Source organism: Myotis daubentonii, chromosome 7 (genome assembly GCF_963259705.1).
Source record: "Myotis daubentonii chromosome 7, mMyoDau2.1, whole genome shotgun sequence".
Classification (NCBI taxonomy): Eukaryota; Metazoa; Chordata; class Mammalia; order Chiroptera; family Vespertilionidae; genus Myotis; species Myotis daubentonii.
The window spans coordinates 50627484-50749379 of NC_081846.1; the positions used below are offsets into that span (position 1 = coordinate 50627484).

Below are 121896 nucleotides of genomic sequence, written 5' to 3' on the forward strand. Positions count from 1 at the left end.
TTTGCCCACTCTACTGATATGTTATTGGTCATTTTCTATAGTTTGTGCTAGACACTGGGTGGAGTAGGGAGTGACGAGCACGATGAATGCATAAATGCACGTGTTTTCACAGCCTGTCCAGGCTCACCACCACTGAGAATGATTTGCTGCTGTAGGGAGACACTGGGGTACGGCTTGTGAAGAAGAGCATAGACAGTGGCTTCAGACTTTCTAGGCTCAGGTTTCTGTCTGCATTTGGTTTTGTTCAGGGAGATGAGCAAACATTGATGGAATACTCAGCTATGCATATGTTAAATTATTGATGTTACAATTGCTATTATTGTAAAAGTAGAGGAGTTTTATCTGCTCGGGATGGTCAGCAAAGCTTTCCCTGGGTTTGCAAGGGTGATGAAGGGTGTTGGCATAACCCATTCTAGGAAATGAAGGGAGTGTGGCTGGAGTGAATTTAGTGAGTTCTACTAGGAATGAAAGTGGTATGAGGGGTAGAAAGAGGTCAGACCGTATAGGGCCATGCAAGTCTTATTAGTGATTTTGATCTTTGGCTTTGAAGAAATGGGTTGATATAATCTATTTTATATTGTGAAAAATGTTAATTCCAAGACATCTTGGAATAGAAAAGAATATCTTGATAGACCAGTATGGTATGGGTGAAAGTATTGCATTAGTATGGGTGAGGGCTGATAGTAGCTAGGAATATGGTAATGATATTGTAAATGAAGGTGAGTGTGTGGATTTGAAAACTGTTTAAGAGTGAATCAACAGGTTTCATTAATAATCCTGTATAATAAAAGGTTAATATGCAAATTTTCCCCTCAGGAGTTCGACCGACCAGGAGTTCAACTGCTTGCTATGATGTATGGTGACCACCAGGGTGTGGTGCGGAATGAAGGAAGGTCCCAGCCAGCAGCCTGCAGCCAGGGGAAGGAAGTCCCCAATTGGCCCTGATCACCCGCCAGGCATACAAGCCCTACCTATGCATGAATTTCGTGCACCAGGCCTCTAGTGATGGAATAAATGTGAGTATCAAAGAGAAGAAAGTGCCATGGATGACTCAGAACTTCCTGGTTTGAGTTGAACAGGTAGCAGCTATATTTGTGGGAAGACTAGAGGAGACTAGAAATTGTTATTGAATTTATTTGTTGGCTCTTTGGCAAATTTTTCCTCAACATGAAAGCACAATTTATCTAGGATTCAAATCATCACCTTAGCGATGAGCTGAGAATACTGATTAACTACGAACATATGGTATTAAAATTTACTATTGAAAGGCATGCACATTGATGAGACTGAAGTTGCGATTTTGGGGAAAAGGTTGTTTAACAAGGTAGAAGACAAAAAATACTCGGTGCAATATTTTGTTTGTTTGTTTTCATTGCACACACAAAGCCAAATTGCCAACTAAACAGCATTTTCAACCCAACCTGCAAGGAAGCCCAAATTCTAAATCAGTGGAAACTTTTCTTGGCTGAAAAGAGATGGTCCATATTAGACATGACTGGATGAATTCAAAGCCATTATGCTGCTAGTTGAGGCTGGAGACTTGACTGCTGCTATAGAATTTGAAGGTAGTAAGGGCTGTTTTCTACAAGAGATTGAAGAAATTCGTAGGTCATTCTGTGCTAAGAAATTTGAGTTAAAAAAACAATAAACTGCCCTAACCGGTTTGGCTCAGTGGATAGAGCGTCGGCTTGCGGACTGAAAGGTCCCAGGTTCGATTTCGGTCAAGGGCATGTACCTTGGTTGCAGGCACATCCCCAGTAGGAGGTGTGCAGGAAGCAGCTGATCGATGTTTCTCCTCTCATAGATGTTTCTAACTCTCTATCTCTCTTTTCCTCTCTGTAAAAAATCAATAAAATATATTTTTAAAAAAAGAACAATAAGCTTTTCTTATAGAAGAAAGATGAAAACCATGGAAGATACACAAAAATGCTGCCAATTGTGTGAAGGGCTACAGAGTCAGGCATTAGTAGACAATATTTCAGTGGAGGATGCCCTCTTTACAGATAGTACAGTAACTTGGATTCACGTGCAGAATTTATAATTCTTTCAATAGGAAGGGTAGAAATAATCTGCCTATGAGTTTAAAGAGAAAATACTTCTACTCTGAGTTGCAAGTCAAGAAGCCAATCAATATTTTGGAAGATCAATACTAGTTGAACCAAGATATGGAGGAATCTTTCCTCAGGGAGAAATCTGCCTTAATCACATACCTAGCACACATCTTGATTACTTGGTAGCATTAGTGAAGAATGAAGGAAGAGGAGAATTGAGGCAGAGTCTAGGACTAAGAAAAAAACAGACAGATTTAGGGAACTAGATGCCATGCAGGTAAGCCTCAGTTTTTTTGTAGAAAGAATACAAGTTCTTAGTGAGCTGTTTTGCCATTCTGTGTCCTAGGATCACCACAGCAAGCCTATGGCATAGCTGAAAAAACATTACTTACATTTTCCTCCCTGAAATAAAGGTTTATTACAAGATGGATTACTATGATTTTTAATGCCTTGCTTTACACAGAACCTTCCTTAAGAAATGAATAACTTAATTGTGAATCTGCTGAGTAAACTGACACATTTCAATACATCTATATGAGTGCTCAAAAAAGGCACACAACCACCCTAGCTGTTTTGGCTTAGTGGATAGAGTGTTGGTCTGCAGACTAAAGGGCCCAGGGTTCAATTCTGGTCAAGGAGGCAGCCAATCAATGATTCTCTCTCATTATTGATGTTTCTATCTCTCTCTCTCCTTCTCCCTTGCTCTCTGAAATCAATAAAAAAGGTATTAAAAAATAAAAATACATATGTATATTTCTATAAAGGCACACAACCAGTGTGTCATGAACAAAAGGGAGTGATTTACCCTCTCTGGACAACTTACAGAAGTTAGCCCAGAGGAGGTGTTAATAAACTAGATTTTTATTTTGTATCTATTAAAGATTAATATATATTTATATGATATACCTAGAGAAAAGTACATATGTAAGTGCACACCTCAATGAATTTACATTGGATATAGTCAACCAAACCACCACCATACAGAGCAAAATGTACAACATAGTCAGCACCCAAGAAATCCCATTTGTGCTTCCTCTTTACCACCTTCCCCAAAGAAATTACTATTCTGACTTTTATCACCATGAATTAGATGTATTGGTTGCTGTACTTTATAGAAAAAGAATCCTACAGCATGTGCTATTTTTGTATATACCTTCTTTAGCTAAATATTATGATTTAGAGATTCACACAAATTGTTGTATGTAGCAGTAATTTGAATATACCATGATTTATGTATCTATTTGTACTGACTGAAAAAGTAAAGTATTAATCTAAGGTAGACTCAATAAATTAAGGACCAATTGTGTCACCTCTAGGAAATTCATTCCTGCTTCTCCCAAAATAATAACAAAATTTATAGTTGAGATTACATAAGGAAAAATAGAAATATTTAAAAATGCATTTGATTAATTCATAATAAGTTTAATAGAAAGAAAGGGAAGCAAGAACAAAAGGGGAAAATGGAAAAAAAGAGTAAACTGATAAATCAAAATAAAAATATACCAGTGATAACATTAAGAGATGAAGATTTTCAGTCTGAATGAAAGTAGACCTATTTTCTGATTACAATAAATACACCTTAAATGTAAGAAAGATTGAAGGTAAAAGAGTATGCCATGCAATATTAACAAAAAGAGTGTGAAGCTTTACTAAATTTACATAAAATACTTTAAAGCAAGAATCATCTCTAGAAGTAAAGATGATGTTTCATATGATAAAAAGTTGAATATATTAGAAAATACCACAAATCTTTGAATATACAAAATATAGTTTTAAAATATAGAAATGAAATAATGACAAAATTGTATGAAATAACACATAAATCCACAATAATATTAGGATATTTTGCCATATCTCATTCAGTAACTCATAAAAGAAGGTGACAAAAAAACAGGAAGCATATAAAATTCTTGAACACCACCATTAACAAAAATGACTAACATTCTACCCAAGGGCACATGGACCATGTCTTTGAGCATAAAGCCCAGGGTTTCAAAATCATACAAAATATTTATCTGACCACCATGGAACTAAACTAGTAGCAAATAACAGCAACAAAAAGAAAATATCTACTTAGTAACTAAATAATACACTTCTAAATAGTCCATTGGACAAACTGTACAGAAAATAAGATAATATTTCAGTTAAAATAAAAGAAACATAAATGTGTGGAATGTTGCTAAAATAGTGCTAAGTGAAACTTATAGCCTTAAATGCATATTGTGAAAAAGGAACAATGCCTAAACAGTAATAATTAAAGAATCTGTCCTAGCCACTTTGCTTAGTGGTTAGTGCACCAGCCCATGGGCTGAAGGGTCACAGGTTCAATTCTGGTCAAGGGCAGGCATCTCTGTTGCAGGCTTGATTTCTGATCAGGTCTAAGCAAGTGCGGGAGGCAACCAATTGATGTGTCTCTCTCACACATGTGTCTGTCTCTCCCCTCCTTTCCCTCCCTTCCACTCTCTCTAAAAATTAATGGGAAAATTTTTTTTTAAAATATTCTAGGATGAGGATTAACAAAAAAATTTAAAGAATCCATCTAAAGAAGCTGGAAAAAATATTAGCAAACTAGAAGCCCGTTGCACTAAGATTCACACAATAGGCCTTCCTTCCCCTGGCTTCTGGCACCGGTTTTCCTCCGGCACCCAGGACCCAGGCCTTTGGTCCGGCCGCAGAGGAGAAACCAAACCTCTTCAGTCTTCAGTCTTCCTTCAGTCTTCACTCTGCAGCTGCATATGCAACTTAACCTCCATCTTTGTTGGGTTAATTTGCATAGTCACTCTGATTGGTTGGTGGGCGTAGCAGAGTGACACCAATTTGCATGTTTCTCTTTTATTAGTGTAGATTAAGCCAAAATGAAAGAGAAGAAAATAAAGATAAGATACACAAACAATGAAATATAAAACAAATGAACAATAAATGACTCGATAAAAACAAATTTAATTCTTTTAAAAGACCAAAAAATGTAAAAACTGATTAAGAAAAAAAGAAAATTACCAAACCAAGAATTTAAAATGCACATTACTACATATTATCTAGGTATAAGAAGATAAGGAGAGAGCATAATGAACAACTTTATTTCAATAGGTTAAACATTTAGATAAATGGACAAATTTCTTAACAATGTAATTTTTCATACTTGAAATGGGAAGAAATGAAAAACATGAATAGTTCTGTAGGTATTAAGACATTGAGTAAGACATTAAAATCATTATCCCCCCAAAAATGCCAAAACCAGATAGTTTTACTTGTTAACTTTTCTAAACATATGCATAAAGTTTCTGAAAATAGAAAAACGACTCAAATTCTTTTATGAGGTCAACATAGCTATGCATCCACTATGTGATGAAGCTATTATAAGAAGGAAAAATTACATGCAATGTCTCTCATAATCACAGATTCAAAACACTAAGAAAAATATTAGTAAATTAAACCCAGTAATATTTAAAAAGAAATCAAGCCCAATTTTTTATTGGTGTTCTTGCAATAAGGTAAAATTGGTGTGACATTATAAAGCAGTTTATTCTAGATTCCGTTTCAAAGCCAGGATTACTTCTGTCAGCTGATTTCTGAACCCTTTGTCTCTTTCGTTTCTTGATTTTCCCAAACTTTATTTTTATATTATTATATTTTTCTTTCCTTTGCTTTTCAGAGGTCTGCCTAGTCTTAAATTGAGGTGCCTATCAATCACAATCCCAAATCTCTTCCCACAATACTCAAGCAGCCTCGAATAAAGAGCGTTACTGGATCAATTTCTGAACTCCCTAACTCAGGCTTCCCTGGTGAAGTATACTTCATGCTTCCTCTAGTGGGAGCTGAAAAAACTCTTACACCCATTGAAACTTGTATTAGGACTGAAATTATGTTATTAAACATTACCCAGCCTGCCATATTGTCTTAGATAAGATTACATGTAAAATAGAATCTGAAGTAAAAGCTTAGGTGCTTGGTTTTTATTGGTGATGGCCACCTTATTAGTGCCAACGTCTGAGGGACTGCAATCACCAATCTACCTATATATATAAAAGCCTAATATGCAAGTTGTCCCCTCGGGAGTTCAGTCGCTCACTATGATGTGCGCTGACCACCATGGGGTGGTGTGGAATGAAGGAAGGCCCTGATGAGCCCTGATCACTGGTCAGGCCTAGGGACCCTATCTGTGCATGAATTTCGTGCACCGGGCCTCTAGTAAAGCATAAGCAAATAGCTTTTGCTTCTGGTTCTGATGTCCATAAGAGAAGAGAGAACAGGATTAAGTAGGGACACAACTTTGTAACAGAATGAGTTTTTTCTTTGTCTTGGTGGATACAGACATAGAAGTAGGGAACTACTGCATCTCAAACAATCCAAACCAGGAGGATGTTGACAGATAATGTCTTCTGCATCACTCTGGACTCCCGTTCCTCATGGGTCAAAGTTTTCCCCCAATAAAAGATTAATTTGCCTTCATTTCCAGGTTTCTCACCTGATTGTTTCAGCTGCTGCCAGGAAACCCAATTCCTCTGCCCGCTGTATGGAGCTTCCTTTGAGTGAGAAGGGGTGGGAGGAATAAGCAATCACAAAATTGTGCATTATGTCATACTGCAATGCTGGGACAGGGTCCACATTAAGGTGGTAGATCAAAAACCACTGGGAACAAAGAATTGGTTTAGGAAACGAGATGAGTTTGAGAAAATCTGTAGTGGCAATAAGTGATGCCAGGTGACCTCCTATAACCCGAGTCTGCCTGTTAAACTCTGGAAATATAGTCCATACTTTTTTAAAAAATATATATTTTATTGATTTTTTACAGAGAGGAAGGGAGAGGGATAGAGAGTTAGAAACATCCATGAGAGAGAAACATCGATCAGCTGCCTCCTGCACACCTCCCACTGGGCATGTGCCCGCAACCAAGGTACATGCCCTTGACCGGAATCGAATCTTGGACTCTTCAGTCCATAGACCGATGCTCTAGCCATTGAGCCAAACTGGTCAGGGCAATATAGTCCATACTTTTATATTGTCTTTTTAATTTTTTTAATTTAAATATATTTTTACTAGAGGTCTGGTGCATGAATTCGTGCATAGATGGGGTCCCTCTGGGTGGCCTGCAGGGATCAGGCCTAAACCCGCAGTCCAACACCGCCTGCAGCTCCTACTTGCCACTCCCACTCATCTTGGCCCCACTGTGCCTGCCGTGGGCTCGTGCCCAATCAGTTCTGATCAGGAGAGGCTCGAGCTGCTACAGCAGCACTTGCCAGCCATGAGCCCTGCATGTAGAGCCCTCCCAAGGGGAGTGGCCTGTGGCATTGGTTTGCAACTGGCTCTCTGATATCCCCTGAGGGGTCCCAGATTACAAGAGGGTGCAGGCCAGTCTGAGGGACCCCACTGGTGCACGATTAGGCTGGGGAGGGACCATGGAAGGACTCTAGGGCATGTCTGGCCCATCTCACTCAGTCCCGAACAGCCGGACCCCAGCAGCAAGCTAACCTACCTGTCAGAGCATCTGTCTCCTGGTGGTCAGTGCACGTCATAGCAACTGGTCAGCTGGTCGACTATCTGCCCCTGGTGATCAATGCACATCATAGTGAGCAGTTGAGCAGCCTTAGCATATCATTAGCATATTACACTTTGGTTGGTTGTTCTGCCATTTGGTATATTTGCATATTACCCTTTTATTATATAGGATTGATTTAAGAGAGGAAGAGAGAGGGAGAGAGAGATAGAAGCATCAATGATGAGAGAGAATCACTGATGGGCTGCCTCCTGCACACCCCACAATGGGGACCAAGCTCACAACCCAGGCATATGGCCGGACTGGGAATTGCACTGTGACCTCCTGGTCCATAGGTGGACACACAACCACTGAGCCATGCCAGCTGGCCTAGTGTTGCCTTGTTAATGAATAAAATTATTTGCTGGTGTTCAACATCATTCTTAAGAACACTGTTAGGAACAAGTGAATCTGAAAATCAAGTGAATAATCTGATGAACAGAATGAACTGGTGATTATAATAGAATCAGGGGCATAGGAGAAAAAAAAAAAGAACTCTGTTAGACTGTCTCCCAAACTGTTTGCAAAATCAGTATTACCACATTTTTAAGGTCTGGGACAAACATCACATATCTTAGCAGAATGTACCAGACTAATATACTAAAGTAATTTATCATTCAAAAATGTAAGTCATTCATTGACATTCAGAATATATTAATAAGACCTGTGCTAATAGAAAGTTTTATCAAAATCAATAATTTTACCCAAATACATTTTTGTTTCTTATTTTTATAGGACTTCTTAGCATACACTCAGTGATTGTTATAACATTTCTTGAATGCATAATGCCGTTCTCAGACATTATAAAACAGTGTGATGACAAAAACAGGATCCCTTTTAGACAGTTATAAGCAATATTCATAGTAAAATAAATTTAAAAACACATTTAGAAAACAGTGAACTGGATGGTTAGAACTAAGGAATAAAAATGGCCAATATGCTAATGGGTTTTATATCTAAGTTACAATAAAACTGAAAATTATGTTACTACCATAAGAGATGGTTACTTCCATCCTTCCATTCCTTTTAGCATCTCCATTTATCGTGTTTAGAAAATGGATTTAAATTTAACTTGTCATTTATGGCTCTTAGTAAAGCTTGGAAAGAGTTGCTTTCAAGACTTTCCACTTGACAGTCCCAGTGGGCCTGAGAGGAGTATTATGTTCTTCCAACTCTTGGCATTATGTTCTAAGATGCCAATGCTTAGCCAAAGCATTTACATTAGAAAAAGTGAATATCTGGAAGAAGCCAGTACTGTTCTTCCCAAGTAAACAGAGCAGACCTACCAGGGAGATTGGTTGGTGCTGGGTGGGCAGTGATACACAGAGGAATGATACTGAATGAAGAAGCTGGCTTCTCCAACTGGCGGAAAGCAGATACCTGACGCTCACATGTGCAAAATGATTCCATTATTATATTCATGATCATTGCCAAACCAGTATCGCACAGTACTTTAATGTGCCTAAATGTGTACTAGGGACTGCAGTTAAAATATAGTTCTCCGGACCCAACTCCATATCTACTAGATTTACAAAAGGTTCTTCAAGCTATTTGTATGCAAATTGAAGGCTGAGAACTAAGAGTTGGCTTAGACTCTAAGGTTACAAGTTATCCACTAGGGATTAAGAACATGGACCTTGAAATAAGTCTATCTGCACTCATTATTTATGTTGGGATGATAATTTTACTTCTTTATGAGCCTTTAATTTGGCATATAATATGTGCTCAATGAATGGTGGCTAAAATTATAATTTCAAAGGGAAAGATCCATATTTTCAATGCCTTTGCTCCTTGCATGTTGCTTTAAAAAACTAATATATATATATATATATATATATATATATATATATATATATATATATATATATATATTTCTAATATATATATATCTATATTTCTTATATATGTATATTTCTAATATATATATATTAGAAAGAGAAAAAGGGAGAGAGATACAAAGCTAGAAACATCAATGAAAGAGAAACATTATTGATCAGCTGCCTCCTGCATACCCCTATGAGGATCAAGCCTGAAACTAGTGCAGGTGCCATGGCCAGAATCAAACCAGTGACCTCTTGGTTCCTGGGTTGTTGCTCAACCACTGAGTCACATGGGCCTGGACACATATTGATATTAATGAATTTATTTCCCCTTTAAAAATTCTCTGAATGACAATTATTATTTCAAATCTGCATAATTATGGATGCTTTAAATTGAAAATAAAAAATATTATGAATCTTCTGGAGTCAGGCATCTATTTATTATGGTCTAGTTACTTCTCTATACAAGAGGAAGCCTAGAGTTACCTAAATAGAAGCATCATCATTCCGCTGGGTTAAATGTCAGAAGGAAATAGGCTGAGTTGTCCCCAAATAACTGGGACCAAGGTAAGCAATTCAGGATTATTTGAAATGTTAAGACAAGTGAAAAATAACTAGATATTGGAAGAATAGGGAATGAAAGACCTGGGTGAGGAGTGAGGAACCCTACTCAAAGGAGAATCTAGGCTATTTCAAGCAAACAAATTATTGGGGCGCCCAATGTATAACATTATTTACATACTCCATTATGCCTCAGACTTCAATAAAGAATTAATCCTCCATGAAATAAAGACCTCCCATAAGTTTGTTTGAGCTGAAATATGTATTGTATTTAGTGTTATCAAAACATTTTAAACTATAAGTAATACTCTTAAAACAACTGATTTTAAGGAAAATGAAGCCATTCTATTTCAGACTCAATTGTGAGTTATGAGATAATCACAATCTTCTTAAAGGCTCAGAGCCTTGCATAAGCAGTAATACATTTTTTACATTATATTCACTCTCCAAATGCATTTTCAGTTTTCTTCCCTGCTCTTGTCCTATTGAAAATCATTACCATTGCAGCAAGACTAATTTTTGTGCTATTACAAATAATGGGGCATTTATTCTTAATGACTACAAGGGCAGAAGCCAAAAAGCAATTGCAATTGATTATATGCAGAAGGCTCTTTTAGTTACAATTATAGCATTTGTATAAGTTTTCAAATCTGCAGTCTTAGGTGTCTAAGAAAGCAAATTCTCAATTGTCATTAAAATATGAAATATAATTTTCTAAAACAAGTGTTTTTCTAAAACAGTATCTGGAACTTGTAACTAATTCTGACCCTCAAAATGTTGTTCTTTTTTCCTAGCTCCCAATATAAATGGACACCTTTTTCACAACTACTCACCCCCCAACAATGGAGCAAAAATTTCCTGAAATTCTGAGTTCTTGAAACAAATTCTCTTATTAAAATAAAGTTTGAGAACTGTTTTCATACAAATTCCCTACGGTGTACCTAAAATTTCAAATGCAATTTACTCTCTGAAGCCCTTTAGTGCTGTTATCTTTACTGAAGTAAATTTAAAACCTTCTAATGTCCTTTCTACCAACTTGTTTCTCTCTTTTTCTTTCTTTACCTTTTTTTCCATACCTGGATTAGGGGAGGCTCAAGCATTTAATCAGGAAGCGGATGGGTTCTAAATTTGCTTTCATTTTTTTCTTCATACATTAATCTCTGTTTCTAAACAACTATGGCTTTACAAATGTAAGCCCCTTACTCTTATACTTCATGACCAAATTTCTTGTTGCCACAACCAAACTCACTATTATAGGGATTATTGAAGTTGTTGCATAGGTCAAAGCTTAACCATCACTCCTAATGAGAAGTTTTTTTTCCATCTCTGCCATCTAAATCAAAATGATTTTTCTGGATCCTCTGTAGTACCTTCTATTTGTTCTTTTATTGCACTTAACACATTGTACTGTAAATCTTGTTTATTTACCTGTAGATTACAATTTTACTAGACTATGATATTCCTGAGGCAAAGAAGAGGTGCCTAACTCAATATCTAGCACACAGTAGGTATCCTACAAATATCTATAATAATAAAAACGTAATGTGCTAATTAGACCAGATAGCCAAACAACCTTCTGGATGAAGCCAGGACTGCAAGGGCCAAGCCCCTTGCACAAATTTCATGCACCAGGCCTCTAGTTTTTATATAAAATTAGCAGTAAAAATTCCCTTTGTGTTTGTTTCTGTAGAATTAAGAATGAAAAAGTCTGATTGATGGGCAGGACATCTAACACTGTGTCACTGATACTCTGTTGTCCTAAATGCTGCTTATGAAATACATCTTAAATTCTAAAATGAGAAGTCAAACTAGATGCCATCTAGAGATCATTGCAAGCTATGAATATCTAATAATATATGATTTCTGATGTTCCTTACAGTTAATTTGAACAGGAGGGGCAGAAGGCAAATTAAATGAACTTGAATCCTTGCAAATGTGCATGAATATATATATAAACTGAGTAATTAATGAGAGGGAGAGAGCAGGGAATAAGCAAGGAAGGAAGAAGAGTGAGATAAAGAGAGCAAACGGATTCTGAAATTTAGTAGATTTTACACAGGAATTATATCAGATATACCAATTGAATCAACTAAAAAGCATCAGGTATAATGGTTAATCTTGCAAAAATCACAGCTTGAATGAAAATAGATCTAGTGGAATAAAAATTTTGCACAGCAACATATCTCCACTGAGAAAAAGCTTATTAAAATTATGGGGATGCAAGGTGGAGGTAGACTGTGTAGCAAATAAGACTTAATTTGAACACCAGGGGGCAGTAGAGTATCTTCTTATTTAAAATATAGTGCTATCAAAGTACAGCCTGTGAAATATAAGGTTCCTGTATCACCTAAACACGAAATAAAATATAATGTATCAAAAAGAATTTGAAACATTTTTTTATCAGTCACATTTACACAGTGCCCACTGTGTGCAGACTCTTGAAAAGGGCAAAAGTAGATTTACAGTTGTGAGTACACAAAACACTTTATTTTTATATTGTTATTATTTATTAATTATTGTATTCTTTTCTATATGAACAAATATAAACATACTTTGCCCCTCCATATATGTTGAGGAAATTCCTGAAGAAGTAATGCACACCATTCATAGGTATTTAAAATGGAATAATTATTAAATCCATTATCCTCCAATGTTAACTTATGTAAGGCAATGCTTTCTAATCTAATTAAAACTAAAGTAGCTAGTGCATATGCCTCTTATAACAGCAAACTATAATTGCTTCTTAAAATTAAGATGTAATTGACATATAACACTATAATAGTTTCAGGTGTGCAACATAGTGACATATCTATACGTTGTGAAATGATCACCACAATAATATCCATCATCACACATAGTTACAATTTTTTTCTTGTTATAAGAATTTTTAAGATTTACTCTCTTAGCAACTAAAGTATAATTTCTTGAGTGGCTTTCTACCTTCTTTGCGCAAATGCTTTCTGAATAAATGCCCAAAACTGAGTGCTAATTCTCTTCTCCAATATTCAAACTGCTTCAAATCATAAAAAGGAAAATCTTTGGGGTTTATGTTTCCAGGAAATCTATTTTTTTTTCATGTGAAGAAACACAATCAAAATTTTAGAGCTAGAAGGTAGAAAGAATAGTTGGAAACAACTATTCTGACTGCAGTATCACACTGTTTTCTAACATGTCCAGTATTGTAGCCACTGGCTACATGTCGCTATTTGAATTTATATCAATTAAAACAAATTAAAGTTTTACAGTGCAGTTCCTCAACTTCACTAGTTATATTTCAAACGCTCAATAGCCACATATGGCTAATGGCTACTGTATTAGACAGGCAGATATGGAACATTTCCATCGCAGCAGAAGGTTCTTTTGGATCACACTGAACTAGGAAAGAGCTGGAATAAAACCAGATCTCTTGAGATGATGTGCCAGAGAAATCGAATCAGAAAAATGTGGTGTCAGCAAACACAAAGCAAAAGATAGTTTCAAGAAGGAAATAATAATACAACAGAGGTGTCAGGCAGATGGAAACTGAAAGGAGTCCATTGATTCTGGCATTTAGGGAATCTTTACCATAACGGTACACAGTGCCTCCCCACCTGCCAGGCTCCTAACATAACATCATGATTTCCCAAAAAGGAAAAATAATTGCAACAAATGACATTAGTGAATTATAAGACATATCAATTAATCAGCATTGCAACATGTCCAATTTTAATCTTTATAGTGTAAACTTTGTGAAATATTTGTGAAACTATACCCTGAAGAAAAGATAAACTAATATGGCTTCTTTGGGAGACCACCCCCAGTGTGCCCTCTGGAAAGTTATTCGTAGAAGATGCTCTTATTGGTGATCCTGGCATTTCCATTTCAGTGGGAGATAAAGAGCCTAAAGCCAAGTTCCAAGAATGAAAGAACCAATGGGGAGGAAGCAAAAGCATCAAACTGTTCTTCTAAGAAGGTGACAGAGAAAAGAGAGGATGGCAGCATATGAAAGACCAGGAGTTTGTTTTACTGCACTATCAACTTTATGATTAGTAAATGAGTTTCGGATTAGTTCCAAAACTAAATGCAAAGCTTTCTAGGTTTGTGAATTTGTGTGTGTTTTTTTCTGTAGATAGAATGTGCACCATATATAATCTAGGTTAGTCAGATGGGAGAATTTGAAGATACAGAAAACCAATCTAGCAAGGTCCCAGAGGACGCAGGTAAGAAAAGGAATCAGATAGAGAGGGAGAAGTAAATCTTAGGAAAGAGTACAAAAGTCTCAGTTTTGGACATCATAGGAAGGAAGGCCCCATAAGCAGAGAGAGATAATCTTGAGTAATTGAATTGAGAAATTTTGTAACACTGTTCAAAGAGCTTCAAATTTCTTCTTGGTTTCATGCCAGCTTTCTCCAAATATTTTTGCCAAATATGACCTCTACATAGAAAGTTGTTTCTGTTAAACAATACATTTTGTGGAAAATATCTAAAAACACATATTATAAACTAATATATTGACATATACTAACTAAGTACTTAATTAAGCCGATTATGTTCAGTATTGTTTTAATACTTACATATGTTTACTTGTACCAAGACCAGAACTATGCAAAGAAAGATCTCGTGCAGTATAACTTTAATATTTTCAATATATTTCATACATTTTGGACTCTTACTTTTCTCTCCTATTTCATCATACATAATTAATTTGTTTTCTGCCTTTCTTTCAGCTTGTCCAAAATCCTCATTGTACTTTACATTAAGTAGTTGCAGTACCTACATAGCCTATCTAATTGCAATTTGAAATGATTTCCTTTAACCTGTCTATATTTCACTCTAAAGGAGATGTTTAGAAATTTCATGATTGTTCTGTTATTATTCTGATTGTTCCTTAATAATCTGTAGTAAGAAGTCCAATAACAATATAATATTTATTAAATAATAGCTACATTAATGAAGCTTACATTCATTGAATCCCAATGATTTTGGACATAGTATGTCATTATCTTGTTTTACAAATAATATAAGCAACAATTCTAAAATCTCCAGAACTCATACCGAGGCATAGTAGTAAGAACACTAAATACTCTGACTCCTTGGATTTCAGGAAAAAGATATATAAATTAAACAGTGACACATTAACTTAATTACAATAAGTAATATGGAAGTCCATAGCTAGCTCTGTCTGGTAGGAGAAACAGCAAAAAGTTCCCTAAGGATTAAAAAAATGAATGAAAACATGTATTCACAGAGATACTACTATATTTACCCTTACGTTCATTGCAGCAGTGTTCATGGTGGTAAAGACATGGAAACAACCAAAGTGTCCTTTGATAGATGATTGGATAAAGAAAATGTGGTGCATATATACAATGTAATACTGCTCAGCCATAAGAAAAGATTAAATATTGCCATTTTGGACAACATGGATGGACCTTGAGAATATCATGCTAAGCGAAATAAGTCAGACAAAAAAGTTAAGAATCACATGATTTCACTTACATGTAGACATGAAACTGAAAACAACAAATGAATAAACAAGAAAAATGAACAAACAAAATCTCATAGACACAGACAACAGTGTGGCGGTTATCAGAGGCAGGGGGTGGGAGATAGTAAAAGGTAAAGGGCTTCAAAAAAGGGGTTGCTGGAAGATGGGGTCTTTGGGTAGTGGGTGCACAATGCAATATACAGACCATGTATCATAAAAATGTGCACTTGAAAACTGTATAATCTTATTAACCAATGTCATCCTAATAAATTTAATTTAAAAAAATGAACAATTAAGGATAAACAATTGAAAGGAAAATAAAGCAAGATGCAAAATGTCTTGAGATGCTGTTGGAGAAGAAGGTGACTCACAATGAACTGATAGTTCATTCTTCATTTTGTATAACATGCTGAAGGAAAAAAAATCTGACTGCTCCACCATTTTAAACACTTGAGAAGGCTGGCTTTAGATGAGTAGCTATTTTCCTGAGCTGATGTTTGCTGTGCAAATTGAGACACTGTTGACAGAATATGAACTCTCCTCAAGGGTTTCATTCCAAGTTCATTCAAGATTTGCTCCCTTCATCAGCTGTAGTGTGGGGGTTCTGAAGGACAATTACATTGTTTCTGCAAGGGGTGGAATTACTTCTGGGAGGGAGTTGCCAACAGAAAAGAGGTTACAAGATGGAGTCTGCAGGTAGGCTTCAGGGGATGTGGGAATGGAGTTTTGAAGGAGGTAGAGGTGAATTCCTCAGGCTACGGCTATAAGTGCACTGTATTCACTTAATAAGAGAAGGAACAATTTAAGATTTGGTGGTTTTCTGGAAATGTCTCTCATTTCTGGTGAGGTGAGATACCATCTCTTTGTAGAGTCATGTAGAGTCATCTCTTGAATAGTTGTTTTGTGAAATCTATCACTACAAGGCTGATTTTTCTTCTGGTGGAAAATAGGAGCAATCAAGGGGAGAGGCGGGACATTGTTTAAATCTTCATGTTGGTGTAATAACTTCCTGGGAAATTATGTATTAACTTTATTTTCAATAAATTTTATTTTATTAAGGTAAAGCATAAAGATGGTTAAAAAGTATAAATAGTGCTAAAAGGCTTATATCAACACCCTCCCATCTTCTTGATTTTTCTTCACAATAGGCAATTCTTTAAATCATTTTAGCTGCTTCATCTGTAATCTACCAAATTTACAAATAATATATGGAACTGCTCTATTTTGATTCATCAATTTAGGTATTACATATTACATTTCTGCTATAGAAAATGAGCATTTTCCCTCTCTTTCATCTCCTTTCCATGCAAACATCCTGCAAATGTGGCTATATGACACTGATTAAATCCCCATTGTAGCTTTCATAATATGATTCTGGTAAGAAAGAAGAGTATTGTAATTATATTTCCTTAAACATGTGTTTTTGGCCCTAGCTGGTTTGGCTAAGTGGATAGAGTATTAGCCTGCAGACTGAAGGGTCCTGGGTTCGGTTCCAGTCAAGGGCACATGCCTGGGTTACAGGTTCGATCCCCAGTGTGGGGCCTGCAAGAGGCAGTTGATCAATGATTCCCTCTCATCATTGTTGTTTCTATCTCTTTCTACTTCTCTGACATCAATAAAAATATATTAAAAAGAACACATGTGTTTTTGTTTTTACTAGTTAATACTTTAATAACTTTTTTAGTTTCATATTTATCTTTTGACTAGGTTTACTCACACTCCAAATTTTCTGTAAAATACCACATGGACTTCCACCTCCAGTCTAGACTGGATGCTCTTGGGATCTATTGAGCAGCTCTCATTCTGGCTCTTTCATTTTCATCATTAGGAAATACTTTTTCTCATTTTTCATGTGTTGCAATCCTGGTTTTTGGATGCCAGAAGCATTTTTGTATTGCTTTCTCCTTGGATAAATCACATTTCCCAGTAACTTCTTATGTAAGAATGCATAGGAGTTGAAAAAAAGAATGGAAAATAAATTTTTGAGAATCTCCACATCTAAAAATTAATTATATTTTCTTTTATATTGACTGATGGCTTGGCTATATATAACATACTAGATTGGAGATCATTTTTTACTAGAAATTTGAACATACCACTCCATTGCCTTCTGGATTCCAATGATACTATTGCTGAATCCTATACTATTGTAGCCCAATCCCTTGTTGTTGTAGTTTTAAATCTACAGACTTTGTTAAAATTTCACTAGTTTTCCTACCAATGTCATTTTGTTGGTTCAGAATATAATACAAAATTCCACATTTTATCTACTTGAGATGTCTCCTTAGTCTCCTATAATTTATGACAGTTCCTTGGTTTTTCTTTGCCTTTAATGACTGAAACCTTTGAAGAGTATTGACCAGTTTATGTTGTAGACTGTCCCTCAATTTGTGTTTGTCTTATGTGTTCTACTGATTAGATTACGTTTAATACATATTTGGTGAAATACCACAGAAGTAGTATGGATGTCTTGTCGGTGCATTATATCAGGAGGAACATGATGTCTGCATGTCTTATTATTGGTGACTAGAGGCCCAGTGCATGATATTGGTGCACTGGGGGAGGGAGGGATCCCCTCAGCCCGGCCTGCACCCTTTTGCAGTCTGGGAGTCCTCGGGGGATGTCCGACTGATGGCTTAGGCAGGGAGCGGGCCTAAGACATCAGTTGGACATCCTTAGCACTGCTGCGGAGGCTGGAGAGGCTCCTGCCACCACTGCTGAGCTCACCAGCCCTGAGCCCAGCTTCTGGCTGAATGGCGCGCACCTTGTGGGAGCACACTGACCACCAGGGGGCAGCTCCTGCGTTGAGCATCTGCCCCCTGATGGTCAGTGTGCATCATAGCAACTGGTCGTTCCACCATTTGCTCGATTTGCATATTACCTTTTTATTATATAGGATGTTATCACCTTGCGGACAAGTAGTTTTATTGCTAGCTTTACCCAGTGGCCAGATAAGTTTCTATTGAACGAGTACAAAAAACATACATAAATGTTAAAGGCATGCTTTAAAATTAAATACCCATTGCATTTTGAAGTTATTTATTACATGTTCTTACAAGCTAATATCTTTTTAAAATATGATACTTTGTAAAACACTGTAATATGAAGCGAGAATTCTCATGATCTGTCTGCAATGTGTTAACTATGATTATTTTATTATATTGACTTCTGCCAGGATATGTCACTGAAAAGTTGCTGTTTTCCACTTCGTAATTATTACTCTGGGGATTTGGGTGTTAGGAGGAAGATCAAAGAGGTAAATCGCCATTTTCATCAAATCGCCTCAAAGTACATACTATCAATATGACTTATGAGTGTGGGTGTTGACCTTGACCACGAGGCTGAGGTAAAAATGTTTGTCAGATTTCTATACAATAAAGTTTCTCTTTTTCCCTGTTTCCATATTGTACACCTTGGAAATAAGTCTCTATGTGCAGCCTGCATGTAAGAAGTGAGGAATTATGCTCCCTTTCCTTTAGTGTGGAGTATCTACATCAACTATTTAGAATTCTTCTGCATGAAAAATGTGTATCTTCTCCCACATTTATTAATTTACCCAATTACTTATTTATATCAGTATGGTCTTATGGATATTTTATACTTTGGGTTATAATCCAACATGCCTTTATTTATTTTGTAGCTCAAATTGTTCCAGTTTTGGTCATTAGTAGCTTTTGCAGGTGGCTCTTATGCCCATTTGCTTTGCTATACCTACATGAATGTGAGAGTTTTTTGAACACTTCCTTAATTTCTGGAATTATAAGATGCTCCAGACTCTCCTTGTAAATTTCCTACTGCAATCCTAAATTCAGCCATTTCTCAAAGAAATCCTGGTTGATATTAATTGGAGAATTGTATTAGACCCAAAATTTGTGAAATAGGTATCCTCCCCATCCCTCTTTTTAACTAAATTTTTTTTCTATCTGAAAGCTTTAAAATCTGGTCTTTATCCCAAGATTCTAATATTTCATGATAATTTTCTTTGGTTGAGAAGCTATTTTTATTTAAACTGATTGACCTTCTGTAGGCTCATTCACTTAGGAGAATTGGGTCCTTCAATTTTGAGAAATTTTCTTGAATTATTTATTTGAGGATTTACTCTCCCTGTTCTCTGTTCTCTCTGAAATTCCTGTCAGCTGGAGGTTAAACCTTTGGAATTTATTCTCTCTTCTTATCTTTACTATCCTATTGTCCATCTCTTAGTACATTCTTTGTGATTTTCACAATTTTATTCTCCAAACTCTTCTCTTTCTTCCCTCCCTTCCCCCACTATGCCCCTCCCTCTCCCCTCCTTTTTCTACTCCACTTTTTCTCCTCTTCCTCCTCCTCTCCCTCTGCCGGGAGCCGGTCCATCCTTGCTGTTTCAAGGGACCTGGCATATATGGCATACGGTTCTTAATATGTTTGCTCACCTTCTTGGCGCTGTGTTTTAACCAAGGTCGCCTCTCCGAGAAAGGTTGAATCCCCAGGTAGGGATTTTCCCCTGAAGTTAGGGAGGGAATAAAACCCCTCAACTAAGTGCCAGGCGGGTAATTAATCACTTTAACTACAAACAATCATGCTTAAGCTGCATAATCTTTACTCCCTGGAATGGAGATAAGAAACACCCTAACCTTTGTAATAGAGATTGATAGGATTGAATCAACTGGTATAAATACAGATGTAACAAGACAGAGAGAGACAGAATTAAGAAGACAGAACCTACACAGAACATTCTCTAGAGACAGAAGAACTTCGCTGGAGAGAACATGGCAAAAGATCCTGGACAGAAACTGGCCTCAGAACCTAGAGACAGAACCTAGCGAGAGAACATGGCAAAAGATCCTGGACTGAGCCTAACTACAGAAATTGGCAAGAGAGCCTGACTAGAACCTGGTGACTGAACCTGGCTGGAGAACATGGACACAGAACCTGGCTGGAGATCCGAAGCAGAACTTCTCTGGAGATCCAGACCAGAACTTGGCTGGAGATCCTGGCTAGGCTGCTGATCAACTGAACGCTGTCTCCGTGTCATTCCTTCTTCGCCGACTCCGTCCACACCTTTGGGAACCCCTGGACCCGCTGGGGTTGGACCCCAGCATCCCTCCTGTTCCTCCTCCTTCTTTTTCTTCTTCATAGATTAAGATTACAAAAGCTTTCATATATAGGGCATCCTACTCTTGTTCCATGGATGTATCACTCTTATTTCTCACATTAATTCTGTTGTTCTGTCTTTACCTCCATAGAGTTACTGGTTTCATTCGATTTGTTTCAGTTTCTTTCTGCCATAACAAAGGCATTCTTCAAATGTCCAATGGTTCTTGTTTAGTGAGTGTGGGAATTAATAAGTGAGGGGCAGTGGAGGAAATCAGAAGCTTGTGTTTTATTCACAATGACTATTGGCATCCAAATGGATAAAAAATCTGTTCATAATTGTAATAAGAATTCGGACGAAGGGGAAGATTTTTCAACCAGAAAATAAACTCTTAATAAGAATGCCCATAAAGTAAGAAGATGGTTGTGACAGCAGAAGAAGATGAGAGTGAGACAGCTAGAGGTCCTATCTTTGAAGGAAGAGTTTTGATTTGTTTGTATTTTGGGAGATTGTTTGTTGGTCATGTTTTACACAAGGTTTCACCAACTGAGAATATAGTGATGTGGAGTGGGAATAGAAACACTAGGCTTATCCCCACTCCTAACACTGACATCTTTGATGCTAGAATAAACAGGCCCCACTGTGGCATCCTGCAAGGAAAGTAATTCCCCCAAGGGGCTTCTCTGGTTCAAGTGCAGTGTGATACAGCAGGTTTATCTTGACAAGGTAGGACATGTGGGTTGCAGCGGTTCTCAACCTGTGGGTCTCGAACAATGAAAATACATCCTGCATATCAGATATTTACATTACGGTTCATAACAGTAGCAAAATTACAGTTATGAAGTAGCAATGAAAATAATTTTATGGCTGGGGGTCACCACCACATGAGGAGCTGTATTAAAGGGTCGCGGCGTTAGGAAGGTTGAGAACCACTGGTAGAGCTTCCACCTTATGAATATACTAGAGGCCCAATGCACAAAATTCGTGCAAGAGTAGGCTTTTCTTCCCCTGGCTGCCGGCACCGGCTTCCCTCCAGCACCCAGGACCTGGGCTTCCCTCCGGCTGCTGGTAGGCACCTGGGACCGAGGCTTCCCTCACAGCTCCAGCTTCATCCAGAAGGTCGTCCTGAAGGATGTCTGGTCTAATTATCATATTACGTTTTATTATTATAGATCCTTAGAAAACACAGCATAGAGCAAGGGTGTTAAGGCAGAAGTGTGGGAAACAAATAGCAAATGAACCCTCCCACCACATACACCTCTGAGCAAATCAAGGGATCTCATCAGCTTATTAGCAGCATGATAATTGCTAAAATTTATCAGATCCAACCTAGTAAAATTATCTAACAGCGGTGGCAAATATAATTTGCTCCAGAACAACAACAGAAAATGGATGTACCACTCAGAAGATACATCCAATATCATCAGTTTCCCTTCTATTTGCCTCTTTTTTCTATTATTGCTCTGCAAAATGGCTTGAGATGAGTTGCGTGTTCATTACATATTATACAAAGCCATACAGTAATCTCCCCTTATCCATCATTATACACTCCAAGACCCCAGTGGATAGCATGAAACTGCAGACAGTGCTGAACCTTGTATATACTATATATTTTTCTATATGTACACATGCATGACACATTTTAATTTATAAATTAGACAATAATTTTATAAATTTATCAAATATTAACAAAAATGCTAATAAAATTGAAAAATTATAATCATATGCTGTAACAAAATTATGTGAATGTGGTCTCCCCGCCCCACACACACTTGAGAATATACCCTATTGTAGTTCCTCACCCTTCTTCTTGTGATGTTGTGAGATGACAAAATACCAAACCTATTCCTCAATCTGTGCGACCACCCCTTACTTTCAGTAAACAAGCGGTGTGGTGCCACTTGTTTCCGGGTGTCCCTGGCTGAAGTTTTCTTGTAGGCTCGGTGTTTTCTGGCATAACACGTGGTCCCCAATCAGAACAAGTTCCCATTCATGTCCTCCACCCACGAACTTAACGCCTTTTTCATTTTAACTAAGCGCTTATCACACACCGTGGCCACTACTTTTGCAGTTTGAGGTGCAACAAACAGCAAAATGAACACAAATTTCTCATTTCCTTCTTTACAATTTTATGGGTAAAAAATTTGTTCTTACCATAGATCTTAGCGACCTCAGGATAGGATTCCTTTTTCTTTCTGATTAAGTAGAGAATTTTCACCTTTCACTCAAAACTTTAAAATTTCTCTTTGGAGTATCCAAATTGCCAGCATAATGGCTTTTACGCTGTGGGGCCATTATGAAGAACAATGGTGGGACATGAACATGAGCCTTGCGATGCCATGACAATCGCTCCGATAAGCACGATGACTACAAAGGGAGGATTCACATCTCGTGGGACAGAACGGGGTTCTCAACATTTCCTCGTGCTACATAGAATGGCACTTGAAAACGTATGGATTGTTTATTTCTGGAATTTTCCACATAATATTTTCAGACTGTAGTTGACAATAAGGTAACTAAAACCACAGAAAGATAATCCGCAGATAGAGGGGCCTACTCCAGTTCTCTTTATTTATGTAAAATATCTTATATAAACTATCAAATATTTGATGTTAATAAATTTAAGTTTATATTATGTTTGAATGTACTGAGAGATGCATAGGATTTTACTAAGTGAGAAGGGATGTGTCAGATTGCTCCAAGGAAAAGTTCTTTGCACTGGAAAATTCACTTGTATTGTCACCACAAAGCATGCAGAAGAAAGCTGGTGATTCATATGTTGTCTGTTAGAAAAAAATCAAGTGCATATTTGACACCACAAAATAATTATTGTTAAGTTTTAGGTCTGATAATGGTCTTGGGTTATATTTTTTAAAAATCTTTATCATTCAGAGACATACGCTGATGTATTTTTGGGTAAAAATGATATGACATCTGAACCACTTTTAAGTTAATTTAAGGTGGGAAGGAGGATACAGAAAAACAAGATTGTCTGTGTGTCACAATAGTTGAGGCTGAGTACTAGTACATAGGAGTTTATTGTACTTTCTTTGTATTTTTGTATATATTTGGAATTTTTCATAATAAACATGTAATTTAAACAAACAAACAAAATACATGCAACAGACCCTCCCTTTCTGTGAATCGTGAATGAAACATGCTGTGCCTAAGATGGTTTTGCACAGAAACAGTGTTAGCTGAATCCCACTTTACTCCTCTGTTCTATAACTGGCAATATACAATTTGAATCTCATAAATACACATGATTTCTTTTCCCCTTTCCTCAGTGTGTTGCAGGAATTTTTTTTAAAAGGAAAGTTTACCCCTTCCAAACAAATTGGAATGATAAAATGAACGTGCTATGGTGTGGGAAAATCTCCAAACTCCCTTTGAGAAAGAAGGTTCGAGAACTTTTCCCTTCACCATCCCCAAAATTTCCAAAATGCATAGTTTTTCCCGTGTCCCTTGTGTTTCAAATCACCAGAGCTGGAAAGAAACCTAGAGTGAGGAGGCTGTAGCTCCAGGCCTTTGTTCCCTAAACACCTGCACACCTACACACACCTACACACACATCACAGCCACACCACTGCCACGTCCTGATTTGAATGCCGCAGGCTCCACTGGGGCAGCAGGGCAAGGCGACCCAGAAAGCAACTGGAGGTAAAGACCTGTTTGCTGCCGTCCTCTCTCACTCTTCCCCTCCTCGCCCTCCCCATCACATCGCTTTGCCATCCTCTCCAACCTCCCACCTTAACTGCATCCCTGCTCTGAATCGCCTCTCCATTTCTTCAAGTCCAAGTCTTCTCCCCGCTCCACCTCCTTACAGATGCCGCTCCCCTCGCCCCCTCCCTCCCAAGGCAGCTGGGCACAAGCCCTCGCAGCTGCGGGATCCTGCGGCAGCAGCAGCCTCCGCAGCGGGTTTCAGTCAACATCACCCCGCCCACGCCCGGGTGTTGAAGTCCAACACTGGCCTGGACTGAGGGCGGAGGAGCGGGGAGGGAGGAGTGGGAAGGACACAAAACAGCCTCCCGGCGGCGGGCGCGGCTCCGCTGCGCATCTGGCTGGAGGGGTTCCCTCGGTTAGAGGCTGGGCAGCTGCCCCAGGGACTCGGGTTCTAGCTGGCAATTCAGTGGGGCCGTTACTGCCGAGCCTGGGTGGCATCAGCTGGTGAGGGCAGATGCTAATCTAGCAACACCATCTAAGCCACCGGAGCCCAGGAAGCCAGAGAGATCAGAAAGAAAGAGAAGCCCAGGAGGAGAGAAAGGGCTCCAGGGAGCCCAGCTCCAAGGGCTCCAAGGAGCCCAGGTGCTGGCGGAGACCCATCACATGGGAGCAAGTAAGTGTTTTTTCCTTGCTGTGTGCCCAGTCCCAGGAGGGTGTCATCTGCAGCCTGTCTTCCCCACCCAACCCCCACCGACCCCACCCCATACACACCCCAGGCGATTAATAGGTTCTGGACATGAATTTGAGAGCTGCTTTTGAGAGCAGCAGTGGCCTGTGGGTGTTTGCTCTGCAAGGTATGAGTGGGCAGTTTGTTCATCCCACCAGGTAAGCTTCTGAAACCAAGAAGTTATGTTGGTGTAAAATATCTGGAAGCCCTACTTGTCAATGGTTTTTAGGTCACATGACACAATAATAGAAGAGAAGGAATGACACCCTATGCAGGCTGGAGCATATTTCTCCTAAGGAATCTTGTCTCATATTCTAAGTAACTTAGTGATTTCAAGATTGGTGCTTTTCATGTAAGAAGTGACAGTATAAAATTAGAGGCATAGATGTGATGGGAACTGTTGTGCCTAGTTTAATAAACCACTAGGCGTTTTGGTATTGTCTGGATCAACAGGTTTTGGGTTGTGGTTGTTTCTTTCATTGATTAGTTCTGTGAAATGCATACGTCCGGAGGTTTTCTTTTAGAAGCGATTATTCATTGTGGCTCTGGCTATATGTTGCCTCCAACACTCAGAGTACCGCCAGAGCAGGATAAGTGATGAATGCAGGTGGAACAACAGTGACGGGCTCCCTTTACTTGTGGGAATGATGGATGCAGGTCTGGGTATTGGTCAGAAAAATCTCTTAAAATGGGAAGGAGTTTGGGCGGTGCTTTTGTTGGTTATTTTTTCTTCCTGGCTATTGTTCAGGAGAGTAGTTTATGGCAACAATAGAAGGAAGCGGGGCCCAATAAAAAAGAATCCTGGGTACCATACCTGCTACATGGAGCCCTTATTGAAATTACAGGTCAAGCAGATAAGGCCCATCAGGAGTAATTAGTCAGTAATTATCTAGCTAATGAATGAAGAGTTGAAGTCCAATAAAGAAGACTTTGAGGTTAAGAATAATGAAACATGATTTCCATTTTGTGAAAAATGAAGCAAATTATTTAACTTTTGATTAAGCTTTATATTTCTTATTGTAAATCACACATCAAAAACTTATATTCTGGTAAGGACTAAGTTACAGAAGGGTTTTGTGAAGGTAATGTGTTTAACTGTTGTTTGCATAAAGAGTTTTTCTGTTTTTATACATTTATTTCATTGTTCTGGCTCTCATTTTAAGTCAAGTTCAATATCTGAATAAAAGGAGCTTTCACAGGCCTCACTAGAGGAAGTGAAATTCACATGCAGGTCATGATCTCTTGCCACCTGTACAGTTTCAAGTATATTCTAACCTGTGAGCTTCCCTCCTTGCAACATTTTATGTTTAAACACCTTTGAATGCTCTCAATATATGCTTTAGCCACTTTCTCTTTTTAGTTTCAAATTTTGTTTTAGTCATATGGTCTTTCTTCCATATGACTTGGCTATTGGTGAATGTATTTTGATCCATTAGTTACTATAGGAAGAATCAGAGTTTAGGCATACACAATCCACTCTTGAGGGCTGGGAGTGATTAAAACCCTGCACTCAGGGGAGAAGTACTCTGAGCCCCTTCTTTCCCATCAATACATTTAAAACAATAGGAGAAAATCTTAAAATTGGGCGTGGGCTCAGGAAGAAGGGCCACAGATCCCAGATGATGTGGGCCGGCCCCAGGACCTGCCCCTGCCCACCAGCCTCCAATGGAGAGTGGGTGGTGGAGCCAGGCACCTGGGAACTGAGACTTGTGCCTCACAGCCTCCTGTGGGAGAAGCTCTGGGAGGAGAGTTGATATATACTCCCATAGCTTGATCAGAGGGGATAAATATAGGCCTAAAGCACACTGGAAATAAAAACAACAGTATTTTGCTCAACTCCTACCTAGGGAAGAAATATCCTAATACACCCCAGCCCTAGATCTCGTTATGACAGGATCTGTATCATAAATGAGGCATTCTGAGCCTGACCCAGGATCCTATCTCTACCACTATAGACTTTCTTTTGAAAACTTATGATGGGGGCATTAGCATAAAAAGGACATTCTTGATTTCTGGGAGTCTGGTCCCATTATTTTCACTACCAGTATCAACCTTGGTCAGTTGTGAGAGGACGTGTGTAAACCCTGCCCACCCTGAGTAGCTATCAGCAACGCACCGTCACTCACCATCAAGGCCAGGTAAGCAAGGTCTCATCTTTACAATATTGAAAGAAGGGACCTTTAACACTGCAGAGAAAGTTTTCATCTGATGGATTCTAGGGATATTTTTCCATTGGTCTGTATCTCTTGGCCCAGGTGGGATTATGATTTCCATGAATTTGTTCAATCATTGCTATTTATAAACCAGTTTTATTCTGGTTATACCCCATGCTGACGGGGGAACCCCCATTTGTCTGGCCAACAGATATCCCTGTTGTGTACACAGTGTTTCTGACTGAATTGACTCAGACTGATGCTGGCTGAGGATTCCCACCTGTGTGGTGGCAGCCAACTGCCAAACTGACTGTATTAGCATCAAACAAGAGCTTGATTAAGTTAGGGCCTTGCCCAGGGAAATTCTGTTTTTAAAAGACTGAAATCAGGTCAGGGCATTTGGTTTTAAACTAGAACATCAGAGGATGTTGATTGGGTTGGGGGAGGGGGATGGATGTCCCTGGTTGAATCTATGGTGTTGAATGGAATATTCCTTCCTATCTGCTTTAGATGCCAGAGTGAGGCTCCCAGGCCACCAGCCTCTCACTCTCCGAGTTCTTCCCGAAGCTGCATGGTCTAAGTGCTAATTATGGGCTATAACTCTGGCTCTGGTCCATAGCTAGTTTTGTGCTAATATGTTTCAAGGCTCCTTCCTCTCTGGTTTCTCTGAAATTCGAGAAGTGGTTGGGTATCTATGTGTTTGGTTCCTCACTTGAAAAGCTAGAGAGTTTGCGGAGTAGGAGCAGATCCTGGAGGAACAGACCAGCTCTCTGAGAGTGATCAGGAGCCGAGGTGGACAGCCAGCTTTAGGAGGCCTTCAGGGTTCCAGGGACTGTGCCAGTTATGAAATTTTTAAAAATTTATATTCCACAGATTCAGTGGCACCTAAAACCATAGGTCAAAAGGTCTCAGGATCGCTGATGAGTATAGGAGTTACATGCATAACAAGCTCTCCTTTGTATGCCTCTAGCAGGGGCAACAACACATTCTTCCTGGTTGAGCTCTTTATTGGCCTCTGGCCAGATTTTCCTTGTCAAGGGTCTGACTAGGGTCACAGAACAGTGTGCTCTGGAAAGATTCTGGCCTTTCCCCAACACGCTTGTTTTGGTGGGCTGGACAGGCACAGCTTGGAATTTGTTGTCATATTCACAGAAACAAGGGACCTGGCTAGTGAACCATGAGGTTGCCATAGAGAAGCTCAAGTGGGCACATTTAAAGACCAAGGCGGCTTTTCTTCATGTTCCTGGAACCCCTTTGTTGCCTCACCAGCCATAATGGCTCACCCTGCTGAGACTCTGTCTCCCACAGAGATTTATTGTTCTGCATCCTCTCAAGGCATTGGGACATCCACCTAGCTTTCCTTGGTCCCATTCGTGTAAGTCATTGGTTCTCAACCTTCCTAATGCCGCGACCCTTTAATACAGTTCCTCGTATTGTGGTGACCCCCAATTTCATTGTTACAGATTGAACATAATTAAAGCATAGTGATTAATCACAAAAACAATATGTAATTATATATGTGTTTTCCGATGGTCTTAGGTGACCCCTATGAAAGGGTCTTTCGACCCCCAAAGGGGTCGTGACCCACAGGTTGAGAACCGCTGGTATAAGGGCATTGAGACTGGGTGCTAAGACTGTCATACGACACTTTTATCCTCCTCAGTATAGGAGGATTTATTCTCTTCAGTATAGGAGGATCACACATACTCCGAATGTGTGTGATCTGCTCTCCTCCTTCCTGGAAAGAAGACATTTGCAAAGACCTCGGGTCCTGATTCTTTTAATGAACCATCATTGGAATACAAGTTTACCAGATTTTGAGGGGCGTTCAGTTCTCAAAAGTGATCTATTTGAGGAGAGATGGAACCTGTCCCTTTGAACTTTTGCTGCTGCTCATGATTTACAAGGCTGTTTTCCTAGCTTTTGAATCCAGAAGAATGCCTAGATTAAAATTCTTAAAATTTATTTTTAAAAAGACAAAATGACAGTGCATACTTGTGTTTTTGAGAAAGTTATTTGTAATTTTCTTCTGCAAGATGACATATTGGCTGAAACTGTCAGAGTGAGAGAGTTGAGACCAGAATGAAGTGGATATACTGAGGCCAAAATGGGCTGACTTGGGAACAGAAACAGCTGCAGTCAGATTCCAGGTCCAGGGACAAAGGAGGCAAAGTCAATTAGGGCAGGCGAGATACATTGTATGCCAGGAAGAATTAAAGAGTAGGAGTCAGCTAATCAAAGTTAAACAGGAAATAAGCAGCTGAAGTGGAAAAATAATCCCAAAGCAACAAACCAAGTGGGCTGAAATCAAGGGGAACAGGCAGCTGCAAAATTCCAGGTGGATTGGTGCCTTTTTGGTCAATCTGACCTTTATTCCCCCGCCTTCAGTGTGTAAGCGTCCCCTTCTGGGTTTTAGTAATACGTACATGGTATATTACATTCAAGTAGTAGAGAACCATTAACCAGAAAGCAACAGAATCTCCTGACACCTTTTCAGTTCCTCTTCATGGACATAGCAGTTTCATTTCTTCCAGAAGGGGAACATTATGCATGTGGTAGCATATATAACCCTATGTATATAACTCTTATAAAACATTTTATTCAAAGATAAACACGGCAAGCCATTCCTAATGTTACATTTTTCATGAAGTAATTTATTTTGGGAATCTTTCCATATGAGCACAGTCACATCTCATTCCTCATGTTTACTAAATAGTGTCTCTTGATAGCAACCTACTGGATTTAAAATATTAGCTCCTTAGGGTGGACACTTCGATTGATTTCAGTCTTTGAAATTAAAGGCCTGTTGTGACTAACATCTTTGCAAACATGACCTTTCAACTCCAGCAAGAATATTCATTGGGAAGTTTAATTTGGTGGTGGTGGTGTGGGGGGGTGGGGGGCAAAGAGTACATGTAAGTATTGCCAAACAGTCCTTCCAATAAAAATGCACTTATTCACATTCTCACCTGAACTGTGTGAAGGTGCCCATTGCTTTCATATCCCAGAGGGTCAAGGGTCATATCCACTGAGAAGAGTCTCATTTACGTCTCTAGAGCTTTACTGCTAAAGCTCTTGTTTTAATCTTATCCATATCTTTCAGAGTCTCATTAGTTTTAATCACCTTTCCTCATATTTTTCTGCTTCCTAAAAGACAACGATAATATTTTTGTGTCTTCCATAAAAAAAGCAATGCATCTATATCATTTGAGTTCTAAACCCCCAGAGTGGAGGGGGCGGGGGAGATGATAGAGAGCTCTAAGGGCAAAGGCTCTGTCTGCATCAGAGAACTTAGTTGTGGGTCATCACAGAATGTGGGAAAGATGAAATATAAGCCATAATATATCTATGAAGTGCACTCAAGTAGTCCTGACAAACAAAAATGTCAATATAAATTGGTCTCTTCTCTAAAGCATGTGTAATTTCTACATTCTCAACAATATAAATTCCATTCAGTGATTACATTACCTGTCTCCTTCACTTATGTATGCAGTGCATTCTAGTCCCAAGTTAACTTGTTTATCAGCATTGTCATTACTTTTTTTATTACAATTATCTGAATCTCATTGGTGCAATAGGCTTGATGCATTGTTCATGCTGATAGAAAGCTTAATTGTTTCAAAATAGTTTGGAAACTAAATGAGAAGTCATTTTTCCTTTTATTTCCTATTTCATGTTAGAATGAAATTGGCATTTGGGATATTATCCTTACTCTGTGGATCCATTATGCTATATTTTCCCTAATTGATATTTTCTTGCTCTATGGCCTACACCCTTGTAAGCTACCCTAAATCTTTTGGTAAATAAGTGAGGGGAATACATGAATATCTAGTATAGAGTAGAACATTTTATAATTCTTTTTGGCAAAGCAAATCTAGCATCTGTTTCTCATCACAAGGATCAAATCCAGCTTCCCAGGAAGCACAGAGGTTGATTATTTGTATGTTGTTGTTTCATTCCCTAAGGAGAAAAATGAAATTGAGGAGGCTGTGACTGCCCTGGATAGTCACTTCCTACATGTGCAGAATCTGTCTCCACAACCTGACTATATTACTGGCAGGCTGTTCTCTGTGAATCAAACCGAGAGACAGAAGAAAGAGGAGTGGGAGGAGAGAGGAAAAACATTGACTTCTGACTTGCCCTTTCTTTGCTCTCCTTCATTATCTCTCAGAAGAGGCAGCTCCAGCTGCTGGTAGAAAATGTTATCCACACAGCCCCTTCCCTGGGAACAGAGGCAAAGCACTGGCTCACTGACTGGGTGGCCATGTCATTCGTCCTCCAACTAATTCCCAGAGGGAAAGTAGGGGAGGGTGAGGGTAAGGGGAAGAGATCAACCAAAGGACTTGCATGCATACATATAAGCCAAACCAATGGACACGGACAACAGGGGGATGAGAGCATGAGGTGGGGGGGGGAGGTTGGGGGTTAATGGGGGGATGAGTACACATTTGTAATATCTTAACCAATAAAGAAATTATAGATAAAAATAAAATAAAATAAATTGCCATAATTCAAAACCTAAAAATAATAATAATAATAATTAGTTTTCAACAATTTCAGCATACACCCAAACTGTCCCCAAAACCAGTGACTTCTAATCACACGACTTATAGATGAGATTGGACGTGTTGGGAACAAGAGGAAAGAGTGGAAAGAAAAGGAGATTTGCTATCTCAGAGGGAACTGGGAGCAATAGGATAAGGTGGATGTCCCAGTTGCATCTCTTTGATTTCAAACGTTAGGAGTGTTCTACCCTAGGATCTCTGTGGCAGAATGGTAGTACCTGGTAAGTTCATTGCCAAACAGGTACCCAGAGAATGAGGAAACTCTAGAGCTAAGGAAAAGAAGGTGCTCAAAGGGGTGAAAAGGGTGTGGATCTTCTGGGGAAGTGATGTTCTATGTCTCATACGTAGGATATCAAACAAGAGAAAAACAATTAAAGAAAATGCAGGACTGAATTGAAAGCGAATGATGTCTCTGCTTGCTTTATAAAGGTGGTTGGATGAAGCTGGGCTATCATCCAAAGGAATCTTTCTGTCTGACAGGCTGCATTAGATTCATTTCAGGTGGCCTCAGCCCAACATATCCTGAAACTATCTTCCTGGGTTGGGCTGTTTGCTCCCGGGTTTTCAATATTAACACCTGGAGATTTCCAATAGGCCCTCAAGAGCTAGTATGACCAGAGGCCACTCTCACCTTTGTCTTTTGAGAGGCCCCAGGATGCAGGATCTGCAGGTTGGACACTGTGACATCTTGTCAGCCATCCAGAGTCTAGATACATTATTGAAGCTCTTATACATGTCTCAAGCTAACCCCGAGCCAGACTAAGTGCTAGAGGTTTATGGTTTGCCTTATGTGACAACTGGTTCCGAACTCTTTCATCTGGTTGCATATTCAGGGCATGGTTTGCGGATCGATGAGCTTAGTTCCACTGCTCAGAAGCTGGGCAACAGTGAAGGTTAAGAGAATTTCAACAGTCCCATCGCAGATTAGGAAGATGCTCAGGGAAGTCAGCTTGCTGTGAATGGTCCCCACGAGCTCCAGGAAGAGCTCCAGTTATGGATTATATTAAACGGAAATTGAGAGCCGGTCTTGCATCTCCGGGGACCCAGTGGCACCAAGGACTTCAGGGTTGAAGGCAAGTTATAGAATCTGGTTACATGACAAAACCCTCATGCATTCTATTGGGAAGTGACAAATGGTACTTTTTCTTCCACTTGTTAAGCCCTAATGTGGCCACTGGCCAGGAATTTTTGGTCAAGGATTTGACAGGCTGGGTTCACCAAAAATACAATTCTAGGAAGATCCTGGCTCTTCTACAACTTGTTCATTTTGTTAGGGTAATAAGGGGCAATTCAGAAATTTTAGAGGCCAATTTTACAAAGGAGTCGAAGTTTGAAGAACATCTGGAGAAATTGGAGTCATTAGTGGTTTACAATGTTGGGTCAGACCACTTTCCCAGACTTACTAGTCGGGCACCCAAACCTGTGTTGTCTTAGAAGACTCAAATTGAACTATTTAAGCCAGAAGCAGCTTTACTTTTGTGTTCCTAGTAGCCTCACTTTCCGTCATCTCTGTCACTGTCATAAGGGCATTTGTTAGTGAGTCAGGAGACCTTCATTGGGATCCTATCCCCAGTGGTGTATGTTCCTTCCTGATGTTTCAACTGCCAATACGTTTTCCTTTATTTGTTGTTCATAGCAAATTTACACTCAGATACAGAGAGGGAGGCTTTGTTATCTGACACTGGATATGGACCTCTAATCCTATTGTGTAATACTGACTGTAATTCTGAAGCTTAGTGTCCTAGACTGCTCCCTTCCTCAAGAAGAGAGACATCAATTGTTATCAGATTATTAGAAAATTTGGCACCCTGTAGAATCCAGGTCCCCCAGTGTTGGAGATGATTTTAATTTCAGTCAATGTTGCTCTTAAGACTTAAAAATTTTCAAAGATGACCAAGATGACTTGGTTCTTATTTGTGTATAAGTCTGTCTCCTATTGTCCTTAAATTCAGTGATTATATTTTATTAATGTTTATAGCACTGCTACCTGGCATAGTACTTGGCACTTAAGTATGTTCTGCAATTGATTGCCAAATAAATTAGTGCCAAAAGTAAGCACCATGGTTAAACATATTTCCCTACATGACATATTACCTGGCAAGAAGAATCTTTAAGAAAAATTTGAGCTCAATTTTTAAAACATATATAATATTAAAATGTTAAAATATAGAATTAAAAATAAGTACAGATGAATATATATACACTCATATATATGAGTATATATATGTATGTATGTGTGTGTGTATATATATATATATATACATATATATATATATATATATATGTATATGTCATCTATCAAACAAGAAGTTGTTTACAACTTCTTTTTGCAAGAGAGCACATTTCAGTAATATGTTCCAAGAGTTCTGAAAGGGGTTAGGAAGGATAGAGTTGAGCAATCAGGAAATCCGAAGCCACCAAAAAAACGCAGAATGTCCACCCAGAGAGCAGGTCAATCCTAGGTCAGGCACACAGATTAGGAGCCTTAGCCAAAATCGGTTGAACTCTGGGAAGACCATAATTGCAGAGAACGTAAAAACAAGAGCTATGTATCAACAGTTATTTTAGTCAGAAAGAGCAAAACAATCTTAGGGGCAAGAAAACGAGTTGAAAAAAAAAAGTGATTAGCCACTAAAGAGATGCTAATACAAGAAGAATCTAAGCATATAAATTATTATGTAATAATTAAAATGAAATATGAGCCAGTTTTGGAGACTAGAGATTGTATACTCACAGGAGATAATGGTTATTTGCTATTAGATGTTAAGTCTGTTCAGCTAGTTGCCTGTCATTCAGTCCTCCCACTTATAAATAGTCTACCCTCAGGACTTCAAATTATCAGGTAATAATTGTGACATTGTAATTATCTACTTATATACAGTGGGGCCTTGACTTATGAGTTTAATTAGTTCCGTGATGGAGCTCGTAACTCAAATTACTCGTATGTCAAATCAAAAAGTGAATGAGTGAGACACGTGATGCTGGGTTGATGTGGCATTCACTGTGACGTTCGCTGCGCCAAATAGCGGTGGGGTATCTGAAGCTGGCTTGTAACCCGTATTTTAGCTCGCAACTCAAAGCAAAAAATCAGTGAGAGACAGCTCGTATCTCGAAAAACTCGTTAGTTGGGACACTCATAAGTCAAGGCCCCACTGTAAAAACAATGGGTGGTGTTCGTCACATAGGGACAAACAGCCACGACCGACCTGAAGGAAGTCAGTCCTACAGGATTGTCTTGGCAACGGCTGTGCCTGCCCTAAAGCTGTTTCTGGGAGCTGTTTCCTGTAAGGGCAGGGTTTGAGGCAGGAACCTACCCTGGGAGCCTAGAGGCAGATCTTTCTAAAGTGTGAACCTGAGAGGGCGGCTGAAAGGCTTAGAAAAGACAGACAAGACAATGAAAGCCGGGTCTGGGTGGGACGCTGCTTCTCTGAGAGACAGTGATCACGCCCACAGCCATGCCTTTAGTTTATAGCAGATGTTATGAGCCAAAGTAAAGGCATGACCAAGATGTTTAAGAACATTCTCCTGGGTTTCAATCCTACTCAAATACATGCACCTGAACTCTATCAAGCCCACATCACTCAGGCACGTGGGGCCACGTGTTCGGACCATAGGTTCAAGCTCGCAACTACAGCTGTTGGCTATAATTGTGCTGGGAGGGCCCTGCCCGCCAATCTGGGACTTGCATGTGGCATTGAGAGGACTGTGCCCTTTCATCAGTCCAAGGCTTGAACCTGTCCAAAACACTGTAGTGGCTCCCCACAATAAAGTTTTAATTCTGTTTCTTTGTTATTAATGTTGTGGCCCCACCCCATAACAAAGAAACAAAGGAAAATTTCCCCATCGAATTTCTGAATAGTATTACTCCTTCGGGAATGCCGTATCATAAATTAAAATTGAAAGTGGGTGCAATTATCATGCTATTGAGAAATCTCAATAGTAAATGGGGTCTTTGTAATGGTACCAGATTTACTATCAAAAAATTATGACCTAACATTATCGAAGCTGAAGCATTAACAGGATCTGCAGAGGGAGAGGTTGTTCTGATTCCAAGAATTAATTTGTCCCCATCTGACACTGGCCTCCCATTTAAATTGATTCAACGACGGTTTCTCGTGATGCCAGCATTTGTTATGACTATTGATAAATCACAAGGGCAAACTCTAGACAGAGTAGGTATGTTCCTACCTGAACCTGTTTTTGCACATGGTCAGTTATATGTTGCTTTCTCTCGAGTTTGAAGAGCATGTGATATTACAGTTAAAGTTCTAAGTACTTCATCACAAGGGAAATTAGGCAAGCACTCTGAAAGTGTTTTCACTCTTAATGTGGTGTACAGGGAGATATTAGAATAAGTTTAATCACTTTATCAGTCATTGTTTGCATCACTGTTGTTTTTATATCATGTTTTTGTTGTTTTCATATCATGTTTTTGTCATTTTTATATCATGCCTCTGTTGTTGTTATATCCTTTTGTTACTGTTTCTCTCTCATCGATGTTTCTAACTATCTATCCCTCTCCCTTCCTCTGTGTAAAAAATCAATAAAATATATATATTTTTAAAAAGGGAATTAATTAGCAGAGATATTTTAATATTGCTATTTTCCCTTTCTCTATAATAGAAGTGTGAGAGATGAAAGGAAATTAGTAAAATGTATATGAAAATAATATATAAATTTATTAATACATAAACAGTAACAAAAGGATAGTTCAGGTGCATGTAGTTGAGTAGGATTGAAACCCAGGAGAATTTTCGTAAACATCTTGGTCATGCCCTTACTTTGGCTCGTAACATCTGCTATAAACTAAAGGCATGGCTGTGGGCGTGGTCGCTGTCTCTCAGAGAAGCAGCATCCCACCCAAACCCGGCTTTCATTCTCTTGTCTGTCTTTTCTAAGCCTTTCAGCCGCCCTCTCAGGTTCACACTTTAGAAAGATCTGCCTCCAGGCTCCCAGGGTGGGTTCCTGCCTCAAACCCCACCCTTACAGGAAACTGCTCCCAGAAACAGCTTGGGGGAGGCATCACATCCCTATGTGATGAACACCACCCATCGTTTTTGTTTTTTTGTTTTGTTTTTTTAAAAACATATTTTATTGATTTTTTACAGAGAGGAAGGAAGAGGGATAGAGAGTTAGAAACATCGATCAGCCTTCTCTTGCACACCCCCTACTGGGGATGTACCCACAACCAAGGTACATGCCCTTGACTGGAATCGAACCTGGGACCCTTCAGTCCGCAGGCTGACGCTCTATCCACTGAGCCAAACCAGTTAGGGCCCCATCGTTTTAATATAAGTAGATTCCATGCTCACACTATTCTAGGAGGTAAGTACTCTTATTGTTCTCATTTTTTATAATTGAGGAAACTAGACATGGAGAGGTTAAGTGCCTTGCTCAAGGTCACAGTTAAAGAGTTCTCAACTCCAGATTGAAATCCAGGTGATCCAATAAATATTTGGTTATGGAGCTAGATATTTTCCAAATATTTTTTACAAAATATTTCAAACATATGGAAAAACAAACAAAACTGCACAAGAAACATCTAAACACCACTTGAATCTTCAATTGTCATTTTATAATGTTTACTTTATTATTCATATATATGTAATATACAGATGTTATATCATAGAATTGTACCCTTGAAACCTATATAATTTATTAACCAATGTCACCCCAATAAATTTAATAGAAAATACAACTTTAACACTGTGTATATTATTTGGTTTGAGGTGTACCTATTGGGTATGCTCATATTGCTCAAATTACTAAGGTAAAATTTATATTTTTTAATTTAGAGAACTAGTGCCAGATATTTTTTTTTTTTTGGAAAAGATGTACCAATTCATAACACCAAAAAAGTTTAGAGTATTCAATCCTAGCCATCACTTTGCTTCATTAAACTAGGACCTTAATTTAAAATTATTATAAAGCCATTTATTTATGCTTTCTTTTATAAGTTTTATTGTGTAGGTTTTTAATTTTAAATTTTGTTTAGCATTTAAATTATTCAGCCATCCAAAATTTATTTGCCTATTAGAAGTGTCTGGAGCCAAGGATAATGGGAACTACCCAACTCTGAACCTCCCCGTATGTTTCGCAAACAATGGAATACAAAACAGCAGCAACAACAAAAACAATTAAAATGACACAAAACCCACACCATCAGCAAAACTAGAAGTTAGAGAATGCCCAAACTTCAAAATGCCCATGAATAAAAAGTAAAATTCAACCCACATGCATTCTCTCTCATGCTTTATAGAGAATGTAGTCTAAATTTAAGTTGAAATGACTGACAGAAAGAGAACACTCCCACTAATGGTGAAAATACTTGCGAGAAAGCATTCCCCACTAACTTCTTTGTATCAATTATTGAATAGCCTCTACTTTGCCACTCTGCTTTGAAATAAACTACTAAGTATAGTCTATCTGATGCCAATGCTTCAAGTTATGCATAATGACAGTAACATATTAGCCTGGGAGAAATGAAATCATTGATAGAATTAAACTCAGCTCTCAATAATCCTTAATCTGGGCATCTACTGAAGAAAATGGAGAGACGGGGAGAGAAGGGGAGGACTAAGTCAAAGCCAAGATCACAGCCAATATCATATGGCAGAAGCAGTCCAGTGAGCATCAATGATACTTCAGCTCAAACCACCAAACATATTTCACTGGGCACACCTGAGTTAGTATATAGTTTCACCACTCAACTAGCTATACAATGATGGAGAAGTCATGAAACTCATCAATGTCTGTTTCCCTATTTATAAATGGTGATCACAAGGATAACATGTGAGAACATGAGATAATAGAAACATCTAGTCCAGTGCCTCACAAATGGTAGTCACTCAGTAAGTGTGACCAAAATTATAATTGCCTTAATTATGACAAATATTGGCTCATTTTCAAATGCTTGAAAATTGTTATAAGGAGAATATTTTTCTATCATAATGCATCTCTTTTTCTCATATTGATGCTGGTTGTGCTACTTTCAATTGATATCCAAGATACAGGGCTTGCACTTTAATCAATATAAAATATTAGTGCAACTAGAATTTGTTAGAGTCCAAACTTGAGTTTAATTTGATACAATTCTTGCCAAAAGTGTACTTTAGCTTTCGATTTTTTAGAAAGGCAGTCTAATGGACAGATTAACTATTAATCTTTCTATATTTTTCAGGCTTTAGTGTGCTGTATTAAGATCACTCACCGGAAAGCATAGTGCCTGAACCATATTTTATAAATTCCCCACAGAAATGCTTTTACCTAAGTGTGACTTAATTATTAATAATTCATAATCTTTTCTTAGCCATCTAGAAGTCAGATGCAAGTCAGTTCCATTTGATAAGTACTTGCATTTTTTTGACATACTATAGAAGTCAGTGCTCACTATCAATTCATTTACATAGTCAACCACCCAGAGTACTTTTATTCAACATCAAAATTACCACTAAGGAGCCTGGCCTGTATGGCTCAGTAGTTGAGTGTTGACCCAAGAACCTGGATGTCAGGGTTCAATTCCAGGTCAGGGCTTTCTTAGGTTGCTTGATTCCCATTAGGGGGCAGGAGGCAGCTGATGGATGGTTCTTATCATTGATGTTTCTATCTCTCTCTCCCTCTTCCTTCCTCTCTGAAATCAATAAAAACATTTAAAAAATTATCAAAAATATCACTAAGGAAGTCTTCTGGGATAACTGAATTGGGGGGAGAGAATTAGCATGGACAGAGTCAGTACTGTACTGCAGGCTTTCTGTATGTGGTCTGTTTAACCCTTAGGACCTTGTGTAATACATGAGGGATTCTGGCTTACATGTGAAGAAAAACATGACTCAGGCAATATTATGATACTTTGAAAAGAGAATGTTTTACTTGAGTCTTTTCTACTTCAACTAATGTAGCCTCTATTCTTTTAAGTAGTCTATAGATGCTGCGATTTGAGGCTAACCAGTATTCTGATTCTATCTGAAGACCCTTCAGTTTACCTACATGCCTTTTGGGTGTGGTTATGGATTACAGCAGAAAAGAGATCTGCCTCCTACATCTTTCTTTAATACAGATCACAGTTATATAGCTTTTTTGGCAGATACAAGGTAGTATTGATTTACATTGCAATTACTATTAAGTAAAATCCCTTGGCAGTTTTCTCTGTTACAAAAAAAGTATCTTCACTGTACTTGTGCAGATGGGATTTTTTGGTCCAACTTTCATAACCATACACATATTCCCATTATATGTTATTTTATTAGGTTTGGCCCATCATTCTAAGATATAAAAATCTTACAACAATTAAAATTTATATTTACTTCCCATTTATTAGGTGCCAGTCAATGTACTAGGCATTGTCAATGATATTATTTTATTTTATTCTTATTTAACCCAAAGAAAAACACCAATTTTATGACTGAAGGTTCAAGAATATTGAGTAACTTGACTGCGACCTCTCAAAGCACTAGTAACAGAATTTAGCTTTTGAATGCATGTCTATCTAATTTCAAAGTTCATGATTTTATTTATACTAACCTATAATCATAAGTCATTAAGAAACCTTTTAATTTATACTCAAGGAACTCCATGTAAGGAGTTTAATTTTGAAAGCCCACTTAATAAATTAAAGAAATAAGATTTCATATGTAAGAACAAACTTCAGTATCTGTAGCCTATGTTTATAAATTGTGAGATGTGTTTGTATGTGCATATGGTAAATATAAATGATTCTTAACCAACTTTCAATGTGTTAGTTTTGTGCATGATATTGAGCAAGGTACTTGGAAAATAAGTAAATTTTAAGATGAACAATTGTTAGTTTTTTTAAACCATTAATCTGGAAAGAGAGATCCAAGTAGATACATTCCATTATTCATACTTCATATTTATCTCTTTAAAATTGCTTCACACCCCATCCTTGTAACATGCCTTGAGGGAAGTAGACATATGAAGCTGTTGCTATTGTGAGAATGTTTCTCTCTCTGGTCTATAGTGACTATACCAAGGGGAAATAAATCCATAGGCGGGGCTAAACCAATTTAGAGTATCTTTTTACAGTTTTTGAGACATAGGCATATGGGGGAAATTAAACTGAAAAATCAAATAAAATTGAAGCTGGGATGGCATCGTTTAATGCGTATTCTGAGAAGTAAGCAAAGGAAGCCATTCTTTAGGTAGAATGAAAAGAAAAGCCCAGAAGATGGTGATCCCATGAGAGGAATAGGAGTCATCCCAGTTCTTGATTTTCCATTTTTATTTCCCAGGACACAAAAATGTACTGTGTGTTCTTTCCTTGGATGTCTATGAGATTACCATTTGTATACTTAAATGTCTGCCTCACACCATTTATTTAAGCTAGCATTTAGAGTCTGATTTTTATAATGACTGTTATTCTATTATTAACTAACACCTTTTCTTTCTTAATATATAAGTAATTAACTAAACTATTAAGCAACTCAGTTTCATTAAGCAGTGTGGAATTTTGGTGCAGAATATATGTGTGTGTACACGTGTGTGATTTCTGTTTTAGGAAAACCTCATAGAAGGAATTCAGCCAAGGCCAGCACTATAAGAGACAAAATATACACATACAAAATGCCACAATTATCAAATACAAAATTTCTTATCCTTGATTGCAGTAACAAAATTACAAAGAGGGTTAAGGGGAATGAATAAAGAATAATCAGTCAGTTGTCACCGAATAGGATCACTTGAGTAGGTTTTGACAAGAATTAGACTGGAGAAAATCAGCAAAAGAACATATTTTTATGTGAGAGGAAGTAACAAGGTTTATGAATGGGGAATTGATGCATAAAATTATATTTCATGAAGACAAATTTGAGTGGCCTGTAGGATGATTTGAAATAAAGACTAGAATGGAGGGAAACCTGTACAGACTACTATAGCAACCAGATATAGATGACTTACCTCACTGTAGATATGTAAACAATAGAACATATTTAAATACATAATGAAAAATAATTGAAAGAACATTATTTTCTTTAGAGAAATTGATGACAAATACAAATTTCATGAGTAATATTTAGGATAATTAGTTTATATTTGTGCTTTTTTATATAATGAGTAGGAAGCTTAAAGATTGATTATAGTCATGGGGAAAAACAATAAATTTTGTTTTTACTTGTTAAGTTGCTCTCATGGGTGGGTTTGCCACATAAATAACAGAAGAAAGATAGTATTTTGGGAAATGTACTCGGTAAGTATCCATGTATAGTAATTAAAACTGTGTTTGCCTATGCAGTCACCAAAAAGAAGGACATAACAGAAGGGAAAGGCATAACTTTAAGGGATATCAGAGTTAAAATTTGGAAGGAAGAACTGAGTCAAAGGGAGTATTCAGAGTCATAAGAAAAGTGGATAATGCTGCCATGAACATAGGATTGCATATATCTTTGTAAATAAATGTTTTCCTTTTTCATGTAGATAGAACCAAAACAAACAAATAAACAAAAACTCATAGATGCACTCAATAGTATGGTGGTTACCAGAGAAAAATAGGAGTGGAGGGGTAGGGAAGGTTAGAGGGGGTTGAATGTGTGGTGATGGAAGGAAATTTGACTTTACACAACACAGTGTTCAGATTATGTATCATAGAATTGTACACTTGAGACCTATATAATTTCATTAACTAATGTCATCCCAATAAATTTAATTTTAAGAAAAAGAAGAGAAGAGTAGGGCTCACAGGCAATGATGACTGCCTTTAGGAAAGGAAAGCCTAGTCAATAGTTAAATGCAGATGAGAGTGAAATAATTGGATTCCCCACCCCCCCACCGCCAAATCTTTAGAACTCTTATGACAAAGGAGAAATGGAAAGGAATATTTCAGTAAGAGGGGAAGGATTCCGTGGAGACGTAAAGAAAACAGAATGAGTTACACATGAAATTACAAATTAAATCTAATATGAAGTATAACAGGACCTAATTTAACAAAACTCAGTTTTCTACAAAACTCAAGACTTTTCTTTAAATAAATGCAGTTATCTGTTACCTTTTATTTATATATGTACTAAACTTTTTTAATTTAAAATTTTTCTTTCTACGGTATATCCAAATCTAATAGAGAGCTAAAAAGTACATTTCTTGCAGGTGCAAAATTGAAAATGGCTTCCGCAGAACCTAAGGGCCTTGTCCCCTTCACGAGGGAGTCTCTGGAACTTATGGAACAGTGTATCGCTAAAAAACACAATGAGGAACACGAAGAAGATTTAAAGCCAAACCCTGACTTGGAAGTTGGAAAAGAGCTTCCATCTGTTTATGGAAATCTTCCTCCAGGAATGGTGTCAGAGCCCTTGGAAGACGTGGACCCGTACTACCAGAGTAAAAATGTAAGGATCAATTGAACTTATTATGACCACATTTGTTTTTCAGACATGCAAAAATGTAATTGAGATAGAATGTAAAAAGATAATTAAGAAGAAATTAATAAGCAATTTTAAATTATACGAAACTACTTAAGAAATCTAACACATATTTGAGAATTTTATAAAAAGTCACTGTTTGGTTGGCTAGTTTGTTTGGGGTTCCTTTACTTTGTAATAGGCTATACTGTTATACCTTTTTTATTTTTTCTCCCCATCTGTGAACACGAGATGTCTTTATATTTATTTAGATCTTCTTTATTTCAACAATGTTTTGTAGTTTTCAGTGTACAAGTGTTTGCTTTTATTAAATGTATTCCTAAGTATTAAATTCTTTATGGTGATATTATACATGGAACTAGAGGCCTGATGCATGACATTCGTCACTGGTTGGGGGGGAGGTCCCTCAGTATAGCTTGCCCCCTCTTGCAGTCTGGGACCCCTCGGGGGATGTCCACCAAGGGGTCCTTAACACTGCCCCAGTGGTGCTCCCCCTGTGGAAGCGCACTGACCACCAGGGGGCAGCTCCTGCATTGAGCATCTGCCCCCTGGTGGTCAGTGCACTTCATAGAGACCAGTCATTCTAGTGTTTGGTCTATTTGCATATTAGGACTTTATATATAGGATTGTTTCCTTAATTCATTTTTTGCTCGTTTATTGCTACAGTATAGAATACAATTGATTTTTAAATATTAATCTTATATCCTGAAACCTCATTAAAATATTTTTTAAAATTGTTGACACTATTACAGATGTCCCTCATTTTCCCCTCTTTGCCCACCTCCCCACCCTGGGCCTTCACCACACTGTTGTCTGTGAACATGGGCTATCCCTATATGTTCTTTGGCTAATCTCTTCACCTCTTTTATCTAGACACTCTCACTCCCTCCCCCCTGTTATGCATTCATATAATGATCTGTTTTACTGGCGTATGATGCCAATAAATCAGCTACTTAAGATTATCAATTTTAAAGCACTATAATATAAAAGTTATATAATATCTACACAATTTCACATGTTCAACTTGATAAGAGCTCACTCAATAGTTAGGAAAATAAAGTCAACCTATATTTTATTTATCATTTTTATTCATTCATAAATCATATCATATCCTATCTCCAGAATAACTTGAAGAACCTACTAAATATTTGAAAAATTGAAAAACAAGCACAAGCACAAAATGATAAAAATAAGAAATTTTTTTTAGAAATGGCAGAGATCTGTGTGGCTTGGTAGCTGGAAGAGTCTTCATTAAAGAAATAGAATGTGAGTTATAGTTTAGAGAACATTTCACTTTTAACAAGGCAAAGGGAAGATCTATGAACAAGCAAGAGCAGAGATTAATTCTGGAATAGAGAAGAAACAGTGCTGCAAGTTGTAGGAAATAGGTGAAATAAGGGAGATTTCAACATGGATTTAATGTGATGACCAAAACACTGATGTGATGAATACAATATTTAAGTAAGGTTAATATGAAAATTTCTAAATTATTATTGCATGAAAGAGGTAGGGTCAGAAAAATGAAATAGGAGAGAAAGAGGAATTCAGCCTGTTGGTGTCTCAGAGGAGAGAGAGAGAGGTAACAAATCCGAGAAGAATCAGCAAGATTTGAAGACTGACTAATAATGCCAAGGTCTTCAGCCTGAGAGAATGGTGGTGCTGCTGACAAAAATGCAATAACTATAAAAAAGATCAAATTTGGGGACAAAAGGATTAGCTCCATTGTGGACAAATGTAATTTGATATTCTTGTAGAGCAAGCATGTCAAACTCACAGCCCATAGGCCCCATATGGCCCACAATGAATATTTTTGTGGCCCAGCCAATACCTGGTATAACGGTATGTAAGAAACATTTTAATAAAAATTTCATAACTTAATTTTTACAATATCCTGTAATACATGATTATTAATAACAAACTACAATGTTTGCTAATGACTGATCACTATAATGTTGCATTCATTCCCCTTACGTGCCTTACCCACAGGCGCACCATTTCTCTCCACTAATACTAGCAGTGAATATTTTAGCAGTCAATTTCCATGTCATTAGTCTTGGACTGACTTGTTTGGTGTACACAACAGGAAATATTTCACTTTTGGAGAACAAGAAAAATAGGTTTATTTGCATAATTTGTGCAGTTATTCAGTGTCTGGTAAGTTAATGTTCAAGAAAAAATATTAATTTTTATAGAAGCATCAATCAGATGCTCAAACCTCAAAGGTAAGGTAGGGGAGGATGGGGGTAAGGGTGAGAGATCAACCAAAGGACTTGTATGCATGCATATAAGCATAACCAATGGACACAGACACCAGGGGGATGAGGGCATTTGTGGGGGTGTGGGGGTGTGTGTGTGAGGAATGGGGGGATAAGGACACATATCAATAAAGAACAAAAAATAAAATAAAGTGTTCTATTATTTTATGTTAATGATTACTCATTTATTTCAGTCCTTTGTATTTAGCATGTCTCTATTGAAATAAACCTATGTTTTTATGAAAATGGAAGCTTTTGTTTTTTGCGGCCGACATTAACTTAAACCTTGTTTATTTGACCCATGTTAGCCTTTGAGTTTGACATGCTTGTAGAGCATTCATTGATATTAACAGTAGAATTGAAGCAAAATTCTGGATGGACGGCAAAGTGATCATTTTGTAGAACCACAGCTCTTTTGAATTTTTGCATGGTGGAAGAATATTGGCATTTTACAGGATAAATGTATGTATTAACAAAAGGACTCCAGTAACTGTGGTAACTTTCAGGGAATTATACAACAATAATAAATACCTATAAGATCTTGAGATAGTGGAAATGTAAGTCCTCATCTCAATTTTTTTAAAATATATTTTATTGATTTTTTACAGAGAGGAAGGGAGAGAGATAGAGCGTTAGAAACATCGATGAGAGAGAAACATCGATCAGCTGCCTCCTGCACATCTCCTACTGGGGATATGCCCGCAACCCAGGTACATGCCCTTGACCGGAATCGAACCTGGGACCTTTCAGTCCACAGGCCGACGCTCTATCCACTGAGCCAAACCGGTTTTCGGCCCTCATCTCAATTTTATCTGCTTTCAGTTTTCGCTATGCTTAAATCAAAAAATTAATATAACAGTTATGTAGAGGTAATTCTAAAATAGCAGAGTTCTGAGTTCTTTATAATATACTAGGAGCCCTGTGCACGAATTCGTGCACCTTGAAAGGAACTGTGGGCCAGGTGGCTGCAGTAGACACAGGGGCGGGTCTCAGTCCATCCTCTGTGCCCCCACCCTGCCCCTCCCGCCACAGCCCCTGGTCCCCTGTCTGCCGGCAGCCCCATTCCCACCACTGCTGCTCCCATACGCTGACAGCACTGGCCCCGCTCGCACCCGCTGATGGTGAGGAGCAATTGGAGCTGGTGCAAGTGGGGCCGGTGCCATCAATGGGTGTGAGCAGTGGCTGTTGCCCCAATTGCCCCTCAGGAGCAGGGGGAGGTGGAGAACCCCTCAGGGGTGATCAGGGTCGGCAACCTCCATTCCCACCTGCTGATGGCACCAAGTGATTGGGACAGGTGCTGGGTACTGGCAGTGGGTGCGAGTGGGAGCTCCAGCACCAGCTGCGGATGCGAGCGGGGCTGGTGCCAGCAGCAGGTGCGAGTGCTGGGCGAGACCATGGCACATGAGAGCAAAAAATTTTCAGTAACCACCAGGGGCTTTCCCTGAATACAGTGACCACTGCCCTGCCTTGGTCTGGTGCCTCCACTCACCTGCTCCACCACCCCACTGTGGCAAACACCTGCCATGTTCCGCACACCCCCTCAGTGGTCAGTGCACATCATAGCTACTGGTTGTTCTACCATTCAGTCTATTTGCATATTAGCCTTTTATTATATAGGATACTGAAGTGGTAAGCAAATCAGGATTGTTATTAAAGAAAAAAAGCAAGAATTTTGAAAAACAAAAAAAGTAAAAAACTGCAGTGGAGCCTAGTATAAAAAGTAGTTATTTATGATGGCACATTTATTAAAAATTTGAATTACAGCCCTAACCAGTTTGGCTCAGCGGATAGAGCATCGGCCTGCGGACTGGAGGGTCCCAGGTTCGATTCCGGTCAAGGGCATGTACCTGGGTTGCGGGCACATCCCCAGTGGGGGCATACAGGAGGCAGCTGAATCGATGTTTCTCTCTCATCGATGTTTCTAACTTTCTATCCCTCTCCCTCTCCCTTCCTCTCTGTAAAATATCAATAAAATATATATAAAAAAATTTTGAATTACATTCAGTTTATTTTGTTAAAGATGGCATATTAGTTAAAGATTCTAAAATTAAATAAATAATTTCAGCATTTAAACATTAACTGGAAAATATTATACTTGGAATTACTCATTGCTTTGTAATAACATGTACTAGTGAGCTGATTGGTTGCACAGCCATCTTCTGTGAAGTTTGATATTATTCTGGAAATATACAGAAAGTACATTTTAAATAATCAAATTTATTTGGTGGGGCCCTTTTTAATTTTCTCATTGCATTTAAAATGAAAGGAGAAAATGTCTACAATACAGCCAGATATCCATAGATTGTATGTTGGAAAATGTTTCCATTTAGAACATCTACACTAATAAAAGGGAAAGATGCAAATTGACTGTACCTTTGCACCACCCACCAGCCAATCAGGAGTGAGTATGCAAATTAACTCAACAAAGATGGTGGCGATGCAGGCTTCCATACTGCCCCAGCCACTCCAGGCCTCTGGGCAGCATGGGAAGGCGGAAAGGTGGCTCCAGGCCAGAGTGAAGTCAGAAAGGAGGCTCCAGCAGGAGCAAAGGTGGAAAGGTGGCTCCAACTGGAGCGAAGGTGGTGCCGGCAGCCAGGGGCAAAACGGCCCATTCTTGCATGAATTTCATGCATCGGGCCTCTAGTATATGTATAAATAATTAGCAAATATATATTTGTCTCCACTAATATAAATATAAATATCTATATATACATAGCTATATACACTTATATAAATACTTATATATATAAATGATTGGCTATTTAAAGTTATCTATTTTAAAGAACTATAACTATAATAATAAAAGCATAATATGCAAATCTACCGAATGGCCATCTGGATATCCTTTTGGACAACCTTCTGAATGAAGCTGGGGCTGCAGCTGTGGGATGGAGGCAGCTGCCGTGGCTGCGAAAGCCTACTTGTGCATGAATTTCATGCATTGGGCCTCTAGTATAAATATAAATACCTGCATATAATTACCATATACATCTCTGTATAATTATATGCTATATAACTATACTATAGTATACACAGTGGGGAAAAAGTAGATTTACAGTTGTGAGTATGTGAAAAAATTTATTTGTATTATTACTTATTAATTATTGTATTACTTTCCATATGAACAACTATAAACCTACTTTTGCCCCACCCTATATAAGATATCATATTTAATATATATCATTTAGTATATTATAGTATACTAGAGACCCACTGCATGAAATTCATGTAAGGGGCTTGGCTCTCACAGCCCCGGCTTGGTCCTGAAGGTCATCCGGAAGGATGTCTGGTCTAATTAGCACATTATGCTATTATTATTATAGATTGTATTACATTGTATTATATGCTATATATTATATCCTGTTATATAATATATAATATTCAATATAAAATATGTTTATGCACATATCACAATTAATGAGTTTTCCAATTGGATATGTATTATACTAAGGGTGTGTATACAGAGATATACACACTCACACACTTTCACTGTGTGTAAGTGTATATGTATATACATATATATTGTAGCTACACACATATATACATATATATAAAAACATCTATATATATATATATGACTAATTTTTAGGATATTTTTGACCTTTCATTAGTTTTGGTTTTATGTTCCAACATATTATATTTTCATGATTTAAATGTATGTTATGAAAATGATAATAAACAAGTGGGGTTTTATACCATGGATAATTACTAATGATTGGGGTAACATTGAGGTATTTTTGGGTCATTTTTACTATTGTAATCCCACACCTCATTGGCTTTGACATAAAATTAATGGGTTTTTTTACATTTATTGAATTCAGGTATGATTAAATGAATCTCCATGAATCATTAATATATACCTTTCTTCCTATTATTTTAATTTTGCCAGAAACCTTGAGGACTGGTGTGTGGCAAATGGTTTTCTCAATAGAATCCTAGCCTCTCCCCCCCCCCCCCAGCCAAAAAAAAAGTGGTAGATAAGCCTAAATATCAATTAAAAGAGTTAAGAAAACATTTTCCCTTTGCTTTTGATGTAAAAGAATATCAAAACATAAGAAAAATATAATTGTTAGAACTCATGATGGAAATGACCATTGTCAATATGTTGCATAACTGGTTAGATTATATAGTTCATGTTCTAATTTCACATGATCTTTTTTGCCTTACAGACTTTCATGATACTAAACAAGAAGAGAACAATTTTCAGATTTAATGCCACCTGGTGTACATTGTCTCCTTTCAATTCAATTAGAAGAGCAACTGTTAAGATTTTGGTACATCCATATCCTTTTCTATTGGCTTTGGAATGTACAAATATCAAATGTAACCATTCTATTCAAATATTGCTGCAGTCATTTCCTCTTTTGAATTGATTTCTCATTTTAGGTCATATTGAAATTTGGATTATAACTGCACTAAGTGTTTCATCTTTGAAAATGCATTTAAATATATTTTCAAGTTAGTAAACATTAACAAATATTAATCTTCATCATTTATCAATATGACTAATATATATTTTTGATAATTTAAGAAACTATTTATCTCATATGTGTACATACATATAAACAGATTTAGAAACATATAATTCCAATATTATTTATTATATACTATTCCTTGACTGCAATCTACCTTTTTTCGACTATTCATTTTGATTAGCGTCCTGATTGACTGCATATTTATGTCCCTGACTGAGGGGCCAAAATGGGGGCCAGAATTACAGTAAGTTATATAATTTCATTGTATGTAATCTCATATAAGATTATATTTAATATTTACATGTGGCATTATAGTACATTGCATACTAAGTATTATAACTTTGCATAATTTAATATTTATAATCTAATATAATTAAAGAAAAACATGCAAATTGACTGCACCTCCGCTATGCTCAAGCCATGCCCACAAGGCAATCAGAGCGACTATATGCAAATTAACCCAACCAAGATGGCAGCCAGCAGCCATGGAGCTGGAGCAAGTAGGAGGCTTGGTTGCCCCAGCGATGGAGGAAGCCAAGCTTCCCACCTGCCCTGGCTGGCGGTGGCCTCCGCTCAAGGCAACAAAGTTTCAATTATAGAAGACAAATAAATCCCAGATACCTGCTTCCAGCCAGCCTCCACTGGGAGCTTGGGTGGCTGGGGGCTGGGCCAGCCTGCAAACGGCCATCAGCCCCACACCCAGGCTGGCCAGGTACCCCAGCGGGGACCCTCACCCTGAAAGGGCTGTGGCCAGCCTGAAAACCACCCTCAACCCCTCACCAAGCTTGCCAGGCACTCCAGCGGGAACCCCCAACCTGAAGGGAGTGTGGCCAGTCTGAAAACAGCCCTCAGCCCCTCACCTAGGCTGCCCAGGCATCCCAGTGGGACCTCCACCCTGATCCGGGACACCTTCAGGGCAAACCAGCCAGCCTCCACCCATGCACCAGGCCTCTATCCTATATAATAAAAGGGTAATATGCAAATTGACCCTAACAGCAGAGTGACTGGGAATCACTGGTCACTATGACACACACTGATCACCAGGGGGCAGATGCTCAATGCAGGACCTGCCCCCTGGTGGTTAGTGCGCTCCCGCAGGGGAAGCTCTGCTCAGCCACAAGCCAGGCTGATGGCTGCCAGTACAGCAGTGGTGGTGGGAGCCTCTCCTGCCTCCTCAGCAGTGCTAAGGATGTCCGACTGCAGCTTAAGCCTACAGCCTGCTGGCAAGTGGACATCCCCCGAGGGCTCCTGGGCTGCCATAGGGATGTCTGACTGCCAATTTAGGCCCAATCCCCCGGGGAGCAGGTCTAAGAGATCAGGTGGTCATCCCCTGAGGGGTCCTAGACTGCGAGAGGGCACAGGCTGGGCTGAGGGACCCTCCCACCGAGTGCACAAATTTTTGTGCACCGGGCCTCTAGTGTATATATAATATTCATCAACACTAATAAAAGAGAAAAATTGTAATTGGCGTACGGCAATACCCTTTTCATTGGCTAATCAGGGCTATATGCAAATTAACTGCCAACTAAGATTGGCAGTTAACTGCCAACAAGATGGCGGTTAATTTGCATATGTAGGCACAATGCAGGGAGGCGAAAGGGAAAGCAGGAAGAAGCCCCCTGCCACTGACAGTGATTGGAAACCCATTATCAGAGAATCAGGCGTCTTTTCCGCCCTGACCAGTGATAGCAGGAAGTAGGGGTGGAGCCAGCTATGGGAGCTGGGCACAGTCGAAGCTGGCAGTCCCAGGAGCTAGGGGTCCCTTGCCTGGGCCTAAAGCGAAGCCCATGATCGCGGGGCCGCTGCAGCTGTGGGTCCCCGCTGCCCGGGCCGGACACCTAGGCCAGAGGCGTCAGGCCTGGGCAAGGGGCCGATCCTGTGATTGGAGGGTGATGGGGGTCAACGCCTGAGGGCTCCCAGTATGTGAGAGGGGGCAGGCTGGGCTGAGGGACACTGCCCCCCCCCCCCACACACACCCAGTGCACGAATTTCGTGCACCGGGCCCCTAGTTATACATAATATAATATTTATACATATACCATGATTAATGAATTTGCAAAATAGAAATCTACATATATATCAACTAAACAATTTTAATGTTTTTCTACCCTTTCTTTATTTCCAAACCTGTTATGTTAACATTGTGTAAATGTTTGAGTCTTTAGCTATATGTTTATGTCTATGGTATCATTTTAAAGTTAATCACTAAGGATTAATATAATATTTCAGTGCCTCAGATTTTCTTTACTGTTGCAATCCCATACCCGATTTGCTTCAAACTCAAGTAACTATTTCTTTTTATTCTTTAAGAAAGTTATTTTCCTTTCTTTCTATTCTATCTCTTTTCTCTTTCCTAAGAGGTGTGAGTAGATTGACTTGCATTAGCTTATAATGATGCAAAGGCCCATTACATTTTCTAGGGATGAAAGCTTTTTTTAATGCTACCTCTCAAGTTTAATTCTGTTCTTAAGACTAGTTGACGTTGGAAGATAAATACAGTACTGATTCATTATAAAAATCCTTATTTAAACATATGATAAAATTAATTCTTTAAACCCTTTTACAATTTAGTGTGATCCCCAATATGGAATAACGTTGATATTTTATATTTTCACCATTTACCTAAATATATAGACAGATTATAACCTTGAGCTAGGACTTGTTGAAAAAACTGGTAATCAAATTGTATGGTTAATGCCATGAGAAATAGGCCACCCTAGAAGCCCTATCGAAAGCCTGCCTATGGTTCAAAGGGCACTTGCTTTTTTTATTGCCTGGTTGGTTGCTTGGTTCATTAGTTGATTATTTGCCAGGTAGTTATCATAAACACTAGTGGCCCAGGGCACGAAATTCATGGACAGGTTTGGGGGTGTCCCTCAGCCTGGCCTGCATCCTCTCCTATCTGGGACCCCGATACCTGTGGTTCCTCTCACAATTGGGGACTGCTGGCTCTTAACTGCTCACCTGCCTGCCTGCCTGATCGCCCCTAACCACTCTGCCTGCCGGCCTGCTTGCCCCCAATTTCCCCCCCCACCGGCCTGCTCGCCCCCAACCTCCCCCCCTGCCGGCCTGCTTGCCCCCAACTGTCCCCCCTGCCAGCCTGCTCACCCCCAATGCCCCCTGCCAGCCTGATCACCCCCAACTGCCCTCCCCTCCTGGTTTGATCACCCCTAACTGCCTCTGCCTTGGCCCCGCCACCATGGCTTTGTCCGGAAGGATGCCCAGAAGGTCTCCCAGAAAGTGACCCGGTCTAATTAGCATATTACCCTTTTATTATTATAGATTGTATTTCAGAACTGACAATGTATTATTTTCACTTTAAATATATATATATTTGTGTGTGTGTGTGTGTGTGTATACACACATATATATAAACTTTTTAATATATAAATTTTTCTGCAGGATCACTTTGCTTGCAATTTACACATTTGAAATACTTGTAAAACTCATTGCAAGAGGCATCTGGACAGGATCTTTTTATTTCTTTGGTGACCCATGGAACTGGCTTGACTTCAGTGTAACTTTGTTTGAGTAAGTATTATTTAAGTTGTGAACATCTTAATACCTTGCTAAGCAAATGCTTTTCATAAAAACATTGAAGTTGGCAAAATTTTCTGCCTGAAAAATTTTTGCGAATATAGAGTATTTCATAAATTCTAATCATAGTGAGTTCTCTCAGACAGCTCCAACTGAACTAGGTCATAGAATATGGAATAAAAATGAAAGGAATGGGATATTATCTATATTTTCTATATGAAACAAAGAAAATAGAGGTTGAATTTTTGCTTTTTAAGTTAGTTTTAATGAGCAGAAAATCTTCTGGAGACTTAGCAGAGGATACTAGCATATTTGGTTCTGTCTCATTTACATTTTTTTTAGCTACATTTCTTAACACCAGTAAATATATTAGATTTCTGAATAAGATATTTTAAAAACACACACACATACATTTTCTACATTTCCTAAAGTGTTGTTACATTAAATTCTAATGATTTACATATGTATTTATTTTTTTAATGCATCTGTTTAATATACTCTGCTTTGTAGCTGAGTGATCAATGGTGTTGAACCTCTATTAAAGAAATTAGAAATAATATTCTATTTCTAGATTTTGGGTCAAGAATTTTTCTTCAAAAAATCTTTATAAAGGTTAATAATTATTGTCTGCCATATGGTAAGCAATAAAAAAAATAGTAGCTAAAATTATTTTTCAATTATCACTACTGCTTATACTATTGCTATAATTATTTCTGCTGTTGCTGTTAGCAAACACTTAGCTAATAGCTAACATGTAGATATCTTATAGTATGTGCCAGTTGCTTTTCTATGCACTTTACATATATTAGCTGACCTACTAAGTGTACCAGTTAATAACAGAGATTTTTTTCAACAGATGGAGTTACACATACTAGTATATTATATAAATGCGATTTGATATGTATGCTATTTTGTTGTATTGATAGCAAGCTTCAAAACTTCATATGTCAAAATTTCTGAAGGTGTTAACATCATAGATATTTTTAAACTTAAAAATATCGAATTTCGTGCCAAAAAAAGAGCGTTTGCGGAAAGTCATCAGTAAAATGTTGCTTTAACCAGCACGAAAGAAAGTCTTTTTTGCAGTGAATTGTGACTGGCGATGAAAAGTGGATTTATTTTGAGAATCCCAAATGCACAAAATCATGGGTTGATCCAGGTCAACCATCAACATCGACTGCAAGGCCAAATCGCTTCGGAAAGAAGACAATGTTCTGCGTTTGGTGGGATCAGGAAGGTGTAGTGTATTATGAGCTTCTAAAACCAGGTGAACCGTTAATACTGATTGCTACCAACAACAAATAATCATTTTGAACCATGCTCTGATCGTGAAACGACCAGAATGTGCAAGAAGACATGGCAAAGTAATTTTGCTCCATGATGACGCACCACCACACACTTCAAAACCAGTTAAAGACACGTTAAAAGATCTGGCCTGGGAAGTATTAACCCACCCGCTGTATTCACCAGACCTTGCTTCTTCAGATTACCACTTGTTCTGATTGATGGCACATGCTCTTTCTGAGCAGCACTTCAAAACGTACGAAGAAGTGGAAAATTGGGTCTCTGAATGGTTTGCCTCAAAACAAGAAAAGTTCTGTTGGGACGGTATCCACAAATTACCTGAGACATGGGGGAAATGTGTAGCTAGCGATGGACATTACTTTGAACAAAGCACTTTTGATGTTTCTCTTGAAATTATCGTGTTCTTTTTTATTACAACATCCACCATTATTAACTGGTACATCTAGTAGTCCCAAACCTCTGAAAAAGAAAGTATTACCCCCACCTTACTTCTGGGGAAAACGAGGCAAGAAAGGTTAAGTAATTTTTCTCTGTCACACAGCTAGTAAAGAGTGGAGCCTGGATTTCTACACAGGCAGTCTGGCTCCAGAGTCTGTGCTCTGGGCCAGTATGTACCCTGCCTTCTGCTATCACCACCATTACCATTGTCATCATCAGAATCACCTTAAACCCTTACATTGAAGCTCATTCCTTTAAAAGACTGTGGTTTTTTATTTTAAATAATCGTTTTGTTAGTTAAATAAAAAAATATTTATGAAGATGACATAAATACGGACTTAAAAGTGCTCACAGTGTCAAAATTTGTAAATTCTCATAATTTGTTTGTGGATTAATATTTACCCGGCTACTTTGCACATTGTAGCAATCTTTGTCTTCCAATCAGTAATAAAACCTTTTGCAAAATGGAGTAATGAGAGCAAGGGAAATGTTTGGATACATGGCTTTTAAAATAGTTTTAAAGAACATAAGGAGCCAAAGATACGAAGCATAACCTCTATATAACTCTAACTTAATTCCACAGGCACATAACAATATATTCGCCTCTAAACTTCACACCAGTATTTAGAGTTGCAAGAAGTTTGAGAATTTTGAAAATTATTCCCTTAAACCAAGGTAAGAAATTCTTGACATTGAGTTCCTTTTCTTCATTTTGTTTTATGTATTTCCATATATTCATTTGAATTCCTCTGTTATTGTTTGGAGAAATATTAAATTGAATACTGCTTCAGCTTATTCAATTAATGAATTATCTGATCTTTAAATCTGTTTCAGTCACTACAGGAAAGGCAAAAAAATTACACATTTGACTGTTATTTATTTGAGGTCAGTTCATTAATTATAAAATATAGCGATCAATTGAAAAGATAATTTTTCTATTTTTTAATATTTATTCTTATATCTTAAATATGATCTTATAAAATTGTCTTTAGACTTCTTTTTTTAAAATATATTTTATTGATTTTTTACAGAGAGGAAGGGAGAGGGATAGAGAGTTAGAAACATCGATCAGCTGCCTCCTGCACACCTCCCATTGGGGATGTGCCCGCAACCACGGTACATGCCCTTGACCAGAATTGAACCCGGGACCCTTCAGTCCGCAGGCCGACACTCTAGCCACTGAGCCAAACCGGTCAGGGCCTCTTTAGACTTCTTAGAGAGACAGCAGCCTAGACAGATAGCCAATCTAACTTCTTCTTTTTCTAACTGCATCTAACAATCAGATGAAATGAATAAAGTAATATAAAATAGAACAAATTCCCTTTTGTTCTGAGTGCTTGGGTAGGGTGCATTCCATATGCCACAAAATTCAAGGAGTTCCTGCTAAGTAAGGCTGATGGAAGTCACACTGATGGAAGACGCTGAGGACTAATTTTAGCCCCCATTCCTGAAGATGCCTTAAAAACTTCTAATTTGTTATTCAGAATGAATAAAAACAATAAAATAGGAAAACTCCAATCAGAGAGTTGTGGGGGTTTTTTTGGTGTTTTTTTTTTTTTACTGCTATGATTCAGAGTAGTATGAAATAGTTAGATCAATAAGCCCTTAGCAAATGTGATAATACCAAAAGTAAGAACTACAGGCAACTTTTGTACACTGGTACACCATGAAGAGTGCCAAACACATGCATACTATGTATCAATCCAACCAAATTCCAGGTTGGCAAAACAGCAAAAAGATTGGGGGAGTGTGGTGTTGGATGCATAACCATGTGGCCATACTGAAACATTAAATTGTACACATTAAATGGGTGAATTGTATGGTTTGTGAATTATATCTCAGTAAAGGTATATAATAAATATGATTTGTGGCATAGCAGTTTTGCCAAACCCAGTGAAGAAACCAGTAAGACGTGCCCTGGTAGGGATAGTCACAGTCTGAACTTCCTTACTAGTCTCTACAAATCACTAGAACATAAAATTGCATCAACTGCATCTTCATCTTGGCAAGGATTATAGAAGAAATCAGATGGATCCCAGTTAATACCAGAGGAATACACACACTAGAGTTCAGAGCACACAGGCTGGTAGGACCTGCTCTTTACAAGGGAGAAAATAATGAAGGCACATAGCAGCAATATAAAATGTATAAAAATATTTTGCAAGATAGAAAGAGAAACATACTATTTGAGATAATGAAAATAATTCTCTTTTTCATAAAAACAGTGCTCTAAGAAATAGGAGCAAGCATAAAAAAATCATATTTTGTAGTCCCAATAGAAGAAAATCGAGACTCTTTGAAGCAAAAGAGGAACAAGATTATAAAATGACAAATAAAAATACTGTTAAAACTAAAATATGATAAAATTATTATAACTTTGGTTAATATCTGATGGCAGTAAAATATAGTATCATCTGTATAGTATTATGGTAAAGCAAAACCTATTGTACAGAAAAATTAGAGACATTCTATATTAATACAGTAGAACCAAAAATTGGATGGATTAATAAAGGAGAGAAAACTTAAGTTTCATTTTATGGATAACAGGTAATACTAAAAAAGAGACAGAATAATGTAAAAGACAAATTATAAAAAAATACACTAGAATTTTTTAATCACTTAAATCAAGATCTTAGTCACAAATAGAAAAAGCTCATCTTATACTAGACAAATAAATAAAGAAAGAAACAAATAAAATAAAGATTACACTTATAAAAGTATTATAAAACCCCTATAAGCAAAAAAGCAAAGAAAAAGAACCTATGGAAAGGTAATCCTTAGACCTTGTGAGTGGGCAGTAGAGTTTCAGAACTTGGAGGGCATGTCGGCAGGGAGGTTATGACACCAGAACTTCATACCTGTTTGTCATTTATGTGTGAAGTCAACAGAAAATAATCTCAGCCATCCCCAGAGTTCTTGAATTTTACATGTGTATCTTTCCTGAATATCTGCTGAAAAGCAAAAATATAAAAATAAAATATTCCACAATAAGAAGATTTACTATCAAAAGTAATCACAATGAAGTATTAAATCATTTCAACAGAGAATGAATTCCAAATTATGTTGTTAGTGGGTTGAAAAACAGAATACAAATATTATAAATTATAAATTCTAGCATGGACATCTGTGGGTCATTCTTGAACTAGAAACATATGTTGTCTGTGCTCTTAAAAACATTGGAATAGATACCAACCTTATAAAAATCTGGTGATTTTAACATTAAAATCTTAATTAATTTGGATAAATTGTCAGCATCAATCCAGCCAAATTCCTGGATGCAACTACCACCTGTAATTGTAGAGCAGCTTACTTTTAGGCCAGGCACATTCATCCAAGTCTCCTCCACTCCCTACTTGCACAAATTTTGTTTTCTGACAAGCCTTTGTAAGAATATCAATGTTATCTTTCCTATAAATCATGAAAGATAATATATAATGCAAAAGACATAAAATTCAACTATTATAATTAGGTCAGAGGTTCAAAATTATATTAATAAAAATGAGAACTAGAAATTGAGAAATGTGAGAAAGCAAATATTATTATGTTCTTATATGAGAAGACTATAGTAGATACAGTTTTATTTTTTATGTAGAGAGTATGTTTGTTCAAAATAAGAATTTAAGTTTGATACAAGTGCTCAAAATAGACATACTAGAAGAAAAAAAATATTAAAGTTTATTTAAGAAAGATAAAACACATAGAAATCATAAGGGAAACATAAAAATAAAAAACCAAAATGGTAAAGGCCAATCCAAATAAAGGCAATTTATGAAAATAAAAATAATTGGGTTAAATTTTTCTGTCAAGATGTAGAGACTTTAATATTAAATCAGAAATAAATTGAACTCTACCAGAGATACCTAAACTAAAACAAAATAAAAGTTTAAAAGTAAAATGAAGGGGAAAGTAATACCAAGAAATCAAAGTCAAAATTGGCATGTGGTAGGTAGCAATAAATGGTAGATAACAAAGAAAATTATTAATAAGTTTGATTCTCTAAAATTGGATGGTGACTTTTTTACCTTCAAACAAAATGTTACCAATAGATTAAAACTCACAAAAACTTGGTATATATGTAGTATATACATATATATGTGTGTGTGTATATATATATATATATATATATATATATACATATATACACATATACACACATACATGTGCTCTTATTTAAGAGCTACTCCAATAAAACAATATGAAACATTTTTCAGGAAAATAATATACAGAGGACTCGGGACATTGCCAAACAGAAGTACATCGCAAATGTACATGTTTTAAAAGTTCATTATGGTAATCAAAGAAATTACATTAGAGTAAAGTTATCCCACTTTTCTTCTAATAAAATGGAAATACTTTTTAAATATTTCATTTTTAATGAAGACTTGATTATATACATATGTAGTGTTTGGTTTATGCATTAGTTTAACATCTCTTATTTAATCAGCTCCAAAAAATGAATTCTTAATAATTAATGAAAGACTATTATAGAATACTGCTGTTTCAAACTAGTTTTTGTTTCAACATTTTCAACCCATTTTGATTAATAACTTTATACCTTTACTTATGCTTACAAACAATAGTGATTGGTATGAAAATCAGTAATCAAGAGAGAAAGCCTGTCCTTTATGTAGTAAAGAGAAACAAACAAATGACTAATTTTAAAATATGTTGTGACTACATTATTTTGTTAAGTATAAAAAATTAGCAATTATACAAAAATCTTAAAGTGTTGTGTTTTATTCATTTTATTTATTAGACCTAGATCAGTGATGGCGAACCTTTTGAGCTCGGCATGTCAGCATTGTGAAAAACCCTAACTTAACTCTGGTGCCGTGTCACATATAGAAATTTTTTTGATATTTGCAACCATAGTAAAACAAAGACTTACATTTTTGATATTTATTTTATATATTTAAATGCCATTTAACAAAGAAAAATCAACCAAAAAACGAGTTCGTGTGTCACCTCTGACACATGTGTCATAGGTTCGCCATCACTGACCTAGATGATTGTAAATTAGATTATGAAACACAAAGCTACCAATTTCAATGGATGTGTATTTGCCATGGAAGAAGTTTGCTAATGCTGCTTTACTAAAGCACTTTACTTTATTGAAAACAAACTTGTCTCTTTTCAGGTGTGAAATCTTATGTAGGGATCCTGCTCCAATGCTTGAAGAAACTTACCGGTGTCATTATCCTTACTCTATTTTTTCTGATCATATTTTCTCTAATTGGGATGGGGTTCTTCATGGGCAACCTGAAGCATAAATGTTTCCGATGGCCCCAAGAAAATGAAACTGAAACCTTGCACAACAGAACCAGAAACCCATGTTATAGTCGAGGTAAGAATCGCTTGCCATCTATGTCAAACAATTTAAATGTTCATTAAGGGGGTGAGGGATATTTTTAGTTCTATTTTTTAAAATTGCGGTATAATTTATGTACCATAATAGTCACAGTTTTAGTTTGTTCACAAGGTTGTATAACCATCACCGCTATCTAATTCCAAGACATTTTCATCACCCTAAACAGAAACTCCTATCCATTAGCAATCATTTCTCATTCCCCTTGCACCAGGCCCTGGCAATCACTAATCTACTCTTTGTGTCTATATACTTTTCTATTCTGGACATCTACACTAATAAAAGACAAAGATGATAATTGACCCTACCTTCGCTATGCCCAACCCACGCCCACCAGCCCATCAGAGTGATTATATGCAAATTTACCCAACCAAGATGGCAGCCAGCAGCCATGGAGCTGGAGCAAGTAGGAGGCTTGGTTGCCCCAGCGATGGAGGAAGCCAAGCTTCCCACCTGCCCTGGCTGGCGGTGGCCTCCGCTCAAGGCAACAAAGTTTCAATTATAGAAGACAAATAAATCCCAGATACCTGCTTCCAGCCAGCCTCCACTGGGAGCTTGGGTGGCTGGGGGCTGTGGCCAGCCTGCAAACAGCCATCAGCCTCTCACCCAGACTGGCCAGGGACCCCAGAAGGATCCTCCACCATGAAGGGGCTGTGGCCAGCCTGCAAACATCCATCAGCCCCTCACCCCGGCTGGCCAGGCACCCCAGCAGGACCTCCCTCCCTGAAGGGGGTGTGACCAGCCTGAAAATGGCCTCAGCCCCTCATCCAGGCTGGCCAGGCACCCCAGCGGGATCCCCACCCTGATCCAGGACACCCTTCAGGGCAAACCAGCCAGCCCCCACCCATGCACCAGGCCTCTATTCTATATAATAAAAGGGTAATATGCAAATTGACCCTAACAGCAGAGTGGGAATCACTGGTCACTATGACACACACTGACCACCAGGGGGCAGATGCTCAATGCAGGAGCTGCCCCCTGGTGGTCAGTGTGCTCCCACAGGGGGAACTCTGCTCAGCCACAAGCCTGGCTGACGGCTGCCAGTACAGCGGTGGTGGTGGGAGCCTCTCCCACCTCCTCAGCAGCACTAAAGATGTCCGACTGCAGCTTGGCCTGCTACCTGCTTGCAAGTGGACATCCCCCGAGGCTTCCGGGCTGCCAGAGGGATGTCTGACTGCCAGCTTAGGCCCAATTCTCCGGGGAGTGGGCCTAAGCCAGCAGGTGATCATTCCCTGAGGGGTCTCAGACTGTGAGACGGCACAGGCTGGGCTGAGGGACCCTCCCAAGTGCACAAATTTTTGTGCACCAGGCCTCTAGTTTCATATAAATGGAATCAAGCAGTGTATGGTCTTTTGTGACTAACTTCTTTCACTTTCTTCTTTGGAGAAATGTCTATTCAAATCCATTTCTCTGGGTTATTTGCCTATTTATTATTGAATCAAAATAAGGTTTTGTATATCCTGGATTCTAATCTTTACTACAATCTTGCAGAGGAGACATGAATAACCCCTGTTACAAAGAAGGAAATGAAGTTCAGAGAAATTTAGTGAATGCTCCAGAGTACTGTAACTACATGGGGATAAAATCAGGATTCTCTCCAAGCAAAATTCGGGTTTCATACCCCTTCCCTTTACACAAACCATACTCTTACTGGATTTTTTTTTCTCACATTAAAATTATCAGGTCCTTTCTGACAGTATTTAGAAAAAAATAAAAGCATATTTTTCAACTAATAAAAAACAAATATTGATTAATCTTATGTAGTCCTTCTACATTAATTTATACTTTGGATTTAAGAAGTTCTAAAACAGATCTTAATAAATTTTACTCTTTAGTTTTCCCCATGAAATGATAATGATGCAAGTAATACAGAATTATTAGTCTATGATTATGTGGGATGTTTCCTTATGATATGTGTCTATTTCAAGGCCCTAATTTTAGTGGTGAGGACATCAGGAGCTAGATTAGTAAATGTTAGATTCTAATTGAAATACCCTTTGGTTCCTTTGACAATGTAACAAAATATGCTAATTACTTAAAAATAATTTTTGCTACTTCATTAATTATTGCTAAGGAAACAGGTTATTTTCATCTTTGTTAAAATATATTAAGAACAAATCACTTTTAAAGATTACCTCTTTAAAATAGTCAAATAGCATGCTAGGACCCGCTGAAAATATAATATTATTAACCTAATTGCCATGTCATAGTCCTTGTTCATAGAATAGTATTTGGGACTGTCCAGTTTCACTAATGTCAAAGTTCAATTGTTTTTTTTAAATTTACCTTTATTATTGAATGTATTACTGATGTCCCCTTTTTCCCCTTTGACTCCCTCCTTCTCACTCCCATCCCCTCCCCTGGCTTTCACCTCACTATTTTCTGTGTCCTTGGGTTATGCTGATATGCACATAAGTTCTTTGATTGTCATTTCATTTTTAACTGCTATTCAAGAGGTTGATCAATGGTTTCTAATTATGTATGATTTAAAAATTCTTCTAAAATTATTTTAGATGACAAATTTAAGTGACATTATTTGAGATTGGAGTAATTCAATTTTGTATATATAACATATATACAATTTTGTGTACATATATATTTTTGCATGTACATACTCTCTTTCTTACACACACACACATGCATGAACTGCTCTCATGGATTTGATTTCTGTGATTTGAGCTCAGAACTGCTCTCATGGGTTTGATTTCTGTGATTTGAATTTAGAATCTAAAAATCAATGCTTCTAGGGATGCATGTTCCCAACCCTGGTAACTATATTTATAAATATCCAGTTTACATTTTAATTGACAAGTAAGGATATCTGGATAAATTCTATGGGCTGTAATTCAGGTCAGCTTAGGTTGTGGTCAAAATTAGGTGACACCAGGGAAATAATTGGAGCTGGATGCTCAATGAAGAAAAATAAGCTTCTAAGTGATAAGAGAATGGAAATTAAACCCAAAGACAGAAAATCTGGTCTTCTGCTCAGGAAGAGCATCAGGAATAAATCCTGGAAATAAAGGCTCGTGGCTTTCCAACATATTAGTTTTAGGAATTTTTCCTTCAGGGGTCTGGATGTACCTGGCTGGTTACATTCATTTTCATGAACTCTAATTTTGAAAGGGATTCTCCTCTTTCAATACTGAGTTTTATCACTTTCAGGTCAGTGAAGTAGGTGGATTGCCAGAGGACTTTTTGCCTGTGCATCAGATGCTGAGACAGCTTCCTTGATAAAAGTATGGAGTTTCCTCAAAAAGTTAAACATGGAACTCCCACTTGACCCAGTAATGCCACTTCTAGGACTATATCCCAAGAAAGCAAAAACACCAATCAGAAAGGATATATACACCCCTTTGGTCATAGCAGCACAATTTACAATAGCTAAGATTTGGAAACAGCCTAAATGCCCATCAGCAGATGAGTGGATTAAAAAACTGTGGCACATCTACACAATGGAATACTATGCCGCTATAAAAAAGGAGAAAAAAAAGAAGGAACTTTTACCATTTGCAACAGCATGTTTGGAACTGGAGAGCATTATGCTAAGCGAAATAAGCCAGTTGGAGAAAGATAAATATCACATGATCTCATTCGTATGTGGGATATAATGATTAACATAATTTGATGAACAAAAATAGATCCAGAGGCAAATGGCAGGGGAGGTGGTGTTGGGGGGAGGGCGGTAGAGAGCAACCAAAGGACTTGTATGCATGCATATTAGCATAACCAATGGACACAGACACTGGGGTGGTGGGGGCTTGCCTGGGGTGGGAATGGCTTGGGCGGGGGGGGGGGGTGGTCAATGAGGAAAAAGGAAACATATGTAAAACTTTAGACAATAAAAAATTTTTAAAAAAACAAGCTATATGCTAATTCCTTCTCACTATAGAGGTTTAAATGGCTTTCAGATATGCTGTTCACTCAAGCTTAGAAAATTAGATATAGAATATAATTTCCTTCTTATTTTCAGAAACAGAAAACTTTTATTATTTGGAAGGAGAAAGATATGCTCTCCTTTGTGGCAACAGATCAGATGCCAGGTAAGTGAGGTTAAAGTTTTCTTCTGTCAAGTCAGTATCACCAATCAATTGTATTTATTGGATAATTATTATCTTTACTTATGGTTCCGGTTTGATTAGATTATCTCTCATTTGTTTGTTTTGTTTTTCATTGAAACCATGCTGAGAATGAATAGTATGGAACGCTATTAAACCAATTCTATTTTTTTTTTTTTTTTTTTTTTTTTTAGAAAACAATAGTCAAGCTAGCTAAATAATTTGTTTAAGGTCAAGAAAGATATAATACTCATTAGTAAACAGCAGAGCTGGGGCTTAAACAAGATCTGATTTTTTTCTGTTTTCAGTGTGTCTCAGAGCTAGTGGAAATTACCGAAAAAGACAATAAAATCTTTTCTTTGGCCCCAAGCCTTTGATAAAAGAAATATTAAAGATTTGCTGTTATTTCACTTATTTATGGCTTATCTATCTTTTATGAGTATAATTTTAATTAAGAAAAAGCTTGTTGTTCTTGAACACAATATTTATAAGTAATTCTTCAGTGGGAGCACAAGTCTCATGTCTTGTCCTATAATTTCAGATGAAGAGATAAGAAAGTAGAAATAAAGTGCTTCTTGACAGTGCAATGCCTTACAGAGTTCCTTATGCTGCTTCCCTCAGCTGATGACTTGATGCCCATCTGTAGGCTTACTTTTTCTTAGGCTCAGGGGCCCAGGTTGACAAATGGCACACGATGGGGAGAGGAACCTAAACTATGCAGTTTTGTTATATTCGATTGATTTAGATATTTGTCGCTTGCTCAACTCTTTGCCCAGTTACTTCTGGGTTTACACTCTATTCTCAAGTCCAAATTGTGAGCTCATCCCATTGTGTCTGTCATATTCAACACCAGCTAATCCTCTTTGTAGACATTCCTAACACATATTGAAGATACCTGGTTATAGATATCCAGAATCACAATGATATATTTCAAGGCCAGAAAGTCATGCAATACTTCACCTGTAGCCATCATACTTTGCTGCAGAGTAAATGATCCCAAAAGTTAGTGCCTTAAGACAAGAACAAATATTCATTTGTTCAGATTATGTGGATCAGCAGTTTAGCAAGCCTCAATGCATAATTACTTTTTATACCTCTGTTTGTATCACATTTATTAACCATTAACCAATGTTCAAAATAAGACCCATGACCAAAGCCAAAATAATGTCTGAGGCAACTAGGAATGCACATGGATAGAGGGAAGCATCACTTATTGGGCCACTACTGTAATAATTGACCACAACACTCAAGCCCCCAGTAGATAAAAGTATGAAGACTCCATAAAAGGAAATGAAATAGTATTTGTTCTTTCCATGGTAGTGCAAGTACTGCTTGTAATTATTGATGTAATAAATGTTTTCTCACCCTTAAATATAAGGATCTAAGGATTTGAGGTGAGACCAATTGAAAATTAAACCCTTAACTCATGCAGTTTTATTTTTATTATGTTATATTTCATCATTTATACTTTCACTTTGATATTGGGTACTAAAGAAAACTTTAACAAAGGCTTGGCAAAAAGCACTTGTCAGGCCCCTTTCCCTTTTAGCTTAATTAACACTCTTCACTTCTACCAACTTAAAAATCTACCTCATTTGCAGCTTTCCACTGGAAATTGTTTGGGAGAATATTGCTCCCTATGGAAACAAGAGCCCTTTATTATTTATGGGCAAATGTTCTATATTTATGATTTGGCCATAATCTGGAAGTCACCTAAAAGTAAGCAGTTGCTCTTTTCTTTGTGTTCTTTATTTAGTCAGTGTCCTGAAGGCTATGCGTGTATAAAAGCTGGCATGAATCCTGATAATGGCTACACAAATTTTGACAACTTTGGCTGGGCCCTGTTAGCCCTATTCCGGTTGATGACGCAGGATTACCCTGAAGCACTGTATCATCAGGTAAGAACAGAGAGAATATGCCATGCACATGAGAATGGTACCATGACCCTCCCTTCCAAGACGATGTTCAAATGTAACATAGTTTATTACATTTTGATGTGAAGTATTTGAAGACAGAAGGAAAGAGAACAAGAATTATTATAGGTCAAACTATACCCTAACACTGTGTTGTGGTCTGTAATCTTATGTGTGACATCTCATTTAACCTTTACAACAATCCTATATTATATATGTGTGTGTGTATATATATATATATATCTGATTTTTATATTAAGACACTAAGATCACAGTGGCTGGGTAACCTCTCCAAAGTTACAACACAGGTATATACAGGATCACTGTCCTGCTCTGTGATATGAACTAAGTTAAGAAGATTTCCAGGTACCAATTCTTCAGTCACAAATTTGAACCTATGAGATTACCAAGTATTACATAATTATTTATTGAATACCTACAATGGGCTATTTCTTTTCAATTCTCATATTCTCATTTCTCTTTAATATTCAATCATGCCTCAGTTGTAACAGAAGGCTTGCTGTTATCAGACTTGAAATCCAAATTCTGAAAGTCTGTCTTCATCACTGATGATTTGTGTGCCATAGTTTCTCAAAAAGATATAATATTAATTAAAACAAAGATTCAATTTTTCTTTTATTCAGAGAAGTTTCACATAGTAGAATATGCAATGCTATTTTAGTAGCATAGTTAATATAAAAGGATATTAGATATGTTTTATACCTTAGATAAGTCTAAAGTTGAACTTCGTTTTGCTTATTTTTCCAATAGAGCCAGTACTTGAATTGTCTTGTGATTACATTTCACTTATGACTAAATTATTTTCATAAAAAACTTCATTTTTATTTTAAAAAAGATTACAGGAAGACAAATAACATCTTCCTTTTTGTCCTGTTTCCCACCTCTCTTAGATCCTTTATGCTTCTGGAAAGGTCTACATGATATTTTTTATTATAATAAGTTTTTGGTTTGCCTTTTACATGGCAAGTTTGTTCTTGGGCATACTTGCAATGTCCTATGAAGAAGAAAAACGGACAGCTGCTGAAAAAGCTAAGAAGATTGAAACAGAATTTCAGCACACTTTACTTCAAGAAGAAAATGAAGCAGCTGAGGTATAATTTTTAAAATGCTTCTTAGAATCACAGAATTTGAGTTATCTTCTCAAGATCTTAGCGTATATTGCTAGATTCTCAATAGGTGTGTGGTGCATGATAAGAAGATTGAAAGTGATTTTGATAAGAGCATTTGTTTTTGCTACAGAACATTCTTTCCTGAGTGCACTATGGTAAGAAAAGCCAATGCCATTAATATTTCATTAATATATACATTTTGTTCCAAAACATGTATTACTGCTGCTGATAAACTATCTATACTAATAAAAGAGTAATGTGCTAATTAGACTAGATAGACCAGACATCTTCCAGTCCTCCTTCCAGACAAAGCCACGGTGGCAGGGGCCACGGCAGAGGTGGTTAGGGATGATCAGGCTGGCAGCAGAGGGCAGTTAGGGGTGATCAGGCCAGCAGAGGAGGGCAGTTAGGGGTGATCAGGCCTACAGGGATCAGGCCTAAACCGGCAGTTGGACATCCCCCAAGGGGTCCTGTATTAGAGAGGGTGCAAGCCAGGCTGAGGGACCCCTCCCATGCACGAATTTTGTTCACCGGGCCTCTAGTATACATATATATTTAAACTTGACCTCCCACAATGCAGTTATAGTTTATTAATTCAGACTTGCTTCAGATAGCACATCATAATTTGGAAGAGTGATAATGCCTTTGATAGATGGACTTCTTGCCACAGGTGGCAGCAGGAAAGGGGCCCAAAGCAGGTTACTGGTGAAGCTTCTTTGTCTCAGGTTCCAAAGTTCCATGCACCCCAAGCCAGTCCTGGAAAAGGTGCAGCTGGGGTTCAAAAAATAGGCCAGTTCCCAGAGCTTCCGTTCCATGTTGTAGCCAAGTGTAGTTTAGCATCCAAACTAATTAAAGTCCATTAGTCCATGAGTGGAGTCCCACACAGTCATAAGCCACAAGGGTACAGGGGAGCCTATCCCCTGCCACAGAAGCTAGAGAGAGAAGAGAAGAGTGTGTTCTTCTTTGTGTAGGGTAGATACATGCTTTGCTAACTCCCAATTGGTTCTTTCAAATAATCCTGCCTTAGCAACATCTCTGTGATTGGTTATCTGCAAGCTGCCTGTCTTAGCAACATCCATACATTTTAAAGCTCATGTCTCCCATGTGCCCTTCTTTCCCCGCCCAGCTGGGTTGTCTTCGCAATTCTGCCTAGCGAGGGTCAGTTCTAGATCCTTTTGTTTGTCTCTGTGGTACAGTCAGAAAGCTGTATCATGTTCACATCTGCAAGGCCATGTTATTCAAGGACTTCCCCATTCTTCTCCCTCTCCCAAGGTCCTGTCCCTGACTGCTCAGCCCTTCCATCTCCTCAACATAGAAGAGATGGGGAAAAGGAAAGGGTCAAGATATATGCTCTGACACTAATTGGAATGTGTAGTAAAGCTGGCTAGGAGGGTCATGGTACTAAAGTTTCCTTCTGAGTCATAAAGGGGAAATGTTAACTTACCCACATATGTAATCCTTTTTATCAAGTCATCTATGTGTATAAAAGGCTAATATGCAAAGTGTTCCCTTGGGAGTTCTACTGGGAGACTGGGAGTTTGGTTGCTTGTTATGACATGTGCTGACCAGCAGGGGGTGGGGCGGCAGCCTGTAGCCAGGGAAGGAAAGCTCCAGCCGGCAGCCAGAAGGCCCCGATCAGCCCTGATTGCATCCCAGGCCTGGGGACCCTACCTATGCATGAATTTTATGCACTAGGCCTCGAGTTATCAATAAAGAAGCTCTAGGAAAGTCATTTTTCCAAAAGTGGGGCCTGGATGACATGATGCAGGATCATACCGAATGACAACTTATTGATAGACTAGAGGTCTGATGCACGAAATTCTTGCAAGGGGCTCGGCCCTCACAGCGCTGGCTGTCTCGGCCCTCTCAGCCCTGGCTTCATCCAGAAGGTCGCCTGGACGGTCATTCTGCTATTTGGCCGAATTAGCATATTAGTTCTTTATTATATAGGATACTTATGTCTACATGGTCTATAACACACATACCGTTGAAACAAGAAGCAATTATACACCATATGAAGAAAACATGTATAACAAGAGGCTATTGAGTATAGCCATTATATCACCCATGAGGAAGTCACAGAAAAGCAAATTACAAAAGCTTTCTGTTTCTAGAAATGAGTCTTGGGTCCTTAAGATTGAATGATTACAGTCTGAATGATATGTTGAATGTGTAATTTCTTTTGAAGTGACATTTCAAATGTCAAGGGCAACACACAAATGTATCCAAGAACACAATACTGCTCTTATCCCAGGATGAGATGCCCTATTAACTCTGCTTAAGAACTTGGATTATTTCCTAATTTTCCAATATTCTCATTCATTTGGCTGCTCTGGATCACACAAAGCCTTTCTGATTTTCATTAAAATTCTCAATTGTAAAGGATTTCTTTTCTTGGAAGAATACTAGAACATTTTGTCATGAAAAGGTTTTCCAGGAAGTGAGAGTGAAAAACATTTTCACAAGATTTCTTTTCTTTTTTTGATTTATACATAAGAAAACACTGGAGGGAGAACTTAACATGGAACACACTGAGGACACTTTAGGTGGCCCATGTGAATGAAGATGAGTCAGATTCCAATGTTGGTATTATCGGGAGAGTGTTTAGATGCTTCATATTCTCACGTTATAGGAAAGCAATAGATCATATTGGCTAACAGCTCAGTTGTTTTTTTTTTTGTCAATTTTAGTCATTTAATGGATGTATTGCCAATTCTGTTAATTTTTCTAAACTTCAACTTCTTTATCTGTGATATGTAAAAATCTATAGTATGCATCTGTCTCATAGGTTGTTATAAGATTCAAATGAAATAAATTCATGTTAAGTGCTTGGCATTTCTCAGAATATACTGAGCAACTGAAAAATGTTAATGACTAATTACAGGGAGCACAAGAAGACAAACGCAAAAAGGCACAGCAGTTCATATGGAGAATACTTCATCAACATAAAATTCTAAGTCTCTGACTATATCCCATTTTAGGGAAATTGAAAATAATAATAACAATAATAGCAAATAATGTTTATTGATCATCAGATATGTACCGACACATGAGTGCCTTCATGAATCCTCAAATGCAATCCTCATTGAGGAGTTCCAGTTGCAATGAATCTGTATATATTAGTATTTGATTTCTCAATACATAGGAAAAGAACCTAGTGTTCACCACTTTACTTAATTGTTTCAATGCTGAAACAGTATTATTCCATCAATTGCACAATTTGCAAGTAAAGCTTTTCTATAAGTTGTCAGTTACTGACAAAACCTCAGGAAAAGAATCAGATATATACAACTGCAGGATTATAAATATTTTCAAATTATTTGCCCATCTAAACTGACATTTCTATAACTCATTTATCCTGTTAAATAACACTTTGTCAATCTGCTACGTGCTAGGCATTGTACAAAACACTGCAGATTAAAAATAAACTTGAATAGATACAAATATAGTACCTATCTTCATGAAGCTAATGAGCTAGTGGGGAGATAGACTATGAACTTACCATGACACAAAATTGTAACTCTAGGACCACTAGTCATTATGTCTTTCCTGATGTTATGAAATAAGAAACATAAAACACCACATACAATAAATTATTTTCCAAAATTTGAGCTAAGTCTAATAAGCCTCTAGATCTATCTTTTTCCAGGGACAGTAGGAGAGAGAAGAACAGATTAAATTACACTAAATGGACATAATCTGTCAAACAAAGAATGTGGAGAATTCTACAGTATAAGTGAACAAGTATCATCAACAAATAAATCATATAAGAAAAAATAAATTAAAATCTCAAAATTTTCAATGGACATCAACAAAGTGCAATATGTAGATCTTATTTGTATTTTTATTGGAACAAATCATCTACAATAGAATGTTTCTGATCAATGAAAGAAAATTGAGCATGATCTGGATATTGGATAATATTAAGGAATTACTAATTTTGCTACTGATGATAATGGTGTTGTGATTATGTTTCTTAAAAAGCTTATTCTGTCAGACAGAGAAGGACAAATGCTTTGTCACATGATTTAACTTATATGCGAAATCTAAAGAACAAAACAAATGAACAAACAAAACAGAAACAGATGTAGCCAGATGGGAGGGGTGCTGGAGGGCTGGGTAAAAAAGGTGAAAGGACTAAGTACAAATTGGTAGTTACAAAATAGTCATGGGGATGTAAAGCACAGCACAGGAAGTATAGTCAATAATATTGTAATAACTATGGTGCCAGGTGGGTACTAGATTTAAAAAGTGATCACTTTGTAAATTATGTAAATGTCTAACCACTAAGCTGGGTACCTGAAACTAATAGAATATAATATTGAATGTCAACTGTAATTGAAAACTAAGAAAAATGTTTACAATCTGATTTTAAATCTTTCAGAAAGAAACTTGGATGAATAGTATATTATAAAAGAAAGGGTATGCTGTTGTTAATTGTTGAAGCTGAATATTGGGTTCCTGGTGGTTGACTTTATTATTCTCTACTAAAAAAAACACCCTGTAACTATAAAGAGAGTAATATGCTGCTTTGAGAGACTAATAAAGTATTTCTCTGAGTCAGAAAAGGTTTTTATGAGGAACTGTTACTTGAGTTGAGATCTGAGGAATGATCGTGCTACATAGGGAGAGAAAACAGGGTCAGTGTGGCTGCAGTAAAGAGAGAAAGTCTGAGTCCAAGATGAACACTTCAGGTATTTGTTGCTTAATGCCAGAAATATGACTGTGTTCTTTCTTCCTTATTCACACCTCCCTCCAGAGAAAATTTAAACCAGTTATGAGAAACGTAGTCCCTTTTCCCAGTCTAATTTTGACATTGAATTATCTGAAATTCAGGCATATGCCAAGATTAACTCTTTTTTTTTCAAATCAAGCAAAATTTATTATTTAACTCACTAATAACATGTTTATTTTTTTCAGTTTTTTTTCTGTTTTTTTATTTTATTTTATTTTATTTCTTTATTGTTTTATTGCTTAAATTATTACAAAGGGTGTTACATATGTGTCCTTTTTTTTCCCCTGCCCTTGACAATCCCCTGGCCTCCCCTACCCCCCAGTGTCTTATGTCCATTGGTTATGCTTATATGCATGCATACAAGTCCTTCTGTTGATCTCTTACCCCCCTCCCTCCTGCCCCCCAACCCTCCCCGGCCTTCCTGCTGCAGTTTGACAATCAGTTTGAGGCAGCTCTGCCTCTGTATCTATTATTGTTCATAAGTTTATAATGGTCTTTATTATCTATGAATGAGTGAGATCATGTGGTATTTTTCCTTCATTGACTGGCTTATTTCACTTAGCATAATGCTCTCCAGTTCCATCCATGCTGTTGCAAATGGTAAGAGTTCCTTCTTTTTTAAAGCAGCATGGTATTCCATCCTGTAGATGTACCACAGTTTTCTAATCCATTCATCTACTGATGGGCACTTAGGCTGTTTCCAGATCTTAGCTGTGGTGAATTGTGCTGCTATGAACATAGGGATGCATATATCCTTTCTGATTGGTGTTTCTGGTTTCTTGGGATATATTCCTAGAAGTGGGATCACTGGGTCAAATGGGAGTTCCATTTTTAACTTTTTGAGGAAACTCCATACTGTCTTCCATAGTGGCTGCACCAGTCTGCATTCCCACCAGCAGTGCACGAGTGTTCCTTTTTCTCCACATCCTCTCCAGCACTTGTCGTTTGTTGATTTGTTGATGATAGCCAGTCTGACAGGTGTGAGATGGTACCTCATTGTTGTTTTGATTTGCATCTCTCGGATGATTAGTGACTTTGAGCATGTTTTCATATGTCTCTTGGCTTTCTGAATGTCCTCTTTTGAAAGGTGTCTATTTAGATCCTTTGCCCATTTTTTGATTGGATTGTTTATCTTCTTTTTTGTTAAGTTGTATGAGTTTCCTATAAATTTTGGAGATTAGGCCCTTATCAGATATGATGTTGGCAAATATATTTTCCCACGCAGTGGGCTTTCTTGTTTTGTTGATGGTTTCTTTTGCTGTGCAGAAGCTTTTTATTTTGATGTAGTCCCATTTGTTCATTTTCTCTTTAGTTTCAAGTGCCCTAGGAGCTGTATCAGTGAAGAAATTGCTTCGGCATATGTCTGAGATTTTGTTGCCTTTGGATTCTTCTAGAATTTTTATGGTTTCCCGTCGTACATTTAAGTCCTTTATCCATTTTGAGTTTATTCTTGTGTATGGTGTAAGTTGGTGGTCTAGTTTCATCTTCTTGCATATATCTGTCCAATTTTCCCAACACCATTTATTGAAGAGACTATCTTGGCTCCATTGTATGTTCTTGCCTCCTTTGTCAAATATTAATTGAGCATATTGGTTCGGGCCGATTTCTGGGCTCTCTATTCTATTTCATTGATCTATACGTCTGTTCTTGTGCCAGTACCAGGCAGTTTTGGGAACAGTGGCTTTGTAATACAACTTGATATCTGGTATTGAGATCCCACCTACTTTGTTCTTTCTCAGGATTGCTGCAGCTATTCAGGGTCTTTATCCGTGTTCATGGATTAGTAGCATCAACATCATTAAAATGTCCATACTACCCAAAGCAATCTATAAATTCAACGCACTTCCCATTAAAATACCAATGGCATACTTCACAGATGTAGAATGAACTCTCCAAAAATTCACCTGGTTAACTCTTAAACTTCCAAAAAGGAGTTACTGTTATGATCCTCTCAATTTGCATTGTAAATAGCTGTATCCTTAAGAGTTGGCCCACACGTGGGTGTTCATTTAATATTTCTAGCTCAATTTGTTCATTTTGTATTCTAAAATACATCTATATTCAACCCAAATTAGTAGAAAATTGGCATTGACTATATCAACAATAACATTATTATTCTAACTACTCCAACCCTCCATTCCACACGCAGAAGACTGTCTTTACTGACTTGCTCTTTGGTGTGATTCCATGAATCATTGTCACTGTCAGAAATAGCTCTATGGGAAGTAATTTCTCTGTATTAAGAGCACAGTGAGAGATATTATTCCCTATATCACCAAAGTGTCATCAGCATAAAGATACACTTGGGAAATCCTCATCAGATCTTAATAACAGGAAAAAAGTATGCTTATGTATTTTTTTTATCTCATGGAAATTTGGACTGGTATAATTTATAACTTTATGTAATTTTATGTGAGCTAAAATAATTTCTTAAATAATCATAGTTTAAGTAAATACATTAACTTGGCATCCTCAGTTTTTAGCTTATTTTTTGAGTTAAAAAAGGGAGGCGGGGAGGAAACCAAGATTTGTAGACCTGCAGAATCTGCCAGTGGGACTCAGTATGAAATACAACTGGTTTTCACCACTATTTGTGAAATTAGAGGGGATTTGACTGGTACTGAGTGAGATGAATATGATTCCTTTCATATCTATTGTGCCTCTTTAGATAGACCACAGCAGAACTTGCCAACCTGAGTGCATTGTGTATGGGTTATTGGTGAGCCTCATCTACTAAATCCCTCAGTGTTACGGTGGGAGTATTCCAAGCTGTGTGTATGTGATTACATATATATGGGAATTACATAATATATATTCTATATAATACATATATATGTAATTAATATATTAAGGTCCTCTCTATATTGACTCTGCTTTTTAAACATGGATAGTTATTTCTATCCAAGAGTAGCTTCACCGCCGAAACCGGTTTGGCTCGGTGGGTAGAGCGTCGGCCTGCGGACTGAAGGGTCCCGGGTTCGATTCCGGTCAAGGGCATGTACCTGGGTTGCGGGCACATCCCCAGTAGGAGATGTGCAGGAGGCAGCTGATCGATGTTTCTCTCTCATTGATGTTTCTAACTCTCTATCTCCCTTCCTCTCTGTAAAAAATCAATAAAATATATTTTAAAAAAATAAAATAAAGAGTAGCTTCACCTATTTATCCCAAGTTAACAAATAGATAAATATGATTATTCTTTGTGTGTGCCAAATGGGAAACCTTTGGGAAATCTATGGTGTAATATCATTACCCATTATGAATTTCTTACAGTTTAAATCCAATTACGAAATTTATACATGGTCACTAGAAACATCTTGAGCTATATTTGTAACACTGAATGTGTAGAAGTTATAATCTCGACATCAAAGTTAAGGGTTGTGCGTGCTTTTTCAATGCAAGGATTCTTTTTAACCCTATGTAGCCACATCAGCAAAGCAGAGGGTATCTTAAAATTGTTATTCAAGAGAAATAAGTGATTTCTTTATGGGATAATCATATATGTTCTAACAACACAATTTAAAAAATATATCTATTACTTGATATTCTTTCAGACTTATTTCATTTGCATTGTAAGTATTTTTATTTTGTCAAGAGAATTTGAAAAGTTATATTGTTAACATATAGTCTCAAGAAAAGAAATTTAAGATGTTAGAGCAGGGGTGGGGAACCTTTTTTCTGCCAAAGGCCATTTGGATATTTATAACATCATTTGCCGGTCATACAAAATTATCAACTTAACAATTAGCCTGCTGTATTTTGTCAAACATTTAATTAACTCACTCCTTATGCCGTGGCAGGGCCAGATCAAATAATTCCATGGGCCTTATACCCAGGGGCCAGACATTCCCTATCCCTGTGTTAGAGGAATACTGTTGTTATTCAATAGCATGCTTACCAACTGGATATTTCACAATAATCTTAAACTATACATTGAATTCTTTGTCAAATATGGGTAAAACCACTATCATTCTCTGATTTACTCGTTTTATAGTTGACCTCGTAGGATACAATTATTTTGTCAAGTTGCAAGTTATACACATTTTCCAAAAGAAAAAGAAAAAGCTTCTGGAAGTAAAAATAAGCATATTTAAAGAGGTTAAAATCCTTCTTATAGTTATAATCTTGGGAAGAAGCCATTATTATACTCATCAAATTTCTTTTTAGGCCAAGACCACACAAATAGAAATGAAGAAAAGATCACCAACTTTTATGATCACTTCTTTGGATATGTTGGATGATGCTACTATCAGACATAGAGAAGGTAAAGTAAAAAATATTTGGATAATATTTTTAGCTAAAAATATTTTAGATAAAATATTTAGTAAAAAATATTATGAAAGGTACTATTCATAAGATTCACCTTTAAAGAAATTTTATAATGACTTCAGAATTTTATATGATAACTAAAATTTAAGGAATAACAGTAGAATATTAGGATGAACAATTTAGAAAAATTCCATAAATATAGTGTTTTAAACATTGGAAAAGGTTAATATATTAAGGTTCTCTCTATATTGACTCTGCTTTTTAAACATACAACCGGTAACTCATTATTATGCCAGTATTAAAAGGCATTATTTTGTAAAGTACAGAAATCTAGGAATTATAAATTACAATGTTTTCAGCTATATTCCATATTTGTTGTTTTGACAGATACTCCTATGTTTTTCTTCCACTAGACAGTTTGTCTCATTTTCATTTGTCTAATTCAACTTCCATGAAAAAAATAGAAGAAATTTACTTTGCTCTACTTATTAGTATAAAGTATTTCTTTTTTTTGCTAATTCCAAATCAGAAGTCTAGTTTCAAACTTCTCTTTACTAGTATATGCAAAAGTCAACATTTCTTATTAGTTATACTTAGGCAATTTTCTAAAGTTTCACTTTACTATTCTTTCATTGCAGAGCATACAAAATCTCAGAAGAGATGTCCATTGTGTTGGTATAAATTTGCTAAAATTTTCTTGATTTGGAATTGTTCTCCCTGTTGGTTAAAGTTGAAAGAGTTTGTCCATGTGATTATGTTGCATCCATTTACTGATCTTTTTCTCACTATATGCATAATTCTAAACATATGTTTTTTGGCCATGGAATGTTATCCAATGAGTGAAACAACATCCTCTGTTCTCAGAATTGGAAACCTGGTAAGGCTCTTATTCTATGTTACTTTCATTTGTAATTTCAATCTTTTTTAGTTGTCATTATCCCATTATTATTTTATAACTTGAATATGTTGCAAATGCATTATATAAGCACAAGATAAAGTATTGTGTTCATGCTTCCCCACTTCATCCCCAGCCCTGCTTTGTAAATGTTCTTATCACTCAATAGGTTAATACCTAGAGTTTAAAAATCTGCCATTTAAATTTTGGATTCCTCGCCAGCTGCTTAGCAGTCATGAAATTATTCTTTCCTCTCTTTTCCCAAGTATACCCTCTCTTGGGCATCATATCCCCATAGATCAGAATAGGGTAAAAGTCAAATAGCAGACAAATGTTCTTCGATGACATCTGATTGTGAATCCTGATTACAACTGCACCTGACCCTGTCTGCTCTCACCACCTGTCTGTGCCTTAGATTGGAGCTTATCCTTTGCAAGGTGTTGTTGGGATTCACCTATCTTTTTCATCCCATACAGTGCAAAAGACAAAACAGATTTGTATGCATTTAAAAACAAGTCACATTCAAGCAAATATATAGTGTTTAATTTCTTTCCCTTTTATTAAGTTGTTATTGGTTAGTTACTTGGTATTCATACAAACAGCCATGTTGCTACTAATTTTGAATTATACATTTACTTGATACCAAAACCATAATTTGGTAGAAATAAGTTTTTCCAATATAGTTTTCAGAAAACAGTTATCATAGCTTCATTCTGTTTATTTCTGGATCATATATGTACTTCTTTTATTCTTTTGCAAGTTGAAAAATTAAATATCTTAACAAATAGTCCATATACCAAAAAAAACTATTCAAAATGAAAAGATTTTCTACCCTCCAATATTCTTTTATTTTCTTCCAGACTGGCTTTAAAAAGTAATTGATGATTTTATATAGTGTTTAATATTAGATTATTAAATAAAATGTATGACTCTTGTAATAGACTCCAAAACTAATCAGATATTGACAGAACTGTGAGGATTGTGGCTTTAAAAAGTTACAGTTTCTGTGCATGAGGGTTCCAAAGAGCCATTGCAATCATATTCTCATCCATGTGTTTTGTTTTTATTTAGGTTTTTATTGGAATTTTCACAACAGAAATGATTTTTAAAATAATTGCCATGCATCCATATGGGTATTTCCAAGTAGGCTGGAATATTTATGATAGCATAATTGTGTTCCTTGGTTTAGCAGAACTTTTTCTAGCGAATGTTCATGGGCTGGATGTTTTTCGATTATTCAGGGTGGTAAGTAGAATCCAAGACCAAAATCTTATTTTATGAAAATTTATCCCAGTTTTATCAAACATAAAATGAAAGAATAGTAATAGACATACCATTGGGACATTTGGAGTATTACATGAGTTAATACTGCCCCGGGAAAAAGTATGCAGTCTCTAATGCTATTATTTAACCAAAGCATCCAAAAAAAATAAGCCATATATGTAGCAAATTTGAGATGTAGTTCTAGGAAGCAGGGCCAGGGGTCCTGGGCCAGTTTTAAGGAGCAAGGTAATGAAGAGCCCCAGAAGCTGAATGTCAATGTGTAACTAAGGAATTGGAACCAGTTATTTCTAAACGCAGGGCAGAAAACGTTATATAACAGCAGTCAGGCCAGCAGAATGTTGTTATAAAAATTACTGTCAGAATCAGTATGTCCCCAAAGAAGGTTAATGTTAAGAATCAGAAAACTAGATAAGGTAATAATGCTACTAGAATGCTATTTATGAAAATATTAAGCATTTGATAAGTAATATATTGTCACATTCTGGCAATAAGTTGAAGGAATGAAGCAGGAATCAAGAGCAACCTGTTTTAATCCTCATCCATAAGCTTTTCTAATGACTGAGAGAAATGTGTACAAGATGTAGTTATCAAGTTTATGTAAGAAACAACACTGGAAAATGCAGAAAATGTGATCAAAGATTGGATCAAAATATCTGAAAGGCTAGTAACAGAATGAGTAAAAGATGATTAAGTTTTATTTGGATAAATGTAAAGTCCTACTCTTGAATCCAGAAAGCCAAATAAATACTAGGAAAGGTTAAGGACAGTAGATAGTGCACAAAAAATGATCTGTGGATTTTAGATGACTAAGTTCATTTTAGGTGGCTAAAATGTTAAGGTAATCTGTGCTGTACCAATTAAAAAAGCATTAGTGAAAAGAAGGGAAATATTCAAACTAAACCTGGAATGTTGTGTTTGGTCTTTAATGTGTTTTTTTAAAAGGAAAACACACAATAGAACCTTTAATGGAATTCAGTGGAAAATGACAGGTTTTTTTCCATATCATCTACATATCAGAATGTGGGGAAATGCCCGATATAGTGTGAAAAGCAAAACAGAAGGGACAGTTGCCCTACCAGATATTAAAACAAATAGCTAGAGTAATTGTAACATAATATTGAATGGGCATTGACAGATCAATATGTATGAATTGTGTGTAAAAATTTATAGAATAGGTATGTTTTGTATTAGAATTGTCCATAAAATGAATTGTTAGTGCTTAATATTAAAATGTTCAAAACTGAATATTACATTAAATACTATATATTTGAATACATATAATGCTGATACAGATTTTAAATGTATATCATAATGAATAACCAAGTTTTTTTTGCATTTTGTTTCTTATTCCTGTGTTTTACATCGCTCTATTAGTTGCGAATTTTCAAGTTGGGGAAATACTGGCCAACATTTGAGATTCTGAAACTGACTCTTATAAAGTCACTGATGGCCCTGAAAGACTTGATCCTGCTGTTGTCCACATTCCTGTTCTTTTCTGCTGTGGTCGGCACAAAGCTGCTTGGTATGAGTTACAAAGCATATGTCTACAACTTAGACAAAGACTGTCAACTTCCACGCTGGCACATGAGTGACTTCTTCCACTCCTTTCTGAATGTGTTCCGGATTCTCTGTGGAGAGTGGGTAGAGACTCTATGGGACTGCTTTGACATAGCAGGCCAATTCAGTTGTGTTCCTTTTTACATGATGGTCATTTTAATTGGAAACCTTTTGGTAAGTAACCCATGGTTTAAAATTTTCCTTAGGAAACTGATGAAGTATAGTCTAATATTTTCATTCATGGATTCCAGTGGCTACTGGTCAGTTGAAATATGAGTGGTCTAATTTGAGGTATGCCCCAAGCGTAAAACTATCCACTGGATTTTAAGTCTTACCCAAAAAAGTATGTAAATTACTTTATTAATAACTAGGGGTCTGGTGCACGAATTCTTGCACCTTGAAAGTAACTATGGGCCATGAGGCTGTAGTGGGCACAGGGGCAGGTCTCAGCCCTCCTCCGTGCCCCCGTCCAGCCCCTCCTCTTGTGGTCCCCAGTCCCCTGTCTGCCAGCAGGCCCACCCCTGCCTCCACAGCTCCCATGGTCTGATGGTTCCAGCCTTGCTCACACCTACTGATGGTGCAGAACAGTTGGGGCTAATACCAGCAGTAGGTGCAAGCAGGGCAGCACCATCAGTGGGTGCGAGCAGCAGCTCTGGCACCAGCTGCAGGTGCGAGGGGGTCGGCACCAGCAGTGGGTGAGAGCAGCAGGTGCGAGTAGCAGCTGCCAGCCCTGAATGCCCCTCAGGAGCAGGGGTAGGTGGAGAAGCCCTGAGGGGCAATTGGGCCAACAGCGGCCGCTCGCACCAGCTGATGGTGCCCAGTGATCGGGACCAATGCCAGGCGCTGGCAGTGGGTGCGGGCGGGGCCAGCACTGGCAGCAGGTATAAGCACCAGGCAGGACCGTGGCGCACGGGAGCAAAGAATTTTCAGTAACCACCAGAGGCTCGCCCCTATGACAGCGATCGGCACCTTGTCTTAGTCTGGTGCCCCTGCTCACCTGCTCTAACATCCTGCTGCGACTGACGCCCGCCATGTTCCACAAGCGTGCCATGGTGGTCAGTGCACGTCATAGCGACCGGTTGTTCGGTTGTTCCACTGTTTGGTCTATTTGCATATTAGGGTCGTATATATACATATATATGATTTTTATTGAATTGTATTTTAAAATGATATTTTTATATATTTAGTTAAATTAACTGTTAGTAGATTAATTTTAACTGTTTTTGTTTATGCTTTGAATGTGGCTACTAAAAAATGTGACATGCATCATATTTCTATTGGATAGCAGTGCTTTATAACCTTGCTACTCAAAGTAGCATTGGCATCATGTGGGGGATAGTTATCAAAGCAGACTCTCAGAACCCATCCAGACCTATGCGAGCAGAATCTATAGTTTAACAATATCCAGAGGTGATTTGTATGCACATTAGATTTTAAGAACCACTTATGCGTAACACTGTCAAACTTGAATGTATGTAGGAATTACCTTTAGAATTAATAAAAATATAATGTCTTGGATCCATTCCCAAAGATCCTGATTTTATTGATACATGGACATCAGGATTTTTTAGGAATTTTTATTTGATTAAATTGTGCAGCAAAATTTGAAAACCAATGTTCTATAAAACTGTTATGCATTAATTAAGAGAGAAAGCTTTCACTTTTAAATATCCAGTCATTGAAGTGGTACTACATGAATTGAGTAAGTAGCATTTATTTTTTCTAAGATAAAGGAATGGCTTATAAAATAAAAATTTATTACGGGGGAAAAAACAGGACTCAAATATTTGCTTTTTTCTCATAAGTGATAGACATTAAGTACATTTCCCAAAAGACTAAAAAAATAATAACCTGATAAGTTAGACCCCACTGTTTTGTTTTATATATAATACTTCACCTTTCATCTCTTAACCCAAAAGCAATAAATATATGGTTTGACTTTCATTAAAACACTGTGACTGAAAAAAAGTAACCCTAAGTTTATAATATAATTTATGTTTTTTTCCCCTTCCATCTTTATTACTCCTCAAATTAGGAGAGGTCATGAATCCTCCAAAGCTTTGGTCATTTACACATCCTGTTTTTCGTTTTTAATCCGTCAAGTGACCAGGCTATTTTAAGTTCAGTGCACACTTGAACAAAGCAGAAGCACTCTACAGTGTAAAAGTTCTTCATTTGCCCCAAAGTTCCAGTGTATTTTGAACTTTATTTTCATATGTGACATTCCTAGTACATATATATGTATGCATGTATATGTGCGTGTGGGTAATTGTGTGTGTGTGTGTATGTGTGTATCCATGATATAAAAAAATTTCAGATTGTAAGCTCTTAAAAATATAATTGTTGTAGTATAATTTTCCTTGTCCAAATTCTGGCACAAAATCTATTCTTTTATTTATTCTACGATTAATTCATTTTCAACATGTATTTGTTTATCACTAAGGTTGTGCTTCACATTGTGCTAGTTGTCTACTTAAGAGAAAATGTGACAAGCTTCTTATGAAGCTTATAGTCATGAAATCCTTACCTAACACCCTTTTCTTATTTGTCACCATGCCTAATACTTAACCAAACAAAGGGGGGAGGTGGCAGGGAAAAAGAAACAACCAACTACCTTAAATTATATTTGGTCTTGCTCTTTCACATCCTGAACTTATTGTCCTTTGAGAACGACAGAGAGGCTAATTGTGAAGTTCCTATAAGGGTCATTGAGCTTGTCAAGGGAGGCAAAATCACATGAGAAAAATCACATGAATCTCAGGGGATATTGGCATTTGATCTTGTATTTTCAGTTATGTGTTGTTTTTCATTTTCAGTTTGCCCTCAGAGACTCTGTCATTGGAGGTTCTAGAATATATTATCAGTTGTTCAGATATTATCACCTGTAAGAAATTTCCAATTTTGAGCCATCCACATTTTATTGCTCCACCAAAATATTGCAATGATTATGATTATCTATGTGATGGCAATATTTGCAATAAAATTTTAATTTTCCATATGAGTCTTACTTGAACTTTATTCCTACATATATATATATGTATATATATGAAGATATAGGTACAAGCAGTCCATTAGGACTGAACACTATATGGTGGGCAGTTCATGTTTTCTCGGGTGTGTAAATGCATGAGAAGGACAGTAATTAGAGTATCTGAGAACTTCATCTCTCCACATAGATACAGAATTCTGAGAGAAGTTTTAACAAATGAGTGTTTGGAGATCTTCATAGACTTGTTTTATTTTATATACACACTAGAGGCCCAGTGCACAAAATTCGTGCAGGGGTGTGTGTCCCTCAGCCTGGTCTGCACCCTCTCCAATCTGGGAACCCTTGGGGGATGTCTGACTGCCGGCAGTGGGACATCCCTCTCGCAATCAGGGACCACTATCTCCTAACCACTTGCCTGCCTGCCTGCCTGATTGCCTCTAATTGCCTCTGCCTGCCTGCCTGCTCACCCCTAACAACCTCTGCCTGCCTGCCTGATTGCCCCTAACTGCCTCTGCCTGCCAGCCTGATCGCCCCCAACTGCCATCCCCTGCAGGCCTGATTGCCTCCAACTGCCCTCCCATGCCAGCCTGATCGCTCCCAACAGCCTTCCCCTGCTGGCCTGATCTTGCCCCTAACTGCTTGCTCCCCTGTCAGCCTGATCACCCAAACTGCCTCTGCCTCAGCCCCTGCCACTGTGGCTTTGTCCGGAAGGAAGTCAGACATCCGGAAGGTGTCCAGTTGACCTGGTCTAATTAGCATATTACCCTTTTATTAGTAGAGATTAATTGTCAGTATACTTTTATAAGAGTAGATATTAATGTTTGAAAAAATCAGAAACACTGGCAGAAAAACGTTATGTAAGTTTATATATAGTAGATCCTTCAATAATGTCATTCACATAATGTTGTTTCAGCCACCCACCCATGACCCTGAGGTCGAATAAGCAGATTGGAAAATAATTGTCTTGTTTTTATTAATGTTTTTTACATGTGTGTATAGCTCACATTTATGTTATTGTTTACTAGTAGAAATGTTTTGGATCTTTACTTAGAAGTTTGGTGATGTTTTGTGACCAGAAATATGCTCTAAGAACTTAGCTCTTATACCTGTTAGCCTATGTTAAAATTGGTTTTATGTTATTTTACTTAAAGTCACAGTTTTCAAGGTCCTATGAATGATGTTAAATGAGGACTTACTATATATACATATTCTTACACATGATGCATGCCATTTGAACTTTGTGCTCTAAAATAATATGGTAAAGCATAAAATGAACTAACTCTTAAGCTCATATATCTGAAGATAGAAGAGGAAACTTCCATAATAGACAATTATGCTCAAATTATTACTTTAAGTCTAAGAGAATAATTGATGTTAATTTTCAACACTAGAATCCAAAAACAGCATCTATACCTTATAACTATAAACAAGATGAAAATCTGATTCTCTGGAAACTGAACATACATAGATCATATTTCTTAGTAATAGTAAAATCAAAATATATATTATCATAGAGTTTGAATAACTTGCAAGTATTATTAATAATAATTTTTCTATTATTTCTCTTATTTGGCCAAAATTATTACTAAAAGTAATCAATTAACCTACCCAATCCCTATCCTTGCATGGGTCCAGAAATATTAGATGTGGGCCACAGAACCAGGAGTAGATGCCTCCCAATGAGATTCCCTATGGGTTTGCAGAATCCAAGAAGATATCATTATACATCTGGGGTAGAGCTGAAGTCAGCCACTTTGAGTAGCAATTCATTTTCTCACCTTGCCAGAGGTAGCTTGGCTCAGTAAAAGAAAACAAGCTTTGAAATAAAACAGACTTGAATTCAATCTGTGTGACCTTTGATATTTAACATCTATAAAACTTGCCTGTTTCCTCTAGAAAAGGAAACAAATATTTCATAGAATGTTGTGACCGTCAGTTGAGTTCTAACTATACAAATCTCTAGCACAGCACCTGACCCATTATAGATGAGTAAGAACCGAATAGTATTGTAGTTAATGTGCTGTTTTCAAATCTCAGCTGAAAAAATGAGATTCACTTAACCTCATTTACTTCTTTTAGATACTTTACCTGTTTCTGGCTTTGGTGATCTCCTTTAGCTCATGCAATGCTGCAACGCATGCAGAGAATGAAGAAGCCAAAAATCTCCAGTGTGCATTGGCAAGAATTAAAAAAGGGATATGCTCTGTGCTTTCTAAAATATTATGTAAAAGACTAAATGTTCCCAAGGACACAGTGGACAATGTAAATGACACGCATGTTAAAGAGAATATTTCTGGCCATACTCTTTCTGAATTGAGCAACACTGAAGATGTCCTCAAGGACAAGGGGAAAAGCAGTGGCACAGAGAAAACCACAGTGACTGAAAATGAGAGTCAGTCACTGATCCCCAGTCCTAGTGCCTCTGAAACTGTACCAATTGCTTCCGGAGAATCTGATATAGAAAATCTGGATAATAAGGAGATTCGGAGCAAATCAGGTTACGGCAGCAGCAAAGAGGTAAGATATTTCAATATCTGGATTGCTTATTATTAATTTAGGGCATTGTTGATATGAAGGTGAATCAGCACTGAAGTTCGTCACATTGCCCATTCAATCCTAGCAATAGCACTCTTTACTCCTGATCTTATGATCTTGATCAAGCTGCTTAAACTTTATAAACTTCAGTTTATAGATGAGGATAAAATTGTATCTATTGCTAATAGAAAGAAAGATTTCCCAGCCAGATTGGCTCAGTGGTTGAGTGTTGACCTATGAACCAAAAGGTCACTGTTCTATTCCCAGGTCCCGGTCCATGCAGGTGTTGCAGACTTGATCCCTAGTGTGGGGCATGCAGGAGGCAGCCAATCAATGATTCTCTCTCATCATAGATGTTTCTATCTCTCTCCCTCTCTCTTCCTCACTGAAATCAATAAAATATATTTAAAAAGAAAAAAATAATAAAAGATAGAAAGATTAAGAACAGTAGTGCATATAACAATGCCCATAATATAGTAAGCACTTCACAAAAATTGGATAATATCATGATAAAATAATATATATATTAATAAACAGGCAGTGTGGGGTGATGTTAAGCATACTGAAGAAAACTAAATTTTCAAAATCAATTTGTCCTACTGGATAAATCATTAAACTCTTCTAGGCATCTTTAAATTGTGAGATTGGACTACAACACGCTAAGATACATTATTGCTTGCTAAAATTGTAAGATTCTTGTGAGTTCATTTCTGCAACATATTTTATAACATATGTAATTAAATTGGACTAATGAATAGAGAGAAACCAATGGTTTGATTTGGGAACAGTTGTAGCTTTATAAACTCCTGGACCAAAAAAAATAAAAATAAAAAAAGGAAACTTTAAAAGAAGGGTAGATATTGCTGTTCACTTGCTTTTCACGTGTCATACATCGTCCTGGATACAGTTTTATTGTATTCATTTGAAAGCAGCATAATGTCTTAGTAGGAGATACAGTTTAATAGAAAGTTACAATCTACCTAGATCACAATGGCACTGAGGGCTTTTTGCATTGGAACTAACGAGGGACTCCTCTCAGATTACTCATAGACACCAGGGAGAGAGAGCAACGGATGTCTCTTTGCAGATCCACAGACTCTCCAGCACCATCTTATCTTCCAAACCTCTCTGGCTTGGCAGCCACTATGGGCAATAACTTCTGAAACTGGCCTTATAGAAGGGGTTGAATTTCAATTATTCAGAGGGTTTCTAGCTTTTAGTAAAGGCATCTTTGTTTTAGAGAAACTTTCACTCTTTAGCATACTCAATCTCAGATTCCATTTTTATTTTTATTTTTATTGATTTCATCGAGGAAGGGAGAGGGAGAGAGAGAGATGAAAACATCAATGATGAGATAAAATCATTGATCAGCTGCTTCCTGCATGCCCCACCCTGGGGCTCAAGCCCACAACCCAGGCATGTGCCCTGACTGGGTATTGAATCATGACCTCCTGGTTCATAGGTCAATGCTCAAGCACCAAGCCAAGCCGGCTGGGCTCATAGATTCCTTTTTTTTTTTTTTTAAATATTTTTTAAGTATGCTTTTATTTATTTCTGAGAGAAGAAGGGAGAGGGAGAGAGGGAGATAGAAACATCAATGATGAGAGAGAATCATTGATCAGCTGCCTCCTGCATGCCCCCTAGTGGGGATCAAGCCCGCAAAACCTGCATGGGCCTTGACCTCCTGGTTCATGGGTCAATGTTCAACCACTGAACCACACCAGCCAGGCTTAGGTTCTTCTTCTTTTTTAAAAATAATACCATTATGAGAACCAGAGAAAATTCCTCTCCAGCACAATTCTATATCTTTACTTAAGACTTTGACTATCATCCATCTCTGGGCAAAATTTCTATTTATCACAGCACATCATATAAAGATGTTCTTGGAAACTCCTTTCCAAATCTCATTAAAAAGTCCATGATATAAAAAGGTAAAGGAAGGAAGAAATGAAATATAATTGGATATGTTGGGGTTGCAGAAGTTTGTAATTTATGCTGCATACTTATTTGGTTCTATTGATTGGTTAGCTACTCATAGATTTGTTCACATATTTGTATGTTTTTAGTTACATATTTAATTTAATTAGACACTTTCCAGATTACATAGCTCATGAGTACCTAGGATGTTGATATACCAGGTGCCAAAGAATAAAATATAAAAATCACATGTGGTAATTCAGAGATATATACTCTCATTTCTTCGGTATTTAAACTTTCAACCTTTTAAATTACAAATATGTAACTAAATTTTATAACAATAACATCAAACTTTAAATTGGGTTTTATAACTTTTCACTATGTAGCAATATATCATGGCTATTTTTTCATGCCATTAAATCTTCTACTAAAATAAGTTATATATAATTTTGAATCTTAATTGATTTATTTGTAAATTTAAAATAATACATACTAAAAGGAGTTTGGAAAAAAATCACATCAAAGTGTTTAGGTGCAATGGTTTTAAGAACTCTAAAAATATATAAATATAATATTAATTTGTTTATTGTCTTCATCTAAATCAGTGCATGGCTATAGCCTTTAGTTAATCAGAAATAAAGGAAATTTAAGAGAAATTAAATTATAAAAATGATTTATTTAAGAGGAATATTCAGTTGGACATATTTTTTAAATTGAGCGCCATACTATCTTACTGACAATTGCCATTAAGGTTTAAGCAAACAAAGCTTCCTGATTATATTGATTAAGATTTTTTGTGCATAAGAGGAAGAAGTAGGACAAAATATTTATAATTTCCTTTTTTACATAATCTACTAGAGCTTTCCTTAATTTTTAAGAAATAAGATTGATTTTCTTCTAAATGTTTTAAACACGTATTTTAATTTTTAAAATTAGAAAATGATTTGATATGCTATTAACTTTGGGATCTTGGTCATTTTAAAAGATGATATGTTGTATGTCCACTTTTCAGTAAGGTGCAAGAAAGCATTGTGGGAAAATTATTTTAAGTAGAGGACAAGCATGGCACTTGCATTGTTACCACATGTACAAAGTCATGACTACCTTATCCTAGCCAGTCTTGAACTTCAGTCAAGAATAGAGTGGGGGGAAATGTCAATCTCTGCAACCAGCCTCTTTACATAGTCCTGGTACCACCTTCCCAGGTCTATTATTGACCCTATTCCTTGTACCATTTCGTCATTTTGCTTCAGGATAACCTCCATCAGTCTCACTGGTATGATGAAATACCTAAGAATGTCTGGACTGGATTTTACAGTAAATACTAAGTACACCCTTGTCTGCCCATCTTTAGCATCCAGGGGTGATTTATTCTGATGCTATTCATCTAATTGAAATAGCATACTGGAAAATTTGTGAATAACTTCAAGAAAACTTTGGAACTCAAATCCTTTTGGAAATTGGAGATAGCCTATACATCATTTGGGAGAACAGTGTTATTAACTAAATGTCAATTTTAATTTAAAATGCATTTTATCTTTTTTTTTTCTTTTTGAAGTGGTGATGGAAAAAATAAAATAAAAAATAAAAGCCAATTAAATTTTAAAAATTATTTTATCTTAAATTAATTTTTAAAATAATTTTAACACCATCAATCACAGATATATACACATTTTAATATTAATCATGAACTTGGCCTAAAATCTTTTAAACCTGATAACGGTATTCATGTGCATAATTTTCTTAATTCTAAAAATGAGATGAACTGTAACTACAGTGAGTGAATGAAACTTTATTAACATTTTTGGTGGGACTTTCCTTTTCAGAAAGTAAAGCCATCTAGCTCATCTGAATGCAGTACAGTTGATATTGCTATCTCTGAAGAAGAAGAAATGATCAATGAACATGAGAAGCCAAAGCATCCTAAAAACAGTAAGAAAAATTTCCTTTGGATATTATACTGCAACTAGTAGCCTAGTGCATGAAATTCATGCATGGGCGGCGGGGGAGGGGTGGAGGGAGTTGTCCCTCAGCCTGGCCTGCACCCACTCCAATCTGGGACCCCTCGGGGGATGTCCGACTGCTGGTTTAAACCTCTCACAATCCGGGACTATTAATATAGATTAGACTAAGTTTCTCTTAACCTAAATAATACTATTGGATATATTTTTAATTGTAGAAAACTTATTAATTTGGCTAAGGAATACACACAGTGTGTGTGCACACACATGTGTACACATGCCCATCTGAATCCTGATAGAAAACTAAAATAACTATCAAGAAAAAAAGGCAACATTTGGAAAAAAGGAAATGGGGCCACTTTCTAGGGAATCTAATGCAGTAGTTAAGAGTGTGGGCTGTTGCCCTAGCTGGTTTGGCTCAGTGGATAGAGCGTCAGCCTGCAGACTGAAGGTCCCAGTTTCAGTTCCGGTTAAGGGCACATGCCAGGGTTTCGGGCACAGTCCCTAGTGGTGCAGGAGGCAGCCAGTCAATGATTCTCTCATCACTGATGTTTCTGTCTCTCTCTCCCTCTCCCTTCCTCTTTGAAATCAATAAAAATTAAAAATAATTATTAAAAAAAGAGTGTGGGCTCTGGAATCAGAGAGCCTGAATTCAAATCCCAGGGCTCTACTTTTACCCTCTCTCTGACTCATTTCCTTATATGTAAAATGAAGGTAATAACAAAACTTACTTTATAGGATTGTTAAAACAAATTGAATTAGGGTTATGTGTATATGTATTTTCATGCTTTGTGGAATGGAGTCAACATTTAGATATTCATATGAAAGCATCCTTAACTGTCATAGAAAAACAAATCATGTAATAGTGATATATTTTTACATTCCACATGAATGTTAAGAAAAATATAAGGCTTCAGTTGGTTGACTCACAAGATATGTAACATACATCTCTTAATGACTTATAATTAAAAGTACCCTCCAAGGAAGATTAACAAATGGCTACAGGTTCTAGTCCTTTGAAATGACTGGATATCATCAAAACGGAAACTGCTAAATGCTCAAATTTCTATACTCAAAATAAGCATCTGCTCTTAGTAGCTGAGTTGTAGGACTTGTTTCATCCAAAACAAGGGAGGAATTATTTCCTTTTTTAAAATTTGACCAAAGACATATACATTGATATTAGGTAAAATTCTAAAATAATAAGTGTTGATTTAAACTCCACCCATCACCATTTCCTCATTTTTTTTACAGGTTAATCACTCTCTTCTCCTTAGGTTTCCTTATGCTAACTCTCTTGACCAGAAAATAGAGTTCAAAACCCATACACATGTACCCTACTCACAAAGTACTCCATCATCTAGGTTAGCTCCTCAGCTAATCTCAAACAAAATTCCCATTTGCATACCGTCTAAGGATTGAAATCAATTTAACTGATATTAATACCTCTTGACATTTAATAAATATTTGCAAATTTAAGTGGGAAAACTTGTTATGCCATGGGAATCTTCAGAGAATGCATTTTTCAGGTGTTATATGAATGTGATATTCGAAAGATGTTGTATGTGTGTGATTAAAAGAAAATTTTTTTTGTAGAAGTAGTAGTACTAGTAGGGGATAAATTCTACTCTCAGACGCTGTCCTGCAGGTATAGGGAATGTGCTGCCTTTCATAATTTTTTTTAATTACCAAATCACAAGTTAAGTTTTTGTGTTTTTTTCCTCAGTGATTGCAGTGTTCAGTACAGCAGGAGTAAAAATCAAATGCTTGTAAGTCAGAGACCACCTATATTAGATTCTGTAAAGCACATGGTAGAAACTTTGAGATGTTTATTTATTTCATGAATTGTCAATAATTTTTTTAACAGTTTTATTCTTGACAGGTTATGAACGAAGATCTTCAGCAGGTCAAGTTAGTAGAGAATCCAAGAGAGGAAAAATTTGGCGAAACATAAGGAAAACCTGCTGCAAGATTGTAGAAAACAGTTTTTTTAAGTGTTTCATTGGCCTTGTCACTTTGCTCAGCACAGGTGCTCTGGTAAGTGAGGGTATGTGAGATTTTTATGGGAAAAGTATATCAGAAGTCTGTTAATTTGTAAAGTCACCATAACAAATTAGTTTCCCCTCTAATATTTATTATTATACCATCATAGTTCATAACCTGTGATTTTAGTTTTGAAAGACATACATTATAATTTCTTTAAAATCTGTATAGGCATCATTTAATATTAAATGAATAATACAATTCTAAAATATATTAATAACAGTGGGAAAAAGGAATGTTAAAAGACACTTAATTCTTCTTATTTTAATAAAGTTTCATATAAGAAACAAAGTTTAGGCTTCCTGTCAAGATGGCGGCACAGGTAAACTCGGTATTTGCATACTCCCACAACCACATGAAAATTGCAACTAAACTACAGAACAACCATCATTCAGGACTTCCTGGAATATAGCTAAACAGAAGTCCTACAGCTAAAGATATCAAGAAGAAGACATATTGAGATTGGTAGGAGGGATGAAGATGCTGAATGAGCTGGTTCCACACCCAAGTGTGGCAGATAAAAGTTGGAAGGGATATCTTGGCTTGTGGAGGGATCCCCTGAGGAACTAGGGTTCCAAGCTCCACACCAGGCCCTCCAGCCCAGGGTTCCAGTGTCAGGAAGAGAAGTTTCCATAACTTCTGGCTATAAAAACCAGTGGGGATTTTGGCTGGGTAAGAAAGAAGACTGCTGAAGTCCCGGGGGTTTCTCTTAAAGCAACAGTTGCCAACTGGTGGTCTGCATACCACTGGTGGTCCATGAAGTCTGAAAGGTTGGCGATCACTGTTTTAAAGGGTCCATGCATGGACTTAGACTCATTCATTCTGAGCTTCTGCATTGTGGGAGCACCTTCAAAGTCATCAGGGACATACAGGGAGGAACTGAATTGTCCAGCATCAGGGCAAGAGCTGGAGGGACAGCTTTTTCCCAGCCAGAAGCGCTGGAAGAGGCCATTGTTCCTTTTCAGAGCCTCCCCTGACAGAGCCAGTAGGCAGGGACTACATCTGAGTCTCCATCAACCTGGCCCCACCCTGGTGATTCCCTGAGACTTCATCTCTCTCAACGCATTTCCATTGGCTTCACCACATGAACGGTCTGTCTTGGTTCATGCTTCAGACTTTCCTAAAATCTCTCAAACAAGCAGTATTTGGACTCTGTGTGCCCTGTACCTCTAGCTATTCACAGGATAATTTTTTTTATAGTAGCAAAGGATTGAAAAGCAAAAATAGTCCATAATAGGTGTTTATGGGATTATCATCCAGTGGGATACTGTGCAGCTATTTAAAAAGTGCAGGAGCTGTATGCATGCTGATATTGCAAGGTATGGTAAGAAGTGAAAAAAAAGATCTAGAATAAAGTGTATGACATGCTACATTTTAGGTAGGAAAACAAGAGAAATAGAATGTATATCATTTGCTTTGTTTCATTGAAGAAGATCAGAGAAGAATACATATGAAATAGTTACCCGTGAGAGGCACAAGATAGAGAAGATAAAGTCATGGTTGGGAACCATACTTCTTGTACATATGTTTTTAAGTAGACTTTATATTGACATTTATTACACATTCTGAAAACCATACAAATTATAATTGTACAATATAAAGGATTTTCAAAGTAAATGCACTTGTGTGATTGTCACTTGGCTTGAGAAACAGAACATTACCAGGAATTCAGAACCACATTCTGATCCTCCACAGTCACTTCCCCACTCCGTATGGGTAGCCAGTATATGCAATTCAACTGCCATTGATTAGCTTTGACTGTTTTTTAAATTTTTAATTAAAGTGGAGATTTCTGTACATCTTATATTGTTTTGCATTATATGCCTATTCAAAAAATAAATACATATAGATAGATAGATAGATAGATAGATAGATAGATAGATAGATGATAGATAGATAGATAAAAGCCAAGCGACTGGACGACCAGAATGACCGGTCGCTATGACGCTCACTGAGGCCGGCCAACCTGCCTGATCGGGGTCAGACTAGCTGGCCAAGCTCCCGTGTCCCTTCCTCCTGGACAGCTGGCCCCGATGGGTCCCGATCGGGGCGGGCCCGCCAGACCCCACCTATGCACGAATTTGTGCACTGGGCCTCTAGTAATAAAATAAAGTCCTTTAAAATAACTTTAGATGATACTTATAATTTGCTTTTATAGACATTTTTACTTCATAATTGGTTCAATTAAGTCAGTAATTTTATTGTCATTTTATATTTACTTTAGTTTAATAGTAGGTTTATGAAAATCACACCATTCTTTGAATAAGATTATTTTAATCTTTGTTTACTTTTTAACCTTGAATATACTTTGATACAAGTCTGCCTGAGATTATTAGTACTTTGTTGCCTTTTGTCAGTGCTAAAATAAAAGCACTATGAAATTGCTTTAAATGTCATTATTAAACTTTCCATCCTCCATAGAAAAACCAAGGTTGACCTTTTAAAACTGAGAAGCTTTAGAGAAACTATTATAGTTCCACTTCATATTTGTGTGTTTTAACTGGTATACCTGATTATTCCTGCAGTGGAACAAGCTTTGTGACTTTTTCTTATAATAACACTATGGATTTCTAAAAACACTTAAACCCCAATATCTGCTTTGTTATTAGCAATGCATATATCTGTGCATTGGCCACATGGAATTAGAGATAAGAGCCACATCGGATGTGACTAAAAATACTGCCTTTTATATTAAGATTGATTAACTGATATGGTCACTATTTAGAACAATTATGAGGCCAGGTTCAAACTCTATAAGAAGTGGTTCTAGGATCAATTAATGATGTCTGTTACAGGCACTGGATCAGAAAATGATACTTATGGGTTATGTCTATAAATGAAAGAAAAGTGAACCAGCCCTTGAGGCTACAATCTATGACTTTGCTCACCATCTGCTTCTTGGAGATGGCATTCCATTCCCCTCATGTGAAAAATGTATGCTAATCTGTAAATTTTTTCCCCATAGGCTTTTGAAGATATATATATCAATCAAAGAAAAACTATTAAAATCTTATTAGAATATGCTGACATGATCTTCACTTACATCTTTATTCTGGAAATGCTTCTAAAGTGGATGGCATATGGTTTTAAAGCCTATTTCACTAATGGCTGGCACAGGCTGGACTTCATGGTTGTTATTGTACGTATGTAAAACACACTTTTAAAGCTATTTGATTTGCTGTTGCTTCGTTACTCTTATTCTTTTACTGTTCCATTTACTTGTATCTTCCTTTATCTCTCTATATACATTTTTAGTCAGCAACATCCCATATTTCTTCATTTGTAGTGTTTAATATTTATCCTTTCCTTCTCATTCTAAAACTTAAAATTCAGCACTTCATTTCTTGATTATTCTAACCATCACCTATGCACCCACAGTTAACAAAATAGGCTTATTGCATAATATTTTGAAATTATCAGCATCCTAAAATAATTACATTCTATTTGCTCAACTTTTAAATTATATTTTCAGAATGAGACTACATATCAATTCCTTCACCAGTACCACACTGATTCCAGCAGCCAAAAATTGTCGTTTGGATCACTGCAATAGCTTCCAAACTGATATTCTTGCTTCCACATTTTTCATTTATGTTGCCTTGTAATTACAGAAAATATGAAGGCACAATAAAAGTTAATCACAACTCTTCCACCTTGCTCAATCTCCATTAACATTTATTAATCTCTAATCATTTTATGCAAATATGTTTACTTTGAAAAATAACCTTGCCATATTTCTATTCTTTGTGCTTATATCTTTCTTGATGTCTTTCCTCTAAAATCTAATTCTGTAAATTGTCTTAACTATATTTATATACAGAGGAAAATGTAAATATATTCAAAATTTTGTTTCAACAAATACATTGTATACTAAAATTATATTGAAATAATCATGAAACTGATTTTTAATCTAATTACAAACTAAAAAATGTATATAAGTATTAATCCTTAATTATAATAAAGGATAAATTATAATAAATAATAAACAATATATATTATTTATTTTAGTAACATGTATTATTACCAGAAGATATCTTTAAATCCTTTAAATGATTTTAACACAAAATGATATTCTTATACCTTTCTATAAGTCATTGTTAAGATGTATTGAAATATATAGTAAAGCTTTTGATTATTTCTTGGTAGGCTTTGACTATGTATCTTTTTCTAATAAATGATAAGTTTATTTTATAGATTGTTTTTGTTAAAGTTAAAACTAAATCCCATTAATTATTTATTTTTCATATATCTAGGTATTTTGTCTGAACTTAATAGGCAAATCTCAGGAACTAAAACTACTTATGTCCATTAAATTCCTTCGGGCACTTAGAGTTCTATCTCAATTTGAAAGAATGAAGGTAAGAGAAACGTTCCTAAACTAATCTATAACTTTTAATTTAAAATTACTAAATTTCCAAATAGGTAAGTTTTGGAAACTTCTCATTTCTGTCTTTAACAATATTAATACAAAAACCCTATATTCTACTTAAAGTATAGAAGAAGAGGATATTAGCTTTGCTTACTAGGATTTTAGGTCTTCATTGTTCCTAAGATGAAAACTAATAAAAATAAGCAAAAGAAAAACACAAAAAAACAGAAACCCTAATAGTTGAGATAAACTATTTTCAGCAGGAATCTACTAGCCTTGTTCCGAAGTTCCCTTGCTTGTCAAACAAACCTGTGTGAGGGGAACGGTTTTGAATTCAACCCGGGAACGCCAAAGGTTGTGAACCAACACTTCCTGGATCAAATGCCCAACCTGTGCTGCTCCCAGACCGAGCCTCTGAAGTCCGGAGGCCGGCAGAGGAGAGCAGGGGCCCACCCTGCGTCGCAGGGTCCCCCAGCATTTGCTCCCCCTGGGGAAAGGGGTCCGCTGCTCTGCAGGAGCAGGCGGGGTGATGCCTCCTGACAGACACTCGCTGCTTGTGGGACTTAGCTTCCCCTTAGTCCTCGCATCCTCTTCCTTGTCCTCCTTGCCCCAGACGCCCCTGGGGGTGGGGGGGAACGTGCCCCAGATGATGGTGCAGGGAGTAGGGGCCTGGTGTCCCACTGGTGCCTGGAGCAGAGCCCGCACGCAGCCCTGCGCAGCCAGGACCCGAGAGGGGCGAGGAGCTGGACAGCACAGAGAAACTGACCATAGGGAGCTGTGGACTCCCTGGGAGGAGCATTTCCCGCTTCTCGGGAGATGAGAGCCAGAAGTCACACAACATGTACTGGGGTCTGAGCTGTAGTTGAAGAGCTGAAAATTTTGAATTTGAGAACTTACATGTTGACAAGGCAAGAATGAATCTTGGAAGTTCTTTTGGTCTTACCGGGAAGATGACTAGAAGACTAACTCCCGTCTTTGAGGGGCATGAGGAGCTGATGTACAACATAGAAACCTTACTCCAGGCAGGAATGGCTCACCGCCCTTCAGCCTTGCAGTTACTTGGTTATTCTGGGACCCTCTGTGTTTGGAGACTAAAATTTCATAACATGCCATGCTCTTTACAGTATTTGCCACTTATTTCACCAGAACCATTGTCATTTCCCATGTTACTAAAGATCAGAGTTTCCTCTATTTTCACTGAATGTATTTCTGCAAGTTTAAATATGATTTCCTGCTATGCAGATATATTTCTTAGAAATGTTTTCATTGTTTACCATGAACTGAGCCTAGAAAAAAAATGTCTCTATGCAAACTGATCATAAATGTTTGGTATGATCTTTAAAAACATACAGATACACGGTTTTTAGTAAAATACATGTCATGACTTAGGGACTTGAGAATTGAATTTTAGATTTAGGCTCAAGTTGCCTTTGAAGAGGAACTATAATTGTCTCCTGTTAAACCTGAAGAAAATCACCTTGAGTTTTATAGAATTTGATATTTCTTTCATGTAAGTCACCTAGTTAAGTTTTCTGAGGTTAGGCTTTGTATTAGTGCAGTAATTTTTTTCAGTTTCTAGGAATATGCAAAGGAAAATTATGGGATCATCATTAAGAATTAAATAATAGCCGAAGCCGGTTTGGCTCAGTGGATAGAGCGTCGGCCTGCGGACTAAAAGGTCCCAGGTTCGATTCCGGTCGAGGGCATGTACCTGGGTTGCAGGCATATCCCCAGTAGGAGATGTGCAGGAGGCGGCTGATCGATGTTTCTCTCTCATCGATGTTTCTAACTCTCTGTCTCTCTCCCTTCCTCTCTGTAAAAAATCAATAAAATAAAAAAGAATTAAATAATAACTAATACAATTATTCATGTCCCTGGTTAACTTATTAAACATTTTATTAACAGCATTATAGAGGCCCACAGGTGGTATTATCCCTAATGATTTGCTTTTAAACCAAAATAAGGAGGAAAATAAGCTGAAAAGTAAAATGTGGTTAAAGAGGTCGATAAGCTTGAGTTTAAAATAACAAGACAACTAAATTTCCAGCATAAACATAGCCATCGAAAATGTTTATAGAATATGCTAGGGCTGTAAACTACACATGAACTGTTAACTCAGATTACTGTGGGGTGGGGATTACAGAAGGGAGATGTTGGTCAAGGGCACAAACTTTCATTTATAAGATGAATAAGGTCTGGGGATTTCGTGTACAGCATGGACACTATATACAGATGATAATATTATTCTGGATACTTGAAATTTCCCAAGAGTAGATATAAAGTGTTTTCGCCACCACCACCACAAACAAAAAAGAACTAGATGTGGTTAATTAGCTTGATTGTGGAGTCATTTTATAATGTATACATATACCAAATCATGACTTCGTACACCTTAAATATATACAACTTTTATTTGTCTAGTATACCTCCATGAAGCTGGGAAACACACAAAGAGATGTTAATTAATGCAACTAAAATAAACTTTGTTACTGTAAGAAATGTTATGGAATAATACCAGGGTTGTTTTTTTCTCTAATAAATTTAGATTCATGGGATGAAGAGTGCCTCTATTAGCAAATTGCCAGCACCTAATTTAGAGAAAAGTAGGAAGATATTTGCCAGGGAAGCTGCCTCTGCTTGTTGTAAATTAAGCACTCTAATATTTGATGCCAAACATTCCCTAGACTGGCAGTGAGATTGTAGCCATGGACAATTAAAGGACAGGTATATACTAGTCGTAGCCATTCTTAGATCAAGGTCAGTTCTAGATATTAAGCTTCATTGAAACCTCTGGAAATTCTGTAGTTGAATGATCTCTGAAGATATATCACTGAGTATATAAGGAAGCTACATGATTAAAAAATTAATGTTTTATGTATTTAATGAATTTCAGGTCTCGATGCTCCCACTGTTGAAATATTTGGGTCAACCATATCCATGGCTTTTATTCTTATATATGTGCAATTACTAACAGGCATAGCGTTTTTTCATCAGAGGCATCAGTGGACCTATCAAAATACCTAAAGTGTCAACAAAGGATTTGTGACTTAGTTTTAGAAATAAAGTCTTTTTAAAAATATAATTAAAAGTCAAGATATTAATTCAAGCCCAGAAAACTAAGGAATATAAGCAAGAAAGTACAGGCAAATGTATATGTATCCAGTAATGACTGAGGGAAGGAAAGGTTAGACTGGTAGAAAAGAAAATCAATGGTGACTCAGAAAAAAGGAAAAATAAATGATTTTGAGGGAAGGGAGTCAAAAGTGTAAATGGTAACTGAAAGATAAATGGCAAAGATTGTCCTGACTGAGTTGTTCAGTTGGTTGAGCATCATCCTGTGCACCGAAGAGTTGCAGGTTTGATCCCTGGTCAGAGTGAGTATGGGCTGCAACCCATTGATATTTCTCTTTCACATTGATGTTTCTCTCTATAGCAAAGATTGAAAGTATTCTATTGGATATAACAATTGGTTTTACATTTGCCATACCAGCATTAGTGAAGTGATTAAGATGAAATACAATGCTGATTGTAATATTAAAGAATGTAGGGAGTTGAGGAAATGCATGCAGTGATTATAAGCTATTTTTGTTATTCAAGTTTAGGTAGTGAATTCACTTCCCAAACTTTCCATTCTGGAGTATCTCACCAGTGGCATAGAGTGATTCTGTGAAGTGATTTGTGAACTTGTGAGGCCAGCTGCTTATTCATGTCTCTTAGAACAGTCTTTTGACTTGACTTCATTGAGCTATAATCTCTTGGTCTTCTTTTATGTCCTCTGCCACCTCTTTACTTTCTCCTAGGTAGGCTGTTCCTCCTGAAGGTTAGAATCCCCAACAATTATGTCTGGTCCTATTTTACTCTCATTTTAGATGCTTTCTATAGATGAGAGAGAGAAAGAGATGAGAAAGATAGATAGATAGAGAGAGAGAGAGAGAGAGAAAGAGAGAGAGAGAGAGAGAGAGAGAGAGGAGAGAAACATCGATTTGTTGTTCCACTTATTTATGCATTCATTGATTGATTCTTATATGTGCCTTGACTGAGGATTGAACCCACAACCTGGTGTCAGCCTTGGTGTCCTCCTTGGCATCAACCTTGGCATATCAAGATGATGCTCTAGCCCTAGACGGTTGGCTCAGTAGATATTCAGCCTGTGGACCAAAAGGTCCCTGGTTCGAGTCTGGTCAGGGGCATGTATTTTGGTTGCAGGCTCCTCCCCAGACTGGGCCCTGGTCAGGGCACACGCAGGAGGCAACCAATTGATGTATTTCTCTCACATCGATATTTCTCTCTGTCTTTCCCTCTCTCTTCCACTCTCTCTAAAAGATCAATTGAGAAATATCCTGAGGTGAGGATTAAGAACAACAACAACAAAAAGATGATGCTCTAACTAACAGAGCTACCCAGCCCTCATATGCTTTCTAGATAATCTTATACATGTATACAGGTTCACTCGTCTTGCCCTTTTCTCACACAATAGTTGATACACGTGTGTTAAATCAGTAAAATAATTCTTTATTCTAGCATTTATACTTATTAGCTCTGTTGTTCTTTTAATAATTAGTTTTACTAAAAACATTTTGAGAATATCTGGATTTTTCATGTATATTTTTAATTGAAATTTTTTATTTTGGTTATACATGTGTATGGCCTATTAAATCTTTAAAGATAGCCCTTTTTGTTATTTCAATATGACATTACATTATTTAGCGTTTTCAATTTAATCAAAATAGTTTCACATTTCAAACCTAAAGTTTACATGTTTGCTTTTATATGCCAGGTGGTTGTGAGAGCTTTGATGAAAACAACTTTACCGGCTTTGAATGTGTTTCTGGTCTGCCTTATGATCTGGCTGGCTTATAGCATCATAGGAGTACACTTATTTGCTGGCACATTCTATGAATGCATTGACCCAACAAGTGGAGAAAGATTTCCTACATATGAAGTCAGGAATAGGAGTGAATGTGAAAGTCTTGTATTCAATGAATCCATGCCATGGGAGGATGCAAAACTGAACTTTGATAATGTTGGAAATGGTTTCCTTTCATTGCTTCAAGTAGTAAGTATGCTTTCGATTTTATTATCTTTTACATGTGTATCCATATTGTAGGTAAACATAAGGACAAAATGTGGATGATTAATGGAATAGGTAAGAAATTATGTTAGCTATTATTTGTTCATAGATACATGTTATAAACCAGCAGTTCTCAACCTGTGGGTCGTGAGCCCTTTGGGTTCGAATGACCCTTTCACAGGGGTCGCCTAAGACCATCGGAAAACACATATATGATTACATATTGTTTTTGTGATTAATCACTATGCTTTAATTATGTTCAATTTGTAACAATGAAAATACATCCTGCATATTAGATATTTACATTACGATTCATAACAGTAGCAAAATTACAGTTATGAGGTAGCAATGAAAATAATCTTATGGTTGGGGGTCACCACAACATGAGGAACTGTATTAAAGGGTCGCAGCATTAGGAAGGTTGAGAACCACTGTAAACAAATAAGTTCATTTGGAAAAACAAAAGTGAAACAGTTCCTGTACTTTTTGGAGAAGGCAGGGGAGACGAAGGCAGGACTGACTAGGGAAATGGCAGGTACTGGCCAAACCTGCTTCCATCACTGATCATGTACTAGGGTCACAATTTTTGGTCCAACTCAGGTTACTACAGTTTTATTTCTACTTAGTGCTTTGAAGAATGGCTGCTCAGTCACCCAACATCTAGCAGATGTGAGGAGGTGAACCATTCTTGTCTTGACTCCCCCATAGAAAAGCACGTGTAATAGCAGTTACAAGTAACTATGATACCTGAGCAGCATGTATTTATTTACTATTTACCTATCCCTCTACCTATATCTCCGCCTTTCTATTTATACTATCTTAAAATATTTTAAGTTACCAACTACAGTTACACTAAGTAGTTTTAAATATTTGTTGACAAACAACATAAATGTAATAGTGAAAATGGTAGGAATCTCAGTTATACAATATATTGAAGTGTGGTCAGTCTTACTAATCAAATGTTTTACTATATTAGTAACAAATTGAGTTTTACTTTAATTTGCCATGAAGCATAAATTTCCGTAAGAATTAAACACATTCCGTTTTTACAGGCAACATTTAATGGATGGATTGATATTATGAATTCAGCTGTTGATTCTACTGGTGTAAGTACAATATAATCCTAAAGTCATTGTTATAATTCAAGCAAAGTCATTTTTCTAATTTAAGAACAGGGCACCAGCAAGAACAGTAATTAACAGTTAAAAGCAAATACTTATGCTAGACAAAAGTTAAATACTGTTCAGATTGAGTATTTCATGGACAATGAAATCCTTTCAGGATTATGTACAATGGTTGAGGCCCAGTAGGCCCACTTGAAGGATTATCAGACTTCATAAAAATTATTAAACCAATACAATACACTTTAAAATCCAGTAAACAAAGCAATGATATCTCGTCACCAATGATCAAAGAGGAAACATACCTCAAGTAGCATTGTTGGGTTTTCTTGTCAGAAATTATTTTATAAACCTAATGTTTTAAAAAGTCAGTATCAATATTTTCCTTATTTTTTTAGTTTATACATTTTTACTTTTAAAGAATTTCTTTTTAGTGCAGTTTTAGGTTTACAACACAATTGAGAGGGAGGTACAAATATTTCCCACATACCCCATTCCTCCACACATGCATGGCCTTCTCATTGTTAACATGGTTCTCCAGAATGGTATATTTTTTTTTTACCAAGAGTGAATCTACATTGGCAGGTCATAATCAATCAAAGTTCATAGTTTACCCTGGGGTTCACTCAGTGTTGTGCATTCTATGGGTTTAAACAAATGTATGGTGACATGTATTACAATATCATATACAGTATTTTCACTGCCTAAAAATCCTCTATGCTCTTCCTCATTTTGTTTATTTTTTACTTCACTTTTAGATAGATGTGCAGCCTGATTTTGAAGTGAATATCTACATGTATTGTTACTTTATTGGTTTTATTATCATTGGATTATTTCTTCCTCTGACTATGCTGGTCGGTGTTATTCTTGCTAATTTCAACAAGCATAAAATAAAGATAAGTATAAATATCAAATGCGTTTATAAAAATGTCATGCTTCAAATGATTAATTTTGGATTCAACTTAATGTCATTTCTATTTGGTACTCACCTAAAAAAAATATTGATGTTCCTGCATATTGATAAACATTGCTAAAATATTCAGTCTGTACACTGTTTTCTATATTCAAATATGTACAGACAAGTTTAAAAGGTAAAGATTCCAAGTGTTTCTGTATGTATATTCATAAATAATGGCATGCTAAGAAATAACAAACATTGTGCATTTGTGCAAATATGTGAAGACTGCACTTTCTTCATCTCTGAAACTTTCAAAGTCTTCAGAGTCATAGCCAGCATAGACATCTTCTCAGTTAGGATAGCTTTCATGCTAGAAGTAGAGAGTCATACATTTGAATTGGGTGGCTTAAATAGGAGTGCTTAATTGGAAAGAATTCATAGGCAGAATTGAACCACTTCTTTGGTGCCATTTTCATGTAAATGCTTCTACAAATTGCAAAAGCTTCAGAATTCATCTACGTCTACTTATTCTGACCACAGGGACCTGCTTTTTATTGGTGGAGAAAAGCCTTCTAACAAATTGAAGAAAAGAATCATTTAATTTTAAAAGTACAAGTTAGCCATGTCAGCAAAGTTTAGCAAGGTGCAGATTCTGGTAAACAAACAACTCTGAATCTCTACTACTCAGATGGGATTAGAGAGGTCAGTGGTCAAATATCTAGAAAGAAGCCTTTCTAGGAGTCCCTTCCTCCTTTGTCTCGGTCTAACAAGAGGTAGCTCAGTAAACTGAAAAATTAAAATAGGTTGACCACCCAGAGTAAGGTGCACCAAAAGATAACTGAATATCAATCACTACCAATATGTATTCCATATATGTTTTATATGGATTTTTGTGCAGAAAATGAGACATGTTTAAACATGATTTATTTAACTGCAGTTAAGCCTTTATTTAAATCAATCATTACCAAGCTTTCCAAAATGCATATTAATATAAAATGAAATTTGGATTAAATATGATTTTAATGTATTTTTCTTTCATTTCTTTACCAGGGAGGCTCCAATATTTTTATAACAGAAAAACAGGAGAAACAATATCTAACACTGAAGAAGCTGATGTATGAGGACTCTCGAAAAACAATACCTTGCCCAGGAGTAAGAAAACATCTAGATATTTTTAAGTTTCTAAAAAAGTTTCCTTGATATATTCATTTTTAAAATAAATGTGTTTTAGAAATTCTTAACAAAATATGCTTTTGACAAACATTTTTCTAAATGTGTCCCTTGACAAAGCTTGTGATGGTCTTGTTTGCTTTGACTGTGTGCTATAATTCTAGTTTGGTACAAACGTAGGCCCTGACTTATTCTCCTATTTATGCTGGGAGGGAAGATATAAATTTAAAGCCTCTGTGTGTGATAGAAATCCTATTAATATGATTATTACACCTTTTTCTTCACCTACAGAACAAGTTCCGAAGGTTCATCTTTGACTTGGTAACAAGTCAAGCTTTTAACATCATCATTATGGTTCTTATCTGTTTCCAAGCAATAACCCTTATGATACAAAGTGATGAACAGAGTAGACAAATGGATACCGCTGTCCTCTGGCTTCAGATACTTTTCATTCTTCTATACACTGGAGAATGTGTGCTGAAGCTCATCGCTTTCCGTTGCAACTATTTCATGAGTGGATGGAACATTTTAGATTTTATAGTGGTCATTTTCTCTATTACAGGTAAGATTTTATGTAGTCAGATTTTCATTTGTATTAATATTCATTCAGGCAAGTTCTTATAGTTATTTCCAACAGAAATGCTTTACATTTTTGCATTTTATATAAAAATATCTGCACACATACCTGACATATATAAAATATTCAAAAATACTCTTTGAATTAGTACACAGACTTTACTTCACAGACTACCAGGTAAATATTTAATTACCCCTTCAGCATATCAACTACATTATTTTTTAGGATGGCACTAAATATCTATACATCCTAGTATAATATAAACTTTCAAGCTCACTATTTTCCTTTTCTCCCAATCGCTAAAACTACTTACAGCTTTCACAACAGTAGAGTTTAATGCTCTGGGTCACTAGTTTTACTCCAGAGATCTCAGTCTTTGATTTAACCAATATATCTGATTATCCTCTTTGTGAATAGATATTGCACTATATGCAAAGAACTCATTAGTAAACAAGTTAGTCATAATTCCTGTATGCCCATAGTTTATAATCCTAGATAATAAAAGCCTAATATGCAAATGTTCCCCTCGGGCAGTCATTAGACCGGGAGTTTGTCCAGGAGTTCGACCGCTCGCTATGACATACGCTGATCCCCAGGCGCGGTGTAGAACATGGTGGGCATCAGTGATGTGGCGCTGGCAAGGGGTGCTCAGGTGCTGGGTGTCTGTGAGGAGCCGTCCCCGCACCCGCGCAGCCACTTCCGGGTGAGCTAGGCTGCAGCCACTGGGACCTCAGGGTCTGGTCGTGCTCGCCATGGGTTCATGCAGAAGCCAGTCTGCGAGGCTGGCCTGGAGAGAGCACATTGCCTGCCCAGCTTCTGTGCAGCACCGCTGGGTGGCCCAGAGGCCCACACTGTGCCCTGGCCCACGGCATTTGGTCTCACTCTCCGCATCTCCATGTGGGGACTTGGGCGCTGTGGCAGAGCGGGACAGGTGGAGGCCTGGGAGCCCAGGTGCTGCCCAGGGCCCAGAGGTCACCTGGTATCTGCCCTTCCATGCAGGATGCTCGTGCTTCCATTGCTGGCCAGGCCTAGGGACCGCACCCATGCATGAACTTTGTGCACCAGGCCTCTAGTCCAGGGGTGGGCAAACTTTTTGTCTCGAGGGCCACAGTGGGTTCTTAAACTGGACTCAGAAGAAGGGGCTGTGGCCCTGTTTCCTGATGTTGCCATGTTAACACTGCTGCTGGTGAAGGAGCAGAGGAGAGAGCAAGAGAACCCTCCACTCTTTCAGCTCAATGGGCCAGATAGAACAGCCGAACGGGCCGGATCTCGCCTGAGGGCCATAGTTTGCCCACGGCTGCTCTAGTCTATTATAATCTATTAATGGATACAGATAATTAATAGTGCATTTTACTGTGCTATTAAGGATATGAAAAGGTTATATAAGGGATGTTACAGCAGCACACCTAATCAGTAAGTAGAGGTCAGAGAAAACTTCATGGAAAAAGCAAAAGGTAACTATTGGATAAGGAGGTAGCCAAAAAATAATCTAGGAGAAAAGGATTTTAAGCAGAGAAAGGTTTGTTTCTTGTCTGTCTCCTATAAGACACATACTAGAATGTGAGCTCCATGAAAATAGGGACAATATTTGATATTTATTGTCAATTACTATTGTGTGTAGTCAGCAGTAAAAAAAAATGTAGATGAACTGTTAGCCCAGCTGTGCTTCCAGAAAGTCCACTCATTCAACTGGTGGTGGAAACAGTGCAATTACTATTGACAGACAAGTACAAGAACTTTGACTGAAAGTGCATAAAGGCAGGAGGGAGCGGGTAGGAAGGTAACAGGAATATGGCATTAAAGAGCCCGATGAAGGAACCAAGATGGCGGCGATATAGGCAGACGTGTCCCAGGTCGTGTCCCGGAGCAAATGGAGCGAGCAGCTGAAGCTAGTAACACTCACACCGAATTGGCGAAATTGCTCAGCTGGTGAGAGGGTTTGCAGCCGGGAAGAGCAGAACTCCCCTGGAAAGCAGATCCAAGCAACAGCAACCTCCTGAGCACCTCATCCTCTGCTGAGGAACAGCAGCTGTACGTGAAACCTCACCCCACCAGCCGGAAGAGCCACCACAGCTGTGAACAGCACCCACCAGAGGAGCTGCTGACAACTGAAGAGCAGCTGCTACCGCAACCACCCGAAGAGCAACCACAGACCAAGGAGTCACTGCCACCAAGGGAGCAACCACTGAACAACTCAACGTCTAGATATGTCAGTGAGATCAAACATGGGTAGACAAAGAAACCCCCAAAGGAAAGAGAAGGAGGACTCTCCAGAAAAGCAGCTAAGTAATACAGAGGCATGCAACATGACAGATAAAGAATTCAGAATAAGGATCCTAGAGTGCATAAACCGGATGGAGGAAAAAATCGACAACCTCTGCAAGAAGCAAGAAGAAACAGATGAAAAAATCGATAACATATGGAAGAAGCTAGAAGAAACAGATGAAAAAATCGATAACATATGGAAGAAGCTAGAAGAAACAGATGAAAAAATCAACAACCTAAGTAAGACCCAAGAAGAAATGAAGAGTGATATAGCTGCAATGAAAAACTCCATTGAAAGTATCAACAGTAGACTAGGAGAAGCGGAGGACCGAATAAGTGAATTAGAAGACAAGGAAGCAAAACACACCCAAAATGTACTGCAATTGGAGAAAAAAATTAAAAGACAGGAGGAGAGCCTAAGGGAGCTTTGGGACAACATGAAACGAAACAACATATGAATAATAGGAGTACCAGAACAACAGAAGGATGAACAAGGATTAGAAAACCTACTCGAAGAAATAATATCAGAAAACTTTCCTGAGGTGGGGAAGAAAAAAGTCACACAAGCCCAGAGAGTCCCAAACAAGGTGAACCCGAAAAGACCCACACCAAGACACATCATAATCACCATGGCAAATGTTCAGGACAAAGAGAGAATCTTACAGGCTGCAAGAGAGAGACGGAAAGTTACATACAAGGGATCTCCCATTAGATTGTCAAATGACTTCTCAACAGAAACACATCAGGCCAGAAAAGAATGGACTGAAATTTACAAAGTGATGCAAAGCAAAGGACTGAATCCAAGAATACTCTATCCAGCAAGGCTATCATTCAAACTTGAAGGGGAAATAAGAAGCTTCACAGACAAAAAAAGACTAAGGGAGTTTGTCACCACCAAGCCAGCAATGCAAGGAATGCTAAAGGGACTGGTATAAAAATAAGAAATAAAAAGCTCAGAAAGAAAACAGCCACACACACACACAAAAAGAAATGGCTACAAACAAGTACCTTTCAATAATAACTTTAAACGTAAACGGACTAAATGCTCCAACCAAAAGACATCGAGTGGCTGAATGGATAAAAAAACATGACCCATACATCTGCTGTCTACAAGAAACCCACCTCATTAGAAGGGACTCACACAGACTGAAAGTGAAAGGATGGAAAAATATCTTTCAGGCAAATGGAAAGGAAAAGAAAGCTGGGGTAGCAATACTTATATCGGACAAAATAGACCTCAAAGTGAAGGCCTTAACAAGAGATAAGGAAGGCCACTTCATAATACTAAAGGGATCAATACAACAAGAAGATATAACCCTGGTAAACATATATGCACCCAATGTAGGAGCACCCAAATTCATAAAAAAACTCCTGGAAAATATCAAAGGAGAGATCGACAACAATACAATCATAGTAGGGGACTTTAATACACCATTGACAGCACTGGATAAGTCCTATAGACAAACAACCAGCAAAGATACAGCAATCCTAAATGACTCACTAGATCAGATGGACTTAATAGACATCTTCAGAACACTTCACCCCAAAGCCAGAGAATATACGTTCTTCTCAGGTGCTCATGGGACATATTCAAAAATAGACCACATATTGGGTCACAAGCAAAGTATCCCCAAATTCAAGAAGATTGAAATAATAAAAAGCGTCTTCGCAGACCACGATGGCATAATATTAGAAATAAACTACAATAAAAACAACCCAAAATACTCAAACACCTGGAAGCTGAATAGCATGCTATTAAATATTGATTGGGTTACCAATGAGATCAAAGAAGAAATTAAAAACATCCTGGAAACTAATGACAATGAAAACACAACAATCCAAAACCTATGGGACACATTGAAAGCAGTCCTGAGAGGGAAGTTTATAGCTCTACAGGCCTATCTCAAAAAACAAGAAAAAATGGTAGTAAATCATCTAACTCTACAACTCAAAGAATTAGAAAGAGAGCAACAAGAAAACCCCAGAGTGAGCAGAAGGAAGGAGATAATAAAGATTAGAGCAGAAATAAATGACATAGAGACCAAAAAAACAATACAGAAAATCAATGAAACCAAGAGCTGGTTCTTTGAAAGGATAAACAAGATTGATAAACCTCTAGCCAGACTCACCAAGAAGCAGAGAGAGAGGACCCAAATAAATAAAATCAGAAACGATAGAGGCGAAATAACAACAGACCCCACAGAAATACAAATGATTGTTAAAAAATACTATGGACAGCTTTACTCCAACAAACTAGACAACCTGGAGGAAATGGACAAATTCCTAGAAAAATACAGCACTCCAAAACTCAATCAGGAAGAATCTAAAAATCTCAACAGGCCAATAACTATGGAAGAAATTGAAGCAGTCATCAAAAAGCTTCCATCAAACAAAAGCCCAGGACCAGACGGCTTCACAGGGGAGTTTTACCAAACATTCAAGGAAGAACTAAAACCTATCCTCCTCAGACTACTACAAAAAATTCAAGAGGAAGGAACACTTCCAAGCTCATTCTATGAAGCCAGCATCACCCTAATACCAAAACCAGGTAAAGACAACACAATGAAAGAGAATTACAGGCCAATATCCCTCATGAACATAGATGCCAAAATCCTCAACAAAATCTTAGCAAATCGGATCCAGCAGTACATCAGAAAGATCATACACCATGACCAAGTAGGATTTATCCCAGGGATGCAAGGATGGTACAATATCCGCAAATCAATAAACGTGATACATCACATAAACAAATTGAAAGAAAAAAACCACATGGTCATATCAATTGATGCAGAGAAAGCATTTGACAAAATTCAACACCCATTTTTGATAAAAACTCTCAGCAAGGTGGGAGTAGAAGGATCATACCTCAACATAATAAAAGCCATATATGACAGGCCCACAGCCAACATCATACTCAACGGACAAAAACTAACACCATTTCCCCTAAGAACAGGAACAAGACAGGGATGCCCCCTCTCACCACTCCTGTTCAACATAGTACTGGAAGTGTTAGCCATTGCAATTCGGCAAGAAGAAGAAATAAAAGGCATCCAAATTGGAAAAGAGGAAGTAAAACTGTCCTTATTTGCAGACGACATGATATTATACATACAAAACCCTAGAGATTCCATCAAAAAGCTACTAGACTTAATACATGAATTTGGCAATGTAGCAGGATACAAAATTAACCCCAAGAAATCTGAGGCATTTCTATACACCAATAGTGAACTTTCAGAAAGAGAGATTATAAAAACAATCCCATTTACCATCGCACCAAAAAAATTAAGCTACCTAGGGATAAACTTAACTAAAGAGGTAAAAGACCTCTACTCAGAAAACTACAGGACGTTGAAAAAAGACATAGAGGAAGACATAAACAGATGGAAGAACATACCGTGTTCATGGATTGGTAGAATCAACATCATTAAAATGTCCATACTACCCAAAGCAATCTATAAATTCAACGCACTTCCCATTAAAGTACCAACAGCATACTTCAGAGATCTAGAACGAACTTTCCAAAAATTCATCTGGAATAAAAAAAGACCCCGAATAGCTGCAGCAATCCTGAAAAAGAACAAAGTAGGTGGGATCTCAATACCAGATATCAAGTTGTATTACAAAGCCACTGTTCTCAAAACTGCCTGGTACTGGCACAAGAATAGGCATATAGATCAATGGAATAGAATAGAGAGCCCAGAAATCGGCCCGAACCAATATGCTCAATTAATATTTGACAAAGGAGGCAAGAACATACAATGGAGCCAAGATAGTCTCTTCAATAAATGGTGTTGGGAAAATTGGACAGATATATGCAAGAAAATGAAACTAGACCACCAACTTACACCATACACAAAAATAAACTCAAAATGGATAAAGGACTTAAATGTACGACAGGATACCATAAAAATTCTAGAAGAATCCAAAGGCAACAAAATCTCAGACATATGCCGAAGCAATTTCTTCACTGATACAGCTCCTAGGGCGCTTGAAACTAAAGAAAAAATGAACAAATGGGACTACATCAAAATAAAAAGCTTCTGCACAGCAAAAGAAACCATCAACAAAACAACGAGAAAACCCACTGTGTGGGAAAACATATTTGCCAATGACATATCTGATAAGGGCCTAATCTCCAAAATTTACAGGGAACTCATACAACTTAACAAAAGAAAGATAAACAATCCAATCAAAAAATGGGCAAAGGACCTAAATAGACACCTTTCAAAAGAGGACATTCAGAAAGCCAAGAGACATATGAAAACATGCTCAAAGTCACTAATCATCCGAGAGATGCAAATCAAAACAGCAATGAGGTACCATCTCACACCTGTCAGACTGGCTATCATCAACAAATCAACAAATGACAAGTGCTGGAGAGGATGTGGAGAAAAAGGAACACTTGTGCACTGCTGGTGGGAATGCAGACTGGTGCAGCCACTATGGAAGACAGTATGGAGTTTCCTTAAAAAACTGAAAATGGAACTCCCATTTGACCCTGTGATCCCACTTCTAGGAATATATCCCAAGAAACCAGAAACACCAATCAGAAAGGATATATGCACCCCTATGTTCATAGCAGCACAATTCACCATAGCTAAGATCTGGAAACAGCCTAAGTGCCCATCAGTAGATGAATGGATTAGAAAACTGTGGTACATCTACACGATGGAATACTATGCTGCTGTAAAAAGGAAGGAACTCTTACCATTTGCAACGTCATGGATGGAACTGGAGAGCATTATGCTAAGTGAAATAAGCCAGTCAATAAAGGAAAAATACCACATGATCTCACTCATTCATGGACAATAGAGACCATTATAAACTTTTGAACAATAATAGATACAGAGGCAGAGCTGCCTCAAACAGATTGTCAAACTGCAGCGGGAAGGCCGGGGAGGGTTGGGGGGCAGGAGGTAGGGGGGTAAGAGATCAACTAAAGGACTTGTATGCATGCATATAAGCATAACCAATGGGCATAAGACACTGGGTGATAGGGGAGGCTAGGGAACTGTCTAGGGCGGGGGGATAAAATGGATACATATGTAATACCCTTTGTAATACTTTAAGCAATAAAAAAAAAAAAAAAAGAGCCCGATGAGACTCAAGTGAGAATTACTGAATCAGAAAGAGAGGAAACTGTGGTCAGAGAGAAAATTGTTTGGAGTTGAGATCTCGGAAGGCAGGTATCCTGCGTGGGTCCAGAATGTGGCCATTGATGTAAAATTGTTAAAATTAAAAAAGCTGAAGACTGAAAGACTGGCCTTTGACTGGGTTGTTGATGGTAGGTGCTGAGATGGGAAGGATGACATGAGCCAACTAGAGTCCTGTTGAATATAAATAAAGAGGAATGACTAGATCACAGAGTCAGGAATGGTAGGAGATGGTATTGTTAAATAACATGACCCACAAGGAGTTGAAATTAATTTTTTCTAAAAATGATGGAAAAGAAAGGTGTCTGGAAATCACTTTGTAAAGAAAAAAAGGTGCCTGCTTTTTCCATCTTTCTACCAGGAGAAATATGGAGTGGGGAAGAATGAGCTGTCTGCAATTTAGAGGATTTGGAAAAATATGTCTGTATTGAAGGGGGATACCTCCTGCATAATGGAAGAGTTTGGACAATTGAGGAGAAATGAAAAATTGACCCAGAGTAGAAGGTTCATTAAAACACTATGAAGATGAGGGTATATATAAGACAGAACATCAGAGAGAATGCCAAAATTAATAGTGACAAAGTTCAACAGAAATGTGAGACCTGAGTCTACCAGATGCTGCATGCCATCTCAGTTAAAAGCTTCATGTGATTCTCCCCTCCCCCACCTTTTCAACTCAAAATGAACCACAGCCCCTCCAGTGCTTCCAGAGAACATCCTTATGCTTTTTTATGGCGATTATAATTTCACCTTGTTTCACAGTTCTGTTCTTCATTTTCATAGTTCCCTCACTCACCCACTACTGCCAGAAAATCGTTCCAGGCAAAGACTCAGCTATTCAATTCACATTGAAAGCTCCCAAGAGCTCCCATACTGCTTATGAAATAAATAAATTAAATTATAATCTGTGAGTCACTGGATACAGTGAACAGATGATGTGTTGTGGAATTGTCCACCTGAAACATGTATAATTTTGTTAGCCAATGTCACCCCAATAAATTCAATAAAAAACATTTATTTGTAATTATACTTATCAGCCAGATTTTTTTCTGCTTTGCATTATAATTAATTTAAATGTCTACCTCTAAAGATTACAAAGTCTTTGAGGACAGAGCCACATTGATCATCTTTGCATATGTGCACAACACCTTTATTAAGTATCCAATAAAGGTTGCATTGAATTAAATTTCTTGATTCAACTACAATCAGAAAAAAATGACTACTGCCCTATATTATAGATTCATGCTCTCTGTTATTCCAGAAGTATTTGATACATAATCCTCTTAAGGTGATGATGCAAAGAATTCTCTTCCAAATTTTACTAGATACTCTGAATATTGCCACAATTATTACTGGGCTAACCCAAACTTTCAATGTGTGCTAAATGCTATATAGGGAGGATGAATAAAATAATCTTAACTTATAGAAAAAGGTGAAATGTAAAATAAGTTTATAGTCCTCTAAATACCATGAAATTTAAATCATTTGATTGCCTGCTTTGTCTTTCCCCACATCAAGGACTACTTCTGCCTCTGATAGGAGAGTACTACTTTGTACCTCCTTCCTTCCTGCAACTGATAGTTCTCTCCCGGATCATCCACATCCTGCGTCCTGGGAAAGGACCGAAGGTGTTCCGTGATCTGCTGCTTCCTCTGGTGCTCTTCCTCCCGGCACTGTTGAACATCAGTCTGCTCATCTTCCTCGTCATGTTCATCTACGCCATCTTTGGCATGTACAATTTTGCCTATGTGAAAAAGGAAGCTGGAATTAATGATGTGTCCAACTTTGAAACCTTTGGCAGCAGTATGCTCTGTCTTTTCCAGGTTACAATATTTGCTGGTTGGGATGGGATGCTCAATGCTATTTTTAACAGTAAATGGTCTGACTGTGATCCTGATAAAATTAACCCTGGGACCCAGGTTAGAGGAGATTGTGGTAACCCCATTGTCGGAATTATTTATTTTGTCAGTTACATCCTCATAGCATGGCTGATCATTGTGAACATGTACATTGTTCTTGTTATGGAGTTTGTAAATATTGCTTCTAAAAAAACAGCCAAGACCTTGAGTGAAGATGACTTTAGGAAATTCTTTCAGGTCTGGAAGAGGTTTGACCCTGATGGGACCCAGTACATAGATTCTAGCAAGCTTTCAGATTTTGCAGCTGCTCTGGATGCTCCACTTTTCATGGCAAAACCAAACAAGGGTCAGCTTGTGGCCATGGATCTTCCAATGGCTGTTGGGGACAGAATTCATTGCCTAGACATCTTACTTGCTTTTACAAAGCGAGTTGTGGGTAAAGATGTGAGGATGGAGAAACTTCTTTCAGAGATGGAATCGGGGTTTATCTTGGCTAACCCTTTTAAGATCACATATGAGCCAATTACAACTACCCTGAAACGAAAACAAGAGGCAGTCTCAGCAACCATCATTCAGCGTGCTTATAAAAGTTACCGTTTGAGGCAAAGTGACAAAAAAACATCAGATATCCATATGATAGATGATGACAAGGAAGTTCAAGCTACCAAAGAAGATGCCTAATTTGATAGAGCTTAGGAAAATCAACTATTCAAAGCCAGATCTAGTTCCATTTACCACCTTTTCACCTTCTTTACATATCTCAAAAATGTTAAAAGTTTAAGACAGAAATAAAAGCAAAGATTAGAGATAGTAAAGATTTCACTTAATCAGCAATTGTTTACAACTCATGGAAATTAAGCTTGTTTTCACAAGATTCCATATTGAATTCACTTTTTTACCCCTCTGTGTTCAATGTAACCAAGACAACACTTTAAATCACTGTAGTGAATTAAAGTGGTTTAAACTTCCCATTTGATAACCCAGTGCTTGGGTTCTATATATGATTTACATAGTGTGTGCTTCCTCTGGAGAATGGGATGGAGGTGGTAGAGATTAGTAACAAAAGGGTCTTACTTGTATATTTTATGCATATTTTAATTTGATAGGATTTAAGTCCCCTCTTTCTTAGGGTAGTGTTTAAAAACAGTACAATGCTATAGGCCATTAAATCATGAACTCAGCTACACAGATGCCAATTGGGGGAAGAGGAAGGGTAGTTCTTAGAAAGTGCCTTCAAGATCAATCACAAAGACCTTGGGCTAAGTCAAACCACATTTGAAAAAGATTTATTGGAACTCTGTTTTTGTTTTCTTTTCTTTTTGGTATGAGGAAGGGGAATTCGTGTTTTTCATTGTTCTTGGATTCCTGTTTTCTCATCTCTGGCTAGTTCCACCTAAGCTCAGCTCTCCAAAAGAATGATTCTTAGAACAAGAAAATAAGGGGAACACAGTTTTTTAAAGTATACATTTATTAAAATGATATAATAGGCAATATGTTAATAGATTCCAGTCTTACATTATCATAGACCTGATGTATTTTACTATTTATCCATAATGTAACACTGAGTATATAAGATCTGGCAAATGCATATAATAATTGTATTAGAAGAGTCAAGGGCTACCATTGTGTCTAGGGATTTTCACAGTGTCTTGATCCTGGGAAACTGGCCAATTCCATTGGGAAACTGGCCAATTTAAAGTATGTTTTGCTGTATTTTATGGTTCTTTATACTTTAGAGAAAGAAAATGATCAAAGAAACTGTGAGAGAACTCTGAATTAGGAGATCAAAGTGTAAGTTTGTTGTTGGTGGGATTTTATAACATTAATGTATGCAAGTTAGTTTTCACTTACTCATTTATTTTTTCAAGTTCTTTGCTGTTCCTATCTCATCACATACATAACTACTCTGTAAAATGTTTTATGTCTGAAACACTTTAAAACCCTAAACATTAATTTTAAGTATTAAAATTATTTTTAAAAGATAGGCACAAAATTGTTTTTTGATATATTCATAAAAATGCAGTCACATCCATGTAGTTCGAGATCCTGAAATTTATTAATTTTGTATAAAACTTGCTATCAATGTGCCTATAAAGTCCTAAAGGATTCAAAATGAAAATATCTATACTGTAAGCTTAAATGACACGTTTTCAATATGTTGTATGACATTCAATGCCATTTAAATATCAGCAATTGTATTTTATTATGAATGCATGATCTTGAGCCTTAACTATTATAATCTAACTATCTTTGCTCCTCTAAAATGTATTAACCTGACCAAGATGCCTTTGGGAATCTGATCCCCTAAGCAAATGCAACTTCAGGGTTCTGTTTTTTTCTATGTGCTCCCTCCCTTTCTCCTCCTGTTCTCCATCAGGTATGTGATGGGGATCATAAGAGATCAGTGTTAACTTGGTAACCTGTTGACCTGGTGCTTTATCTAAGCTTATCAGTTTTCTGTGTCTTGGAAGTGCTTTAATGCAGATACTGCTTCCAATATTTAAACTGAATCTTAACTTGCTTCTGTAAATTCCATAAAGACCACAAACTGATTTTAGTTTGGAAATTATATCTTTTACTTGTAAACTGTGTTTGCCACTAACCTACCAATATTGTGTAAAGAATTATTTTTAACAAAGCCATACAATATATTCTACTTTTTAGATACTTTAGAGAAAATAATAAATGCAACCTGTTAACCACACTAAGTTTTGTTTCTTTTCTTTGGCAAGTCAGTTTGGTAACTTCCTAAAATAATAATTAAAAAAAACCTTTATAAATTAATCTTACATGATAGTTTATTCATTCAGTCTCAAAATTCAAAACTGGGAAAATTTGTGCTTTCTTTTTATTCACTTAATTTAGTAAAATTAATGTTAGTGAGCTTACCATAGACCCTTACATATTAACAAAATGTTAAAAACATTCTTTTCATTGAAATCATAATAACTTCATTATATTTATTTCAGTATTATTAGAATCTGAATGTTGGAATTAGAAAAGAATGTTGAAATTAAATTTATTGGTATGTTATTATTTCCCAGTATCTGCTTCTTTAAAAATTGTTTCAGGTCTTCTAATAAATATAATTACTGAAATAGTTATAATGATTTGGAAATGACTACCATTTGTTAAGCAGACTGTTATGTCCAGCCTCATGCTAAATATTTATCATGCATAAGCTTAGCATTCACAGCACTCATGAAGCAATGATAATTCTCATTTTATAGATGAAAAATATTTAAGATTAGGAAGTTATAAGAACTTTTATCTAACATAGAACTTGTAAATGACAGGCCAGGACTCTAAACCAGGTCTAGTCTTTGAGTCTTAATATTTAATCACTCTGTACAATAACTGTCTAGTAATAAATGACCTCAGGAGAGACAGAGAAGTTTAAGATGAATGAAATTGCTGTATAGAGATAAGGAGTATCTCTCTATCTCTATGTTTGTCTGAGTCTCTAATGCTATGGACATCACCATGTCCTCTTCTATGGAGGAAATTTAAAAGTAGAGACAATCCTACTGGTAAACCCAGAACCTGGGTAGGTATACATACGTACATACATACATACAAAGACAAACCTGAGACAAAATAACTTACTGACTACTGTGGGGAACACATAACTATATAGCTGATTATAATATGTGGTAATTTGTATGCCACTGTTATAAATTATAATATGTATACAGAAAAAAATTATGAGCTCCGAGTGGAAATTAGTAGAGCACAGGTGAAGTTAGTAAAGCACACCTCTGAAGGAAGACAAAGATTTTATCAATTAGAAAAGAAGGTAAATATCTTGATTTATTGATGGTGTTGTTGAGTGTATCTCCTTGTGTATTTTGGTAGTGATTGTTCTGAGTATTACTATCGACCTAACAATCTATCTACCTATGAATTACACAGTCTAATAATTTCAACATTTTACCACTTTGAATGAAGTGTGGAAGCCCCAGTAAGGTCCCTTTCTCTTCTTTGTTTTAAAATAGCTCTGTCATGGGAATCAAATGGTGCTATAGTTTTTGTTGCAATCATCAAATGTAGTTTTAAAACTCATGAGGAAAAGAAAGTCTTTTTAATGCACCCATATTTATGCTCTTCCCCTTACTCCTTCTTCCACTCTGATGCTCCATTATTCCTTCCGTTATCAATTCCTTTTTGTTGGGAAAAAGATCTGTTCAGCCAATCTTTTGAGTAAGTGATTTATTTCTTTGTAATATTTTAATATTTATAACATGTTGAAATGATAATATTTTTATATATTGGGTTAAACTGAATTCTTAAAAATGACATCTGCTAGTGATATTTTTTAGCTCTTCCACTCTGAAAATATTTTTATTTATCTTTCATTCCTAAAGGATAAATTTATAGATTATAGAATTTGCACTTGGCAGTTCTTTTCTTTTAGCACTTGGAAAGTATTGTGCCTCTTCTTTCTGGTTTCCATTACTTCAAATAAGAAATCCATTATCATTTGCATTGGTATTCTGGATAGGTGCCATGTTATCTCCCTCCAGCTGCTTTCAAGATTTTTTTTGGTTTTCATTTTCAAAATTTTTAATTTGGTATAACTTTAACATAGATTTCTTTGTGTTTATTCTGTTTAGCATTCACTCAAGTTTTTGGAATTGTAGATTTGTGTCTTTTACCAAATGTATGACTTTTTTAGTCAATGCTTTTTCAAACAACTTTTTAGCCACTCTTTTCTACTTTCTTTCTGGGAGTGTAATGACATAAATGATGGTTCTTTAGTTGTTGTCCCACAGGTCCCTGAGTCTCATTTTTTCCAGTCCATGCTTTTTCTCTGTTGTTCATTTTGTGTGAATTCTATTGTTCTGTACTCAAAGTCACTGATTTTCTTCTCTGTCATTTCTACTCTACTATTGAACCCTTTCATTGAGATTTTTACTTCTATTGTCATATTCTTTTAGTTTAATAATTCCAATTTTTTAAAAAATATATTTTATTGATTTTTTACAGAGAGGACGGGAGAGAGATAGTTAGAAACATCGATGAGAGAGAAACATCGATCAGCTGCCCCCTGCACATCTCCTACTTGGGATGTGCCTGCAACCCAGGTACATGCCCTTGACCGGAATCGAACCTGGGACCTTTCAGTCCGCAGGCCGACGCTCTATCCACTGAGCCAAACCGGTTCCGGCTCCAATCTTTCTTATAAAATCAATTGCTTTGGAAGTTTTCTATTTTTTAGATTTCTTTCAAAAGAATTTTAATTGCCCTAACCGGTTTGGCTCAGTGGATAGAGTGTCGGCCTGTGGACTGAAGGGCATGTACCTTGTTTGCGGGCACATCCCCAGTAGGGAAGTGTGCAGGAGGCAGCTGATGGATGTTTCTCTCTCATCAATGTTTCTAACTCTCTATCCCTCTCCCTTCCTCTTTGTAAAAAATCAATAAAATATATTTTTAAAAAATAATTTTAATTGATGAATGCTTTCAAATACTTCTTAGACAATTCCAACACCTGATTTACCTTAATATGTAGTGCCACAAATTGTCTTTTCCCCTTCAAGGTATGATTTTCTTAGTTCTTGGTATGCTGGGTGATATTTTTTCCTCTGAAATTTTGTCTATGTCTTGTCTAACTCACTTTAGATCCAGATCAAGAATAAGCCTACCTGGGCTGCCCTCTACTTTTAGGTCCAAGGTGAGTAGTCTTCTGCTGTTAGGTGTTGGGATAAAGGTGCCCTTCATTATGGTGTCTCCATGCTCCTATGATAATAGTATTCCTGTTTCTTAGCTAGTCACATGGCCTTCTGAAATAAATAGTGCATTGTATAGTCTCTTTTTTCAGTTTAGGCTGACCATGTAAATAAGTTATATCCTTTTTAACTTCTTTCTACTGATTGAAATATGGATTAAGGTGGGCAATCTGTTATGAAACAAGTGAAGCCATCAATCAATGAATGACAACCAATATGATAGGACAACTTGGTTCATATAATCATAAAGTAGCAGGGAATAGCCACATCATATTTTATCTTTTTTAAGCTATCAAGAAAAATAAGAACCTTTGAGGGGCACTTAGGTGATCGTAAACCTTTTCCCAAAACTTCCAGGCAAAGATCCAAATCATTAAAAAAGAAATACACACCATTGTAGCAGTATTATATTCTTTAGAGTTGAAACCAGGATAATTGTTATATAATAGTGCAATAGAGAACACAGCAGTCTCATATATCCCATGGGCTGTAGTTTCCAATCCTACAATGACTTTCACTTCTTGCTCAGTACAAATCTCTCCAAGATTCCTAAACAACTGAATTGGAAGGGAACTATCATGAGTCCACAATATAGTGCAATGTGAAGCAGGAGTACATTTTAATCTTTGGGTACATCATGTTGTCTCAGTGTGCGAAAGAGCTATCTTTGCTGAATAAATATCACCTTTCCATTGTCTATCCATCATGCTTGATAGTCTGGGGAAGAAATGTATTTGTTCTCTCAACTGAGTGAACCTTCTTTAGAGTAAGGCAAAGCACTGACATATTTGGGGCAAGCAAGACTGCAATACCAGCTCCAGTTTGATTAAAGACGTCTTGATTTATTTTCTTTTACATCACAGAAATGACTTAGAATCATCTCCAAGATGTCTGCTTTTCTCCTGAACCTTAAATGAAATATATATATTTTGTTCTCATATTGCTGTCTGCAGAAGAAAACACTGCATCCTTCCGCTGCACACAAATATCCCACCGCAGTGCAACCCAAGCAAAACCAGCCAAGGTCTGCCAGAGACCTCTGCTGCTGCAGCGTTTGCTGCTCACAGGAAAGGTCTCATGAATAATGCACAGTTATAAACAGGTGGCCATGTCAGGATCTCTTCACTTAATGCTATTCCCAAACACACTCTGAGGAAAGTAATTGGATGCCTTCATTGCCAATTGATCTGTACAGGAAGAAAGTGTGATTAAAAGCTTAGCAAGGCATTGATTGCATGTGCATTAGCTTGCATTTACCTGCATTATTTTCTACTGAAAACCCACGTAAATTGTAGCAATAACCAGAATTGTGAGGCTTAACAGAAATATAAACTATTTTAAAGCCACAAGTATGAGAATCCAGAGCAATCCTTCCACTGCAGAGTATGTAAAAAGCAAAGGCAGCTTATCATGAGGCCACCTTATAATTGGGTAAGTGCTTGTAAGGCAGTGTCGACTGCTGATGTATTACCAATGGAACATCTTGTAAAATATGAATCCACTCCAGTCCATTTTCTTAACACCAGTGACAAGAACCGTCAGAGGCTCCAAGCATCTTCCTGGAACAGCCATCATCAATCTCCAATATGATCATATTACCTTTTTATTATTTTACAAAAAATAATGGGCCTTACCCACCCCCCAAATCACATACTATTTGTTAAACCTACAAGCCTTTGTGCATTCAACCAGCCAGAATTATCGACACAATTGTGAAAGTTAACTACTCTTGGTGGTGAGGGGGAGGAGGTAGATGTCCCTCATGACCAAGTCATACACTACAGGTATAAGCTTCTTGACTCCTTTATATAACTCTTCTTTAACAAGAAGATTGAAATGTGGTATGCAATTTCAACTATACCATGTATTATTATTATTATTATTATTATTATTATTGTAAGTATCTATGGACATTTGCAAGGGAAGACAGCATTACAATGATTTCTGCATGCTTTTTTGTTTTATATTATTTCATCTTAGTGGTTATTATGTTAGCAATAAGTTCTCTATGATAGTAACTGTATCTGATTAACTTTTTCTCTCTGGGATTAT

At 37.1% G+C, this 121896-nt stretch overlaps 1 protein-coding gene across 2 annotated transcripts; it reads left to right on the plus strand.

The window, feature by feature from the left end:
- Positions 1-24517: 24517 nt before the first annotated feature.
- On the plus strand, positions 24518-116822 carry SCN7A (sodium voltage-gated channel alpha subunit 7). 2 transcript variants are annotated; one of them, XM_059704221.1, is made up of 25 exons: positions 24518-24842; positions 42709-42947; positions 49405-49516; positions 49864-49954; positions 53113-53241; positions 55574-55665; positions 60128-60334; positions 64326-64395; positions 66167-66308; positions 67235-67435; positions 76353-76449; positions 77093-77331; positions 78421-78594; positions 80008-80364; positions 85259-85696; positions 89458-89563; positions 91475-91629; positions 94601-94774; positions 95889-95993; positions 100782-101060; positions 102128-102185; positions 102959-103092; positions 104142-104246; positions 104556-104826; positions 113778-116822. In XM_059704221.1, exons 1-25 carry the CDS (start codon positions 24833-24835, stop codon positions 114797-114799), a joined length of 5007 nt encoding a protein of 1668 aa, XP_059560204.1. In that variant the 5' UTR covers positions 24518-24832; the 3' UTR covers positions 114800-116822. The 2 variants fall into 2 exon arrangements, with proteins under 2 accessions (XP_059560204.1, XP_059560205.1); XM_059704222.1 differs by having other exon boundaries at positions 102128-102181; positions 102955-103092.
- The last annotated feature ends 5074 nt before the right edge of the window (positions 116823-121896 follow it).

What these genes read in the sequence shown, in the direction of transcription:
- SCN7A (XM_059704221.1), top strand. An exon ending in TGTTAAGATTTTGGTACATC is followed by an intron (nt 49,517 to 49,863) that starts CATATCCTTTTC and finishes GACTGCAATCTA; the next exon opens with CCTTTTTTCGACTATTCATT. An exon ending in TGTTGATTCTACTGGTGTAA is followed by an intron (nt 102,186 to 102,958) that starts GTACAATATAAT and finishes ACTTTTAGATAG; the next exon opens with ATGTGCAGCCTGATTTTGAA.